This window comes from Centroberyx gerrardi, chromosome 10 (genome assembly GCF_048128805.1).
Source record: "Centroberyx gerrardi isolate f3 chromosome 10, fCenGer3.hap1.cur.20231027, whole genome shotgun sequence".
Classification (NCBI taxonomy): Eukaryota; Metazoa; Chordata; class Actinopteri; order Beryciformes; family Berycidae; genus Centroberyx; species Centroberyx gerrardi.
In genome coordinates this window covers 17,611,335-17,721,336 of record NC_136006.1, presented here as the reverse complement: position 1 = coordinate 17,721,336, position 110,002 = coordinate 17,611,335, and the positions used below count along the sequence as shown (strand labels likewise).

Here is a 110,002-nt window from a genome sequence, read left to right as displayed (position 1 = left end):
CACATCATAGTAAGTAGCATCAAAGTAATGTAAGTTACACGAGGGTATGGTCTTTTAAGGGAAAATAAGCATAAATAAACTGTTTTCTAAATATATTATTGATTTATGTATATTGATGGTTGTTTGCCTTGTGGTGATCGCCGAGTTCACAGCCCCTCCCATTTTGTTTTTATTTAGCACAACATCACTGGTAATGTGAGCTATATACGTACAAGTAGGCAAACAGAAATGAAAAAAAAAAAACGCTTATTATAATTGCAGAGAGTGAATAAGTAGGCCTGTGCATGGCTCACCTGTAGGTCACACACACACACACACACACACACACACACACAGGTAGAGCACATTTCCCAAGTTTATCACTTCATCTCCCCTCACTCTATTTCCTTAAACCAGGGCTTATTCAGTGCAATGCAGTTTGCATAGTATTGATAAAGAGCAGAATAGCTAATGACACTGGAAGAGTAGAGGTTGATGCTCACTTTATAAATGAAATTATATTACAACACACACACACATAAGCAGGCCTGTGTATAATGTGTGCACTTAAACACCAATTCATTCAATTCCCAGTTGTCATGATTATACATTTGGGTTAGATTTGAAATGTATCTTGATTAAATATTGAGAAGGACCACTCTCACATTGCATGTTCTTAATGTTTCACTCTTCCTCTGAGGCTCTTGATAGTCCCTCTCTCTGATGTGTGTGTGTGTGTGTGTGTGTGTGTGTGTGTGTGTCTATATGTGTGCACTGCTAAATCTGCATGAGCTTATAGCAATTGAGATCTACATATCTATTGGCAACACAGTGTAAAGTTTGTGCATGTGTATCAATGTTTACTTTATTTTGTTATTTAGTTTGAGACTATACTATATATATATATATATATATATATATATATATATATATATATATATGTATATGAACTGCCTTTCTTTCTTTCTTTCTTTCTTTCTTTCTTTCTACCTATACCTATACCTATCTACCTACCTGTCACATATTAGGCTTGTTAATGTAGCATATGTCTCTCTGCATCTAACTTGCATGGCTTCAGAGCATCAGCTACGTTGAAGCCTTTTACGGCAATGAGCACAGTCAGATGACATAGACACAAAATCACTGGATGAGAGCTTGCATATTTGTGACTTTTGACAAGCAGACCATGGTTACTTTGGACATGTTTGTGCATGCTAGCAGAGATCAGTGACAGACCACAAAGCTCTCTCTCTCTTCTCTCTCCCTCTCTCTCTCTCTGTCTCTCTTTCTCTCTCTCTCTCTCTCTCTCTCACTCACACACACTCCTCTCTCCCTCCCTCCCTCCTTCTGTGTGTATATGTGTGTAAGTGTGTGGGTGTGTGCATGTGTGTATGATAAAGCCCACTGGTGGAGTAACAGTAGACTGGCAGTATTCCCAGACTGGGTTGCATTAGACATGCACACTAGCAAAGCTCTTCAGGTCGATGTTCTGGCTCTCCAGCATTGCGACTCTCTGGCATGACTAACCCAGAATACTTTGGAAACAGGAAAACAAAGTCCAGATCCTGCTTCACATTAGATTTAAACATTTTTTGGGGGTGGGGGTGGGGGGTCGAATGAAATTTATTGCACAGTGAATACTATGTGTGTGTGTGTGTGTGTGTGTGTGTGTGCGCGTATGTCCATCTGTCTGTCTGCCTGCCTGCCTGCCTGCCCGTCTGCCTTTCTCTGTGTGCACGCCTCTGCCTGCGTGGGCGTGCGTTCATCCGTTTGTGTGTGTGTGTGTTTAAGCGGGACACCAACATTGACTGTTCGCTTATCATATTACCATCTGCATTATTTAAAGCTTCGATAAACACTCTTATGCCGCGGAGACACACTGTAGACACAGAGAGGAAGGACGGTATGGATGAGGTGGTGGTGGGGGGGGGGGGGGGGGGTCAATATCTCTACATTATATTCATAAATAACCCTCTGGCAAATCAACATCCAGGATAATGACAGAATAGGGTAAAACAGAATAGAATAGAATAGAGTCTGTACCCGATGCACAGTTGAAGCCAGCATTTTCACACATCACAGTATGCTTGCACACAGTGACAGACGCACAGCCGGCCTCAGACTGGTGGTGTGTGTGTGTGTGTGTGTGTGTGTGGGGGGAGGATGGGGGAGGGGGGGAGGATCTTCAGAGCTCCTGTTGGCCTACAGGAGGAGCGGCCGCTGATTGGGTTTGTTTAGTGGGTTCATTAACAGGTTTGGTGGCGGTGCTGCGAGGCACGCCAGGCCTGGCTGGGTTATCAAAATACTGAGACAGTGAGCTCACTCACTCACTCACACAGCGATGAGGTCACTTACCGGAGCCTGGTAGCCTGACCAATCATCAGTCAGCCTATTATCATGGTATGCAGTGTTGCTATGAGTAACAGAGACAAGCAGTGCCTCGCGGAGCCTTAATGATGGCTGATGCGACTGGCCGCTACCACCTGGGCTATTCTGTTCTGTTCTATTCTATTCTATTCTAGTGTGCATGCTCTAGCACACAGGTGTTGGCAGACATCACCTTCACCTTCACCTTCACCTTCACCACCAGCCCTATTCCCTGATGGGCGCTCTTATATCTCTGTCATGATTTTGGGATGCCAACTGAGATTTTTTGGACATAAAGTTCCAATACTAATGTTGATTGTAGTATTTATAGTTTTACCATCATCTCTCCTCATTTATGCACTCCTGCCCCACCTCCGTTCCACTCCTCTCCTTGTTTACTGTCCCCTGCAGCAGTGTTTTCCGCCTCTTCCCTGTGGCAGGTGAGTGTAAACACGCCGGAGGACTGAAACAATGTTAATTAACTGATCATTAACGAGTCGAGGCAGACCCCGGAGATCTAAGCAGTTGCCCACCCACCTGCGTTTCACCATTCCACTAACTGGACCGTTAATGACTAATCAGAGACAAGAGTGATTAGCTCACCTCCTAACGAGAAGGATTTATGATTGCACGAGTCTATTATGCTTATACAGTAGAGGCCTTACAGTGACGGCGGGAACTGAGCTCAGGTCTCTGCTGGGCTTGCGGAGATGGCTGACAAGAGAACTTACCTTGAAACGCCACCCAATCAGATGAATTCTCAAACACCCTGACTCATTGAGCGTATTCTCATTCTCTCTCTCTCTCTCTTCCTCTCTCTCTCGGTGTCTCTCTCCCTCCTCGCTCTGTCTATGAATGCTTACTGAGAGGAAACGATAGATGCAGACATTCCACAACCCATATTCCCCCTCACTCTATCTTGTTGCCATGGGAACCAAAGCAGACGGGAGACAGGTTCATATCGTCCTCCCTCAGGTCTCCAGTCACAGTCTCCTTTTCTCTTTCTCTCTCTCTCTCTCTCTCTCTCTCTCTCTCTCCCTCTCTCCCTCTCCATGCTGTCAGAGCTGGCTGCTCCTGTGTGGGCCACTGATACTCGCTGATTAAAGGAAGTTATAATTTGATTTTCTCAGCAGGCGCCGTTTAATAGAGCAGTTTAACTAAAGCTGTGCCATCCCCAGGGCTTATAGAAGGAGAGGGAGAGACAGAGAGAGAGAGGGAGAGGGAGGGAGGTAGAGAGAGAGAGGGAGTGGGTGAGAGAGAGAGAGAGAGAGAGAGTCATACTAATCCCAAACACTGAGCAATCACCCCACCACTAAACTCTCCCACTCACTCTCTCGTTCTAATTCTGTTTCTGTGCCTATTTTACTGTCTCTCCCTCTCTCTCCCTCCCTCTCTCTCTCTTGCTCTCTCCCTTGCTCTTCCTCCGCCTATTAATCTGTGCTTCCCTCTCCCCTCCCTCCCACCTTCCTCATTCCTTCCTCCCTCTTTTAGTGAGGCAAACATGGGAGGGCTGGCTTCTCTATGTACAGGCTGGCTGTATTACTGGCCCATTGTGATAATAGCGTTTAATTATCCTCTCAGCTAAAATCAGCTCCATCGCTCTGCCTCTCTTCCCTTACCCCCCCCCCCCCCCATCACCACCCCACCCCCGCCCCCCACCCGTCTGTGGTGCGTCTAATACTTCCCCCTCCCACCCCCCCACCCCACCCCTTCTCTACCTCCCTCTTCCTTCTTCCTCTCGCTCCTTCAACCACCCCCCCACCCCCCCTCCCTCCCCTCCCCTCCCCTCCCCTGTTCTCCAGCTATTTCAGACCCATTTAGTGGGATAAGCATCTTGAGACAGACAGAGGGGTTTTTGCTCTCTTTCAGAGCGAAGCGGGGAGAGGATATGGAGACTGGCATCGCTGGTGCCCGCCCCAGAATACCAAACAGGGCCTGGGCATCTTAATATGCAGTGTGGGACAGAGGCTGAGATCAAAGAGAGGCAGACAGACAGAGAGATGGGTTGGGGGGAGGGAGGAGGGGGGGGGGGGTTACAGAGAGAGAGAGAGAGAGAGAGAGAGAGGGAGTGAGAGGAGAGAAAGGGAGGGAGAGCGTCCTCTCATCTCTCCTCATCTGAGCATCCGTTCCTTCATATTATCATTTCTGCTCTGCTCCTCTGCGTCACTCCCTTGACCCTAAGAAAAATCAACAACTTAATTACCACAGTGTGTATATCTATGTGTGTGTGTTTATGTGTGTGTATTGATGTGTTTGTGTTACAATGTGTGAATGCTGGAATAGATATGTGCATTTGCATCACTCTCACACATACGTTAGTATGTGTTTGTGTATGTATTTTCGGTGAGGAGGGGGGGGGGGGGGGTGCATGATGGCTGTAGTTCTGCCACCTACCCAGCCCCTCTATCTCCTCAGTCAATTAAGATCGTGAGTAGCTGTCCCTGAAGCGGTGTAGACAGGCTAAATGAAAAGGCAGTGGATGTGAAATATGAATCATTAGAATACTGCAAGGACGGGCTGGGGAGAGGCAGGGGGAGGGAGGGTCTGCTAGAGAGATAAGGAGAAAAAGGAATGGAAGAGAAAGGGAGAGGAAGAATGAGAGAGCAGATAATAAAAGATTAACGTTACGCCTCTCAGAGTGGTGGAATTTCAAAACCCTCCAGATCAAATTATTTATCCCTGTCTATAAAGGCAGAGGAAGAGAGAGAGAGATCGGGAAAAGGGGGTGATAGAAAAGAACAGAAGGGGAAAAAAGAGTGAGGAGAGGGGAAACGGAGTAGAATGGAAGAATGGAGTGAAGACCTCTCTCACTCTCTTTGATGACGGTGCTGACAGCGAAACAAATGCTTTTGTGTGTGCGCACGTGTGTGTGTGTGTGTGTGTGTGTGTGTGTGTGCATGTTTGTGTGTTAGCTCTGAGACAGAGAGAGAGACAGAGAGAAAGAGAGAGAAAGTGCAGGCAGGTGTCTGCATTCGCTCTGTGGGAGGCTCAAGGCTGTTTGCCGAGGACAGAGAGACGGAGCGAGAGAGAGAAAGACAAAGAGAGACAGAGAGGGTAGGATTAAATGAAACCTGTTTCCCTTTGATTCTCCACTAATTTGCAGTGAGATGAAGAGCACAGCGAACACACCACCTACGCACACAGCACAGCACCACACCACAAAACACATTACCTGTCTAAGTCTCAATGGAGTTCACTTGGGCACACACACACACACACACACACACACATGCACCCACACAGGCACATACACACACACACAACCGTATATTCATCTGTAGTTAACTGCTTGGCTGCTATTCCAATGACATTGGCATTCCTCTACACGGACTGTCTAACCCCCGTTTGACTTCTCCTCTCCTCTATTTTTAATTTCTAATCCAGCATTCCTCTCTCTATTTTCCTCATCCTTTACCGTGTTTTTTTTTTTAATTAACCGTAACACAAACACTTGCCATCAAACATACCAACAGACTGTGTAGCTCGCATACACATTGCCTAAAAACACACATATCCATACAAACATACACACACACACACACACACATGCACGCACGCACAGGCACACAGTCCTTCCTCATTAGCCCTGATTCCCCCTGAGTGACATCCTTAACAAAAGGATGCAGCCTCTGCCGCCATGGCAACAGCCTCCTCCATCTCTATGCAGTGCTTCAGACTGTTTACATGATGGGATCTCTCTCTCTTTCTCTCTCTCTCTCTCTCTCTCTCTCACTCTCCTTCCTTCTCACTCTCTCTCTCTGCTTCCTGCACTCTATCACCCTCTCATTCTCTTTTTTCTCCCTTTTCACTGTTTCTCACTCTATTTGTCTCTCTTTGAATTCTCTCTCTAGCTCTGTCTCCCGTCACAATTTCTCAGCCCCTCTGTCTCCAGCTCCCTTTTCTTTTCTTTCTCCAGCCGATGCCTGGCGCTTCTCGCCTGCCGCCCCAATCGCTGTTGTTATCTTTACTTGCTAAGTTTTTTTGCCCAGCCCTTAAGGCTTTTCTATGGAGACCACCTGCTTGCCAATCAGCGAATGATATATAGGTCTGAGAGAGAGGGGCAGAGGGAGAAAGAAAGAGAGAGAGCGACACAGACAGCCAACACAGATGCGTGTGTGTGTGTGTGTGTGTGTGTGAGTGTGTGACCACGCATGTGTGCGTGCGTGTGTGTGTTTGTGTGTGTGTGTGTGTGTGAAATAGAGTGTGAGGGGGTTCCAGGAGTCTCTGATATCTAGGCCACGGGAGTCCAAGGCAGCCAGTGTGTCTGGTGTCACAGCAAATCAACTGTCAGCTGTACACCACCTGCCCGCCCACACATGCACGCTCACTCGCACACACACACACACACACAGACACACACACACACACTCACACACACACACACACACGCCCACATACGCCCCAAGTCTGAGGAGCGAGACTAAGAATAGAACACCCGGAGAGCGTTGCCTTCTCTCCCTCCACCACCTCCTCTTCCCTCTCTCCTCTCCTCCTGCCACCGTCGACGGTGTTTTTGCAAGTGGGCTCCAACACACGATACGAATCTTTTCTGTCTTCCGCCCCGCTCCCCAGAGCTCAGCCCAGCCCTCCTCTCCCACGGTGAAATGAGTCACCTGCACTCCTCTGGTCCTCTCAGTGTCTGGAGGTACAGTAGCTGCTGAGGTCTTTCTGTTTTAAAGGAACGTGGGCAGACCGCATCCATGGCCCTTTAGTATTTTCTCTTTATTGACAGAGGAGGAAGGGAGGAGAGCAGGGAAGACACAGGAGAGAAGCTTCTGAGGCGGGATTCGATCCGAGGCCGGCGGGGGGTGCGTGCGGTCGCAGAGGCAGAAAGGTCTCGACTGCTAAACCCTCCCCGGGGATGATTTTCACGTTAACGTTTCGAAGTATAGAGTTATTACGGAAGATGCTGCGTGATTGTCTCTGCCGCCTTTCAGCATGCACAGACAGTTTTGTGTGTGCGTGTGTATCAGCGCAAGGAGTGGTTTAGCCTTGGCAGGCACTCTCCAACATCTAAACCCACATAATACATACGCTGTGTGTGGGCGCGTGCGCAGGGATGTGTGGGTGTGTGTGTGTGCGTGCTTGCATGCGTGTGTCAGTGTGAGTGAGTGTATTTATGTATATGTGTGTGTGTGTGTGTGTGTGTGGTATGCTGCTCTCAGTCTGGTCCCTCTGTTTCTCTGCTGTCTGTGGCCTCCTCTTCCCCATGAATACTAATGTGCTTCAAACCCCAGAGATCAACCCTCCTCCCTTTCCCTCCCTCCCTCCCTCCCTCCTCTGCCAGCCTCCCTCCCTCCCTCCCTCCCCCCCTCCCTGCCTGCCTGCCTGCCTTCCTTCGCCACACTCTTCATCCATTTCTCCTCCCCCTTACCTTTCAACTCTCCTCTCTCCCGTCTGCCCTTTTACACCCCATGTTTTTCTCCTCCCCGAACTCCCTCCTTCGCTTCCTCTTCCCTGCCTCATTTTCCCATCCCTCCCTCCTCCTTTCCTCCCTTCCTTTTCCCTCACGTTACATTGTGCAACTCTTCTCTTACTCATCATCACTTCCTCACTAAACATCTCCCCTCACCCTCCTCTCCTCGTCTCCTTTCCTCTCCTCTCCCCTCCTCTCCTCTCCTCTCCTTCCCTCCTCCTCTCCTCTCCTCTCCCTTACCCTGTTTCCTCCATTCTTTACAGTACACCTCCTCAAGGGGACATGTAAACCAGGTCAGCCTAGCTGGGTATATCAACTGTATCACTCAGGTGTGAGTGTGTACGTGCATGCACACACATACATACATATACATGTGCAATACGTGTAAATCAGTGCATTTGTGTGTGTGTGTGTGTGTGTCTGTGTGTGTGTGTGTGTGGTGCGTTCCCCTCCTAATAAAGAATTTCCTCTCTAAGCCCTATACCAGTGAACCAACCGCTCCAATTACATAAACGCCTTCACCCCGATACATTTTGACATCCTGAAAATTATTCACGGCCTAATTCACTTATAATTGCATCCCGTTTTCGGGCCTGTTTTTTAAAACCGCAAGCCCTGTAAACGTATGAGGAGCGGGTGGAGGGAGGTGTGTGTCTGTGTGTGTGTGTGTGTGTGTGTGTGTCGGGGGGGGGGGTGTGTGTGTTCAGTTCCTTGTCTAATATAGAGGCAGACTGCTGCTCTTCTGTAGCCTACTGCTGACTGGACATTCCAAAACTTTACTGCTTTTCCACACACACACAAAAGAGCAGTGTGGAAATAAAATCCTCTGACTGCCAACAGCGGGGTCTATTTTGTGTGTGAGCATAATGTGTGTGTATGCATGTGTGTGTACATGTGTGTGTGTGAGTGTGTGAAGGAGAGAGAGAGAGTGAAAGGGAAGGAAAAGGGAGGAGATAAGGGGGGAGGGTCAAAAAAGTTTACAGTCATTTAGTGTAGACAGTTGTTCACGTTGTAGAAGAACAGAAGTAAACTGCGACCCGTGCGTTCACGTCATCATTAAGGCCTGAGTCAGGCTGAGTTGTAGGACATTCCTCTTAGTGTCAGCACACAGCCGAAGTGTGTGTGTGTGTGTGTGTGTGTGTGTGTGTGTCGGCGATCTGGGGCGGCAGTAGAAGAGGAATCCTGTAGGAATCCATCTCAGTCTGCATTCCTCCTGATGTGGAGCTGAGAGCACTCAGAAGCAGAGAGAGCAACAGGCTACTGGAGAATGACCACACACACACACACACACAGATTCTTAAGACAATAACAGCCCCTACTGGGGAGAAGACACATAACATGAGTACACACACATACATGCACATACATGCACATACATACACACACACAAACACACACATATGAACCGAGGAAAATGGACATTTGTGTGTAGAAACCCACACACAGACAGTGCTTGAAACATACACATAAATAGCGCAAACAGGATACACGCAGACTGTTAGTAAACAGATTAAATTGGAGACGCTATTTCTTTCTCAGTGGCACACACACACACACACACACACACACACACACACACAGACACGCACACATGCACACACAGACACAGATACACAAACACAGACACGCGTACACTCACAGATGCACACATGCACACGTGAGCACGCACACACACACACACACACACACAATCCACACTGCAGGAACACTTCAGGTTTCATCATCTTCTTTCCCTCTTTTTTTTTTCCTCTCTTTCTCTTGAGAGCTGGGGAGGGGGAGACGGGGGTGTCTCATTCCCTCTCTTTTGTTGCTGCTGGGGAGAGAGAGCACATATCCATACAGAACGCTCTCTCCAGCCCCATTCACACCCACACAGCACCCCCCCTCCTCCTCTCCCCACTCACCATTTACACACACACACACACACACACACATACACACATACACACACATACACACACACAAAGATACAACATCAAAGAGCCGACACCGCCGAAGGATTACTTCAGCCACACACTGGCTGCTCAATCCGGGTCTGTTCCTCTTGTGGAACCCCCCTCTTGGCTGGCCACACTTGGTACGGTCCAAGCATTCCTGCCAAGTAGCTTTCACACATGGAGGGGAAGCTTGTCTCAAGCAATTGCTGACAAGCTACAAACAAGACAGCCTCCCTTTCCCTCTCTCTGTCTCTTTCTCTCCCTCTCCCCCTCTCTCTCTCTCTCTCTCTGTCTCACTTCCCCTCGCTCTCTCCCCCCTACAACCCACATCTCCTTTGCTCCCTCCCACCCACCCACCCTCACTCCTTACCCTTTCCACCCTATCCATCCCCCCTTCTTTTCCCCCTCTCTCCCCTCCCCTCTCTCCTTCTCCCCATCCCTCCCTCCGACACCCCCCCCCCCCACCCCCCCCCCACCCCCCTCTCTCTCTGAGAATGTGGGGGCCCCACTAGCATAAATTGTCAGCTGTTCCTGGGCGTACTCTCCATGGCTCCCTAAACTCACATAAGCCTACATATGCAGCCGCGGGTAGGACAAGGGTAACCCAAGTAAGCCTGTTGGTTATGAATTTGAAAAAGTATACCAAGGACCCCCAGATAATGCTGCAGTCTGAAGGCACCGGATTGTTTTTCAGTCCATGACGATCAGCAACAAATACTTAGGCTAATGGTATTATGGAGTTAACCTCAGCATACTTTTGTCAGCCTTTCTGATTCATTAATGCAAGTTCCAGCCCACTATTATTAGTATGAAGTAAGGTCTTCATAATGCACCAGCAGTCATAAAGGCAATATCACCCTTGTGTATTGCTCTTTACTTCTACTCCATTCCTGTAATCAAAGACAGCACATTCAAAGCCACACGTCACAGAAGGGGTCACTCAACGCTGACCTTTTAAGAGCTACGAGTGTGTAAACCTCAAACTTACGCCCTTTTTGCTATTATTATAATTATAATTATTTGCTGCCTGCTTTAGAATCAGTCAAATGTAAGCATCATTAAGATAATTTGATCATCATACCAAATTGTGGCCAGAAGTCAAGGTAGCCTTTCGGGTAACGCAAATAATCCTATCATGGTCATTCTTCTCTCCCTCTCAGATATGTGGTTCACATTTGTGGGTGTCTGGAGTGACAAGGGTTGATGTGGCTGGAACCATTTTGCATTATAGTCTTATTGTTACCAAAGAGCGTGTTGTCATCTACTAGCGTAGGCTGTCATCTAGTGTGAGGTTTAGGTACTGCTGGCTTGGTGAAACAACATGCATTTTTCCAAAGCAGAGCCAAGAGGGATTAAAAAGGGGGATAGGGGCCAACTCAGAACCTTTACAATGTTACATCAAACGGGCCCGTTCATTTACTTGAAACCGCAGCCAGCTGTATCTGTTGGCAACAAGATACAAAGAGAATCACATATTTTTTTCAGTAGGTAACCCAAGAAAAAGGAAGATAATTGAAGGGGTGAGAAATAATAATGTAAAGCATGGTGCTTTTTGTGGGGCGTAACGCACCAAGTAAACAAAGATGATAGAAAAAGAAAAGCAGACTGTTGTAAACTCTTCCTCCCCTCCACAGAGGAGGCCCTGCTCCCTCTGTTTGGCTGGCTTGATGAGCATTATAGGAGTACACCAGTAACGCGAGCCAAAATAACATGATTCTTTATTTTCTCAGTGGAGAAATTCTCTTTTGGCTAGCCCCCCCTCCACAGGGTGGTCAGAGCCGGGGTCAGCTGCAGAACAGCGCCCCCGGAGCTGGTGGGATTCAGTTTCAGTAGGGCAGACGCTTGCCAACACAGGGGTTTCAACATGGTCCTCTGGCTGAAAGGGGGTCTTTACTCGCTACGCCACCCTGGGGGAAGCAGGCAGGATAAACAAGCTGGTAAAGGCTGGTTCTGCCATAAGGCTGAGCTTGGAGACAGAAGCTGAGGGGAGGATGACGATTAATTTGAAGTCCATCTTAGACAGCACCTCCCACTCCCTCTATGATGAGCTGATGCAGCTATGGAGTATCTCCAGCCTCTGGCTCATCCTCACTTTAGGAGCTCTTTTGTGCTGCCAGCCATCAGACGGTACGGTGCTTCTTGCCCAAACGGCCCCAGTCAGGGCGCCTGCACTGTCTGCTTGAACAATCCTGCACTACTTTTCAGATTCTTATGTTCTGGACTACATTATCTACATTTGAATCAGTACATACTGTATCTCTGGACATCTTTTCTGCACGTATGCTCCCTCATCCACAATAGTTCTGATTATGATAGTGATAATGAGAACAGGCAACAATGCAAATGCCTCTGGAGTTTTTAATAAGATGGACAGCTAGTAATGCAGATATCAATATGTGATATGTTTTATTGTTCTGTACTTGTGATCTATATCTATATTTTGAATATATTTGATTAGGCGTATAGTTTCTACACACCTAGACACTGTGTATGGCCCTCTGTAGACCTGTTGATGGGAACACAAGCACATTTTGGGACATTTGGAGGAATGTACAGCATTCCTCCAAATGTCCCATTTCAGATATTATTTTTCTTCATATGCTCATTGTCCTCTAATTTGTTTTATGTTCCATATGCATATTTATATTTTTACAATTTTCCCTTATTTCCTGTTTTTGGTACATTATCATATTGTTCATATTTTTCATTTGACTTCTTTGCCTCAATAAGGTCTACTGTTACTACTCTTAATGCTGGAGTCCATTGCTTTTCATACTTTGTATCCTTCATGCATTTCGACCTAGCATGTTCTAGTATTGAAATTGTTGGTTGCATATGTCTATATAACCCCCATTTGCTATATTGTCATTTTTTCTTTTCTGTATTCCTATTTGCTATTACTATTACTATTGCTATATATTTCTTATTCCAATTTGCTGCTGAAATGGCCCAATTTCCCCACAGGGATCATCAAAGTTTCATCTCATCTTACATCATGATCACCAGTTAAATTACTTACTACCAGTTACTTTGTTGCATATCTTGTTGCACAGTAAAGAATACATGACCAGACAAAGAACCCCAGAACTCAATTTTTGCTCCAGATGAGTCAATAAGAAAGGATGCAAAGAAATGATTCATGCCCAAAGCTCTTCCTCCTTCCTTCTAGATCATAACCTCTCCAGACAGAACTCCTCATCCTCCTCCTGATTGGATGAATGCAGCGCAGAAGTAAGGAGCATCAACCAATCCAGTCTCACAGCACCGCTATTGTACTTGTATGATGGGAGTATGTGGGCAGCAGAGAATCAGAAAATGAATATTCTGCATAATTTAATCTCCAAATGAATGACAAAGCCTCTAGATGAACATTTACTGTTATAAATAATTACTAGCACAAAATGTAAACAAATTGTGGTACTTTTCAAAGGACAGAAGGTTACACCAATCCTTAGTTAACAAAATAATGAATCTTTAACAGACTGGATCCTCTTATATTTTAGACATATTCAGTGATGAACTTGAGGTTGACGCTTCTTTCTGAATGGATACATAGTTTTTTGGAAATGAACTCCACATGCCAAGGGGAGTTTGCTTCTATAGTTTGATTCATACAAATAACAAATAACCCAGTAGATAATCAAGAGATTTGTCACACTAGAAATTACACTACATTTAAGTATATTCACAAGCCGCAACATTGCCATTCATTAATTTCACAGTTAGTGTACAATACCCATCCCAGAATATGAAATTAAGGCAAGAATGACAGGATATAAAAGGCAAAAATTTATTCAATATCTTTTTACAGATAACAAGGGACAATGCTCAATTATTTCTAAAATCAATTTCTGAAACATCTTAAATGTCTCTTTATGTGCACACATTGCATTTATTCAGTAGGAGGGAAAATCTGAAATAGAACAAGGAAGACAAGAGCCTTGTCTTGGATTAAAGCGGGAGAAAAGATCAATAAAACATCCGTAATGACACAGCTGTGTTGATTACTACTCAGAAATTCACATTAAAATCGGACACGTTTCCCTTTTTAAAATTGGCAGCCTTAGAAAAGACAGTGGAGTACAATGAACCTGCAGATACACATGCAGTGGTGTCATCACACTAGCCCCGGTCAAATCCCCCTCCCCGGCCCTCGGACTACAGCGGGACTAGCAGATCAATACAAAGGGAGAGGGAGACTAGCCAAGTCATACTTAATCTGAACACCAAAGGACAAAGACTAGGAGACACCCACTGAAACACCCAAAGGACCGTCTCACTCACAGGACAGCCTCCAACTTCAAGTATTCCCTCCAGCTCCAGCATCACTTCAAGTATTCCCGCCGTGAACTCTGACCTTCAATTTCATTACCATTTCTTAGGTTTACAACATAAGCTATGATATAAGTGCACTCGAGATTCATCTATACATACAAAAATAATGATAGCAATAAGTAGTAGTAATAATAATTATCATCACAATCATTTTGCATTTCATTTTTATACACAACTGCGATGTTTTATCACTTTACACCGTGGCATCACAGTTCCCCGCCCCCTGAGTGTAACGTTCAAGTTTAACCCCTGTAGCTACCGAAATGCACACAGGAACCTTGGTTTGGTTATTTAAATAACATTAGCAATCATTGACAACGGCACTGATTAGAATCAGAGTAATTATGCCTCTCCACAGACCGATGTGCTTGTGTGTGACGGATGCTTTGTATGTACAAGCTGCTGATCGACCGTGTGTCTCTCTCTCTCTCTCTCTCTCCCCATCTCGCTCATTGATCTCAGACACTGACAGCCTTCACCCTGGAAAATAAACAGGACTGTTGAGAAACGTTTTGACAAGGCGCTCTGGAGAATCAATGCTGATAGTGAACCCATGTGATCACAATACACTCCGGTCTACAGACGGAAAAGACACACACTCATATCCTCTTCACACACTGCGCTGCCGTAAACAACTTACACTCCCTCTTTCAACAGTTCCATGAACAGGGTTCCCACACTCACATGGACATCCATTTAAGGAATTTTCAATGACTTTCAAGGACTTGTTTGGTGGAATTCAAGGACACAATTTTGCCTCAATAATGTTTTTTTTACTTATGATCTTGCCAAGTCAAAAAAACACGGTGAAATCAGTCGTTTTAAAACTGCTGCTAACAATGCAAATATCCATCCTAGGGTTTTCCTCAACATAAAGTGTTGATGCTAGGAGAGCTGAGACATATCGATGAATTTGGGTGCTACATTTTAATTAAAAAAAATCAAGTACTTTCAAGGCAATCTATTCATTTTCAAAAACTTTTAAGGCCTTATTTTATATTTCTCAAATCCACAAACTTTCAAGGATTTTCAAGGCCAGAGGGAACCCTGCACGAAGGATGGCGGACGTGCAAACCAAGCACAAAGCATATCAGCTATTCAGTTCAGTGTGGCTCAGCCTTGCATGCTGTCACTCCCACCCACCTCAGTCTCCGCTCAGCCCGCCCTCAGGAGGCGGCGGCAATGCAGCTGCGGCATTTGTACAACTTCTGGTCATGGGTACGGATGTGGTTCCGTACATTCCTCAGTCGAAAGAACGTCTTACTGCAGAGCTGCACAGCGCAGAGGGAGAAAGGGTTAACAGCACAGAAACGAATAGATAAGGAGTGAAGATAGGGGAGACATTGGAGTAACGCTGAGGATGTGGGATGGGGTGACATAGTGTCTAGACTCTAGAGCCAAGTGGGTCCAGGTATGGTTTAAGGCTGCCGCTGCTTACCGGACATGGCCAGTGCTTGCCCTCGATGTGCCTGAGGCGATGCACGATGAGCGCATCACAGTCCCTGTAGGTGGTGCTGCACTGCGGACAGGCATGGGCCGACTTCGGGGCCTTGGGGGCCTGACTGCGAGGGCCCCGAAGCTGCTTTAGCCTCGCCCGACGGATGGATTCCAACGAGACGCACTTTCTGCCACTCACAGGGAGGACTTTACCTTGCTGCTGCAGATACACGAAGAAGACAAACAGAACAATTACACCTTACAGTTATGTGCATTAGCGTGGATGCTAAAATACAATTTCTCAAACGTTAACATGTCAGATGCATCATATATGTGCAAAATCGAGAACATGACTTTGAAGCTAGCAATGCAAACCTAAAATGTGGTGAATAACCAATTATGGTAACGCTTTACTTTACAATGCCCTTATTCCAGTGTATTAACCTATGGAAAAGTATTGTAAGTATTACTGTGTGTAGGTAAATCTCCCTAATACATAATGCTTTGTAACAGCACGTTTGAATTAAGCCATTTGAATGGTGTATTACACGGTTTTAAGTACAGTGATATTGTGTAGGCTACTTACAATATTTTTCCATATATTAGGCTAATACACAGTTTAATACAGTGGAATAAGGCCATTGTAAAGTGTTACCCAAATTATTTTAATGCTTTTACAGAATCCTTGTCCTCTAATTCTTCTGAAATATTATGGTAGTGGAAACAATACTCCAAAGAAAAACAGAATGTTTGATTATCTACATAACTCTCTGCACAGCTAGAATTTAGATTAGACCTGCTAACTCCTAAAAGAAGGTGAGGTTAGGTTATGACTAACAAAGAACTAATTTAATCCACCCAGTGTCTACAGTGTCCCTTCTCTACTGCCCTTTTCTGGATGGATTATAGCCACAGAAACATGAATCACTCGCCACTGCTATGTACCTTTGGCATGGTCCGTGTGGTCTTTGACCCTGCAGATTTGGCCAGATGAAGAGTGTTGTTATGGGAGTTTGGCCTGGGTCTCTGGACCCTGCTTTGGCTCACACTCTTCTCCTCCCTCTCCTTCTTCACCTGAGGTAGGGCGGGGGGGGCTCCCCTGGTTCTTAGTGCCCTGTGTTGGGGCTCCTCGGCTCCGAATTTCTCTCCCACTTGTGACACGGAGCGCGTCAGGCAGATATCCACGCTCTCCTCCTCCCTCTTCACTACCGCCACGGGCACCCCTGCCGGCCGACAGAAGCTGAACAGAAAGCCTGGGTCCAGCAGTTTGATGGGGGGCTTGCTCTGCCGCTTGCCTAAGTCTGGTGAGGGAGGGTCAGGGAAGGGTCCAGCCACCGGCACGGGGTCCGCTGGCTCTTCTTTAATGACCTTGTACAGAGGATGGCTGTAGATGGACGGTGGAGGTGCAGGGTCAGATATTTGCAGCCCGTCAGATTCGTTATCCTGAACTCTCATTCTAGTGTCCACGACCCCCCTCAGTCCCTGGCTCCCTGCCTTCCTTCCCTCCTCTCTGGGCTTACACTGCGTCTTCTCAGCCTCCCTCGCGGAACTCCGCCTAAGCTTGGCCTTTGTCACCGGTCGACCGCTGTTGTAGCGCAGCGTTCTGACCGTCTCCACGGTGACCTTATTTCTGGCTTGTGTCCTCAGTGGAGGTGGCGGCCTGCGAGGTGTGGGGCCACGGCGAGTGTTTGATGGGAGTGCGGGACCTGAGATAGAGTACTCAACTGGTTCTGCTTTGACCCTGACTGTGTTCCTCGCCAGCGTTCTGGACTTGCTGCGGCGAGCAGGCGGCGGGGCAGGAAGCGGGGCACTATCACCCCTCCTCACCGAGCGTCTGAGTTCCCTCCCCCCGAAGGCAGGCCTGGACGCAGGCTGGAGCACGTCGGGTAACGCCCCTTTACTTCGCATGCTCCTGTCACTGGGAGGGACACGTCGGGGGGTGGACTTTGGCCTCTTCACCCTCATCTCCTCCGTGCTGACTGGATCCGCAGGTTCGGTCTTGATGACCTTGTTGAGGAAGCGAGTGTTAACGGGGTTACAGAGGGGAAGTGACAGTGGCAGATCCCCAAATGTCAGTCCTGGGGCTGGGGGGCGGGGTTTCCGCCGCTTGGTCAGCGAGTAGTTGTTGGCCTTCAGCTTCCTCAGGCGTTTCTTCTGTCTCCAGCCAATCAGATCTTCCGGTCTAGGGAGGAGGGCAGTCCTCTGCAGCCCCAGGACGTTCATGAGCCTGTACTTCTCCTGTGCTCGTGCATAATCTTCTTCATCCTCTCCCACCTCCACCACTTCCTGCTTTACCCTAACTGGACTACACACAGCAGTCGGCCTCGACCTGGGGGTGCAGGAAGGCCGGGGGATAGAGGGAGATTTTCTGTTTCGCCGAGGGCTCTCTGGCTGGGGCAGCAACTTCTGAATCTGCTGGGCGGCACCAGGAGTGGAGCGGAGAAGACGGGTGTTTGAGGGGGATGAGGGGGGGCAATTCCGTGACTGTGGGGTGGATATGGAGTTTCGGGGGGCTGTGGCCTTCTTGGAAGAGGGAGATTTGAAGTCCATGAGCTTCATCCTGTGTGTGGGACTGAGAGGGAGGCCGTTGTGGCCTTGGGGCTGCAGTCTGGGTGGTCCACGCAAAATGCGCCTGGGGCTTTCTTCTAGAGACTCATCTGATCCATCCAGCATCAGACTGAAGCCGTCGTTCAACTTCTCCTCTCCCGCCGAGACCCTCTTCCTTTTCCTTTCCCTCTGTTGCTGGTGAAGCTGGTGGCGTGGACCAGCACCGGCTGAGGGAAAGCCCCTGCCAGCGTGCTCCGTCCTGGGGCAACGCGAGGGCAGCTGCTCCTGCTCTTTCAGGAGGGCGGAGCAGGCTTCCACGGCGAGCCACATGCCCAGGTGGCGGGCCATGGCGATGACTTCAGGCAGGTCCTCCTGGCGCACGCACAGCGTGGAGGAGTAAGAGAAATCCAGCAGGGACAGCAGGCTCTCCTCGCTGAAACCTGAGAGACAGGGAGCCTTTAATTAGATACGCTCAACCCTGGTCAATGAGTGAGTGAGATGAGCGAGATGAAAGAGAGTGGCTGTAAACAGAGGATCAGAGAGACAGTGGGAAGAGTGGGAGTCAAGTGTAAACATAAGGGAGGAGACTAGGAATCTAACAACTGCTTTAATCAGAGCAACCTCTGCTACTATCAGACGACACACATCGAGGACAAAAATAACATGAACGAAAAGAGCGACTATGCTGTGACGTTTATCAAGGTCAGTTTGGTCTCTAGGCGTCTGCCCTCTGTCCTACCGGTGAGGTCCACGTCCGCCTTCGTGCTGGAGCCCATCTCTGAGAAGATTTCCTGGAAGTACTCGCTGACGGCCGCCAGCACGGCTCTGTGGGCCGAGTAGGATCGCCCGTCCGTCCGCAGGGTGATGTCACAGAACAGCCCCGCCTCCCGCTGACTCCTCAGCTTGCTCAGCACCTCACCGCTGTGCGACGCCACCGTCTTCGAGACACGTCCTCCGCCGCCCCGGTCCTGAGAGACAGAGAGAGAGAGAGAGAGAGAGAGAGAGAGAGAGAGAGAGAGAGAGAGAGAGAGAGAGAGAGAGAGAGAGAGAGAGAGAGAGAGACATCATTAGAGAGGAATATAATGTGTGAGAAGGCACTTTTGGAATATCAGCATGTGAGAGTGGGATTGAGTTAAGTGAGAGTGAGAGAGACCAAGTGTGAATTGAAACGTGTGAGATGCAGAAAAACTGACAAAACCGGGGAGGAGATGAGAGTTCGACAGGAGGGTGAGGAAAAATAACCTCAAGGCAGCGCTGCTTGTCGGAGCAGCTGCTGTACAGCCAGCCTCTGTGGCTCTGGTCAGCCCTTACCTCTGCTCTCTTGCTGCGCTGCCCCAGGCACTCTGGACAGCCCAGGACAAAGTCTCGGATCTGGAAGTACATTCCTGCGGGGGAAAACAATAACGCCAACATCAGAATGTGAGGCAAAGGAGGAGCCAGGGCCATGATTAACAGCCTCCTTTCATGTCTGATTGAGACTGTTTCTTTAATCTTTTGATTGATTAAATCATTAGTGTGTGGATGTGTTTCAAATGTACTACACTTCCTGATATTAAGGAATGACTAACCTGTGCTCAGGGAAAGAAAATGAACTAGAGGGAAGTCACAACTAGGATTAAGAGAAAATTCAACCCCCCCAAGCTTTGTAGCAGCCCATAGTCTGTATGTTACAGGACTATGCAGGCAGGAACCACATGACATCCTATGAAGTCAGATGCAAGGCAAGGCATTGATGTTCCTACCCTCCCACCAGTAGTTCTCAGCCACGCATTTGTAGGTCTCCTCCTGGGAGAAGTGGCGCAGGCCGGGCCGCCTCCGGTGGAAGGTGGAGATCGCCTCATGTCTCCGGTCCTCATCCAAAACCTCCCGGTAGTTGATGAAGCCCCTTTCCAGCTTCTTACGGTACAGCAGCCCGTCAATCACCTCAAAGTTGGGCGAGCGCGGCGTCGGTCCACGCCCTTTCAAGTTACCGACTGAATCCATCTCCCCGGCAATCTCCCCGTCTCCGTCCGACCAAGGTTTGGACGGACAAAACGTTTCTGCGTTCCCGTAATGCGCGTTATTATAGGTGCAGTCGCCGGCCATTTTAACGGGCTTGATTATCTGATGTGTAATGTAACTTTATCCCGTGTCGGAGGCACTACGGCGTCTTCCTCTCCGTCGCCTGAAATAAACAAAAACTCAATCCTCTTTCGCTCAGCCGAGTCGCCCCTTGTGCGTCACGGCGGGGAGCTGCAGCAGCCAAAAGTTGCCCACCGTCCCGACATAAACTCCACGTGGGCCCGATGACAGGAGACAAGAGACCACCGGCAGCCTAGTTACGAGTCCCGACAATCAAACTTTGACAGCCTAGTAGTTTTAGGGTATCGTATCCCATTGGACGGCTATAACAGATCCAGATCAGTTAGCGGAAATGAACCGTACTCATTATGGCTTATAAAGGTATTGTTTTAAATGAGGGTCATTGGCGCTTTGAATTTAGGTTACAAGAAGAAACTCACCATGCTCAGATGGGAGTCAGCAGCATTTCATTGCAGGGTCCTGCACTGTACATGTCTGTCCAGGAGGACATCTCTTCTCTCCATCTACCAAAACAGTTGCCGGAATATAAACTAAAATCTATTAAATATTATTTCAACTGAAGATGTTGTTTGGACAGGGTTTGGTTATATTGATCTGTAATTCTGCCGTTACTATGTGTGTATCAACACCAATGTCCACTGTCCACCCAAGTATAGATAATAAATGCAGGAGAGTATCGCGCCAATCTCAGGCGTAAACGCCAAGTGATAGAAAGTCCCCAGTTTCACAATGACCACGTATAACAGGGACCAGCGCCAACTAGTCCTGTTTATCAACAGTCCCTCTCCCGTCCGGCTCAGTGGTCGGGGCTGGCCTGCGGAGCTACACGACGACGGGCAGCTTTACCTCCGGCGTCAACTTGAGATTTCTTTTCGCTAACTCGACTCGGAAGCAACATGATGATGCAGCTATCTGCTCAGCATCGCGACTTGAACGACCTAAACGCGAGGTTGTCTGCCCGATCATCTCAAATGTTGCAAATCACCGGCGGATCCCGTCAAAAGCGAGCCAACAAGCTCCGGTTTGATAGCCGACACATCCCATACAGCTCTTGTTTGCGTAAAGCCAGTCAGATGATCAAATAATCCAATTTTTTAAACTCGTAACCTTCTGTTTGTTACTAAAGAACAGCGAAACCGAGACGCCTCCTCCCCGCCTTCAGACAAAGGCCATTAGCAGAAGCTTTAAAGAGCCTCGGCGAGACGAAATCTGATTGGCTGATAGAACTGCCACTCAGCTAGTTTTTTTCTCTCGTGCATCAAGGTAGGTTGCTCGCACACGATGTCAGTCGACTATTGCCTCACTTGGTGCACAGGCAAGTTAAATAATGAGAATGGGATACATCCCGTGGCTTTCTTCCCTTCTGTGATAAGGAAACTATTCAGTCCAGTGTCCGGATTTTATCTTCTCTGTATTCAAGCGCCAAATATGACATGAGACCAAGGTTACTTAGCCAAAAATAACCACACTGCCAAATGAGTGACTTTTATTGTAGCTATCAATGTCACCTTACTGTGATTGTCTTAAATATTGTAATACTGACAGACAACAGCCATGACCACATGGCATACAGCATCTACCAGCCACTCAGCAAACTGCATAACTTGGCAGTCAAACTCTATATAAATATGTTCTATGCTCTATTTTTCACCTTTCACATTTCACATTTCACACCTTCACAACAATTCTTATTTTAACTAAATCTGGAAAGTTTGAGGTTGATTTCTAATACAGTGAGCATCATTTTTTCAGTGTTTGATGGTTAGATGGTACAAAGCTTATAGGACTGAGTGAGAGCCAAACCTTCCACTGCAGCCAATATTTCTATCTTTGGGGAACAAATATCCAGTGTTGGAACTTCAGCACCCAGCAACAACGCAGGCACAGAGATTTTGGCTCATTTGGAAAGTAGCTGGCTGGCTATTGTCTTACAGACTATGGGACACCTAATTAAATATGCATACTGTCGACCAATCAGAGCATTCATTAAAGCCTGGGTGCAGGTGACATCATTTACACCAGGAAGTACATTGGAATTATAAATCTGTTTGATTCTGTTGACAATCAGAGGGAGAGTTTTTCAAAGGGCGTTAGCCAAATTTCCACAATTCTGACAGCTGATAATTTAGGTAACTCTACATTAACAGGTCCTTTGTTAAATTATACCATTAAATTGAGAAATTCAGTTCTCATTGCGCTGGACCTTTAATACAAGGATTGTCCCTGAATAATACTCTTTCAGCAATGATTCAGACAAAACAAGGTTCTCCGGTACAGTTGCATACCAGATGTGATTAGAAGAGCACAAATCATCCCGACCATCTAATACAGATCACTTGTAGACGCAGGAGAAATGTTCTTTATTAGACGGAGAAAAATGTTGTGAATGCTTGACAATTTTTGAGCCTTTCAATCAGGCTGTTGGTCCATTGCATTTGGCAAATAAGAGTCAGCCTGTTTGCTACACCATTCAAAGCTCACACAATCCACTAAACCTTGAAGTACTTCAGGTTTGCGGCGCAGTTTTAGTTTCGCAATCACATGTTCTCAATGAAAAATAAGACAGAGAGCATATTCCTTTTTACAGGAGCAGTTTAGTATCCAAATGTTACCAAAATCACAATATAATACAATTATCTAATTGACTATGTATATAATACAAACCGAACACATGACTAAAAGAAGAAATAATTCAAAGACGACAATGACCGTAAGGCAATTTGTTTCATAACAGCTGAGAGCATAACATGAGGTTAAACCTTCATCTAGTTAGATAAAGTACAGACATACTACAATATCAACCAAAACATGATGATACTGCATTATGGAATTACACCCGTAGAGAAGTGCTTTTGTATTGCAGCTGTTCAAGCACACCAGTCTCCGCTGTATGTAACCTGGCCTGTCCCCACAGCGCCACAACGTCCACAGCCAACACTAAGCCTGGGCGACATTGGTCTTGGCTGGAGGGTCGCTGGTCTTGGGGCGTTTGGACTCAGGAGGCTGGCACACCGGATCAGAGGGAGGAGACGGGCGCTCTGGAGGAATACAAATGTAGGGATCAATGACAGAAGGGTTACACATGACAGCAAGGTTATGTGCACAATGTGTTTTCTGCTGTGTACAGCAGGATAAGGAGTCTTGTGCTCAAAGACCAGCACACATAGACCTGCATTTCTGAGCCAATCTAACTACGACCGGACAATGATGATATGCATATACAGCTTGTTTGACAGAATTCAGTCAACATCCATCCTACAGCGCAATGAGCAAATGTGCATGGTGAGATCAACCGATTAGTTAGCATGCTACCAACAGAAATGTAGCCATTGTTGAAAATGTCAAAGTCAGGCCATCCCGCTGCCCTGACTGCAACATCCTGGGTTCAAATCCGACCCAGGACCTTCGTCATCATCATCTACCTCTTTCTACCAATCTTTCCTGACTGTCTAATAAAAGAAACAACCAAAAAAAAAAAAAAATGAATGCCAAAAATAATCTTAAAAAGTCAACGCCAACATTTAGAATGAAAATCTATCAAATAAATGTGAACCGTTCTCAAAAACTTTGATCTATTTAACTGCGTCAGAACTAGATTTGAAGCTACCTAGCCAACTAGCTGCCGATTTGTCACCATAGCTGATACTGCGTGATACGCTGTGAAACGGATATCTGGGGTCTTCATGCACATACAGTAGTCCTTGCTCAAATTATTTTTGGAAATGTATCTGAATAGCACAAGAGTAGGAAATTGCATAAACATACAGAAAAAGCATGGGACAGAGCTTTGCTTTTTTCATGCCATGCAAGATTGGGTCATGTCACTGTGTGCCTTAAGAGAACTAGTCCATGATAGTCTTTTAGAGTATCAAGACTTCAGAAAAACAGTCTGTTGTTTTGAAGGCTGTAACATTTTGTGTTCCAATAACACCATTTCTAGAAGAAGTTGTCTAAATTAACATATTTATAAATGTATTGAACCTTGGGTGTGATTAGCTTGACTCATGCTTGTTGGTAGGATGAATACAGGACCTGTTGCCCTATAAGGAAGGTTCAACTAACTAACAGTCTTGGTGCACATTTGTATTCTGTAACTTTTTGGTACTGTGGGAGTGTATCTTGCAGTCAAAGCTGCATGTCTTGTAGTCAAGCTATAAAATATTACAATTGTTAAACAGCGTTTTTAAGCTACAGTGGAATGTCACACATCAAGGCAGACATCCTGGCCACCTGTCTTGCTTTTGTGCCAAGCTATATTCACTATGGATACGTCACAGTGGGGGTCGCTGCACACCTGCATGTACATGATGACACTGAATTGCTGTGAAACCAGCAATGCTCTGTCATTCACCAAAACACTTCTGCTGGAATCAATGCAAATATCAACTAACTGGATAAGCATTGGATTTGTAGAAAAATACTGAGATACAATGACAGTACAATTTCTATGTGACAGATCACACTGGAAATCTGATTGTGCAAGTGAGTCTGAGGCTGTGTCAATATGGAGGATGGAGGAATTTCAGTGTCACATATGATTTTTCGCCATCAAACTTCTGTTTTGTTGGGAGATTTAAAAAAAAAAAAAAAAACCAAATATCATCCATAAAAGTTGCCCTTATTGGTTATACTAACCGTGTTTGGCCTTCTCAGTGGAGGAGGGAGTGAAGAGTGAAGCGGCGGCTGGAGATCGGCTGGCAACAGGAGTCAAAGATACTCGCCTGGAAACAAATGGAAAAGGCAGATCAGTGACAGGCCACAAGGTATGAAAGTGACTAATCAATAAACAAAAAATCCCAACATGAAACAGGTAGGGATATAAAACCTGAAAACACGATAAAAACCCTTCCACAATAAACAAGGTTCACCACTATCTGCCCACCGTATTTCATCTTCTAGTTTGGTCCTCTGCTTCAGTCATGGTCTACTAGTGAACTAGTCAAGACTGACAAGGTAGACACACGTTTAGAGTCACAGACACAAACCAAACACACAACCATGCGCAGGCCTGCCATTGTCTACGAGCAGTCTCTCAGAGTGATCATTATTGTATAATCAGTGGGGGGTCCAACGAATCCCCCATACCAGACAGGGCTTTGTTCTCACTGCCAGTAATGAGCACATGTAAACCAACAAAAACAGCTTGAGCTTATTACAGATCCTTATGACACTCCTACATTTTTAGAATACAGAAATATTACACAAAGTAAATGTAAAAAAAAGACATTTTGTACATTTAAAAAGTTTAAAAAAAAAAACTTCACTACTCTGAGTATGCCCCTCCCTCACCAGTATCTTTGCCAGATAATCAGTTTAGCTACTTTATCATCATGAGGGAGGTGGTAGGTGGATGCAGTATGTCCTGTGTAGACAGACTTCCTCAGTCTGGCTCCAGTCAGCACACAACATTTGAATAAGAGTTCAAGGATTTACATAAATTACTATGCTGTATTCTTGTCTGAGAGAGTTCACGCCCCCACTCCTCCCACCGCCTACATCTGAGTTGAGTTTGTTTTAATACCCTTAGTGAATTATGAATTTTCTGAAAATCTTGCCAGAACAGAAACTCTAATATACGAGGTTGCCAAACACAGGAAATGGAGCTCAACTGGAATTTAGGACTTGAGTGATTTTAGCAATATACACACTTACTCACAGATATGGGTTGTAACTGTAAATCAAACACACATATAAATAAATAAAACACCCACATAGTTGAATGCTGATATAATCCATGAATAAGACTTCTCACACACATGCAATAGTGGCACACACACACACACACACACTTCCCCCTTGGGGGGCCTATGTGTGAACAATCAAAGCACCCCAGTGTCTGTAAAAAGCCTTACACCTTACCCAGGGCACAATAATATTCCCTGTTCCTCTTTCTCTCACACAATCAGACATGATAATGTCCTTTGTGCTCACCTTGGAGTGGGCCCCTTGGGGGTGGTTGTAGCCTTAGGAGTACTGGGCCCAGAAGCGTTAGCGCTGTTGAGGACTTTGGGGGTGGAGGGAGTGAGGGGGGTGATGCGTGGCTGGGTTGAGGAGGAGCTGGTCGGGGTAAGAGGGGCGATGTGAGGCTGGGGAGTAGAGGGGGCGCTCATGCTTCCAGATGTTGGGGTCTGAGGTGTAGAGGCTGTGGCTTTAGGGGTAGAGGGCTTCCCCCAGCCCTCCAGGGTGTTGAGGGTGATCCTACGGGGCTGAGGTTTAGTCTTGGCACTAGGGGGGTTCTTCTTGTCCTCTGGGGAGGTCAGAGAGGACAGGGGCGTGGAGGGGGCATCTTTACCAAGCCCGGTCTGGGATGTGGCAGCGGGGGCAGAGGTTTGAGGCTGGGGTACAGGAGACGAGGTCCTGGCCACTGAACTCTTCTTGCCCTTTTTCTCAAGGCCACTGTTTGGGGTAATGACCTCCAGGGTGGGGGGCTCCTTCAGAGGAGTGCCCAGCTCTCCAGGAGAGAAGGACAGGAAGGAGCAGTAGCCGTCTGTGGAAGACACGGCCAGGAAGGAACCGTCACGAGACCTAAACAGGATATGATATAATAGGCAAACGTCAATGGCTGGAACGCTAAAATATCAATGAATCATAGCCACTGATCTTTTTAACTAATCCTTCCGATAATTATAAAAATAACTGTGTGTAGAATAAAGCCAATATTACATCCGTTGTGGATGACAATTTCAAAGTAACTGGTTTACATAATGGTCATAATGAGCAAAAACAAAACAACAAAACAAAGCAATGATGCAATAATATATTCTTTGTTTACCTGTTGACATATGTATGCTGATACAAGCAACCAAAGACATTTTACTGCAAATTATGACTATACAAAGCATTTTGGAACATGTACGAAGATTCATATTTTTTTTTTAATAAAGCTTGGGTTCAGAACTTCAATACAGTTCGGTGCACCAAAGTTTGGTGCACCGAACCATTCCCCTAAATGACGACTATTCTAAAAGGTGTTTAGATATACAAGGAACTACTACAGAAATGGAGGACAATAGATGAGGCTATGCTGGTTTACCATGTGAGGTCACTGAGTGTGTGGTAGTGGATGTTGGACACCAGGCCAAAGGGAAGAGTCTGCTGCGTGTCATACAAGAAAATGGAGTCCTCAGATGCCACTGCGAACACCATACGATACGGCAACTGGAATACATTGGGCAGAACACTGACAGAACCATCTGTGGAACAGAATTGGAGGGAAAATGAAGAAACCAAACAAGAAAAAGGACAAAGAGTACTGACAATCAGAAAAGAAGGATTTAATTAATTGCTCTAGTGTTAACAGATGGGGTGTATGTCCTTGCCTTCTTCCTTCTTGGTCCTCAATTCAAAGTAGACTGGGCAGCAGCGCACAGCCAGGGTAGCTTTAGTTGGACAGGGCAAGTGGGCTATAGGTCTAAAACACATAGGAGGCAGAGAGATTTGCATGTTGATTACCAGCGTTACTATGCACAGCATTGTGATTCAGAATAATTTGTCAATGCCATAGCCCACAGCAATAGTCACCTCTTGAGGCCCTTCCTGGAAAAGATATAGGTGGTATTTGTGACATTTTCTCCTGCCTCCACACATCCCGCTGAGAAGAAAAGAGCAGGATGCAACTTATTATGACCTCTACTCGCAGGATATTACAACACAGGATATTTCCCCAGACAGACTCCAGTTAAAAGTTCGAATTTGAGCATGTTGGTGTGTGTGTGTGTACCTGGGGCGAGCAGGAAGGATCCGTCAGGTGTGAAGGTAAGGCGTCTAAAGAACGACCTCATGCTGTCATCGTGGAACATTCTATAGGGCTTGACCTGCAATGATACACAGATGCCACGCTAAGAGAATGTATGGAATTTGTGTCATATCAGCTTTTGAAGGGTCCTCGGCAGCTAGGTGGTGTAGGCGAGTAGGGAGACCGTCCTTCAACCAAAAGGCCCGGGTTCAAGCCCCTATGACAGTAAGCAAGGACATGAAGTGTCCGTGAGAAGGACCCTGAATCTTTACCAGTTCCAGGGGTACTGTTCCTGTGGAGAGGGGCACGTGGAAAGAAAATTCCTCCTTCAGAGGTCAATAAAGTATCACATAAAGCATGTCTAATACTGACCTCTCCCTCTCCAAGTGGCCCAGAGCTCATCTTACTGACACAGTAGGCCTTCTTCCTGGTGTGAGTGCTGTACACACGCATCACTCTAAGAGGGAGGGAACAAAAACAAAAACATCTTCAACATCAATCCACTGAATCCCATTGTCAGTGACTTCAGGGATTGGCACTGACCAAGCAACAACAAATAAATTAATTTCATGATCATTATACCGGAGAAAGGCCAAGGACAGTGTGAAACAGGATGAGTCTGTGTTTTCTACCTGTCACAGCTGAGAGTGGCAACATACTGCCCCAGAGGATCCCAGGTCACCCCCTGCACATAGCTCTTATGGTCATTGAAGATACAAAGCTTCTGACCTAAACACAAAACATAGTTATAATTAATAAATCAAACGATATACTCTATCACATATTTTACAGTATGCCATGTCTTTGCATCACTGAAATACTTCAGTCAAACCTATTTACCACACAAGACAAATAACACTTCATGTATGGAACACACATAAACATGATGCTCATCAAACCTTTGGTGACGTCCCACATGATAGCAGTGTTGTCCACAGACCCAGACACCATGAAATTTCCATCGCGGGTCCAGGAAATGTCATAAACATCCTCTATGTGTCCCCTAAAAACAAGACATTTCTCAGTTTAATAATAATAATCCCTAAAAAACAAGATGCTGAATAGTATTGAAGTTCAAGTGAACAAAGTGTGCTACAGTTCTTGCTCACCTTAGTGTCTTGACCACAGACCAGCTCTCCTTGTTGAGCTGAGCATCTTCATCCTCCTGGAAGACCAGGACCTGCTCAGGCTCCTTACTGTCATTGAGCTTCCACAGCAGAATGGCAGCATCTGTATCATATGAAAACATACAAGTAGTTTTAATTTGGTGTTGTCTAATTCACTAGAGCAGAGCTCACTGTATTTTTGTATGTACAAAATAGTTCTGTTTTGAGAATAGCATCATCTGTGTCTTTTAAACAGTGACTGTTAAATTCAAGGTAGCAAAGATTTTCCAAATTTCATATAAAGCGTCCTGGAGTGAAACCCAAATGTTATCGAGCACAACAAATCCCAGTATACCAGGCATTAATAAAGGCAAGGTGTGTGTGTGACATACCGTCTCCTCCAGAAGCAAGCAGCTCGCCATTGGGACAGAAGCGCACCACGTTGACGGCCTTGGTATGTCTGGCCAAGTTAGACAGAAACTCCACCACTGCCTTCCCATCTGGGCCCGTCTCTACCCGCCACAGCTGCATCAACATCAGAACAAAAGGTCAGTAAATATTCACTATAAACTTTTTTTTGTTTTAATAAAATATCAACTTTTAAAACTGATTTCCACAGATATGTACTTTCCACTTTTTACACTGTCCCTCTGCACTGTATAAAAACTACGTTGTTAACGTGCCTGCAATCATGTGACAAAGACAAACCCCTGTGTACTTAAAGTACATGGCCATTAAAGTGAGTTAAGAGCGAGGTTCTCTTGCAAGACACTTTGTGTCAATAACAACAGCATAGTTCATCACTGCATAGCTTTAACCAAGTGTATTCCCTCCTCCCTTACTACTCACTCTGACTGTGGTGTCTACTCCAGCTGTAGCCAGCCGGTGAATGCGTCCATCAGCGTTGTGTTGGAAGTCCAGACTGTACACGGGCTCCTTGTTGTGCCATGCAATCTCACACGTTACCACCTTCATGCTAATATCCGACACCCACCTCCATGAAAACAAACACAATGTACCCCATAGAGTTAACAGACATTAGCATTCATACCGCCATTATCAGATCATTTTAAATCTGGTAATCTGGTAATTTAGATATGCTGGTGAATATAGACATTGTGTTACGGATTACACGGAACAATCGCTAGCTAATTTAGCTAGTACGTTAACATTAGAACTGAATACTGCAGCTAACAGAGTTAGCATTAACCTAAACTGGGTTACTGAGACACGTAACTTTAGTAAATGAATACAACAGCAAATGCATATATATATGCGACGTTAGCTAACGTGTATGTGCGCATTATAAATATACACGAGTTATACCTGTTTTCCAATCAACTAACGTTATTTCGAAATACTTTTCCCCCGTCCTGCGTTGAACAGCTGAAGACTTCAGTGGATTTCCCGCGTTCTATTCGCTCAAAACTTCCGGTGTAGGAGACTGCAGTGATTGGACGAGCACAGAACACAGAACAGGGCGGCGATGGGTACGCTTGATTTTCATTCCGTCGTGTCCAAGGTAGCGCAGTCTTCCACAGTGTAAATCAGTGTTGTTTCATCAATGTACAATGGGAGTTTAAAAGAGCCCCCTCTGCTGGGCTACTACACCACTGTCCCCATACGAATGTACACAGGTCATCTACAGTGTTGGACACAACGCTCTACACTACACACCGCATAGTGATAACCACTTTATTGAGCAGATTCATAATACAGATGCAGCCAGGCAACTGGGTGGTTTAACCTACTAACCAACTTTTACTCAATGACAAGGTTTTAGTGACAGGCTAGGCTGATGCCTGATACAGCAGTGGTTCTCAATCCTGGTCCTCAGCACCCAGAGCCCTGCTGGTTTTCATTCTAGCATCTAATCAGAGATTATTTTACACCTGGGATGCCAGGTGGATGCCATTAACTGCAATTAACTACCTGGTATGATAGAAAACGAGCAGTACTCTGGGTTAACAGTGGCTCTCAATCCCGGTCCTCAGCACCCAGAGTCCTGCTGGTTTTTATTCTAGCAACTAATCATGGACTGATTCACACCTGGGACACCAGGTGAACGCAATTAATTAGCTGGCACCAGATTTGAAAACCACTAGTTTAAAATGTTGTGCCAACAGCCCCTAGAGACATATTGTATAACAGGGGTATTCAACCGTGTACCGTGGAGGGCAGAGAGTATGCAGGTTTTCATTCCAACCAAACGCTACACCAGGTGATTTCACTGATTAGCTCCTTTCTGGTTGAATGCGTGTTAATCAGTGAAATCACCTGCTATAGTCTTTGGTTGGAATGAAAACCTGCAGACTCTCAACCCTCCATGACACATGGTTGCCTATCCCTGTTTTAGTGTTTGCTCAAACTCTTTCAGTTGAGTTTCAGTTTATGTCACTCAGTGATAGCATAGGGCTTGTTACCAGTCCTATCGGATAACAATATAGCAGTACAGCATTCTACCATTGTGCTTTTCCTCACAGAACACAAATAGACAAGACATGCAAATTAGGAATGAAAAAATATATTTGACAAACATTTGGCTTATCAGTGCAACAGAATGCATAAAAATCTTTTTTTTTTTACAACACAAACCAGAAGAGAAAACAATCTTCTGTCGTCGTGAAACAGAGCAAGTAGTAGAGCCACAGTCAAATAATAACGTCAAAATAGTCAATAGCACTTTTTGCTATTTGGAAGACCAAACTGAACAGAATATACTGTCTATACTGTGATTTACTGGAAAGATGAACTGATCAACAAAATCTCAAACCCTTGACTTAATTGATGAATGGGCTGGTTCCATCTTTCTACCAGGAAACTTGAGAGCAAACTGTATGTGCTGTACGTATGTGCCAAAATGGATGGCGACCTTTATGTACATTGTATTGATATTTATATTACTTTTTGTTAATGTGTGGCTTCACAACAGTTTTCTCCTATGATGAAGATGACCTTGAAGATGGGACACAATTCAGTTTATCTGTCCAGCATGATGAGCCAGATCTGTTGGGAAATGTGTCTGACAACAGTCTTAGTGCAAAGCAGCTCATGATTTGTTGCATTTATATATGAAAAAAAATAAAAATAAAAAAGTACACATATATGTGTACAAATATTTAAATACAGCCGGTTATGTTTCCACGCTTATAAGAATCTGTATCAAATATTTACAGATAGAATGTGGCAGTTAAGAGACGATAAGTCCATCATGTGTTATTTGTGAGTTGTCAGTTCTCAGGTGGTTCGTTCATTCATTTTCTGCTCCGCCCCTCCGCCTCATTACCCCGATGTACTCCACATCAGAGAGAACCTGTTCTAAGATCTCATCAATTACGTTGCACTGATAATTCACTTGGTCCAGATCCAAAGCAGGAACGAAAGAGATGAGAAGGCGTCCGACATTCTGACGCAGCTCCATCAAACTGAGAGATAGATAGAGAGAGAGAGAGAGACAGAGAGCGAGAGCGAGAGCGAGAGCGAGAGCGAGAGCGAGAGGTGTATTGTTGAATTCATAAACGGCCTTGACAGAGATAATTCAACCATCACAAAGGGGACTGGTTTTCCAACTCTCGAACCTTGTGGATGTTTCGGAGCTTGAAGCTGAGCCAGACTCCGCTGTCCCTCCTGCCTCTGTTTCTACCCTGGAATGACTGGCTCTGTGTGGAGTCGTGGAGCCTTGCTCTGTGTTTGCCCTCTGCTGCTGCAGGCTCAACTTGAGCTCCTCACATTGGGAGGACAGGTTCACCTTTTCCTCCTCCAGACCCTCCACCTGATGGGACGGCAGACAGTGATACCCAGGAGGGGAGAGGAGGGGGCAGGTAGACAGGCAGGGAGGGAAGGAAAACAGAAAGGTCACAGTAATCCTACAGATGTATACAGTATATCAGAATTATAATATCAGAATTTTTGGGAAGGTAATATTTTGATACCCAAACTCTGGTCATTCCTTACATTATTACATATATTTACACGGAGGGAAAGCAACTGACAGATTCATGTTTGGGTTATATATTGTTGAGGACACATTGTTCATTTAGGCTCAAAGTTTTGGGATATTTAAAAAAAGTTTTTTTTAAACAGACTGTCAATATACCCTTAGCGAGGCATCAAACAGAAATTAGAAACTTTTATTGCCTAGTTTTTTATAATAGTACAATATTTTAACTCACCTGTGAGCGTAGCTCATCCCTCTCCTTGTTGCTTTGATCCAGATCCCGGACTAGACAGTCAATTTGCATCACAATCTCATCACTGACCTTTTCCTCACACTTGGCAGTACTGGGACTGGCTGCCAATAAAGCCTCTTTCTCCCGACTCAATTCATCGACTTTCTGTTTGGCCTGCTCATACAGATTTTTGTAGTCCTGTCCATCCCCTTCTTCCTCTGTCTGGCTGGCTTGGTCAGTACACTCTCTCTTTACATTGGTCAGAGACAACTCTTGCAGTCTGTTCTGCATGTCGTGTAGCTGGCAGGTCAGTTGATGGACCTGGTCCTTGAAGGAGTCCCTCTCCTCAGCTGCAGTCTGCATGAGCTCCAGGAGCTGGTCTTGCTGGTCCTGTACCGCCATCATATTGGCGTAGTTAACTGCAGACATGTTTATGTCCTGGAGATCTGCATGGGAAGGGCCAGCAGCTTCTTCATTGGCCGACTGGCATGGCGCTGCTACTCCGTTGTGCAAGGTCTGCTTTCCTTGATTCCCACTATGAGTGTGTGCATCTCCACTGCTCTCTAGCTTGATACACACATTAACGTCCACATCTGAACTCTGCTCATTTCCATTCGCTTTAGGCATGCCCTGCGCTGTTCTCTCTTCCCCTTTTGTTATACTTTCGTCCTTCCTTTGTTTTCTTTCCTCTTCCTCTTCATCCTTCACTTTGGGTACTTCTGTCTGGGTGGTGGTGCTGGTCTGCTCTGGAGGGGGTGGTGGGGAGGGACCGGTCCCCACGGCTGCAGTCTCTATGGAGCTCGTTCCTGCAGCGTTTGTCTCTGACGCCGTTTCCACGGCAGCATCGTCACTGCACTCCATCAGCATGCCCACACCGGGATCACTTCGCTGTCGCTCTGTCTTCACCTTAGCAAGGTCAAAACCTGGTTTCTTTGGCACAGGGGTACTGGCAGTCTCCAAGATGACAATGTCATCATCATCAGTGGTATCGTCATCATCATCATCATCATCATCATCATCATCATCACCACCATCACCATCATCATCATCATCAAGGGGAATAATCGAGGTCGACGTGGAGCTCAGTGGGCTCGCCTCCACCGATGACGTCGTCTCTGCGGTGCTCCTATGGAAACCATTTATTCTGGGTCTTTTGGAAACACTTTCTGGAGTCACAGGCAGTGTTCTCTTCATCCTGCAGTACACGCAAATCACAGTCAATTGGCCTCTTCAATGAAACATTTTGGGTAAAGTGAAGCTCAGAAACAACATTGTGCAATCAGAGAGTCCTACCTTAGCTGGTCTACTGACAGAGAGCATACATTAGAAATTACTGGAAGACTGCTGCTACTGGAGGGGCTGCAAGCTAAAGAAAAAGTAGACATTTTTTAATCTCTCAAATTGTCAAATAGAACACCAAAACAATATCCAAGCTGCACATATCCACAACCAGCACCATGTTCACCCCCCCCCCCCCCCCCTCCCCTCCACACACACACACACACACACACACACACACACACACACACACACACACACACACACACACACACACACGGTGAAAACAGCAGTTGTTTACCAGCTTGCGAAAGGGTGGAGGACCTGAGTGGAGAGGATTCAGCCCTTGCAGCGCCCCCTCGTGGCTTCTCAATGTTAACCCTGCTCCTCAGGGTCTCTTGAGTAGAGGGGGACTGGACAACAGCCCTCACAGTCTGTGAACATGAATGACAAAAAAACAAAGCATGAGTATATATTTTTGGTTTGTAATTATCAATGCTCAACCATATCCAGCTACTGAAACATATGTATTTATTAAAACCATTTGGAGAGTGTTAATAATATTATCGAAACAGGATCATCACTGAAATACAATCATCTTCTATCATTCCAACCAACTGCTCCCCTTGGTGTCATTGTAAGACTAAAATGGGACTTACCTTTTGATTCAGCTGTCGTTTCAGGTCTTCGTGCTGCTGTCTAAGAGTCTCATTTTGCAAGGCAAGTTTGGTTATCCGCACCTCATCCTGGCGCTTTTGCTCATCCTCCATCTGGCAGAAACATTACAAAAAGCCCCATCATTGATAAACAAACGATCAATGAACTCGACTTGAATGCCACCAGTGAGTGAACCACTTTTTCCAAACTGTGCTTAAGTATTATGAAGCCAAATCCACTCAAACTGCCCAAAATCTCATCAAGATGCTTCTAAGATCTGATAAGTTTTCTTTTCTCTCTACAAGAGAAACAGTTTAAACTATTTTCAAGGCAAATTACTGTCCAGCTTGACAGTATAAAGCTACCATACTATGAGATATTAAAAGTAATAAGCTTTTTCATATAAATAAATATCCAATACGATACAATAGTTATTCAAGCTATACCTAGTTCATGAAACCTTTTGCACTACAGCTTTTTTTCACCTATGAGGGGGCCATGTTTCCCAGGAAAAACCCTCTGCTGCACAGAATTGATGTGTTTTACATGTACGGAAGCAACAACAGCAGTTTGAAATAAATACAAGAGGGTAGAAGAAATATAAGAAGCCGCAGTCTTCATTAAGTGTCTTTATTATTACAGTTAGGTCAGTGCCTACATTGAGTGCAAACCACCAAAGCAGTGGCTGCTCATTGCCAAAATCAAGAAAAACTAGAATCTTGCGGATTCTGACTTTAAAGCTGCATTAGGCAAAATTTTCTGACCACTAGGTGACAGAAGCTGCAACGCATTTGTAAACAAGCTCACAGCAAAGCCACTCGCCCACTGCACTACGGAGGCCTACCAAGGACAAATATTGCAAAGTACCGTGCATAAAGATTAATAAGCTAACCTTACCCACGTAAAAGTCTCACCGGTTACCAGTCTCGCTTTGCCAGACCTTTCTCCCGCTGAAGGGTTTGTGTGGTACAAACAATGACAAGTGAAGTGGTAGGTGGCAAGTTTACTAGTTTAACAAGTTTACTCGCTCGCTTCATCGATTCCGCCATCACAAGATTTTCTTTCAGGAATGGGAGGGGGTGAGGGCCGCTTTTAAACAGCAAGGGAGGAAACAAGCTAGTTTAAAAAAAAAATGAAAATCTACTGAATGGATTGGGAGGAGCGGAATTTGACAACAAGCTTTAGAAAAGAGGTGAAAACAGCAACACAGCTGGCCCACGTGTGGATATTGGTTTATATCATTATGTCTCAATTAAATCTCCACATAGCACACATTAGGTTCAGGATTGGTTATGAGGTCTGACATCGCTTATTGCAGGTTTAAATGTTGAACAAACTGCCCAGACAAAATTTAGGCCACATGAAACAAGGGATGTGAACACATGTGAAACATTATTTTTAAGGTATAAAATTCATAAGATCCATCTATAATATTTTACTCACATTGAATATAAAAAAAATGAAGAGAGAAACAGCAAGGACTGCCATAACACTGGCAGGAGACTTACAGTAGGTCATGGTGTGTTCCTTACCGTTTTTCTTTTCTTCTCCTGTTTCTTTTTGTCCTCCCTCTCACTGTAACAAATACATCACAGAAGTAAGGACCCAATACCGTTATTTTTGGGGCTTATGTTGCGGCAATGTAGCTAAAGGAAATGGGACTCACTGCTGTTTGTAGGTCTTGCGGTATGAAGGCTGGTCGTCATCTGAGTCCTCAGGCTCCTCCTCTACCTGGCAGCCCCTGGAAAGGCAAATGAGGTAGAAGAGTACAAATATTAATGCACATGTACTCAGAATGTTAAGTATTAAAGAACTGAATTCAAAATCTACTTTGAAATGCTTATTTTTTAGTCAGCAATTACCCAGTATCACAAATTGTTGATGCAGAATGATGTTCTCTCGTAAGCCCTAAAATATAACACATCTGATTTCCAAATTGTGCCATATTTGAACACGCTTGGGTTACCTGAACTGAGGATCAGGATTCTGACGGCAGAACCATTTCTCTGGAAGCAAGCTGCAGTCGATCCCGTCAGGGAGTTTGCGCCAGCGCAGACATTCATCGCACTGCACCCAGTTTTGATCTGGTCGCTTCCTGTAGAACAGAGACGCAGAGACACCCAAGGAGACAAATAGCTATTAATTTGAGGACTAGGTTTAAGACGCACTGTCAGGCACAGTATGACCGACGATGTACTAACTTGGCATCTTCCACTGGTATGGTGCCGTTTGGATCTTCACTGTTTCTCTTGAAGCGAATTTCTTTCCAGTAATCCTCCAGCTTGATCCCCAAATTGTTGATGGTTTTCCTGCACCAAGAAACCAAACACTTTAGATTGGTATATTTCCGTTTAATGGGCCTGTGTCATAGGGGTGGAGAATTAATCTACTAATTTTACAACGTTTATAAAGAACACATTTTTATTACGTGATAGATACTGACTGACAGCAACTAATTTAGTCTTATCAAACCAAGGTGATCACAACAGAAACCAGCTTTATAGTAATAAAGCATTGACACTACTACCTGTATTTATCAGTGTTGTCAAAGTTCTGTTTGTTGTGGGTAGGATCTAGAAAGTTACACTCTATGACCCCGATGACCCCAAGACCTGTGATGTTGGCCTGTAGGATGCAAATATGGGTAAGAGGTAAACACCAGGTGATGAGATAGAAAACCCTTGTAAACATGCATGATATACAAACACACCAGACCAAATCAACGCAAGCTCACCTTGAGCTGGCAGCCCACGCGTTCGTAGGCTTTGATCAGACGGTTTTTGTGATACATCATGATGCCATACTGGTCTTTGCTCTTGGTGTTGTACCCAAAAGTGATAGAGACACGTTTGTTCTGAAATGAGATTTAAGGAAGACTCGGAGTACACATGACAAACAAAAAGACAACCCGTTTCTAAACTGTTACCGCCAGCTCTAGAGAGCCAGTGCTGAAAGGATACCAGGAAAGTGGGCTTGTAGTGGTCCTTTGCGATGTAGGCCAGACTCTTCGAGATGAGCTGAGTCTTCACCTTTTGACCACGTATGATGATCTGCATCCGAGGCTTCAGGTACAGAATACTGCAGTATGCCTAGGCCCATTAAGAACACAACTATCAATACAGTTATACATGTAAATAAAAAAAAAGATATTATAAATTATGCCAGACATTCTGACAGAATACTATCAAATGCACTTTCGCATTTTCATTTGTATAATTTGTGAAACTTACATTCTCACAAGCATCTTATTAACGAGGTTTTATTTGACTGACACTAAACATCAATCACTCAAATGAGACCAGCTTAAGTTTATGTGGCATACAGGAGGAAAACTGACACAGCTGAATTTTTTTTTTGAGAATGTTCCATCAAATTTGAAACCATTCATGTAGTAAAATTTTGGCTTTCCAGCAGATAAGGAAAACGGTGACAGAAAAAAACCAAAAAAGCCTAAAAAATGCCACGGTGAAGAATTCGGTCTGTCAAGAAATTAGCCAAAGGCCAGACCACCTCCAGCAACAAGTGAGTGGACAAAGAGATCACACAGTGCACTGACATCTTAAATCACAACAGACATGAGGCCATTTCAGATTCTGATGTAAATATACTGTGTTATTGGAAAACGTGCAATCTCAGTATATGGCTTACGACTCAATGGGCTGATTTATCATTCTACTACATAATGATCAATGAAATGTGAAAATAAAATCTGCAAATACCAAGCCATGAATCCTGAATTGTGTATTGAACCACACAGTAAGCGTGTTAGTTTTTAAGTAAGAGTATTTTAGCCAATCCTTTGCCCTAAATGGTGTATGTGTAGCATAATATGCATCATTATTGTTCCTTACACGCAATGAGTATTCGCTCTCAGGGATGGATGATGCAAACCTCTCTGGGTGTTCGGATGTGTCAGTCATCGTCTCGTAGACGTCAGATGGAATCCTGATATCGTAACGGTCCTTCGTAAAATCAAACTCTGTCATTTCTGTAGCTGTCCTATAAAAAATAAAACAAAGGCTCAGGTACTTACTTGACCCTGAACACAACACAATCAAAATATTCTTACAGTTCACAGCACTTGCCATTTGAAGTCTGTGTCTCTAAGTAAGTAGATGGCAAATACAACATGGTTCTGTTCTGTGTGGGTATGGACCACATATGGTTGGGGGGGGGGGGGGTTGGGGGGTGAAAGGGAAAAAGAAAGTGAAAGATAGAGAGAAACAAAAAGAAACAAAGACATAAATAAAGACAGAAAGACAGACCTGCGGAGATTCCAGACAATGATTCGTGTCCCGGTCGTCCCGGTGGAGCAAGTGGAGTTGATGGCACTGATCTCAGTGAGCAGTTCTGCCTCCGTCTTGAAGGGGGAGTAGCGCAGGATGTCCTGCAGACTGACTTTGTGCTCCTCTCTCACACAGAGTTAGTCTGAAGTCAAGGACAACTCACTATGGGATCATAACAGATAGTGCATCTGTGTTTCACTGCACAGAAACTATGACAAAGGCAATATGATTTTCTAAAAAAAAATAACAATAACTTTTTTTAAATGTGTCAAACTCGAATCCAGCCCGCATAAATTTTGATCCAGCCCACACACGGAGCCTTCAAAATGTATTCAACTCCCTTGGATTGAATACATAGGATTTTTATGTATTTTTTCTGTCTTATGTGAGCACATTGTATTTGGCTTGTGTGTGAAATATGCTATATAAATAAAGTTTGCCTTGCCTTGACTTTTCCACATTTGGTGGTTTTACAGCCTAAATTCAACATTGACTACATTTTTGCCAAAGATGTGCACTGAATAACCCACAGAGTTTTACAAATAATAAAAAATGAAGGGAAAGATTTGACACAGTGAGATGCCACCCACTTCACACCACATGATGGCAGTTTATCAAGAGCTTATTACAGCTTATTGCAGTAGATAAAGGATATACTTGTTTGTTTCTGTCAGTTCAAAGCTGACAATAGGTACAATGATTTGCTCAGCACCAATCTCCTTCAAGTAGCTCTGGGAGAGCATCCCAACGCACGAGGCGTTCTGCGACTTGGAGAACACAATGGCATCTTGCCCAAGGCGCATGGATCCAGACTTGAAACCGTTGCCATAGATACCAATTGGGTCTACACCATTTACAGCAGTCTTGTCACTGTATCCAAAGCTTGAGGGGAAAAGAGAGGCATATATTGTTAGTGTGTATACGAATCACAGCAAGGGTCCTACATATTTATCATTTAAAAATTCCAGACTTTAGTTAACTGGATTTAAAGATTTTCGTCAGTGCTCAATATGATGTATGCCGATAGTATGAAGGTAAATATGTTGCAAAATGCGAGAGCTTGTAGACTTGATGTGAGAACTTGTAAAATACGATGTGAGAACTTGAAGAACAAAAATGAATGTGAAGTCACAGAAAAAATATTCACAAATGTGTAGATTGATATTTACATGAATACAATGACAGCTGCAAACTTGTAATCCAACATTTACTCATATTTATTTATTTTACTTGAGTCCATTTTCCAGTACAACCACAACTCCGTGATTACAACCTCTCGAATCGGTCACTGCAACTTCACAAATGTGCTCTCTTGTATCACAAAGTGACGAATCTGCACGGCTTGACTTTTGCATCACTTCTTGCGATAAATATGTTGCAAAACTCACTTGTAGCTGTGAGAGAGCGCCCCCCCCCCACACCGGATCTAACTTCGCAGACATGGAGGACGTCCTAAGGGCAGCACATGGAGCAGAGCAAAAGAGCGCTTCGTCTTCCGATTTCTGATTGGTATCCCCCCCCCCCCCCCCCCCCCCCCCCCCCACACACACACACACACACACACACACACACACACACACACACACACACCCCACGCCCCCCCTCTCACAGCTACAAGTGAGTTTTGCAACACATTTATTGCAAGAAGTGTTGCAAAAGTCAGAGAGAGAGCACATTTGTGAAGTTGCAGTGACCGATTCGAGAGGTTGTAATCACGGAGTTGTGGTTGTACTGGAAAATGGACTGAAGTAAAATAAATAAATATGAGTAAATGTTGGATTACAAGTTTGCAGCTGTCATTGTATTCATGTAAATATCAATCTACACATTTGTGAATATTTTTTCTGTGACTTCACATTCATTTTTGTTCAAGTTCTCACATCGTATTTTACAAGTTCTCACATCAAGTCTACAAGCTCTCGCATTTTGCAACATATTTACCTTCATACGATAGTGGCTGGGCAATATGACAAATAGGCCATATCACTCTATAGCTGAAGATTAATCTTAACAGGAAACAAACAAACAAACTGTTCAAGGTATGGAAATTTTCCATAATTTCACAGACTTTCTAAGGACTAGTCTGTACCTGAGCATCTTATGCATCAATTCGTAGTTCAGTCCATTTCCATTGTCCATGAAGCTGAGGCATTCTTGTCCTTTGATCTGGGTCTTATCTATCCAGAACTGTTTTGCATTGACATCGGGGTCATAGGCATTGTCTGGGGAAGAAAGCAATTTTAAATATCTGAAAATAGATTACAACACTAGTCACAGGACAATGTTGCAGTATGTTAATAGCTTGCTCACGGCGTTCACTCTCAGCTCATCCCTAATGAAAAAAAGCTTTCACATGGCAACAGGCAAAGAGAGAGGGACTTGTGCTGTTTTCCAAGTAGTGAGAGAACCCAAAATAGCCCGGTCTGGTGCTTTTATGTGGAGCCGGATGATAAAGGCAAAACCAGTTTTGAGAGATCAGCAGAGTGCAAACTGAGATACACACCTAGCCTTTTATACCTAACAGAAGCATTGTGGACTACCTCATATAGGCCAGTCACATAGGATTAGTGGGTCTCTGCATGTCCTTTGTGGCATTTCAATCTAGAGAGAGGCTGAGATAGCTATGGGGTTGTTGCATAGAGGATATTCAAGTACATTTTTAATATGTGAACTTTGGTCAGTGAACTCATAACGGACGGTCTTTCAAATTTTTTAGGGTGACAAAGAGAGAATGCACAGCTGGGCTCAACATCCCTCCAATTAATGGAATAGTGCTAGTGATAGCCAACTTTATGATTTGTAATCACAAAAGCTTAGTAATAAAAGTGTGACTAATAAAGGACTCTTATCTATGCACTGCAAGTCATATAGTTTTTGAGTAGAAAAAAAAAGAATTCACAGCCTAAGAAAGCCAATTTACTATTATTCTAGTAGGCTACCTTTTCTGAAGCACAAAAAATATTTGAGGCAATAAATTCCTGGGTAGCATATAAAAGCAGAGAAGCAGAAAGCAGCAGATACTGAAAGGTTTGACTTTAACGTCCTGACTTTATCAGTCAACAAGCATCAGCAGAACATCATTCAAAGATGTAACAGGAGAAAAATGCCTCAAGAGTCAGATAGTAAGTTGATAGACAAGTTTAATTTGATTAACATGCATGCAGGTTCACAAGAGTGGACAAAGAACAAATACAAAATGCAGGCTCCTATATATACAGGCTTATAACAGAAAGAGTTAATCACCTAAGGAGCTGTGCGATGCTTCATGAGCATCTATGTCTATGTATGCACATCAAGTGTGGTCTGGCACAACATATAGCCTATAGAAACTGTATATGAAGAGTTTTATTCCAAAATGAGACACCCATCATTTATAAAAACTGACACATTCTCCAAGAAATGATCACTGCTAGCACAAAATAATAACTCATTAGGGAATAGATTGACAACATTAGCAACCCTGCAGACCTTTGCTTACATAATGGTAGCAATTTAGAGGATGGAATGCCAATAAGGAAATCATCCTTGCTTATGAAATAAAGTAATACATTTCAGGTGACAATTATTTTTCAAAATGGGTATATAGCACTTTGGAATAAAACCTTTCATGAATGGAAAGGGTCAGAGATTTTTAGCAGCACAAATTTAAATACTGTGACTGACAGCAGTGTTTGTGTGTGTGAGAGAGAGAGAGAGAGAGGGAGAGAGAGAGAGCGAGAGAGAGAGAGAGAGAGAGAGAGAGAGAGAGAGAGAGAGTCTTGTTAGCATAGACACAGCTGCCATAAGCAAAAATTATGAAAAAAGTACAGATAGTGCATATAGTAGGTCTAATTAAAACTGAAGTTTATGACCGACTAACAATGGCTAAAGCAATATGTTGATTTCTGATTATTCAATATTACAGATGCCACATTTGAACACACCAGATTTAAGATGTGAGTACCTCTACTCAAGTAGGGCATTGTTGTTTTTTTAAACATATACTTCTCTTACTGCATCATAAACAAATTTGGGTGTGGCTGTGTTTCAAATTAGAGGAAATTATGTGACATTTTGGGCAAATACAAAGGACTAGGCTATTTGTAAGCTTTGTGATTATTCCGCTTCATAAAATGGTGAAATTTATTGTGTTAGGAGGAAAGCATAGATGTTATAGTGACAGTGAACCATAGGCAAAGTGGATTGACTGAGGGTAAAATAATTAATGCTCCTGTCAGTTAAAACATGTGGTAGCAAGGAAGATAAAACAAACAAACAGCCAGAAAAATAGGCAGGCAACAATTCAATTGGCAGGTAATGCCAGACACTTGAAAGTAGGGTTTTGGGAAATGGCCTTTAGATTTCCTTCAGCTAGTCTTGCCTTTTTTCCCCGCATCCATTCGGTTTTTAGCACTGTGCCAGTGAAGCACCCAGGAGAAAACAGGTGTGACTATTATGAATTACAGTGTGAAGCCCTTGATGTTTTTGGAAGCCAAGCTGAACAAACATTTATTTGTAGCATATTTTGGCCACAACTTGAGGTGAATGAATAACAAGCTTTCAGAGCAGATACTAGTACAGAGTATCTTTACGTAGGTCAGCTGATACAGGTACCGATCCAAGTACTACTCAATTTACAGTGATTCATGTTGCCTGGCACTGGCTTATTATAAAGCAATTACAGAAACAAGTGCATCAGCTGCATTTACTTATTTATTTGATGAAATTATACCCTGACCATTGTAGAACAACCTTCAATCAAATTTAAAAATAAAATGCTAAATGATAATAATAGAATAGAAAATACGCTACATAACACAGGCTAAAGCATATAAACTCTTATTTGTTTACACTGGTCACACAGTTTATTCAGAATAGCTTAACAAATACAAAACAGTGTGTTCGAATCACATAGGATCTAAACAGGATAGGTTCTAAACAATAGATGCTATGCCTCTGAACTTCAGAAATAGCAGCATGTCAAGAGAGATTTTTCTTTGTTTTAATTTTGCCATTTAAGTTTTGATATATAATTGGTGCCAATCCCAATAGTACAGGTACTATTGCTGCACCTCTAAGTACACCCTACGCAAAGTGCTGTCACTTAGCTGTTGTGTGTTTTGGTGTTCTGTTTTCTTAAGTTAAAATATCTGTTTGTTTGAATGTCAGGGACACTCCTAAAAAAAAAATCCTTTCCTTACTAGTTGGCTGTGCCTTTTTGATAAACAGGTCAAGGTCTTATTGGAAAACGAAACCGTGTGAGATGATGACTCACCTATGAGTTCAGCTATAGCGCTGAAGGGCCAGGTGTGGCTGGTAGAGTTGGTGTGTAGAAACTTGGGGCAGAGCTGCAAGTGGAGCAAATTAAGAATTAGACAACACTGACAATTTAACACAAAAAAATCAAATGAAACTAAAGGATTGGACATTTTCAAACACACAGGATATTCCTTGAAATATCATCTACACATCATATCCTTTGTTTTTGAAAGTGGTCTAGTTATTTTCATACATCAATCTATGTAAAATACATAATCAAGGCCAAGTATAACTTTTTTACCACAGTCCTGAGCTTTGTGATACTCCAGTTTCTCCTTAAGAAAAAAGTTGCCCCCCTCCACAGAGAGGTCAGAGGTCAGGATCAACTACAGAGCAACAACCTCCGAGTGTTGCTCAAGGACAACAGGCCCTTTTCACATCATCATGGTAGCAGCTAAACCGGTGCATTACAACTTCCTGTGGCAAGTTTTTTTTGGCGACTTATTGACAAAGAGATCCAACAAAAGCATCAACATTGTAATGGTTACTAGCACTAGATACATAGTAACAAATTAAAAATTGTGGGCAGGTTGTGGAGCGATTTAGTGAAGGCCAGAGCTGGCAACAGGAAGTTGTAATGCACCGGTTTCTCAATGCAGAAGCATTGAGAAACAGAATGTGAAAATGGCCTATTCAGCAAGGCGGATGCTTGCTGTCATGGGGATGCCTTCTGTTTGGAGGACTGTCTCTCTAAGCACTACACTGGTCTATTTCTTATCTATCCCTCTTTCACACATAAAAGTCCAGCTGCCCCTCCCAACCCTCCCTCCTTTAGCTTCTTTGCTACAAGCCTGATCTGGCAGAACTAAACATAAACCAAGCTTTATTAGTCCCTTTCAGCCTCGGCTCCATCAGTGTCCAATAATGCAGACAAGGCTGTATGGGGATATATGTGTGTGTGTGTGTGTGTGTGTGTGTGTGTGTGTGTGTGTGTGTGTGTGCAGCAGAGGACGACAATGATGTTACATGATAAAACAGGACACGACAGAGTGCACAAAATCATGTGTGAGATGGTATTTGCATAGTGTGCTACAGTGCCTTTTCCCCAAAGAACTGTTTACAGAAAATTGTTTTGATTGGATTGTTTTGATGGCTGTTTAGAATATCTAACAACATGAATGCAAGGTACAAACATTGTTAGTAACACAATAGGTCTGTTCCATGATTTGTAAGTGATTAAACCCTTTAGCATACAAACAGTGCTCAGTTAGAACCCAACTAGTTATTAGCTAACTTGTTATGCTAGCCAACATCTCGTAGACTGGTAAGAGGCAATAAAATGCCACCACACAGCTCTGTACAGTGAACACAGCATTTCAAGAACCTATACGAATAAGATATGTAACCGCGTGCTCAGGATAGTAGAGTTGTTTCGTTTACAAAGAGTCAGGTGAAATGACTAGGCAGTTTAATCGTGAAAAATCCTAAAACAGCATAGTCAATTCTGCTCACCGAACTCAGAGGAACACCACGCTCCCTTTGCGCCGCCATCTTTCCGTAAATAAGGATGTAGAAGCAGTGGGAGGAGGTCACACGTGATTATGCTGTCACGGAAAAGATATGTAAAGTCGGTCCAGTTTATCTTTCTTTTAACAGAATTCCGGCTATATATTTTTGTTTGACGGTCTACAAGGTGGGAAATCTATGTTTTAGGTCAAGAGAGACATTTTTCTACCGTAACTTCCTGCTATCCTCTCATTTTCCGGTAGGGAACTCACTGGCCAAAAATTGGGGGTAAAATTATTAAACCAAATGACCGTTTAGGAAGATATTGTTATTGTCTATGGTAATACACTCTTCATGAACGCGAAATGTAAAACCATTGACTGTAAAAAACGAAACAAAAGCGAACGCACCCCTCCAGGGTGGCACCCTGACCTAAAATGAACTCAAGAAGCTTGAAGACTGGCAGCACTTTCGATTACCGACTAGAGGTGTGCCTACCCCTTCTGCCTGAACTACAGGCAGAAGGGGTAAGTTTCATATTGAAGTCTCACACACACAACATGCTGTTTCACTTTCCCCCCGAAAGTTTAACCGTTTTAAAACAGTAACGGTTCCCACTACTTTGTCTTGTTGATACTGGTCCAGAGATATATTTACATACGGACACCCAATATGGACAACAACAGGACTTCACATAGCGAAGGAATAGGCCTACTGCAAGACCATGATAGACAATGGACAATGCATATCACTAACCCTAACCCATTTAACATTATAGATACTATGTAGCCTATTGCATATGCATATTCAAGCAACAGTATGGTTGCAGCTGTAGAGGAAAGTGAAGTGTCCAGCAGCTTATTAGTCTAGTGTGCAATGATGTAGTTACATTGAATAGAATGACTCACATGAAACTAATTATTATAACCCTGTTGTAGTGCCTGTACTTCAAAGTAAACTGCCCATCCTTCGAAGAATCCTTCAAGATCTCATCTAAATTTATTTCCTTTTGAGAGGAAAAATTGAGGGAGTCACGCTCAGAGAAGTTATACTGGCTGACCAGAGGTGTCACCATTGTGAGAGTGACTGCTCAATATCTTTCTTTCTTTCGTTTTTAATGTCATTTTATGTATTTTTTGTGAAGCACATTGTATTTGCCTTGTGTATGAAATGTGCTATATAAATAAAGTTTGCCTTGCCATGCCAACTGTTGTCAGTCTTGAGAGACTCAATCCTGCCCCAAACACACGCACACACGAGCACACACACACACGCACACACACACACACACATCCTTTTACTTCTATCCTTATGAGGACCATCCATTGACTACATTCATTCCCTATACCCTAACCCTCACCACTAGATCCCTTACCTTAACCTAATCCAAACCTTAACCCTAAACACAAGTCCTAACCCTAAAGAAGCCCCTTGAGAAGGACCGGCTTAAATGACCTCACTTCACAAAAATGTCCTTGGTCCTCACAAAGACAGAAGTACAGGAACACACACATATACACCACAAAAAGCAACCAAACTGCAGAATTAATATTGTTTAAAGAGAAAACACATGTTTAAGCTCGTTTAATTTAATCAAGTCTTTCTGTTAATCCAAAACTTGATGTGTTCATTTACACATTCAAAATAAATTACCTTAACACACAGCAATGTGAGAAAAAAAAAAGACTATGGCCAGTGGTAAAAGCTATCCACGAACAACTACATACAAAGACTGAATTCCCTTGAAGACAACAACAAAAATGGCAAGCATGTATTTTAGCCAGTTACATCTGATAATATTCAAAAGGGTTTTCTAGTGTACACAAATCACATTCAGTAACTTACCCTTAAAAATCTTAACATCAATCTTCACCAAGGGCCTATGAGGTCCTACAATGACTTCCCCAACAACACCCAAATAGGAAATACCTCTCCAACAGTGTCCTGCAGACACATAGTCTTGCATTACATTCTAAGAGTCAGACAGACATATGCTATTAGGAGAGAGCGTGGTTAACAAGAGGTTATGAAAAGGTCTTAAGGACACATGAGCAATGAGTATGGTTCTTCACAGAGAATCTGCTATTTAGTATCAGTTTTACTCTTAAAATTTTGCATCAGAAATATTGTTACTGTAAGGCAGCCAATTTGAAGTTTCTACTCTTAATGATATCTCCTTATCGTTAAATAGACCCTCTTCCATCTTCAGTGGTAAACACTTAAGTCTAAATCGAGCAAAGCATTGAGAATAGACCCAATCTCAATGTGAAGAACATGTAACCGAGATGGCACTGATCCTTGACAGAGAAAAAAGCATTCCACAGGCATTTGTACGTAATATTTCCCTAAATTTTCCAAAAAGCCTATTGGAAATAACTGTTGTAGAGTCAGTCCCTTGGCTTTTCCAGTACAGATTCAGTGTGAGAGTACCTCAGAGGTAAATGCATTAATGTAGAGAGACTTCACAAGGTAAGACATTAAAAACAGCATTCCAAAACATTTTCATTGTTTTTTCTAGTTTACAATACAACATTATCATTGGTTGTGCCTATTCTAGGTATTCCATTCATATGGCTGCAGTTTATTCCCCCCAGGGTTTTAAAAGCTTTGAGATGAAGGCTTAGTTTCTGAAAGCTTCATGCTGGAGTCCTAACTCTCCACGGTGTCCAGGAACTCTTCCTCTGTGATGTGTTCCAGCCTCCTCAGGACCGTGTCGGCGCTGGCTGCTGGGTAGTCTGCTACTGGGCGGTGGGGCGCAGGGTGGCCGAGTGAGGGGCTGAGGAGGGGAGGGGCCTGGAAGGAACAGCAAAGGGTGCGAAAGAAGGGCACCAGTTGGGTGATGGAGGACAGGGAGCGCTGGGTGAGGAGGGGAAACTCCAGACGCTCTGTAGATGACTCCTCACTCAGCCCATTCAGTGCCTGGAATAACAGGACATGACACCATCAGAATGACAATCACATGTTAGTTCCAGTCACAGAACTTGAATGGGACACTTCCTGGTGTAGCATGATAATCATAATAATGATAATCATAATTCATGATATTCATGATAATTTCCTTTGGTACACCCAACATGGCTTACGTAGAATTTTGATAATGCTTTCAGGTAAATTAACAATGTTCCATGTGTGGAACAGAACATGAGGCTCAGAAAGTTAGAATGCCACTGGAATGTTCATCCAAATGATGCCGTTGCCATGGTAACACACCAGCTACATGCACCAAATCAATGTTGATTATCAAACATTCTATGGCAGTCATTGTAAGTGAACCAGCTAAAATCAAGAGTCTAGATTTGAATGGGAATGACCGTTCTATCAATTCAGATTCTATGGTTCCAGTTCACTCACTTGGTGGTCATGAACGGGACCAGCTGGTAAAGTACATGTGTTCAAGCTTACCCCGTATCGATGCTGTATTCTTTCCAGTACTCTGACAACATGGGGTGTGCATTCCTGCTCGCCCTCCAGAAGTGCATTGTCTGGGCCACTGTAGTGGTCCACATCCACCTCAGGAACAAATGCCCAGCGGTACCTGTGCATAGTTGATCCCACCCAGAAAGATAGCTTGTCAGTCAGATGTTTAGATACGGACATACAGAGAAAAGAGGCAAAATAAATAAAATACAATACCACGACTTTCAATGTGAAGCCAGCCCTAAGCTAGATATCAAGCCCCTTTGACCAGATTGGACTCTTACATCTGAAAGAGGGGCATCCTTTCTGGAGGGAAGGCCAGGGAGGTGTCCAGGAACTTGCAGGCTGACAGGTACATGCCCAACTCTGACTGGGAGAAATTCACTGGGCCATTCCTGTCAAGGGCTCCACGCACCACTTTAGCTAGTCTAGGTGGTATACACAAGAAAAGATGCATTGGTATTTTGAGGCAGAATGTGAATAACAATGGAATGAAAAGTGTGGATAAAATAATTAACGCACTTTGAGACTTCTTTATCTTCCTGTAGCGCTTTCTCTAGACGTGCAAATATGCGGATCTGAAAAATAAACATGACATAGAATTTACATTGTGATAAATAAGCTACAAACTGAATAAAATCAGGTTATCAGAGGATGGGATCTTACCAGTTCTGTGACCATGATTGGCCAGAGGGAGGTGAGGTGCTGGGGCGAGATCCGCAACAGGAGAACACGAAACATCAGGAAGATCTGAGCTGAAACGGCGGGGGTCTGGCTCATACGCAAAGCCTCAGTCAGACGCTCTGGAGAGAAAGGAAGGACGGTTCATACGCTTTAACTGACACAGTCTTTTTGAAATATATGTCCATTTCCCCAAGTAAACTGAACACATACTCACTTAAATACCAAAATAAAGTTAATGTCCAGTACCACTCGCATACCTTGGATGAGGGGCAGATAGAGATGATACTGGTCGAGTTCTCCGCTGAACATGGCAAATGCCTGGCGCTTCAGCAGCATGGGTTTCTGCTCTGCACTAGTAAACAGTTTCAGGGAGCTGCTCTGCATGCCTACAACACAAATGTATACAGGTTATATAACAAATATTCCAAAAAAATCCCTGCATTTCATATTTGAATGCTCTTATCACAATACTTCCAGAAGTGACGTTTCTGGGGAGCTTCAGTCGCTCAGTCTATAAATGTGCATACAGTACCATATAATTGCGATTTCATTGGTTTGACATCCCGTTACATCAGTGATTCTTAACCTTTTTCATATCAAGGACCCCTAATTTAGTCCACATTAGGGCCACAAACCCCAATTTGATTAGATTTTTTCTCTGGGACCCAAATCTGAGAATATTTTTATTGTTGTATACGATTTTGTTGAGAATTCCATGACTATCTGTATTGTAGGTAGAGAGATAACAGTGAAACTATGATCAAAATAGTAATTCTTCTACATGCTCTAATTGTGTTAACTTCTTGTAAATTAAATAATGGGGAAGTTTAACAATTCATCAATTTGCTGGGGACCCCCTGGAACCCCCTCAAGGACCCCTGGTGGTCCCCGGACCCTACATGACATTTCTATCCACTTACTTGACTCTCTTTCTTCTCTGAACTGTGACTGTCCATGTTTGAATGTTTGTTTCTCTTTTAAAGAAATTATACTTCTAATAACCTCCCTGCACTCTTTCTGCAACAATACCCTCCCACCCCCACCTCACAGTATCATTTAACTGTCAACATCACTATCATTGCCCTTCTGCCTCATAGATGAGCTGTCACGTTTTGATTACCAACAGCTATCCATGTCTCTACAGCAACACTTCTAGAGGCTGTACTCACTCATGAGGTCTTTGAACATGGTCTTCTCATGAGTTAGCAGGTGGTCGATGATAGATTTCCAACTACAGAGAACGCAGGACAGTCAAGCAGGGGTTATTAGACAGTGTTCTTCAATTAATTTATGTAATACATTAAAGTAATCCTTCTGATAGAGCAAATACTTTCATCTTTTATAAAGATATGGAGAGATAATTTTGCACATATTGTAGTATGTGCTCTGCACAATAATACAGCTTTGGTCTAAGACTATCATGTTAGAATACAGCACACTCATAGTCTAACCTGGGTGCACAGGAGGCATCCATGGTGAAGAAGAGGGGGTCCATGAAGAGCTCAAAGGCCTCTTTCTTCCAGGCCCTTTTGGTATAGGCATACCCACTCAGACTGCTCAGGAGCTGAGCACCCGCTTCAAAGCTGGGCATGTTGTAGGCACTACAGGATAGAAAGCCCACGTTAGAGTAGGTTTATTAAGACAAAGAGCACAAAGCTACTAGTATTAACTTAGCTCAAACACACATAATGGAAGGGTTACCTGTGGTTCTTCAGGTAGGGGAAAACGTAGTACATGAGCCGGGAGATGAGAGGAACGGCTTTCTCCTTCTCATCACTGCGGTACACCATGTCCAGGAGCGGCGCCAAAATCTGTAGAGAGAGAAAGTGTTAAATTGCACAAAGGTTCACTCACTCATTCACTCACTCATTCACTCACCATAAATACAAGCACAAAAGCCTACCTCAGCCAGGAGTGCCAGGGCCTGCACACTGTAAACAGAGGGGGCTGAGGAGGAAACCATGGTGCTGGCTTGAGCCACTGAGTCTGAAGAGGAGATAAGGAGAGAAAGGATGGGTAGTTCACTAGTAACTGCTGCCAAAGTTTTAATAATTCTGGTCTTCTCGATACTAGTGTAGCTGCCTTAAGGGACACCTTGCGGCCATCCTAGAGCACCCAGTCCTTCTGGTTTTTCCAAACATTCTGGCTCCAGGTCTGTCCTTCTGGATCTACCTCAAAGCAATCTGTGCCAATTGTGCCTCTCTGCCAATGTTACGACTCATCGGTGCTGCTTCCAGACGGCACTTAGAGCTATCGCAGCACTTGGACCGCTGGGTTTCCATGGAAACGGGGACAGGTCTCTACTCACAGGTCGAATTTGGAAAGAAAGAGAGTGAGCCGTGTCCCTCCCTGGACTACTAAGCTGACGGGCAACAGTGGGGTACAGCAGTGTTTCCATGGCAACAGTGATGATTTGTAAGCTCTACTGGGTCCAGTGTGGAGGAGGACCAAGTTGACCCTCTGGGTGAATTTTCTCAGCCAATGGTCTGGAAGTGCAGAGGTCAGACTGTGGCTAGTTGCTATGGTTACTATCCCACAGGTTCACTGTGGTTAACAGCTTTGTGTCTACTAAAGTTGACTTCTTTATATAATGATATATTTTTATGATCTGAATCATCAAAAGATATGATGTTATGACATTACATGGCTCTCTGTCCACACTTGGCTCTCATGGACGTATTTGTTTAAATAGATTTGTTTAAATTTGTTTACATAAACTTGGGGTTGGGCCTACCAAACCCAAAGTCCATGTGATCAAAATCAGAATTTTTGCATCTAGTTCTGTCTGTTAATACAAGTTGAATTCAAGTGACAAGCATAATCAGGGCTACAGAAACTCAGGCCCTGCTTATAGTGTAGGCATGAGTGCAAATCTAATTCTGTGCATCCATGTCCACTTACCGTGTTGTAAGCGGTACATTCTTGGCTAATGCAGTCTCTTAAAATAGTATGTGTAAACTCTGTCTGCAACTGTATCTGTGTCTGTATGTGTCTGAGGCATCAATAGTTACCATAAAGGTCACCATCGCCATCTGCATCCTCAGGTTCCTCTGCCTCGGGGCACACCTGTGGCTGAACTTTGACCTCAAGGTTGCGGCTGAGCCAGCTGGTCTGCTCCAGAGACGACCCTGCGACCCCGCCCACTGCCTCCAGGATCCGCTGGGTCACCTCCTACACAATAATACAGCACCACACACACTCACTCCCTATCTCAGTCCATCACGGTGGTGCTTCTTATCGACCGTCTCTGTCATCTACTACTCGCTATGCAACGTGCATCATACCTGCAGATCTCGAGTGTCCTTCTTATTGTCCAGGTTGGGGAGCCGGTTAACAAAGTCATTGAGGATTCTGTAAGACAGAAGCCATTACTTTTTATTGGGCATCAGATTTCTCCTAAGGAGAATAACAACTGTATACAAGGCACAAAGGTCCAAACAATTCAATCAAAATGTTAGAATAAGCAGGTCAAGGGTAAAGAGGGAATATACAAAAACTAACACTGACCCCAGCAGTAGGAAGTGCCCAGGCGGGGCCAGGTTGAGCTGAACAGACTCTCGCAGGAGACTGAGGAGAGGAGCGATGTTTTCCTGCAGGGCCTGAGCAGAAATACTACAAACAGGAACACAGAGACAGTGAGGTCAATGATACAATAAAAGTGAGTATTTGTAGAATGGTCTGAGTGAACCTGAGCTGAGGACTTAGGTTGTAGTTTCCTACGTACCCCTGGATATAGGCGAAGCTGAACTGTAACATGGGGATGTCTACCAGGCTGGACTTCTGAGGGGACACAGTAAAAGTTACAAAAATGAGTGATAATGAATTACTTGCATTGAGACCACCAGAATACATTTAAATATGTGTATATATGTGCGTGTGTGTGTGTGTGTGTGTGTGTGTGTGTACCTGGTCTCCTCTGATCTGATGTGGTTTCTTCACCACCTCCTTAACCAAGTGTAAGATGGCATCTGTGCGCAATGTGTTCAGCGATTTCACCAGATCCACGATGGTCAGGCGAGGCTCACTGGCCACAGGTAAAACCTAGAGAACAGAGGAGTGTGTAAGGATGTAAACACGTTCCCTAGAGCCATTCAATCAGTTTGGTGTGATTGTTTCCATTCTTTGTTTCTAGCCAGTGACCTTACAGTTCTTACTTTGTTTTTGTGTCTCCTCTTACTCTTCCTGCTGCTCCACACCGCTCCTACTGAAGCCATGAGCTGAACCCCATACTGCCCTGTTAGAGGGACCAGGAACTCCAGTATCCGCTGTCGCAGGATCTACACACACACACACACACATGCACATACCATCAATGGGAGAAATCTCTCATAATAATATATGCACATGGCTAAATAGCAGAAAATATGAAAGCATCTTGCAGGATCAGAAAACATACAATATAAATGACACAAATCTGTCATCATATAAGTATGTGTCTAGTATAAGTATGTATAGGGCAGGAAAATCACAGAAAATATGCGTGCATGGCCTGCATCCACACCTTGGTGCTTCTGAAGTAGACAGAGGTTGAAGTGTGTCTGCTGCTTGAGGTGGTGTCAGATCCCCTCCTCTGAGACTCTTCCTTCCTAACCACGCCCCATAACAATGCCATGCTACTGAGCATGTGCGGTAGCTCCTCGATCACAGCGTTACGTGCATTACGGACATCCACAGGATCACAGGCAACCAGGGACTGAAGGAGAAAGAAAGAGAAAGAAGAATGAAGAAAATTTGAATTTAAATTTCCACAGCTTTAAGCAGCATCTATTCATTCTATGGACTGTATAGGCTACTGCTGTGTGTGTGTGTGTGTGTGTGTGTGTGTGCTTCTTTCCTTACCCTCTTGTTGTCCAGTAGACAGTGGTGTGTAATTGTGGTCAGGCCTTCTAGTAGAGTCAGAGGATAGTCAGGGGCAATGTTCTCCCTCCTACCACTCAGGCTGATCAGAACACAGAAACATAAATTAAACATCTCAGTCAAAGCACGACAATGTCATATCAGTAAAGATATGAGCCCTCCGTACAAAATTAAACACCTAGAAACAGGATGCCATGACAGATACTGATGATGTTCATTGTGATTGATGGTGATAATCATATTACTAAAGATCAGGCAAGGGACTACGATATACAGTGAGTGAATCTTGTATGGTTATCTCAAATTAGCTGTCCAACTGTAAAGTTGAGTGCATGCAACACTATGTGTCAGATTTCATTTTGTGAGTGGGAGTGTAAGCCTGTGTTTCCTGTGTTTTTCAGTCTACCTCTGATTAGTCTTCCCTCCATCGTGCTCATACAGTTTGACCAGGTCGTCCAAGTTCCTGCAGATCTGACTGATGAGCGGAGCCACGATGATGCCTAGTGAGCGACCCAAGTAGGGTAGAGAGGAGCACAGCAGTGACACCCAATGGGGGTGCATGGCATAGCCATACTGTGGCTGCAGAGCCCTGGCTGCTGCAGAAACAAACATGCCTTGGGCCGTGATGGGGTGACTCTGGACATACTGGGCTGCCTTGATGGACTGCTGGAAAAGGACCGCTGTCTGCCACTCCCGGGCGAGGGGCGTGCTGGCCGTGGGGGGGTCACGGAGCTCCTCAGGCTGTCCAGAAGCCCCTACTGACCCAGCTGCAGCGACAGCCCCACCAGGCCACACGTGGTACTCCAGCACTATGAGAGCCTGGAGGAGTTTGAGCAGTTCCATTTGTAAGGGGTACTGCTCCTGCCCCCCTCCTGCCCCCAGGTTCACCAGACTCTCCTCTGACAGGCCGCCCTGCTCTTCCAGCAGCTCCACACCCTTGGGAGCCCCCTTGTCCAGCCCCCTCTGACTGACATACATGGAGGCTGAAAGGGTAAGCAGGGCGTATTGCTGCACTTTACACCCTGAGAGCAGTCTGCGGATGGGCTCTAGGCTGGCGCCGTTGCCCTCCTGTCCCCGGGCCACACAGCCTAACTGGTTCACCATCCGGGTCAGCACCTCCACACTCTTCACCTGCACCTCCCTGTTCCCCTGCAGGTCATGTGGACCCAGGCTCAGGTAGGAAGGGTAGTGAGAGCGCAGGAAACGCAGGCACAAGGACACCAGCAGCTCGATGAGCAGGGATGGGGGCACGGAGGGGGAGGAGGAAGGGGAGAGCAGGCGGCCGTAGAAGCCTTTACCATCCTGGGCCTGCTGGTGACGTTGCAAGAGGTTGGAGACCAGGTTTAGATGGGCAGCAGAGCTTGTGTCTAGAGAGGTGGAGGAGAGGGCATCCACCAGAGGGCGCTGTGCGCTGCTCCTCAGCAGGCTGTCGAGCAGTGCCAGGCCGTGGAGCAGATGACGCCAGCCACCCGCCACAGGGTACAGCAGCACATGGCGGAACAGAGAGTCAATGGCCTCTCTCTTCTCACGCTCCTGTTTCAACAGGCGAGACCTGGCCATGGCCTCCAGCTCGAGATCCTCCTCATCCTCACTTGACAATGAATCAGATGCCTGTGTGTGCTCCGACTCTGCCCTCCGCAGGCCGTTGACCACAACTCCTTCCTCCATGCTGCTGCGGTAAGCTCCGGAGCCGGAGCTTGAGTTCTCTGTGGAAACCTGGGCACCGCTGGTGTCGGCCGACTCTGTGTGTTCGCTCTCTGCCTCCTCCTCTCCTTCCTCCGTTGCATCCTCCTCCTCCGTCTCTTCACTCTCACTCCTAGATACAGCTATAGCGTCCGGTGCTTTGGTCAGCTCTGGGTCACTGTCCAACTCTGCCCACAGGGATTCCCGGTCCACAAGGTTTGTGTGATTCAAAGTGGCGACCTCTGTTGCCATAGCAGATGTCCCACAACTTTTGGTGGAGCTTCGACTTCTGCTGCTTAGAACCTTCAGGTTACCTTTAGAGGAAAGAGCATGTAAGTACAATAAAACATACGCTCAGACACATACATACACAAACATACAAAAGATGAACCATTCATCCTTATCAAATTTCATGCACTCACCATACAACACAGAGAGCACACACCGACAAATGCACACACACTTACTTACCAGCAGTGAGGTTGTGTTTGATGCTCTGAATGGAGCAGCGCTGAGTGGAGGGATGAAGCAGCAACAGCAGAATGGGCTCCAGGATCCGAATCACGTCACTGAGGGACAAAGCTCTGACCAGCCAGCACTGAGCTGCTGCATTCATCGAGCCGTCCGTCCCGCTCAGACTGTCCACCACAACACACAGAGACCTGAGAGACACACAGTTAGAGACTCAGGGGCGAATTCACAAAAGGATTGCGCGGCTTTTGCTGACGCTAAACCTGTGCAAATAAGACAAAAAGAAACCGTCTCATTCACAAAGCACTCGCAAAGGGTGAAATGCCCCGCTAACTGCGCTGCCACGCAAATAGCGTCTCGGTGCTCCTGTGCTATTTGCACGTATTTAAATTAGGTAATATGCATACATTTGGCGCAAAATTGCCCCCTTTCTATGCAAATGAGCCTCATTGCAAAAACAGTCCAATTCACAAAGGTCGGCGCTAATTGCCACACGCAGTTAGAGTGAAATTATTAGCGTCTTCAGAGAGTTGGTGGTAACTGAAGGGCATTTATAAGGGGTGTCACGCCCAGACTTTATCACTTGTTGATTTAACTGAGAATTGAATTGAATTGACCTTGCAAATGTCTCTGCAACAATTCCACCTTTGTGTGACCTAAAAAATAAAATTGTCTGTAAATACAGTCTGTAAATAATATTTTGACATCATTATTATTATTATTATTACTATAGAACTTTAACACAGATTGCTTCACAAACAAAAGCAAATAAATCAGTACAACCAAACAATCAATGCAACTCAATTTCATTTTCACTTATCTCACTAGTCAGCACAGTGGGCTTTATTTTGGCCTAAAGATCTAGCACCATGGACAGCCCCGCTCAAACTCATTTACAGTATTACCTCCGCCAAGGAGGTTATGTTTTCGGTGCCGTTTGTTTGTGTGTGTGTTTGTCTGTCTGTCAGCAGGATTACGGAAAAACTACTGGCCCGATTTTCATGAAACTTCGTGGAAGGGTGTAGCATGGGCCAAGGAAGAACCCATTACATTTTGGAGCGGATTCGTATATTGGTTGCGCTTGCACATTTGCATATCATAGAAGACTGGATTGGCCTTGGCGGAGGTCTGCGCTCGCGAGTTTATTTTGGGATGCAGGGATTCTAGTTTATTTTGGGATGCAGTAAGATGCAATGACAAACAAAGGATGCAGTGACATGATGCAATTGTGTCATGAAAAATAAATGAATACATTCTCCTTTGTTCTCCGCTTCAAATCATGCCATCTTCTTTTGCAGTCTGAAGGTGTGCGTTTGGAAACACCAACAGCACTGACAGACTGGGATATTAAATCCCAAATATGGTTTCTCGCAGTCCTGGTTAAATCTCTTGCCTGAAGTTTTGAGGAATGCCTCTGCACCTCGTCCGTCAGGACTTGCAGCTCGCGGTCTAAAAATTTCATTTTTCTCTTTCTCTCTGCCATTGTCCTGCCTACTGTGTTCTTCGCGCAAAGGCAACGTTTATATTTTGCCACATTGGTAATTGCAATCAGACGCAAAACAGGGGCAAATTGCAATCAGACGCAAAACAGGGGCAAATTGCGCTCAGCTGCAACAGGTTATGAGCGTGTTTGCGCTGGCATATCATTAGCGCAATATCTTTTGTGAATCGGTCCTTGAGACGGAGCAAATAGCGGGTGCAAATGATGCGCAATTCATGGTGCTATTAGCGGCCGCAATCCATTCTTTGTGAATTCGCCCCTCAGATGCAAGATTTAGACAAGTGTTGTTGTTTTTTAAAGGTGTGTAGGCAGTCAATGCTCCTTTTAGTGTTTTGATACTTGTTTAGAAGGTGGGTGGTTTTTAAAATCACTAATCCAGAAAAATTAGGTCATGGAATCTTCAAGAAATGTTGTAGTGTCTACCCAACCTTACTCATTGAGTAGCATAAACATGCACAGGGATGTTGAGGATGTAAGCTACACAAACCTTTTACACTCACACCAGTGTTGTAGTCGAGTTACCAAACCTCGAGTCCATGTTGAATCCTAAGTCCTCAATGTTCAAATCTGAGTCCAAGTCCACGTCACCAAGGCCTTGTCCGAGGTTACACAAACCTTTTACCTTTTCTTGGAGTCAAGACATCAAACCCTGAGCACAAGTCAAGTCTCAAATCCTTAGTGCCAGAGTCCAAGTAACCTGTTTGAATTCAAGTAATCCATGCTAGAATAGTCTTTTCCTCAATTGTCCTTTTTAATATTTTACATTTGGCACTAAATTTCACACCAGTTAATGTAAAATTCATGTAAGCGTAGCTGACAAAAAGTAATGGACCCATCTTCATCTATCACTTGACTCCCGACATTCTCAGTCCCAGGCACCGCACGCTCACCAATATGTTACATCACCCTATCAGTGGTTGTATTGTAAGATACATTTTTATAGCCTATTTCTACATGTAGGCCTATAACCAACCAGATGATCAGGTACGAATTAAGGGTAACGCTGATAAGACATGTAGCCAATATCTGAGGTGATTGAATCCCAAGTTCAGGTTCAAATCCCCAGTGCGCAAGTCCGAGTCATCAATATTCAAGTCCGAATCGCGTCATCAAAATTGGACTCAAGTACTACAACACTCACTCACACCAAAACACACAGGGACAAAGGAAAAGTTTTTAATTTTAATTCAGCTTTGTACTAACCGGTCAAAGGAGCGATTGAGGGACATGGTCCTGTTGCTCTGGATCTCCCTGGTCAGGTGCCACAGAACTGTGAACCGGTGTAGCGCTTCCAGTCTCATAGCCTGGGGCAGACAAACATGACGCGCACAGTTTTAATTGTCAAACCCACGGCTTATTTGTTCATCTCATCACATGAGCTAGGTCTGTTTGCTTGTCCCAGTTGAACAGTCACATCTAGAAGATGTGGGAAAGAATTTAAATGTGTTGCGTGCTCACCTTGTCTTTATGTAGCAGTGCCTGGCAGATGATGTCTTCACAGATGGATGCCGATGGAGCCAAACAGTGAAGTCGGTAGAAGAGTTCCACACAGGATATGTGCTGCTCTCTCCGGTCTGTGTCCAGCTGGCTCCACAGCACCTGGGACACCCGCTGCGTCACAGTGCAAAATTGTCACATCTTTAATACCTTTATAACAAAGCACTGAGTTACACAGAATCCATTCAGCATCCAACAGCATTCTAACCTGGTAGAAATCCGTGCCCTCCTCTATGGCACGAAGCAGGGCAGGGTAGATGGGTGGCACAGTGACCATCTGCAGCCGCCCGCTCAGGGGGTTGGAGTCCGAGGTCTGGTAGCGTCTCTGCTTGTCCTGGATGACCAGTGCCAGGGACTGGGAGTGGTTGATGAGTTCCAGCAGGGAGGACACCGCAGTGTGCTGGATGTTGTAGTCCCTGGACAGGCAGCACAGGGTCATCAAGGCCCTCAGCCACACTGGCAGGCTGCCCACATCACTGCCTATGGAAAATAAACCCCCCAAAAATGAAAAGGTTTTGATTACTTCTCTGTGTTTTATAGTGTGTAGCGGAGAAGGTGGTCAAACTGTAGTCGTACAGACTCAGCTGGATGAGTGAATATGTTCCAACTGTGCACTGACCTGTCTGGCTGAACATGTCTGCGTAGAGAGCCAGACTCTGCTCTTCACTTAGGTAGACGGGGAAGGTGGTGCACTCCAGCAGCAGGTGGCAGGTGGCTGTGAAGGCCTGCCGACAGGCCTCAGAGATCTCTGCCCTGCCCCGGGGCATGTAGCCAGCGCTCCAGTCCAGACACCCCGAATGCCCGCGCTCCTTTTTCTTCTCGGTGGGAGTTGCTGAAATCTGGGCTTCAGATGCAGAGCGGGGTCTAAGTTTGTTTGGGGTGAACAGTCCAGCCAGTTTGTCTTTAATATCCCGCCCCCCCAGGCCCGCCAGCAAGGCCTTCTGCTCCAGAGAGACAGCAGGTAGTTCAGGCTGGGGTTCTTCCTCCTGTCCCTTGACATCCTCCACCTGAACCAGCAGGTATCTGAAATGCAGCAGAGGTGAAAACATTTAGAGATCACAGTAAATAAAAGCGGTCCATAAAGAGGTCCATCTGACCCAAGGTGATTGCTAATTTGACAGTGGCTGAATAGTTTACCTTGTGGTGATGAAGGCCAGGATGTCCAGCAGACACTGGGTCATGGTGTCTACACTGCCTCCCTTCCTCCACACCCCCTCGCCTTCCTTGCACATGCTCGCTCCCTCCGCCCCGAGTCCCATCCCTGGCAGGAGCTGCTGCTCTGAGGGTGAGGCGCTGATACCCAATCCGCTGTCTTCAGACCGGAGCGGTGGGAACACGCCATCTGCAGGCTCTGCCTCATGTCCGCCATCCTGGTTCAGCTCTTCATTGTCATGGTTACCATTAACCTGACCACCACTGCCGTCTTTCTCTCCCTCATTCTCAATGTCCTAGATAGAGTTTTAAATATATGATCTGGGAAGATGACACAGTCACAAAAATCACACAAATTTATGGTATAAACAAAAGTGTCTAACCTTGATTTGTTTATCTGCCTCCTCCAGTGCCTGTAGCTCCTCCTCCTGTGTGTGTGCCCCTGCCTCCATGTCCATGTAAGCCACAGGCATCTGGATCTTACTCAGGACCTTGAAGCAGGCGCGCAGGCCCTGTGTGAGCTCTGCCAGGTCCACAGAGGCCATGTGGCTGCGCAGGGTCCGCAGCATGCAGCCCAGCATCTCAGGAAGGAGCTGGGACTGGATGTCAGCATGGAGCTCCTGTTGGAAGGAACACACATGTAAAACATATGTGTATGCAAGTACGTATGAGTGTGTGTGTGTGTGTGTGAGTCATACGTGGGTCGAATAGTACTGAATAATTGTTAACATTTGTTTTAGCCTGCTTGGAGTGCCTGAGGGATGAGGTTTGCCACATAGGATAACATGTCAGTCAAAGAGAAGTATACGCAATTGATTTTCAACTAGCACTTGTTGGATTTGTCCTATGTGGCTAACCCCGAATCATTCTCAGAGTTATTTGATCAGATCTGGGTCTGGGTCTTTGCTTTTCATTTGTATGGGATTCACTGCAGCGTTTTTGTGTCAGAAGGCCTTACATTTCTGAGGGAACTACTGGTGTGTGAATGTGTCTGTTGTTTACCAGAGGAATAACATCTAGCAGGAATATGATGAGGTTGGACATCTCTGTGACGGAGGGAGCAGCGTGGCTGCGGTCCTGCTGAGGAGGCGTCGGCGGGTCATTTGGGTCACTATGGAGAACGACACAGAGAAAAATCATATATTTTTTTAGCATCGCAGATATTTGCTTGTAATGTAAAATAAGGGCTGTATGTCAGAGTCATCCCTGCCATACCTGAGAGAAGCACAGAAGCGTCGGGTCATGTAGTCCCACAGGTACTCGCTGTTCATGGAGCTCACCAGCATGTTCACCGTCTTTATGATCTCCGATGCATTCTTATTCTCTTTTATCTTACTGCTCAAGACAACATAAGAAAGACACAATCATCCATTATCATTCTCTCAGTCGCAATTTTGTCAGGTAGACAAGTGTTCAGCGTATTTTAAATAACTTCTAAGTAGAATGTGTCTGTTTTAGTGGCATTCATTCAACAGTCAACATAGAGCACTACAAGTTAGCTCTGTCAGCATCCCTGCATCTGTCCCATCATCCATCCCCCTCACCTGGCCAGCTGGTTGCCTGTGAGCCCTGAGCTGGTGATGGTCTCCTCCCCCAGCATCTCTCGACAGTAGTTGTAGAAAGCTCGGACCACCTCCAACAGCACACTGCTCAAAACCACAGGACCTGAGCACAAACACAGCAACCACCATTATCACTGACATCATCACGATCACAAAATGGATTGAGACAAAGAAGATAATAAAGATTGATTCTTGAAGTAGGTAGCAGGGGATAGAAGCAGGGCATCATTTGTGTAAAGTGGTGTATGTATAGGCATTTTGTGGCGTTTACTGTACTGCTTAGTGCTGCTTACCTATCTCCGGTTTATCCAGCAGGCTGATGATGATGCGGAAGGGCCTGAGGTAACCCATCACGTTCTCTGGGTCGGTCTCCACATCCTTCTGTTTCAGGATGTTGATCAGAGCCTGAAGTCACAGAGAGAAACGGATGAGCAACACAAATAAATGCACAGTGCAAACATAGACCCAGACAAATACACACACCAGGGTTGGGGCCATTCATGAATTGAATTGAGAATGCATGGTAAATTCAAAATTCAGTTCCTGGAGTTGGCACTGGAATTGCACCCAGCTCTAAGGAAAGAGAATTGGAATTAAATTAGAATGACAGGAAACAGAATTTAATTCCATTAAATTCCATGAAATTCCACTTCTAAGAGAGGTTGTCTTGACTTGCGAAACATTATAAATCAAACATTATGAATCAAATAAAAGACAGTTAAACAAATCAAATATTTTCAATCATAATGTATGTATTACGATTACATGCTATGCATCAAATACCATTTGAAAGGTACCTTTAACATTTGCTGATATTCAGTATTGACAATATATAACACTATGTGTAATCTCAGATATGTGGTAAGAAAAAACAAAAAAACATGGAATTTCACAGAATTTCATTGAATTAAATTCAACTTCCTGAAAGTCCAATTCAATTCCAATTCTGTTTCCTATAGGTGTTTTCAGAATCCAATTCCATTCCTCCATTGGAATTGATGAGTTCATTCATGAATTGACCCCAACCCTGACACACACGCACACGCACACGGACACCCACACCCACACACCTAACCTACATACTGTATAACTGTATCAAATGTATCTGGATCACACTTCCTCTTATTTACTATACATGCTGACATGTCCTGCAGTTAGAGACAGGCTAACCCTAACCCTTTAAAATATTTGTAGATTGCGTGTGGAAGGGATTGAAAATCTTGTATGAGTTTATGTAAAGAGGAATCGGTCTGTACTGAAAAGATACATATTCATGTGTTTTTTAGGTTGTGGTGTGTGTGTCTGTGTGTGCATGTATGCATATATGTATTTGCGAGTCACCTGCACAAGGAAATCCCTGGAGTAGGTGCTGAAGTAGAAGCCTGTGTGTTCCTCCCTGGTGGCAGAGAGGGTGGGGTGGGGTGCCACCATGCCCCCTTTTATGTCTGTACCTGAAAAACACACACACACACACACACACACACACACACAAACATTAGCATCAATTGAGAGGACCAGTACTTTACCAAACTCTGCCCAACAATGGGTGTGACACAAATCCTTGTGTTACTTATGTATGATTGAAGCAATGCTATTTGATCTGTGCATGATGAGCACCTAGGAGCCAGGCGTAGAGGCGTCTGTTGAGGGACATGTCTCGACGGAGCAGTGTGAGTGAAGCCGCAGACACCACTGTCACCATGTCTTCACTGCTCATATTAATACTGGCCTCCTCTGGGTCCTAACACAGCAACACACAGAGAAAAGGTTTAGCCAAGGGACAAGAGAGAGGAGGAGAGAACACAGGAGAGAATGGGAGAGGAATGGACAGGAGAGACAGCGTGCAGAAGGAAGGGTGCACAGAAAGTGACGTGTTTTACGGTTTTGGCAGCAGCAACTGCAGTTTGTTCAGATTAAATAGAAGAAGAATTGGGTAGTTAGCATGAGCAGCGGGAGCCACCGTGGTTGAACAGACAAAGAAAAGAGCGCTACCTACAGAAACTCAAACTTCATCAACAGAAAAGCCAAGGAAAAGACGTCACAGTGCTGGACACACTGTTTGATTGACAGCTGATCTCTGGGAAGAGCAGTGCAGAAACACCACAGCAATGAGCGCTGAGCACCAAAGATGTTGCCAAAATTAAAAAAAATAAATAACAGGATTTCACGGATTACCATTTTAATGAACAGCAAGGATTGAAAAGGGATTGGTGTGTGTGTGTGTGTGTGTGTGTGTGTGTGTGTGTGTGTGCACTTACCAGGCATGTTGCGAATGGGAAGAAGTAGAGGAGGATTTCCAGCATGTTCCTCTGCACCAAGACATTGGAGTCCTGCAGAGACAGACACACCGACTTCACCTGCGGACAGAGAGAGGCAGACGATGTTCAGACAGCTGACAAAGGTGAAGGTACACAGACATGATGGTGTGGACTGTAAGAATAAACTCAAACACAATGGAAAAATGTCCTCACAAGTGAAATTATTCATGTCTTAATGTTCTTGTGATTATAGTAACGCACACAAACGCAGACACTCACCACCAGGCGGTGGTCGTAGCCGAGCATGTGTGTCTGCTGGCGCGGGGACGCCGTGCGGTCAAAGTGTGTGACGATAAAGAGCGAGGCGGGCAGCCGCACCAGCGGACTGACCAGCACGCTGCCCCACAGGGCGCCGTAGAAGACCTGCTGGCCCACCAGCAGCGACAGCTTCAGCAGCAACGCATCCGTCCTGGACAGAGACAGGAGAGGGATTCAACATAAACATCTGTTCAACACTAAATCCACTTATCTAGTAAAGTATATTTAGTGGCAGCAGGATGGCCTAGTGCTTAGTGAGGTCTTCTACCAACTGGAGGGCAAGAGTTCAATCCCTGTGTTCCCATATTCCATATCCGTATCCTTGAGCAAAATATTTTAATTCTGACCATGTTCTCATCTTTTTCAATCATACCAACCGTTTCTGACCAAAACCATGCTTAGAAATCAACCCCAAATGCACCCAAAACGTGTGATTTTCAACACATTGGTTGTCATGCTGGATTGTGCAAAGTCATGCCTTTCTCATACAGTTTCAATGTTATCTTTACCATTGCTTCACACTTCCTTGTTTACTCTTTGTCGGCCTGCTGCAGCTGCCGGTCTATGTGCAATGCTGTGTAAAGTAGCGCAAAATAATCAAAGTTGTCAGGTCATGGATAAACTGAAAATTAAGTCTATACATTTCTCATTACAGAGTGAGTGTCAATATGTCAAAAAAGACCCCTTTTGAGGTTTATTTTTGGTGTGTCCGTTGGCCCTATAGGACTGTATTGGAGAGCCGTGCGCCTTGGCAAGAAGCTCTATAGTAAAACAATTGACAACATTTTGGTCAGAATCGGAAAATGATGTAAAAATATGGTCCAGGTTGAAAATGGCCGGAGTTATGCTGCAACCCCTACCTGCCCCAGCACTAGCTGGGTGACCCTGCATCTCAAGGGCAAAAAGAGAATTTCTCCCTTAGAGGATCAGTAAAGTATATCAAATGTTCCCTCTTTTTGTTAAACTGCTCTATTGTTCAAGGATTATGTTATAATGAAACATTACTTGAACTTAAAAAAAAAAGTTGTGGTTTGACATGATTCAGTTTCCCATGAAATGTCTGTGTTGTGTCCCTCTGTAAAGTTCCATGGTATACTGTTCTCTGAGAAAGAGAGAAATAGAAATGGAGACAGAGAGGAAGTGAGAGAGTACCTGTCGTAGACCTCCAGGCCCTCCTCCAGGCCTGGCAGCAGTCCTGTAATGAAGGCCTGGAGGCTGGGCAGTAAAGCCTTCTGCAGGGGGAGGTAGTAACGCTCGTACAGTGCCAGCAGGACAGGCTTTACTGCCATGGCTGCATGGCCCAACAGCGGGAACAATCCTGAGCTAAAACACACGCACAAAGATACACACAAAGTCATAAATAGCACACATAATCAGCCCAACACAGACACTGACCCCCCCAGATCAAATAACTTTAGGCCTGTTCCCTCACCTGTAAATGAAGAGATCCTTGGCCAGCCATTTTGTTCCAATGATTTTGAAGATGACCTCGTAGGTCTCCAGAGCCTTGAGGTGCACTCCGCTGGGCAGAGCCGGGTGCAGACACTGGGCGAGACGCTTCCCTATGATCAGCCGCTTGGGCAGGAGGGAGTAGCGCAGGTTGCTCTGCAGAGCCTGGGGGGGGAGAGAGAGAGAGTGAGAGAGAGAGAGAGAGAGGAGAGACTCAGAGACTGGGTCGACTTATTGTGTGAGCCATTAGGCAGAACCATCCAGTGAAACAAAAACACCAACACACACACATTAGAGGAGCAGGCTTTTGCGCATAGTGTTTGTCATACAGTTTCATGTTAAACAGATTTTCTCTATCTCTCCCTCACCTTCTCTACACATGTACTGTAAGCACGCATTCTTGTGCATCAGCACACACAGACACTCCAAAGTAAACATCCTTTTCACTTGTGACACATTTATTACCCAAAGTCCCCTTTGGCCAGGTGACTGGAGCACTGAGCTGATGCTGAGAAATAGGATATATTATACAAACAGGGACTGCCAGTGAGCGACTGATATGTAGCAACAGTAACTTCCTGATAATTGCAGAGAACTAAAATATACAAAGCAGCTGTGAAATTGACACACTTGAACTATCAACACCAAATGAAAAGCAAGGCATTGTAAATGCCAAATTCAAATAAAACAGTGGGACACAGATCTTTTAACATGAGAGATAGCCTACATTTTTTCTAATAATTTCATTATATGCTGAGTCACATAATATCACCATTATGGCCATAAGTGAATTTAGCAATTTCTGTGTAAACACAGTTTCAGACATATGAATAAACTTAATAGCAGATGTTTGTGTAGCATCAGGTTGCCTGTATGCACCGTACCTTATTGAGCTTGCCCAGGGAGGAGATGAGGTCAGCCCACTCACTGGAAGACTCAAAGTTTCGCAGCGCCTTTTCGATGACCGCCGCGTAACTACGGTAACGGTAGTCATTCTGCAGCTCTAGCTCCTCAGGATCCATGATGTATCAGTCTCAGCCCAGCATGTTCAGCACAATGTGTCTGGAGGAGAGCGGAGACAAAGATCTTGGTTGAGACTGAAAAGAAGGGGTTTTGGATTAGAGGCAGAGGATTTATCAAACTCACAGGAAGTATCAGTTCCATGATAGCATCTGTCTGTAACCTGTTGCATGTCCCTCTGCCTCTGAGCCTTGTTTCTAGCAAACAAAATTAGCCAATTAGCTGTGTGCACTGATAGACACAAACCCATGGGCAATGGGAACAAATGCTCTCATTCACGGCTGGGCGAGTGCTTGTCTGACTGACCTGTCTCTCATTCTGAGGTGGGAGGAGTCAAACACAAACACATAAGCTGTGTAGCACACTGCATGCACTACCATGAGGAAAACAAGTTATGGCCTAGCTAGATTAACACAAACCCACACAAGGACACAGCTTGTTACTCTAATGTCCACACAGTGAAATGTCTAAGGTCCCATATATAAATTGAAATTGCAATTTAATTTTAGATTAGGCAACATAGGACACACAAAAGGCTCATAATTATAAAAAATCTTTTCAAATTCAGAAACATGAAGTGCCTTACTGCTGAATATATGATCTAGAAACAGTAGCTTCTTTGCTTTCCTGCACATGGCAAAGGCTGTGGTGTGTGTGTATGTGTGTGTGTGTGTGTGTGTGTGTGTGTGTGTTTGTGTGGGGGAGTGGAAGGCAGGATTAGAGCAGCACAGACATCTGGACTCCCTGTGGCTGAGAGGGGCTTTAGCATCATGGGCAAGCCCAACAACACGTGCGTACTGTAAACCTCCAGCACATTAATGAAGGAACCACTGAAATAAGGCTACCCATGGAAATAAGAGAGGGGGGGTGAGAGAGAGAGAGAGAGAGAGAGAGAGAGAGAGAGAGAGAGAGAGAGAGAGAGAGAGATGGGATGAGATGGGATGAGGGTGGGCTTACTTGTTTGTCAGGAGGTGAGTGAGAGAAAAGCAGGAGAGCGAAAAATAGAGACAGGGAGCGCAAGAGAAAAGAGAGTGTGGAGGGATAATTTATCTGATGAGCAAGCAATGAAGTGCCTAAGTGATAGAGAGGGCCTTACATCATCTCTCCCCTCCATCATCCTCTCCTCTCCTAAACCCAGTTAAGTCATTCTCCAAAAACACGGGATGTTCCATGGACTAACTACAATGTAAGCTCTTATTAAAGATGCACATAATTTACTCAAATGAATTAAACTGCCCACATCTTTCCCATTGCCGGTTCTGGTACTAAAACTAGAGTGCTTGTGCATTGACGAAGAAAAAGAACAGCTTTGCATGGCTATCAATCTATTCCTGAAAGATATAAGAGATGTTGTCCTATGTTGACCCCATGCTGATGTTTGTATGTAACAGCCTATATTCTTTACTGGAAAGAGAAGAGTGAGCCTGGAACTGTAGCTAACAAGCCAACCACGAGGCACTTAGAACAACAAAACCTCAGGCATGTTCAGGTACCATATTCAAACAAATTCAAACAGAAATGGCAGCTAGATAAACAAATTATGTAGAGCAAGCAAAAATAAATACACCTTCACTTCCTGATTGTGTGTGTGTGTGTGTGTGTGTGTGTGTGTGTGTGTGTGTGAGAGAGAGAGATAAAAGCATGAATTTCTATAGGCTGCTGTGTGCCAGTATGTAGGCAGGAGGCTGTCTGTGTGCTTTGAGGGTGGACACATTGTAAAAACCGACTTGGGCACACAAACCCCACCGCAGACTCCGTCACCTGACTGTACATATTCCATACCACCAAGCCAAATGATGACACCGCCAGCTTTGGCCTGAGTGTGTGTCATCCATGGCATGGCTGATAGCTGAGTGCATTATGTAAGTGCTTGGCCATTGCGTCCAGACAAGATAAAATCTATCACTGCCTCAATGGATGCCAGTGTGCATGTGCGATATAAGAGTGGGAAACAAATTAGACGTTTACAGTATTCAAAGGAGTTCGACATGAAAGATATAGCTAATTGATATTTGTCTAATGGATGTTTTTCAAAGCTACACTTGACATAAATTAGGCAATATTCCAAGATTCATCACGACGATTTAAAGGATAGAGTTCATTTTGGCTTTGTCCGAAGAAATAATACATTCGTCTGTTTATAGAGCGTTATAATGGCGCGAGTAAACAGCAGTTAGCTTTAGGATGCATCAATGACTCACCAACTGCGAAACAAGCCCACGATCTGCTCGAGCGCACTGGCTTCAAACCAATCCCACACCAGTAATCCAAGGGCCGGTCTTCATCGTGCATCTTCCGTGCAAACGCGGTTCAGAGAAAGGAGCTAACAACCTGTTATTCTTCCGAAGGAGGTGTCCCCATCCCCAGATACCAGGGATGATGATCATAACGGGGTGGCAGTCCTCAAACTCAGCTGATTCAGTCCTGAGCACGGAGCGCGCACTTCCTGATACGGAGAGGGGGGTGGGGCGTGGATACTCAAAACACCGGGAGACATGTTTGTCTTCAAGCCTTCCTCACAAAGTCAATACACGGAAAAGCGATACGCTAAATAGCCGCCCAGAGCAAAAATAAACCAGTTTCTCTGCATACGGCTTTATCATGGAGATGTCACCTCCTATACTCTTCACCCACTACCCTCCGGCTTTGGTCTCGTCCAGGATGTGCAGTGTTTACAAACTTCTCACCTCACTGTCAGATATTTGGGCTGAGCGGAGCAGAGGACAGTCTGCACCGCTACTCAATATAACACAACAGCATGTTTTCTCTCGCAACCTGTTTGTGTTTGCTCAGCAAATACACTATATGTGATTGCAAATCAATAAAGCACTGTGTTTTAAATGCATCTCATAATTCAACCCAATTTCACTATGGAAATAGACAATTTGAGGTGCGTAGGCTAATGCAGACATAGTGTTGTGATTAGTAGATATGTCTACTGCAGGCATTTTATGCAGTGAACATCCTAGCTAAGCATCCCAATTTCTGCCCCATGACATATCTAGCACATATATGACGCACATCTGCACCCGCTCTCCAGTTCAAACTGTGTTGCAGGAGACAACAGAATCAATCTGGCAGGAGTTCCAGCACCCTACGGACAGATCTAAGCTTTCTCAGAATATATTCTTTGGGACAGCAGGCAGTTTTCCTCTTAGATCGTACATTAAATGAGATAGTAAGGGATGTGAGGGGTCATCCAGGTCAACATGGCCTATCTTTAACACTCATAAAGGAGGAGTTGACCAAATGCAATGGTCCACAGTCTGTCAGTGCCTGGCGCAGAACCATCAAGAAATCAACATCTTAAAATTGAAGTGATAAGAATGACGTCTTGGGTATAACAGCAAGTTGAACTGCTCAGGTTGGTGGTTTGCACTCTCCAAGCACCTTCTAGTCTTTTAATTTATTGCATGATATACTGTTAATGCTCCACAGTCCATTCCAAGTCCTGCACTATCCTCTTGCACTTAATGTGAAGCCCTCTTGTCCCTGTACCATTTGTTTCAGTATGTACTGTATTCCTGTTAGTTGTTAATATGTGTCCATGCCAATGTCACCAAATAATACATTCTTGGTTATAATTAGTAGTATAATTATTGGTTATGTAAGCAACAATGAAAAGATCAGTTAGAATTGGTATCCAGTGCATGTATACATGTATCTATAAAGCAATACTTGGGATTGTTACACCTTTTAGTTTGAATACAATTCAGTTGATATGGTCTCTCCCATGGAGTTCAGTGATGTAATGGACTTAATGTACACATACACACAGTGGCAAATACAAGTTTATGCCTCTAGATGGAGCTCCTGTATTCTGCAAAACCTTTTTTTGAATCTGCCCTAGCACAGCTGCTTAACTTAGGAAAATATGGCCAATGACACTACTTCAAGTTTAAAATAGAAATACAAATTAATTAATCAAGACATGCACAGCCCTCATTTGAAAGTCGTTGGCAATATCCTTTTGGAGCCTACACACACATGCTGTATGTCACAGAATATTTTATTATGAACAAAACTAGATGGGAATTTGGTGGCCATGCCTCTGGAGGAACATCCATATAAAAAAAAAAATACATCCAGCTCTCTGGTGGTATCAGTCTGGGCCAGGAGGTTTGACTTCAACTGCCTCTGATGATCTTGGTCAGTTTCTGGATCTTGGTCTTGGTGGAACGCTGATGATGGCTTATTGCTGAAACGCGTCCGTCGTTTGTGCTCTATAGCTGCCCATTCAAATATATGACAAAAGGACATTATGAGTGCTGGCTTTTCTTTCTTCATGTATTAATCTTTGGCCGTGCACCTAAGGAGAATTTTTTGATCGAGTTGTGCTCGCATTTGGCGGAGCTTGGTGGACATGTCCACATACTTATCGCCAATACTGACAATCATCCCACCCAGGATGGAGGAGTCATCCTGGGGAATCATAGAAATGACAATGCATGACAGAAATTGCCAAACAGTATAGCATGACACTAACAGTTGTCACAACAAATATACTTTAGATTTCATAGTTCATTTAGATTGATAATTATTTTTATCCTGTGGGTTAGGGGTATTCTCTGTCGCAGCAGAATTATTCAAGATGCATGTGTCAGTCTCATTCTTAAATCGTGGTCATGTGGGCAATACAAAACAAAATGGATCTCATTTTCAATCTCATTCAATTTGTGATACGGGACATTCACTATCGAAACCACATATGTCATCAATCACCAAGCATGCCAATCATATCCCAACCTCATCCCAAACTGGACTCTGTCTTGTGTTTGATACCTCTAGCATTTTGACTACTCATAATCAGAATCAGAATCAGAATCAGGGTTATTGCCAAGTAAGTTTTCACAATACAAGGAATTTGCCTTGGTATGTAGGTGCATACAATAAACATAAACATGGAGAAAAATAATAGGGATAGGTTAGGGTTGGGGGGGGGGGGGGCAGGAGGAAATCCCTGACCTGGGCCTTTCAGTCCTGTTTTTAGTATGGGGGAGGAGGAGGAGGAAGTACTGCAAGTCAAGAAAGTCAAGAAACATAAATAATACAGTATATGAAAAAAATAAAATAAAATAAAATAAATATATAATACAAAATATGTGCAATATATCTGTTTTTTAAAGTGAAATGAAAAAGCTGTACAGTTTGCAAAATATTGACCAGAGAATGTGCAAAGGTTAACAGTATGATGAAGTATAGAGAATATGTTCACTGTACAGAGATCAAAAAGATGTCCAAAAGGATGTGCGTTAATGTAACGCATTGAGTCAGATGTGGAGACTGTACATTAATGTAGCGTGTAGTGCCTATGGGAGGAGGGGATAAGGGTCCGTGTCAGTGGGGGTCCCGGGGCTTGTTGATGAGGCCAGCTGCAGACAGGAAGAAACTGTTCTTGTGGCGTGAGGTTTTGGTCCTGATGGACCGCAGCCTCCTGCCAGAGGGGAGTGTTTCAAAAAGTTTGTGTCCAGGGTGGGAGGGGTCGGCCACAATCTTTCCTGCTCGCCTCAGGGTCCTGGAGGCGTACAGATCCTGGAGAGAAGGCAGATTGCAGCCAATCACCTACTCAGTAAGGCTGGGTATTGGCAAGGACGTCACGATACGATACGTATCACGATACATGGGTCACGATACGTTTGTATCACAATACATTGCGATACGATACATATTGCGATATATTGCAATACTCTATATAATTTACTGAAAATTTAAAAATAGAGCTGAAAATACAACTTGCTGTGTACCACCTGGGTAGTCTAATATGTACATCACATTATATTGATAACTCAGCGGACAAATTGAGTCAAAACTATTTAATTCAAAGGGATTTGAGGGAAATTTAAGGACATTTTAAATCCGTTTAAAACATGAATAATTGTTTTTTAATGTATCGATACGAGGGGCTGGAAAATCGATACAGTATCGTGGAAAAAAATATTGCAATACTCAGCTGTATCGATTTTTTTGCACAGCCCTGCTTCTCAGTGAGTGAATGCAATAAAAGATATCTTAAATTAGCATTTTGACTAGTCACAATGTAATAAAAGATATCTTAAATTAGCATTTTGACTAGTCATAATCTCTAATTAGAGATATCTTAAATTAGTATTTCGGTTTGTCATAATGTAATGACAGATATCTTAAATACTAATTTACAATATCTCTCATTATATTGACTAATAAAAATGCTACTTTAAAATATTTCAGATATCTGTAATGAGAACTACTGGAACTACCACTACTCGGCCTATACTGCAGCAGCAGCAGCAGCAGCAGCAGCAGCAGCAGCAGCAGCAGCAGCAGCAGCAGCAGCAGTGTTGTTGCTTGCCACTACTGACTAACTACCACCTGGCTTAACGGTACTAGCAGTGTTGTTGCTTGCCACTACTGACTAACTACCACCTGGCTTAACGGTACTGCTGCAGCAGCAGCAGCGGCGGCACCCAGCACATTCCCTGGAGCCCCTGGTAAAGCTCTTACTGTGGACTTTGCCAAGGGCCTACAACCCTATAAGATAAGGTAAGATAAGATAAGATCATTAATGCCATTGGGGAAATTCAGGAAAAGTGGCTGGTGAAGCTACTAATTTTGATAGTTTGGACTGGGTGGCAGGTTTGCGTCTCTTTGTACCAACCACCAGCTCTTCGACGAACCGCCATCGCTAACCACCAGACCGCACCTTTGGAGCTGCTGGCAGGTTGGCTTCAGCGGGACGCGAATGGCGCCTCTTCGTACCGACTACCACCTCTTTAACGAACTGCGTTCGCTAGCTGCCACGCCACCTGGTCCAAACTATCAAAATTAACTACAAAAAAAGGTTCCCAAAGAGAGCCTCTTGCCACGGTCCAAGCATCAGCTTTACCAGCGCCCAGGGCAATATTTGTCTGAAGAATTCCCTGTAAGTCTCCTTTTTCTTTATGAGCAGTGCATTTAGTGAGTATCATCCAGCTAAGATGCAGAGCACTTATTATATACTGGTGGGGCAGGGGGGTCTAGGTATAGACAGTCAAACCTTTTCAATAAATTTCAACATTTAACTGTTTTTTTTGGTCCTTCATTCTCGCCACCTATCACCTCGCCTCCACAACCTGTAATCCAAATGTAAACAAAGGGAAGCCCCACCACCTAAAACGAGGAACTAAAGCTTGCCTTGGGGTTGGACAAATATTATCACTCTCAAATTGAATAAGCGAGCTCCAGATAGAAGGAATGGCAGTTTGTAATAGCTAAATCTGAGTTTCAGATTACTTTGAACCTGTAAAAGGTTTACGTTGTATTGTTTGTGTGAGGTGGGGGGCCCAATAGGACATGTGTGCCCAGGGGCCCTGTGGTTGGTTAATCCAGCCCTGCTTAAGATTGATTTAAATGTTTCAGAAAACATTTAAAGTCACAATGATAACATTTTGAGAGCATCTTGCTTCCTTAATGTGATGCATTTCCTGTTGAAACATGATATTTGGGCGGGACATGATGCGGGGAGGGATCATTCAAAAGTGTAAACCAGTGGGATATCAGTTAGTGAGAGAAATGTAGTTTTATTTAATGGGAAGAGCGAAGGGGCGGGATTGTTCAAAAATCTGTAATGTTTTTGTAGGAATTTGTATGTAGTAAAAGTAATGTGATTTTGATAAAAAAAATACAATAAAATATTTTTTTGTCATAAATTAGAATGAGCTAAAAAGGCTAAAAAAAAAAAGTCAAGTTTTCATTTAAGTGTGACTTGAAAAATGTGCTCACCTTAGTCTCTAATTTCAGAGTCTCTCCCTTTACCAGGAATCCATTCAGAGCGACCTTCAAATCTGCCTGGTTAGCCTCATCCAGGGGCTGAGGGGAGGGATGCAAACATTTCTAAATTATTCAGTGCCAAAACTCCAACTGTTACGGCCCTTACATTGATAAGCATTAGTATTTACATGACATGCGCAGTTACTTACCTGTGCAGTGCGGAGCAGATGACCTCTCCTCGATGAGCACTCATCATTTTGCCAAATGCACCGATGACATCAGGAGTCAGCGTCAGCTGGGAGCACAGATTTATTCATATTTTGAACATTACACTGGTTAAAGCATGCTGTCATGAACAGCTGTAGATCAACAATTTGTCTCTCTTCCCTTGAGATAAGCATCTAAAGTCAACAGAATGAAAAACAGTTGTGAGGCAGGACAGGACTAAAGACAAACAGAAGACAGCATGACTGTCTTTAACTTGTGACTCTTAATTACATGAGTGTTTTCCCACTCCAATCCTGAATGTTCCAAGTAAAGACAGGTATATTTGTTCATATTGGATATGAACACATTTTTTTGTTTGGCCTTCAAAGTTCTTTGAGTAATAACTGTGAGTTATTAAGACAGGCAACTTTTGCTACCCGATGATCGCTGCAACTGGACCCTGTGAGGGAGCTGCATACACTTCATAAATCAGATGAAAAGTCCTCTACACTCACCCACACTACCCCAGTTAACTACCAACACTTGACATGACACACACTTGATAAATTGAGATAGTTTAAATATTTCTTTAGTGTGACGCCTCAAGGGGGGGCTTGAGGACTGTGTTGAGAAAGACTAGTTTAGGTATTATTTCACACCGTTCAACACCCCCACAACACCTATTTCAGGCATCCATGCACTCCATATACAGCTGCCTTTGCTGACTCAACAGCTTATTCAGATTTTTCTAAAGTTTGTTTATAGGTTACTCAGTAAATCTTTTGTTGAACCCTTTTTTTGTGCTGACGCCCATCTTTGTCACATTCCTGAGCTGGTTGTTATTACAAAATATTTCATTGGTAACAAGTTTGTTTAGATTCAGTTCCTTAAACTTTGCTTTGTTCCAAAGTGCGACACCCTTCCGGTGCCCTGTCTCATGAAGCGAGTTCACCATAGTCAGGCTATCTTTGCGATAGCTGGCTTCACAAAACCTAACATTGGCGATCCTGGATAACCGGTCTCATGTAGCTGGTTATCAACTGGCTCTGTCATCCTAGGATATACCTGTCCAAATATGAGCAGGTTCACATGAAAGAGGCGGGGTTTGTAACAAATAGCCAATCACATGCACCATGGACAGATCCAGAGCAGCAGATGTAACATGAGATAAGATGAATCTTTTGATCACTGTGGGGAAATTAGGTTGTTGCAGTGGCAAAAGTAATATGTTTTCAGCTGGGAAAAGGAAATATCATATTATATTAGCACACAACTGATATAAAAGGAGCAATAAAAAAATGAAAAAAAAAAAAATATAATAATAAAATAATCAAACAATAAAAACAATAGACTATAAAAAATTGTGGGATTATGTAAACATATGCTGCCGACAAATTCAACACTTTAGGTAGATTGTAAAGGTGTGTATGGGAAAGAAATAGAACATTTGTGTCTTCTCAAGAACAAACTGTTATAATGAATAAATATGAGCAATACAGAAAGTAACACTGTTGCTGCTGCCAAGGCTAGGGAGGATTGTTGCTGGAGGAAAATTCAAATAGTGTAAATTCTTATCACTGTCATTAGGACACAGTGTTCATTCTTCTCACTGATACAATATTGTGTTCCCCGGGGCTGCAGTGATATATGAATATCAGTGCAGTCTATTGCATTAACACTGTCCAAATCCTATAAAAGAATATCAGCGCACTTAAAATGCAACAGCAACTATTGATAACAGCCCTTTACTATCTGTTAATTCAATAGTTTCCCCCTGTACAGTTCTTTTTATTACTTGTCACATTCATTTGAATTCAATTTTGTGTCTTTAAATTATTTTTGTTCATATCAGAATCCTGTAGGAATGGTGACTGAGCTGATTGGTGAGGAGGTGGGCCTTTTATCCGTTCTGAGCCAATGGCATGAACTGAAGTTGCACTGGAGCAGGTTAGCTGTGCAGCATAGGTTACCATAGTGATCTACCCCAGTAAAAGTGAGCCACGTTCCTGAGACTGAAAAGCCAGGGTTAAGCCCAAAGTTAGCTTGTTAACCCACTAAGCTTGCTTTGTGAGACAGGCCCCAGGTGTCAGAGGGGTGGTGCGATTATGCATGTACTGTATACATGTGAGAGTGCTGCCTAACTCCACACTACTGTTTCTAATCACCCCAAACCAAGTTGGACTGGAGGGAGGAGGAACAATGAGTTTTGTTTGTTTCTGTTTTTTTGTTTTTTTCCTGACAGCCCTGATATACAGTAGTTGACTAAAAAATACATCTACTTGAGAAATGTATAAAGACTAGGGTTATAGCCCAGTGGTTTTCAATCATGTGCTACTGAGGCCAATGGGTATGCAGATTATCATTCCAACCAAACACTACACCAGCTGATTTCACTGATTAGTTCTCCCTTTCTGGTTGAAGTTGTGCTAATCAGTGAAATCAGCTGGTGTAGTGTGTAGTGATTAGCTATGGTTCTTTGTATTCTGGATGATTGCCAGAGGTAATGCTGAATGATAGCAATGCGCTTCCCCATACATAAGCCCCCGTCATCCAGAAGTTTGTCCCTACAGAATCTCCTCACCAAAATTCTGAGTGACAGAGGGTGATCACCCAGAATTCATACAGTCGTTACACCCATAACTCTCCTACCTCATTCCTTCTGACTTGCCAAAGGCAGTGCTTAATACTACATGGCTATTAACAATGAGGTCATAAGGAATAAAACACCCAACTCACTGAGAACTGAAGGCATTGGTAAAACAGCAGCTATGTGAAGTAGCTATGTTGACCGTGTACTGAACTGTACAGAACCAAGCAAAGGTGCGTGGTGACATCTAGGAGGCTACAGCATATGTGCTGCTTAATGATCTTAGTTTCTCTGATTAGTTTTCCACTCCTATGATAGTTCCTCTTCAGTATTTTTTTCACCAAATTAAACTTGATAACCAGTTCCACATGTTGGACCAGTGTCGTGTTCTGGTAAACTTCAACATTCCACTGTTCCCACATGTATTATTTGTACGTCTGCCCAATCCCTAAAACTGACTTGTTTTTCTATCTTACCCTGATATTCTCCTCCCACATTTGTCTCTTCGTAGGAAACTATTGCACCACTTTCCCGTAAGTTCAGTTCAGCCTGAAAACACAGTTTACGTCACTGTGTTGTGTTGAAAGTCCAATCCAATATTTTGAATTGTGTTGTTCATAGGGAAATAACTAGACTGTATTTATTAGTTAAATGATAACTGGGTTATTTTGAGTGTTCTGGGGACACTGAAAGGTATACCATAATGTGAGAAAATAACTAAACTGGGTTTGTTTAAGAATAACTGGGTTATTATGTTCTGGGAACATTAAAAGCATGCTGCAGAAAGAGATTAGAATGAATTGAAAGAAAATGGGTTGTAGCAATAGTAAGGTCTCCTAAAAGGGAAGAAATAATTTGGAAGGTACAGTAAAGTACATCATTAACAATTATGGGACAGAACACATTGAGAAAGTAAAGAAATTAGTGCACATCACAAGTTAGCTCAAATTTCCACCAAACAGAATTTCTGACCTGACCAAACTGAGCAATGTGAGAGAATATAATCAACATATTAAACATCCTGAAAAACATCTCCATTCTCTCATTTTCCCCCATTCCAATCCTGAATGTTCTAAGTAAGGACAGATATATTGGTTCATGTTAGCCAGCATTTGTCTTTTTTGTTTTTGCTACACAATGATTGTTGGAACTGGACCCTGTGAGGAAACTGCATACACATCCTCGTAAATCAGATGAAAAGTCCCCTACACCCACTCACCTACACCCAATACTTGACCTTATTTTTTGTCATTTTTCCATTTAAGTTGAGACATTTCTTGGAATTATTACACAATATTTCATTGGTAATAAGTTTGTTTACTTTCAGTTTCGCTTAACGTTGTTTTCTCCAGGGTCCACTCTCCTGGGTGTCAGAGGGGTGGTGCGGCGTGAAAGTGCTTTCAGAAAGTGGGAAGATGAAGCTAGGCGCTGCCAATTGCACTCACAAATTATATGGTTAAAAGATCAGAATAAAAACTAATAGAACAACTACAGCAAATTAAACACAACACAAAATAATGATAATTCAAAATCTGGCTAATCATCAAAGTCCAGATCCAGCACTAAAAAGGCAAAATCCAAAACAAAATGCACAAGACACCATGGTCTGTATCCAAATTTAAAAGGGAGAAATACTGGAACTCCCATCATCCTTTACAACATGCTCCAGAGGGAGCCCTCTGCCTAGGTAAGGGTGTATGCTCCTTTACAGCCCAACAAACTGCTGTCTAACTTGATTTGCCAGGAAGCTACACTCCATTTCACCTGGCACGACAGCGACAGTGCAGAGAACCCTCCTGCATGGCTCCAAAAGCAGATTTCACTGCTTAGTTCCCTCCTCTGGTTGAAGGTGTGCCAATATGTGAAATCAGCTGGGGTAGTGTTTGGTGTCACGCACTGCCTCTGGCAGTCAGAAAGAATTAAATATAACCTGCAAACTCTTGAACCTTGGTGGCACATGAGTGAAAACCACTGTTAAAGCCTATTTGCATATGGTTTTGTTATTTTGGCCGAGATGACCGATGCAGTGGGGAAAAATTCTGCTGGCAAGTTAAGACAAAAGTTCTGAAACCTATGATGTTGCCTTTTTTCTCTGCTCCAAAATTCCTAAAACTGCCAGCTACTATCCTTTTTGTAGGGTGTTTACATCTAACCTTATTGACCCATGAATCCTATATCTGTTCTTTTCAGTTCATTTTTCTACTATAGTTCACCACAATGCTTGATCTAGTCCTCAAGCATTAAGAAATACATCACTCAAAATGCTATGAAGCTCAACGTACCCAGCCTTATGCACATTTTTAAACTTTCAGTCCAATGCATTCTGTGGCGCCTTTTAATGTCGTGCTTTTGATTGTTCTAGCTTACAGGCATTTGTAGAGAAGACCACAAGAAGATACAACTTTGTTATATTTTGTAACTCACTGATGAGGTTAATGGTGATTGGGGAGAGTCTCTCTTTGCTCAAGGCATCAGTGAAGGTCTTTTGTTTGAGGCTGCGTTTGACATGGGGGTTCATCACAATACTGGACAGCTTTGGATCTTTTATCAGAGTCTGAAAGCAAAGAGAAGACACATCGTTAAAGGAAGTGTACAAGAAGCCATGGTCACAGCTTGAGCATAACCACAGGGGGGAAAAACACATCATCAAAGAACTGGTTGTTATTCCACTGATATTGCTGTGGATCTGCTTTTCCAGCCATGTGTGAAGCGGCTTAGTTGTTTGCCAAGGCATATATACAAGGCATTGATTCCAAAAAAGCATAGGACACACACTGGCTTACTTACAGTATGATGTGATGCTGATGTAGGAAATCCTCAATTAAACCCATTCTAATTCTAGCTGATATGTTGATAGGTTCTTGAGAACTTGGACTAGGACTTGGAAAGTAATTTATCATATTATTCGGAATAGATGTTATAAATCTGAATTTCCAAGTTATTTTTTAAATAGCTCTGATGCTACAGTGGACAATTTAAAAAGCATCGTTGATGATTTCAATGACTATTTTGTGGGTGTTGGCACTACTTTGGCCAGCAAAATTATTGTGCCTGATGACAAAAAAAATTTGTTTGATAATTTGATTAATGGTAATATCAGTTCTATGTTCCTTTGTGGGATAAATTAAACTGATATACTTGAAATTGTAAGAAAATTCAAAAACAAAAGATCAACTGATATAAATTCCATTGACATGGTAATTATTAAAGAAGTCATTGATTCTATTGTAAGACCTCTGACCCATATATGTAATCAGTCTTTTCAAAGAGGTGTTTTTCCTAATAATATGAAATCAGCAAAGGTAATACCAATATTTAAAAATGGAGATAAGCACTACATGGACAATTATAGACTGGTATCCCTTCTTCCTCAATTTTCAAAAATATTAGAGAAATTATTTGTGAAACAATTGGATCTCTTCATTGGTAAATATGAATTATTGAGTGAACACCAGTATGGATTTAGGGAAAATAGAACTACTACCTATGCAGTAATGGAGATGGTAGAAGAAATAACAAAGGCAGTTGAAAATGATGAGTGTTCTATTGGTATTTATATTGACCTACAGAAGGCTTTTGATACTATAGATCACAGCCAATTATTGAGAAAATTGGAGAAGTATGGGATAAGAGGTATAGCTTACTCTTGGCTGAAAAGCTACTTGGAAAATAGACAGCAATGTGTGCAAATTAATGACAGTGTCAGGATTTAGGAAGGTCACCTGTGGAGTGCCCCAGGGATCGGTGATTGGTCCAAAACGTTTTATACTTTATATTAATGATATTTGCAATGTTACTGAATTGTTAAAAATTGTCATTTTTGCAGACGATACAAATTTATTTTGCTCTGGGAGAAATTTAAAGGAACTTTTGTATGCTACTGAAAGGGAGCTGGAAATTCTCAAAACTTGGTTTGATGTTAATAAATTGTCTCTCAATATTGAGAAAACTAAATTTATGGTTTTTGGAAATCGAAAAGAAATTGATGGGGATATTGAATTAAAAATCTGTGATGTTGAAATTGAAAGAGTTTTTGAGACAAAATTCCTAGGGGTTGTGATTGATCATAAATTAACATGGAAACAACATATTGACTATATTAAAGGAAAAATTTCAAAGTCAATAGCAAACCTGTATAAATCTAGGGATATGTTAAATCATAAGGCCTTGTATATAATTTACTGCTCACTTATACTTCCTTACATATCTTACTGTGTGGAATTGTGGGGGTCGACCTTTAAAACGACTATAAATTCAATAGTCTTACTACAAAAACGAGCCATACGTATTAGAGATTAGAGATTCCTTGCTTTAGTAGATAGATGAGCTTTGGCGCCGCATTTCGAAGCGCTGTCCATTTGCTGTAATTTGCATATAAATATCTGCACTTGTTACGCACGCCGCGGCGTAGCTGTTTTAATATTAAGTGCTGACTCCGCCCACCCGGGCCAGTTTCGGCGTACGCCGGTAGCAATTACAAGTGGACCCTATCCTACAGTCCCTGCTCTCAGCGGAGGGAGGGGGCTACACTGTGTGTGGCAAGCGCTGCGATCATCAGACCTCTCTGGATTAGACAAGCAAGTAGAGAAAACCGGCATCAGCCGAACCAATTTATTGCCACATGCTTTGAGATTCAACACATTAACATTGCTTCCCATGGTCAGAAAAAGTCGCCAGATTTTGAGATTGGTGGAGAAACATGGCTGTTTTGTAACACCTGAAAGGTTTCAAACAAGTTTTGACAAGTGGGACAAACAATTGACCAAATCTGTGGACTTGTGGCAGTCTGATAGCCCATCAAATCCAGTATGTTCTCATCAGTCAGGTTTATGTGGCAATGTAGCAACCAACCAACATCTAGTGTCGCAATGTCACAACAGTTGGGAATATTATACATTTCTAATTAGTTCACCCAAATGAGGCTGGATAGTGTGTGACAAAGTTGAGCGGTACTGTCTAGTGTCAAACCTGTAGAAAGTCCCATTTGTTTTATTTCCACAAAACAAAATGATGAGAAAAGGCTGGCCAAAAGCTCCTAGTATTAATGTCTCTATGTTTGTCTCGGACCTAAGGTCTCATCCAAGTATTTCAAAATCTCGTTGAGTCTGGAAGAGATTTTCTGTCATCCTTTACCTTGACAAGCTTGGCTGTCGGCCGGATGGCTGATGTGCTGAACCGACACACCTGTGGAGAATAAGAGGGCAAACTTCCAGCACTGCATTGCCTAGTAATGTAATGATAATGTGGCCTTGAGCCAGCCCCTGTAACTTGCTAGATCTTGCTATTGTGCATGTCTGTTCTGGCAAGCCTCTGTACTATTTAATATGGCTTTTGCAAGTGTGCTCTATCCAGGCAGTGATGAGGCCTCTTCCTCTTTCTAGGAAATTATGAGGTGGATGACACCAAGCCATTATCGATAACAAACCACAGATGCCTGCTGGATTAAAATAAAAGCATGAGTAAAAGTGTGCACAACGGCATCTTCTAGACAGACTGCAGGGGTGAGCCACAAATGTTCTCCAATAAATATCACTCATCAAAACAGAACCATGATGTCATTAGGGGATACTTTACAGTTGGGGGACTTACATTTAAATTAATCTCAGCAAGGGTTCCTCTTGGAAACACAAACAAAATGTTTCCAAAATGACCAAGGCATTGAAACTTCACAGTAGCTCTTCAACAGTTGCTCCAAATATTCCTCAAAATGGCTAGTGAGAACAGAGAGACGAATGATCTCGAAATGCATCATTTTTTCACCCTCAATTTTGGGCAATTTAGCTAAGGGTTCGTGGCATGCATGATAGACCTTTTACTTTTCGACACAGCATTTCAAGCGTTTCCAACCCAATAGAAAACACACATAGCTATTCCTAGCTATGATGGTTGTAGTTGTCAACAAGTCTCTACCAAACTAGAACAAACACTCTTGCCACTGCGTCTTTACCAGTGAATGGGTCACAGTACCTAATGTAATGTACCAGCAGCAGCAGAGCTCACCAGCTAGTTGTCCTAGTTAACTGAACATATTTGGTAATGTCAAGTTCATAAGTTCATGTGAGAAACATCTGGCTAGATAAACACATTAACATTAAACACATAAACATAAAAAACATTGCTTTATATGTGCAAAATGTAAAGTAAGGGAGCTTTTCAAATCAAATGCAGAAAACCGTGCGCACAGTGCTCCAATAAAAACAAATCAATTCATACTTGCAGCCCCAGGCTCTAGTTTAATACATCCATGCCCAGCCCAGCCTCAATGCTGCCATTGTAGGGCAAACTGTCAGCGTGTCGCTCAAGTAATACGTAACACAGAAGAGAGGCTTTCTGGGACATGGAGTTTTTTGTGAAGTGGAAATTTCCAAGTTATTTGTCTAGAGGAGTGAATGGAAATTTACTCCATGGCCATCCTCTGTCTGTCTTGGAGGATGTTTTGTCTGAAGTCACCCATATTGGCCTTTATTTCTAACTAATTAATAGGAAGGATTATCAGGAAGTGAAGGTGTATTTATTTTTGCTTGCTAATCATTAACTAATCATGAATCGTTATGACTATATGACTATATGAACACACACATGCAAACAGATCAAAATATTGCATGTAGTAGACGCCCTCTCTTTGTGGGAGGATGTGTTGACTGATGAACGTTGCAGATTAGTATTTTCTCACATATTTCATATCACATGGTTTCTGTTTTGGGAGAGAACAGCATACGCTTTTCAATAAGTAGCATTATGTAGCAACCACATATGATGGCACAATATTAGGTGGTGTTTCCTCCCATGAATCTTGAATGACACTCTTGATCATCAGCCTTGTGCCGTCAAATGAAAAGCTTCAAGAGTGCCAGGTCACTTATAAAATGAAAATTCAAAACATGTGTTGCGTAATAGAGCCTGCATAACTTTATAACTCTCATGGGCTCCATTACTTATTGGCATAAAGGATGAAATCCCATTAGAGGAAGACTGTAGTCAGAAAAATGTTACAATATCCTGAAGTGAAAAGAAAAACGTCCTTGAAAAACCCTATATTTCTAAAGTTCAAAGAGACAGAAGTTCACTGATTCCAGATTGCCTCCGGATGCTTCACCCTACAAATCAGATTAGAATTGAGAGTCCTGTAATCAGCCAGATAAAGGTTTATAGTTTGCAGCATGTTGCATCAGCTCACAAAGAAATATTATAACAGACTCGCCTTGTCATCTGCATTATCAAGTTTCATTTTAGACAGGATGCACTACTTGGAAATATATGTTCATAAGCAGAGATGTAGCAGGAAATATAAAACAATTGTTAAACTGTGATCTTAAGTTGATGATCATTATAAGGCAAACAACCACCAATATAAACAAACATACATTTAATTTATTTTTTTATTAATAATGCAATTTTTTTATTTTTACCTTAGAAGACCCTATATCCACATTTAACTTCCATCAGTTATGTGATTTATTCTGACTGTGGGATAAGAGGTGTAGCTTACTCTTTGGCTGAAAAGCTACTTGGAAAATAGACAGCAATGTGTGCAAATTAATGACACTGTGTCAGGATTTAGGAAGGTCACCTGTGGAGTGCCCCAGGGATCGGTGATTGGTCCAAAACGTTTTATACTTTATATTAATGATATTTGCAATGTTACTGAATTGTTAAAAATTGTCATTTTTGCAGACGATACAAATTTATTTTGCTCTGGGAGAAATTTAAAGGAACTTTTGTATGCTACTGAAAGGGAGCTGGAAATTCTCAAAACTTGGTTTGATGTTAATAAATTGTCTCTCAATATTGAGAAAACTAAATTTATGGTTTTTGGAAATCGAAAAGAAATTGATGGGGATATTGAATTAAAAATCTGTGATGTTGAAATTGAAAGAGTTTTTGAGACAAAATTCCTAGGGGTTGTGATTGATCATAAATTAACATGGAAACAACATATTGACTATATTAAAGGAAAAATTTCAAAGTCAATAGCAAACCTGTATAAATCTAGGGATATGTTAAATCATAAGGCCTTGTATATAATTTACTGCTCACTTATACTTCCTTACATATCTTACTGTGTGGAATTGTGGGGGTCGACCTTTAAAACGACTATAAATTCAATAGTCTTACTACAAAAACGAGCCATACGTATTAGAGATTAGAGATTCCTTGCTTTAGTAGATAGATGAGCTTTGGCGCCGCATTTCGAAGCGCTGTCCATTTGCTGTAATTTGCATATAAATATCTGCACTTGTTACGCACGCCGCGGCGTAGCTGTTTTAATATTAAGTGCTGACTCCGCCCACCCGGGCCAGTTTCGGCGTACGCCGGTAGCAATTACAAGTGGACCCTATCCTACAGTCCCTGCTCTCAGCGGAGGGAGGGGGCTACACTGTGTGTGGCAAGCGCTGCGATCATCAGACCTCTCTGGATTAGACAAGCAAGTAGAGAAAACCGGCATCAGCCGAACCAATTTATTGCCACATGCTTTGAGATTCAACACATTAACATTGCTTCCCATGGTCAGAAAAAGTCGCCAGATTTTGAGATTGGTGGAGAAACATGGCTGTTTTGTAACACCTGAAAGGTTTCAAACAAGTTTTGACAAGTGGGACAAACAATTGACCAAATCTGTGGACTTGTGGCAGTCTGATAGCCCATCAAATCCAGTATGTTCTCATCAGTCAGGTTTATGTGGCAATGTAGCAACCAACCAACATCTAGTGTCGCAATGTCACAACAGTTGGGAATATTATACATTTCTAATTAGTTCACCCAAATGAGGCTGGATAGTGTGTGACAAAGTTGAGCGGTACTGTCTAGTGTCAAACCTGTAGAAAGTCCCATTTGTTTTATTTCCACAAAACAAAATGATGAGAAAAGGCTGGCCAAAAGCTCCTAGTATTAATGTCTCTATGTTTGTCTCGGACCTAAGGTCTCATCCAAGTATTTCAAAATCTCGTTGAGTCTGGAAGAGATTTTCTGTCATCCTTTACCTTGACAAGCTTGGCTGTCGGCCGGATGGCTGATGTGCTGAACCGACACACCTGTGGAGAATAAGAGGGCAAACTTCCAGCACTGCATTGCCTAGTAATGTAATGATAATGTGGCCTTGAGCCAGCCCCTGTAACTTGCTAGATCTTGCTATTGTGCATGTCTGTTCTGGCAAGCCTCTGTACTATTTAATATGGCTTTTGCAAGTGTGCTCTATCCAGGCAGTGATGAGGCCTCTTCCTCTTTCTAGGAAATTATGAGGTGGATGACACCAAGCCATTATCGATAACAAACCACAGATGCCTGCTGGATTAAAATAAAAGCATGAGTAAAAGTGTGCACAACGGCATCTTCTAGACAGACTACAGGGGCGAGCCACAAATGTTCTCCAATAAATATCACTCATCAAAACAGAACCATGATGTCATTAGGGGATACTTTACAGTTGGGGGACTTACATTTAAATTAATCTCAGCAAGGGTTCCTCTTGGAAACACAAACAAAATGTTTCCAAAATGACCAAGGCATTGAAACTTCACAGTAGCTCTTCAACAGTTGCTCCAAATATTCCTCAAAATGGCTAGTGAGAACAGAGAGACGAATGATCTCGAAATGCATCATTTTTTCACCCTCAATTTTGGGCAATTTAGCTAAGGGTTCGTGGCATGCATGATAGACCTTTTACTTTTCGACACAGCATTTCAAGCGTTTCCAACCCAATAGAAAACACACATAGCTATTCCTAGCTATGATGGTTGTAGTTGTCAACAAGTCTCTACCAAACTAGAACAAACACTCTTGCCACTGCGTCTTTACCAGTGAATGGGTCACAGTACCTAATGTAATGTACCAGCAGCAGCAGAGCTCACCAGCTAGTTGTCCTAGTTAACTGAACATATTTGGTAATGTCAAGTTCATAAGTTCATGTGAGAAACGTCTGGCTAGATAAACACATTAACATTAAACACATAAACATAAAAAACATTGCTTTATATGTGCAAAATGTAAAGTAAGGGAGCTTTTCAAATCAAATGCAGAAAACCGTGCGCACAGTGCTCCAATAAAAACAAATCAATTCATACTTGCAGCCCCAGGCTCTAGTTTAATACATCCATGCCCAGCCCAGCCTCAATGCTGCCATTGTAGGGCAAACTGTCAGCGTGTCGCTCAAGTAATACGTAACACAGAAGAGAGGCTTTCTGGGACATGGAGTTTTTTGTGAAGTGGAAATTTCCAAGTTATTTGTCTAGAGGAGTGAATGGAAATTTACTCCATGGCCATCCTCTGTCTGTCTTGGAGGATGTTTTGTCTGAAGTCACCCATATTGGCCTTTATTTCTAACTAATTAATAGGAAGGATTATCAGGAAGTGAAGGTGTATTTATTTTTGCTTGCTAATCATTAACTAATCATGAATCGTTATGACTATATGACTATATGAACACACACATGCAAACAGATCAAAATATTGCATGTAGTAGACGCCCTCTCTTTGTGGGAGGATGTGTTGACTGATGAACGTTGCAGATTAGTATTTTCTCACATATTTCATATCACATGGTTTCTGTTTTGGGAGAGAACAGCATACGCTTTTCAATAAGTAGCATTATGTAGCAACCACATATGATGGCACAATATTAGGTGGTGTTTCCTCCCATGAATCTTGAATGACACTCTTGATCATCAGCCTTGTGCCGTCAAATGAAAAGCTTCAAGAGTGCCAGGTCACTTATAAAATGAAAATTCAAAACATGTGTTGTGTGATAGAGCCTGCATAACTTTATAACTCTCATGGGCTCCATTACTTATTGGCATAAAGGATGAAATCCCATTAGAGGAAGACTGTAGTCAGAAAAATGTTACAATATCCTGAAGAGAAAAGAAAAACATCCTTGAAAAACCCTATATTTCTAAAGTTCAAAGAGACAGAAGTTCACTGATTCCAGATTGCCTCCGGATGCTTCACCCTACAAATCAGATTAGAATTGAGAGTCCTGTAATCAGCCAGATAAAGGTTTATAGTTTGCAGCATGTTGCATCAGCTCACAAAGAAATATTATAACAGACTCGCCTTGTCATCTGCATTATCAAGTTTCATTTTAGACAGGATGCACTACTTGGAAATATATGTTCATAAGCAGAGATGTAGCAGTAAATATAAAACAATTGTTAAACTGTGATCTTAAGTTGATGATCATTATAAGGCAAACAACCACCAATATAAACAAACATACATTTTATTTATTTTGTTTTATTAATAATGCATTTTTTTTATTTTTACCTTAGAAGACCCTATATCCTCATTTAACGTCCATCAGTTATGTGATTTATTCTGACTGTGATTTATGCCAGCCGTATAAAAAGCTGGGTAAACTCTATTCCCCAGTTACAAAGATGGGGAAACTAAGTGGGTTAGGTTGGCTGAGAGACCACTATCTCCATGTTTGAGGGCCTGGGGCTTAAAATGCAGGTCAAAACAATACTTTGGCATAATTAGAACAATTCCCAGTGGGCGTTTTTGTATCCAAAAACGTCACTGGTGTTTAACACGTGTGGGGCGTGGATTGATCTGCTGCCTATAAGGACGAGAAGCAGGATTTGCTATCGGGTGTTGAATATCCTGTGAATGTCGTTTACGGGGTGTTAAACGTTAAAAAAATATCCCGGAGCAGCACGGCGTGGCACAAAGAAGGACTGCGCCGGAGAGACGGGTCGCCACGAAGGCACTGTTCATCCACATCTCGCCTGTGGGGCTTGAAGTTGTTTAGCTTCTTTAGCTCGTATGCTAACACTAGCAAGCAAGATAACATATTTAGTGTTCATCTCAAGTTAAACAATGGAACTGGTGAGTGAATTTGTCTCGCCATTGTCTTGGCCGTTACTTGGGTAAGGTCGATAGACTTTACGTTTTATTTTTGGTCAGGTCAATGCTTGGATTTTAAAGCGGTGTTTTCGGTAATGCTTGTCAGTTATCCAGGACTATTTTAGCTAAAAACATACGATGACTGGTGAGACTGGAACGTTACATTCTGCAGCTGGCGCAAATCTTCCATATTTCAGAGGAATCGGCTGAGTAACATCCTGTGTTGGACTTGGCTGCAGCTGTAATGTTAAATGTGACGTTTCCCCCCAAAAAGATTAACCCTTGAGGAAAGCTAAGATGATGTGACTAGCAGCTAATGTTCAGAAATGCACGCCCCTTGAAGATGCGCATCTCTCGCAGCCCCCTGAATGAATCACTATTCTGTTCTAGAAATTTCCTGCAGCCGTGTGCAAGGCTGCATGCTTCACGTTGGTCTCCTCTGTATTCAGAAAGACAGTCACAAGCATGTCATTCACATCTGACAACTGAGCACCATGCTGTTCTTTATTGTTCCATTATCGGCGACAATTGGGTATCTCATAATCATTATAATGGAGAGCAAAGATCGAGCAAAAATGGCCAGAAATCTATTTAAAAGCCACATCTGCAGAGCATTCAGGACCTTTCCCTCTAAACTGCGTGGGTCTGTGCAAGATAGTTTAGTGACCTAAATCTAAAAAAATATCACATTGATCAAATATCTTGAAGGCTACGTCATCCAAAATTAAATCTGTTCTAGGCATAGTCATACTGAGAAATTTGGTCAGTATTGTTGGTTTTGAAATTTTTGTGGCAATTGATATTAAATGCAGGGACTTTGCCATATGTTGGGGTTTAGTGAATTGACTCCCATCCTATCACTTAATACTTGTCACCTCATGGCAGGTATTAGGCTGTCGGCTGCCTTGACACCTTCATCTGCCTTTAGTGTACCTGATTGACTCTCAGATTAAGTTGGCTCTCTTGCAGCAGTGCTCCAATTTCATCTCTACTGAATTAACCAAATTGTCGCCTATGCTGAGGACAATAGCTCATTGCTGGAAGGGGGAAAAAGAGGGGGTTACACCTGTTGACCTGTTTTTTAAAATCCAATAATAAGGATTAGCCCAGGCTAGGCGTCCCTCTGGGTGCTCCATGTTTTTAGTTTTACAGTGGGCCAAGCGAATGCTATGCAAAAGTAGGTCTGGCATACTGGGATGGTAGTGATTATGTTTGAATCCCACAGTTTTTATAACTTTGCCAGTAAAATTGTATTAGTCTATTGAATGACATGGCTGTGTTTCTGAGCAAAGGTCTCTTGGGAAATTTATGGTGAGCATGTGGGTCATAGTCCTTGATGATGAGATGGTAAAACAAAAACAAAGGCTTCTTTTAGTGAGAGGGGTGGTAATGCATAAGGCCTGGCAGTGAAGATTAAGGCGTGGGTTTTTTTCTACTATGCATGGCAGTCTGAAACCCCAAGAATGCAAATGGATGGTTGTGTGTGTGTGTGACTGTTGATGTAAAACATATTCACAGATCACAATCCATACAACTTTCTATTGAAGTAGGGCAATAATTAGATTCATCTCACTGGGTATCCACTGAATTTGAATTATTCTAGTTTGTGTTCATTAAAGTATAAACCTGTAAAACTATTTTTATCTCTAATTTGGGTTTTTCACTCCTAGGCTAGGTTTTAAGTACAGCCTTAGTCAAAACAATGTGTAACGGCTCAGTTGCTGCCATTGATTTTTAATGTAATATCCCAGAAAAATGTATCTGGTGTAAATTTGTTATGATTATGGTTAGTAAATAATGTACACTCTAATGAACCTGCTACTCATTTTCTCAGTGTGATAATGTCATGTTCACTAATTTATTTTTACTTTTTTTTTCATGTGGCCTGAATGCATCACAGTGAAGGACAACATTTTTTAAGAGATGCACTTTAGATAACATTTTCCAGAATTCAAGGGTAAAGGAAGCTGGATTCGCCTGCCTCCATCTAGGCATGCTTAGCATTTTGAAGAACTGTATGGTTTTATATGAAATTATGATTTTGAATTAGTCAGGCCACACTTGTTAGGTAATGTGCCTGTGTAGTCCTAGCCTACATGTTTTTTGTTCCTTCTTGACTCTTTTTGATGAGCTTTATGATTTCTTACATAATGCTATTATGCTTGCTTTGAAGTTCTTACAGTGGCATGGCTTTAGATCTTTTGTGGTTGAAAAAGATTTAACAGATTAAGATGGAAAGTTATTGGCAGGCTAAAACCCAGCTATTAGCACTGGGAAAATGTTGCAGTTGTTAAACTAAATCAAATCAGCAATCTTGTTAATCTTCAGGTGGCCTATATGCTGCTATGTCTCATTTCATCAGTTGTTAAATTTGTGATCTAATTAAATGTGTGTGGACATTGAAATGATATTTAATTTGACTGGTTTCAATAAATTCATTGTTAAACCTATCTTTGTGTTTCTTTTATTTCATCCAGATCATGTTTGCCTGTTTTTCAGACAGGCTATTGTAAACAGCCTAGCATTTGTGTTGGTGGGTGTGGATTTTTTCCCACTCAAATTAAGGCTCTAATCAGGTCTTTTTCTTTGTCTTTGCTGTCTTGCAGGAATGTTAACTGTAGGCTTTTCTAGACCAGAGACCTGCAGCATCTTCCTCTAAAACTAGAACGACCTCAGTGCCGGTGGATTACCCCCCCCCAGAGCACACCCTAGTGAATTTGACCTGACAGTGGATACTACAGCTTCCATCCAGACAGCAAACCAAAGGAGAGCATTTCCATTGCTCTATTTATTTATTAAACCCATAACACTGACTCTTTCTAGTCCTTTTTTGTAAGGCTTTTCATTGTTGTGAACTTTCTAACAGAGGCTGTTAAAGTAATCATTAAAAATGGCTCCTGGATTGGAGGCACTTGACATTGCTGTGGTAGCTCTGTATTTTGTCCTGGTGCTAGGCATCGGGTTCTTTGCCATGTGGAAGGCCAATCGCAGCACGATAAGTGGCTACTTCCTGGCTGGACGCTCCATGACATGGATGGTGATCGGCGCGTCACTCTTTGTGAGCAACATTGGCAGTGAACATTTCATTGGCCTGGCGGGGTCAGGAGCAGCAAGTGGCTATGCTGTAGGAGCGTGGGAATTTAATGCACTTCTACTACTGCAGCTGCTTGGCTGGGTGTTCATCCCCGTGTATATCCACTCGGGGGTCTACACCATGCCCGAGTACCTGTCCAAACGCTTCGGAGGCAACAGGCTGAAGGTTTACTTTGCTGCCTTGTCTGTGCTGCTCTACATCTTTACCAAGCTGTCTGTGGACTTGTATGCTGGAGCCCTCTTTATTCAGGAGTCACTGGGGTGGAACCTTTATCTGTCCATAATCTTGCTCATCAGTATGACTGCACTGCTCACTGTCACCGGGGGATTGGTGGCAGTAATGTACACTGACGCCCTTCAGGCAGTGTTGATGATTGGTGGAGCCCTCACCTTAACCATAATCAGCCTAATCAAGGTCGGGGGGCTGGAGGGCGTCAGGACTAAGTACATGCAGGCGGTTCCCAATGTATCTGCTATATTGGCCAGTGGAAACTTCTCCTATTCTCCCTCCTGCCGCATTGAGCCCAAGCCAAACTCGCTGCACATCCTTCGAGGTCCTCTGGATGAGGACATCCCCTGGCCAGGCTTCCTCCTTGGCCAAACCCCGGCTTCCATTTGGTACTGGTGTGCAGACCAGGTCATTGTTCAGAGGGTACTTGCAGCAAAGAACATTGCTCACGCAAAGGGCTCTACACTCATGGCTGGATTTCTCAAGATCCTGCCCATGTTTATCATCATCATTCCAGGTATGATCTCTCGCATCCTGTTCGCAGACGAGATAGCCTGCATCGGGCCGGAGCACTGCTTGGCTGTGTGCGGTTCTCAGGCTGGCTGCTCAAACATCGCCTACCCGCGCCTGGTCATGTCTGTGATGCCCGTGGGACTGAGGGGCCTGATGATGGCGGTCATGATCGCCGCCCTGATGAGTGATCTGGACTCTATCTTCAACAGTGCAAGCACCATCTTCACCCTGGACATCTACCAGAGTGCTCGGCGAGGGGCATCCCAGCGGGAGCTGCTGCTTGTGGGCCGCCTGTTTGTGGTGGTTATGGTGGTAATTGGCATTGCCTGGGTCCCCGTCATTGTTGAAATGCAGGGAGGACAGACGTACCTCTACATACAGGAAGTTGCTGGCTACCTGACTCCACCCATTGCTGCCCTCTTCCTGCTAGGTGTGTTCTGGAAGCGGTGTAATGAGAAAGGTGCATTCTGGGGCGGCATGACGGGTTTCACACTAGGTACTATACGCTTGATCCTGGCATTTACCTACCGTCAGCCCCCCTGTGACCAGCCAGATGATAGGCCTGCCTTCATCACTCGTGTTCACTACATGTATGTGGCTACCGGACTGTTCTGGATTTCAGGGCTGGTGGCGGTGGTGGTCAGTCTCTGCACCTCTCCACCAGATAAAGAGCGGGTTCGCACCACCACAGTATGGGGGCTGCGCAACATTGAAAAGGTTCCCCTGAAAGACCGAGAGGAAGTATACAGGCTGACTGAGAACAGCCAGTGTACGGGCAACGCAAGCCTCCATAAAGACATGCCTCCAGATGTCCGAAACAAGAGGTGTGTGGATGGGGCGGACGTCAAACTCCTGGTCCTATCCACTGACCATGACCCAGCAACGCCTAGCACAGAGACATCCCCAGCAACCACCCCTGGAGAACAAGCTGGTAGTGGAAAGGTGGAGATCAGAGCAGAGGAAGGCTGCCATGGTAACAGGGAGAGGGGCAGATGTCTCCGATTGCTGGACTGGTTTTGTGGGTATAAGGACGAAGCACAGAACACCCAGCCAAAAATGCTGGAGGAGGAGGAGGAAAGAATCATTGCAGAGATGCTGTATGAGCCACCTAGAGTCAAACTGCTGCTTAACGTGGGCCTGGTACTCGTCTGCTCTTTGGGCATCTTCATGTATGTTTATTTCTCGCTGTAGTTTCCAACTAAAGGGGGGTTGGTGTGGGGTTTGTATGTGGGTGGAAGTTGTTTTGAGGGTGGAGGCTGTTACAAAGGCACAGTTGAATTTTCAGAGATCTGTAATATTTACAGTTGGCTATTGTAGCTCTCTAATAGGGATTCTAAGCTTATTCTAATCATTTTTCTAAATGATATAAGCTTCTCCACCATTTTAAAAAAGAAAAAGTATTCCTTTATGACAATTTTGTATAGCGCTTATTGTTAATCCTGCATTAAGAACATCTGCTGGGATTTTTAGAATTGTTGTACTCTAAGTGAATTTAATATTGGCCTTATTTGACATATGCACTTTTTTGTTTTTGTATGGTGAATAACAAATGTATTCTGTGATTAAAGGTTTTTTTTTAATTAATTTTTTTTACCACTGTTGTTAACAGTGACCATAAATTTCAGGTGTAGCATAAATCAATCAATCTTCTCAATGTCTCTGTAGTAAATCATAAATACATTTTCGGTTATAGGCCATGACTGTTTTATACAAGTTTCTGCCACTGTACTGTGATTATTACAGCATGATATTAGTAGCCCTTCAAGTGTATGATTTGTCTCTAAGTTTTATAGTGCGCTTACATGTAATTTTAAAGTGGTTAGCAAAGTAGCTATTTAGTGTCAAGTACTTCTCTGGAGAGAATATGGGGAAATGATATCCAAGCCTCTCTCTTATATGGGGCCATTATAAAGTTTATAAAACAAGCCTTTACTCGTAGATATTCACCCTGCATCTCATTCCTCAGTGCAGTTGGAAGTGCTAAGAAGCAGTGCTTCTCTGCATATGACCATTATGATGTTTTTGGTGATTAATAGGCCTATTCATCAAATTGAATAAATTTAGCCTATTGGAGAGGCATTATATCAGTAATGGCATATCATTTTGTCAAGCCTATGTATCTGGTATTTAGAAAATGTACTTTTTTAGAGCAATGAAAATGGAACAGAAAAAGCACAAGACTCGATGTTGCTCGTGTCACGTTGGCACCCTTGCTCAAAATGAATTTCTTTCCATCCATTAGCAGAAATAGCGTAACTTGATATAGTACGTTACTGACCATTTTGATTGGCTGTTCAGTGAGTAGTCACTGTTATTGTTGACCAAATACCAGCCACATCTGGAGCTATATTACTGTTTTTTAGTTTATAAATGACATCTTCTGCTACTGTGTTTGGTTTGATCATTTCTATGTGTCTCTATAACATGTTGCATTTCAGAACCAACGTACAGTTTTTTATGCACTATTATTGTACCTAACAAAAAGCTACAAATACCGATTCTCATGATTCTGTATCAAGTCATGTTTTATGCACATTTTATGTTCATGATGTTCATCATCTTTTGAAAAATTTGCTTGTGAAGTTACGTTGCGTTAATAGGTTGTTCAATATATTTCAGGGCTCATTGGATTACCAACAATATACACTCACCGGCCACTTCATTAGGTACACCTTACTAATACTGGGTAGGTATCAGCTTTCAGCTCAGTGTCAACCAGCTACCAAAGTGACATCTGCCTCAAGGTTCGACGTGTTGCATTCTGAGATGCTTTTCTGCTCACCACAGTTGTAAAGAGGTTATCTGAGTTACTGTTGCCTTTCTATCAGCTCGAACCAGTCTGGCCGTTCTCTGACCTCTGCCATCAACAAGGCATTTTCACCCAGAGAACTGCCGCTCACTGGATATTTTCTCTTTTTCGGACCATTCTCTGTAAACCCTAGAGATGGTTGTGCGTGAAAATCCCAGTAGATCAGCCGTTTCTGAATTACTCAAACCAGCCCGTCTGGCACCAACAACCATGCCACGTTCAAAGTCACTTAAATCATCTTTCTTCCCCATTCTGATGCTTGGTTTGAACTTCAGCAGATTGTCTTGACCGTGTCTACATGCCTAAATGCATTGAGTTGCTGCCACATGATTGGCTGATTAGATATTTGTGTTAACAAGCAGTTGAACAGATGTACCTAATGAAGTGGCTGGTGAGTGTACATTTCTTATATATTAGTATCTACTGTGTGTTATTGTGTATTTTGTGCACTGCTGTGCTGAACTGTCTTTTAAACGTATTTCAAATGCATCTTTTATAAACCTCTTCTTACCAAATGTGTCTTAGTGTGCAATGCTAAAGCAAAAAAAACAAAAAAACCCCAAGAGTAATAAAGAGTTGAGTTTCTCGTCCTGAAAATTTTGTGCAGTCAATATACCACACCTGTTTAAATCCATGTGATAAATCAGCTAGTTTAGCTGTGTAGTATATTTTCAGCTAATCTTGAGCTGCATATCAACAGACCATCATAGTGCAGTTGAAATGACATTTCAGACGCACGTCACTGGATGAGCTTACTCATAACATTATCAAGGATAATTTGGCCAGGTGCACAAAGTTGCTGGCCTTCTGCATTGATGTCATTATTTTATCAGTTCCTCTCCCGCAGTGTAGGTGTCCAAACATCAACATTCTCCCCCCAGTCCACACAAGACGGAAGAAACAAAGCAGACTTTGTGGATTGTATTGTGGAATTGGACAGGGAAGCATGAATGACCACAGTCCAGAAGGTCAGTGTCACAATGTGGCAGGTTCATCTTTATGAATGTCAGGCATAAATGATGATGATGATCGGTGTGTGCAGAAGAGCTTTAAAACTTTTGTTTCCTTTTTGAGAGAAAATACATTGCTATTTTTCTGGATTTTATTTTTAGAGATTAAAACTTAATAAAGTTTCTGTGGAAACGAAAAGGCAAATGCGTTTTCATTCTACATGTGAAAGTGAAATGAGAAAGACTTAACAGTTGGACAGTTGGAGAGCACATGCTTCTACACAGCACTGGTTTATAATGGATAAATTTATAATTTAAAGATTGTATCATTGATTTAATGTGCTGTGTACTTTCAGTTTGCTGACTTGAAATGTTGCATTATGTTGCATCACTGACAACAGGTAGATGGATATTCTGTAACTGGCATATGAGTATCAGATTGGATACATTCTTTTTTCCATTTTTAGTCCTCATAAATGATTGTTGAACATCCATTATAATAAAATTGTGAGGTGTTTGAATGATCATTTTTCTTCCTTGACAGATTAGTTGTGGACTCCACTAGGTGGTTGATCTTAAGTGTTGCTGTTGGTAATAATAGATACTCATTTTATTACAACTGAATAACTGCAGTGTTTGACACTGTGCATAAAATTGGAAGAAGTAAGAAGGAATCCATACTGTAAGGGCCTAAGTAGTATTAACAAAATAACCCTCTAAATCAATGTTTGCCATGTATCTTGGGGGCTTTCTGTTAATGTTCCCCTGGGTTGCATAAACCCCAGCTAGGCCTTTAATTAATCTGCTCAGAGGCAAGAGAGGATTGGTTGATACACAAGACGCAACCAATCAAGAAGCCAGGATCAGTGTCCCACAACTCTCCACTCGTTACACTTTAGCCCCAGACATCTACTCTTGTCCTCTGTCCCCCAACCGCCCAATAACTTTCTATAGTTTCAAAGCCCAATGGGCCAGTGTGCAGTATACTGTATGAATGAATGAATGAATGAATGAATACTTTAATAATCCCAGAAGGGAAATTGTTGTTGCCCACCAGCATACAAACAATATAGAAATACAAAATTAAAAAGAAAGAAAAGAGAAAATAATATGTACACACAATCAGTATAAAAAGTATTAGTACAGGTTGAGGAAATACTCCGGGATTGACTCATTGCAGTATCTTATCGCAGATGGTAATAAAGACATACTGAAACGTTGGGTGGAGTCTAGAGGAAAGATGAGGCATTCACTGAAGACACTTTTTAGCTCACTGTAGAAACAATGCAGCGGATTATCAGTGTCTTGGAGAATTACTTGTCTTCTTCTTTATTCTCTGTTCAGTGCTATCCTCTAGTGCCTCAGAGGTCACTCCAGCGATGGCAGCAGCTTCCTTACTGACTTTGGTGACTCTGTTTCCATCATCTGCATTGATGCAGCCATCCTACAGCAGAAAACAGAACTACAATATGGCTACAATACTTTGGTGGAACATTCCCAGGGTCTTCTTGCTCACGCTGAATGCCTGTAATTTCCTATTGTGCCTTTTTTTGGACAGCGTTAGTGTTAAATTTCCAATCAAGCTTTTTATCTTATGTGCACTCCCTGATATTTATAGGAAGACACAATTTCAACATCCTGGTCTTTGATTAGGACAGGACTCAGCGGGTCTTTCTTTCACCTGAAATCAATGACCAACTCCTTGGTTTTAGAGTGACACATTCCACACTGCTGAATTTATCTCTACTATTTCAGTCAAAGAGTAGAGATGACTGAAATATGATTGAATAGAGCTGAATTCATTCACTCTAAGACATACTGTAATAGTTAACACATTGTCTAAATATATGTTTCAACACAGTGTGATGAGCTGAATTCTCATTTCCATAATAACTGATATCAGTGGTGTCCTATGAGCCCCCATGTCAGCCAGTTAAAATGTAGTGCACACACTCCACAGTTGACAGTGTAACTGGCAGTTGGAAATATATTGTGCAAATAATTTATTTTTCCTGACTTCTAAGTCGGTTATGAGCCAACAGTGCCTTGGCTAAAGCAGGTAAATAAGTGACGTTGAGAGTAATACAATCAGGGAAATCCTCACTGACACCTACTTCATTTGATTGCTATTGTGTGAGGGTGAGCAAACCTGTAACATGGTATTCACTGCTGCAGCAAGATACGGTTAATGCTAGTGCATCATTCACTCAAAGGAGGGTGAATGGTTCAGCATGTATCTGTCCAAAAGGTTGATCTCATGTCAACTTGGCTTGACAATTTACAAAATCCCCCCAGTTGAGCTTGTGGTCTCCTCTAATGGTATCCAGCTGCAGGATGGTATTCAAAACACACTTTGAGTTTGATAGCCTGGTAACTGATATTGGTTTGGTGTTTTGGTTTCTCTGATCAGCCCCCCTCTTTTGCACACTTCGCTTTGTCCTCCACCAACCCCTGTCCAACTCACACACTCCCTCTTTCCCGAAAGGAAACTAACTATATTGTCTTTGTGGAAAAGTACTGGCATTCAGGCCTTGCTTTGTTCATTGTCTATTTTCGACAGTGAAAACAAGAACAATAGTCTGAAACAAAATAATCCAAATGGCCTCACCACGTTGGCATAATGATACTATTAGATGTGATGACTTTGGCTGTATGCATTCAGTGCTGTCAATCACAATTATATAATATGCAAAAAACATTTAGAATGTGACTATTTATTATGTGGGCTTGCAAAGTTGATGCAAAAATATGACCTGTCCAAAAATTGCATAATGGTTTGCATTAAGATTCACAGATTACATATCTCAGCAGAATATTATAATACCCCCTGTAGCGTAACAATATATCAGTCTTAGACGTACACTCTGTGCAGGGTAAGATGCCAGCTGCTCTGAAGTTGTGACTGGTTGTCATGGAGATGCCCCTGAGAGGGAGGACAGGAATACAATCAAGGTCTGGTTCTGACAACAGGGAGGCAGCAACAAAAGTACCAATCACATCACAGCTGGGTTAGACAGTGATGGTTAGGCAGGTGTCCAAATGTCTTGCATTTGTCCAGGCAGCTCATTGGAGGGGGGTTGTGGGGGGAAAGGCCTGCTGCTCTCTCTCTCTCATGGAGATAACTGTAAATCAGATGAGAGAAGTCAGTACAGGAAGGTCATTCATCCGGTCCTTAGCTCTCACTGTGAAACAGTAGGATGTTGATGCTGTATGGATCACTCATTTAATTGAGGAGGAAACTGATTAGGAACCATCAATGTGCAGCTCTATCAGTGTGATCTGTGACACCCACTGAAACACCACAGCCTTGCATTGCTTCACTGACATTGTGTTACCATGGACAAAACAAAGAAGGAGAAGGAGTGACAGTACACATCTGATAAGGATACTGATGCGCCGAATAACAAATAATTTCATTGTGTTTTCTGTATTCTCATTAATTATGTAATGAATTATCTTATGAATAACATGGTGGAAGGGTGGCCTAGTAGTCAGTGAGGCCATCCTGCAAATGAAAAGTCGCAGGCTTGATCCCTGCAACAACCAATGAGTGCCCACCAACAAACATGTGTCCTGTTAAAGTGTCCTTGAGTCAGACGATGTATCCCTCCTTCACTATCACTCAGTTTTTCACGCTGTGCTGGAAAAGAACATCTGAAAAATGCATGTAAAATGTTATAAAAAACAGAGTTTATTAAGTTTGTTTTTCTCAAATCATGAGTTTCTGAACCCAGTCAGTGAGCTGTCAGCTAATCAGTCAATTGAAAAGCGTAAACACGTCAATGTAATTCCCACTTATTGGGGTGACGGAACGGAAGCAACCATGTAGGGAATGTGGTGTGACCTTTCAGATATACAGAAAACACAATCAATGCATTCCTGTCATTCCCCACATACAACCCCAACTAAACTATGGCGGCATGCCTGGGATTCTGGCGGTAATCCATGGAATAAGGCTTCAATGGCAAAGGGAAATATTTACCTCCCTTAGGAATAACAGCAGGACGAATAGACTGTCTAGGGACATGGGAATGCATGAGAATCAATGAAGCACACATCTTACTTAGTAAGGCCTTTTACCTTCATGCTCTATTGGGTCAAACCTTCCAGGGAAAACGGCATTCTTGATCTTTGACATATCAACAGCATGGCTCCTCCCTTAAGTGTCATATGTAAACTGCTGACAAAGAGGGCGCTGATGTGGAAGATGTGAGCCAATGTTGTGAAACAGACTGTAGAGGGAGTGAAGCGTGGTTGTGGGAGTGGGCGAGGGTGTGGGTATTAAGTGACATGCAGGATAAATATTGAGTCAGTGTTATTACATGGGGATGTGAACTTTGGGTCTGCATGCTGAGGATTATTTGTCAGTGGCAGATGTAAGCAAGGAATATTCATGTGGATTCCTTATTTTTCTGTATATATATGTTTATGTCTTGGAAAAAGAAATTGATCAGTGTGGGTTTCAATGGAATGTTAGTGTCATGTGATGTTTCAGAGGCTTTTCCACCTCAAGAATACAATTCAGGGGGAACCACTGAATACTTATATTTTTTGGCATGAGCTACGCGATGCATAAAAGGATCAACCCATTTTAGAAACAACAAATAGGGGATGCCAAAAACTGCTTTGTTGAAACTGGGTTGACCAAATGTTATGGCATTTGATATGTGCTCTAGTGTAGCCAAGTTGTAGCCATAACATGAAGTTTAGTTGATTGGACAGTGTGGGCATGGCCTCTAACTGAAGGAGAGTTCAATATCACAAGTATAACTATGAAACTTGATGAACTCTCAAGTTCAAATTCAGAACTCTTTCGGTTTGGAACATGCAAATCCATTCAAATCTGCCAAAACTTGACAAACTAGTGGCACTGGATATTAAGCAAATGGCACCAAAGTTGACCCAAAGATGGATACGTAAGATAATATGACTGATCAACACCTGCACTAGAAAGAGGGAGTGACATTGGAAGTTGTAGTTTCATTTGAATGCATGGAAAAGTACTGTTGTATCATCGCTCAAGCTTAAATAATCCTAAGGGAGAGGGCGGGAGAGCAGTTCCCAGGAGAAACATGTTGCTGCGTGAGGTATTGCTGTATATCTGACATTTTGGCACATCACTTCTGCACGTAATACATTGTATCACCTGCAAGGCATAAGCCACTACATGCCAACCTGAAAGTATGTCTAGTTGAAAACCAAGGCTCTACAATCCTGCCTAACCAACCGACAAACCATCAAGGACATGGGTTACACTTTGTTTGGATAGACCAATGTTGATACTCAACTATCATGTGACGGAAAGTAGATGTTCAACAGAGTGTCACTTCCCAATTTGGTGCATTTCCACAGAATATGTAACCCTAACCCTGACCTCAGCCTAACCCTAACCTTATGTACTCTATATGAGTCATCTTGTCCTTATCCAACCTGACCCTATTTCATCATGGTTCATTGGCTCCAGTGGCACTGCTCGCTCTCTTTCACATACGGCAGTCTTGTTTTTCCATTTCCATTTCACGGGCCTTAGTGCATACATTCCACTGCCATTCAAAACAAATATTGTACGTTTTACTCCATTGCATTTATGAAAGAATGTGTAATTACTAGTTACTTTTTAAGAAAATGTGAAGCATACAAAATATATGATCTGTACATAAAATGATGAACTTTTCTTGTAATGTCCTTACAAGGACATTATATTGAATGTGTACTTTTACCTACGTTGATTGCAAATTCAGTGGTTTCATGGTATTTCTACTTTTACCGAACCAAAGGATTTGTCTGGTGTTCCATGTGACAATTTACTGCTCTGAATAATTTGTCTGCAAACATAATCTCTGGAGGATAACGAATTGGGTTGGGCATACAGTGCCCTTATAGTAAAAATTAACAGATGTTCTGCTTGTACTGGCATCAATTCATTTCCAGACATGCTGTGTTCTAACTTCCCGGCATCACGCTATGTCAGCAAAGAAATTTCTGAGAATAATATAAAAAAAAAAGAAGTAAAGTTAATAATTGGTTAGAACTAACTCAAGTGCAGATATTGAAAATTGAATATCAGAGAGAGTAAGACAAATCCTAGCACATGACAATGTGGAGATCAGAATACGCTTTGAATTTTTGTATCTCACCTTACTCTATCTACAGGTGCAAAATTTAATTTACATAAAAGACCAACTGGTGGGTTTTGCCCAAGGAGAGCGCTGCCATTTGCAATGTAGAGAATGTGGTTTCATTTTTTTTTTGCACAGAAAGGTTTTGAAAGTTATTGTTTCTCCCTTTGCCAGTCAGTTCTGTTGTCTCTCCACCACTCTATAGAATTTTACCAGTTACTACCAGTTTTGAGTGCCACTAGTGTGTGTGTGTGTGTGTGTGTGCGTGTGTGTGTGTGTGTCATCTGTCTGTCGGCCTGTCTCTCTCTACTCTGTGTACATTATGTTCCATTTTTCCATGATCCTTACAGGGGGGAGAGCCGGCACAGAGTCTGTCCACTGACACTGCACAGCGAAACACAAATGATCTGGGAATGAGCTAGCGGGAATGATCAAGTCCAGCTCAGGGGTTCAGTCGGGACACCGCCCCTTCAAACACAGGATCTGATTTCAAGCCACCATGTCAGCAAGCACCCACCCTGCTGAAGTGTCCTTGGCCAAGACACTGACCCCCTACTGACTGTGGGGGCGCTGTTCTGCTGCTGAGCACCCTCATGTCTCTGGAGGGGGGCGAGCGAAAAGACTGTTTCTTTATGGGGTAAATAAAGTAAATATCACGTTACATTAATGCGGGACCCAACTTCAGTGCCATACCTAACCAAATACTGGTTTGGTTGTTAACAAAACTGGAAAGCGAACAATGTAGTATTTGTTGACGGAGCAAATCATCTATAATTTATTGGCAAGAATTATCACTTATTTTAATAAACAAATTTAACTCCAAAAAATTAGTATGGCAGTGAAATGTGTTCCTGTCAGCTAGTGTGAGCTGCAATTAAACTGTCCAACTAGTCTTTCTTTATTCTAATCTCTTTTCCCTTGTATTGGACTGCCTCTATATGGGCAACATGGGAATTACAGGTGAATATATTATCCACCAACCAGTCAGGTCCAGTTAACATTATTCTTGACCCACACTCAGTGCTATCATCTGGTAGTTCAAGATTTGTGTTTTTGAGTGTGTGTGTGTGTGTACCGGGCAGGGTCAGAATGACTTCCAACACACTTCCACACAACATTTCTTTATCAGCTTGACAAAATACCATGTATTTTGTATGCCTAACATTTTCAAGGTCACCCCCCCCCCCCTTACCCACACACACACACACACACACACACACACACATATACATACACACACAGACGTTCACACTCACACAACTGCACTGTTTATTTCTCAGGCAAACAGGAAAGATAAAATGTAAATGAAATATGAGCAGTGTTCCTGTGAGCTGGTGAGCTAATGTTTGCTACTCTCGCTGACCAGCTTTACTCTCCGTCGGTCTCTCTCTCTCACTCTGTTCTGTTCTCACTCCCAGGAACCTGGATCTCCAGACCAACACCTGTGGCCTCCAGAGACCTGAGAAAAGGTTGGCACAAAATAGAAAAACTGAAAAAATACCATTCTTATCATGCATGTCTCGTTAAATTTTGGCATGATTTTTGAAGAGTTGACTCTTTTTCTTCTTCTTGGCTGTAGTTTTGTGTGAGTGTAAGCAGTAAACAGTAGCTGTGTTAATTAACTTCTCTAACCTGAATTAGATAAGATTTCAGATTATAGTTTACTGGAATTTCTCTTAACCTCATCTGGAAAAAGCAAACACCAGATCGCCAGAAAAAAGACAACAACCTTTCTTGTCCGTCTTAGATGAGCATGCCTGATTGGTCCAACCTGACCCTGCACCTGGAGGACTCCCTGACTAGTGCCTTGGGTCATTACCTTGACAGCTGGAGGCGTAATGTGTCGGCCGCAGCCAATGCCCTGGACAAGACGCTGGCTGAGGAGAACTTCAAGAACGTCATCTGGTACCTGGCGGTGGTGATCGGCATGTTTGCCTTCATCGTTGTGGCCATCCTGGTGAGCACGGTCAAGTCCAAGAGGAGGGAGCACTCCAACGACCCCTACCACAAATACATCGAGGAAGACTGGACCGCTCAGATACAACAGACCTTCGTCATCAGCAACTCTGCAAGCCACTAGTGTAAACATAGACTACATGACACACAGCACATCATCATCATCATCAGCAGCAGCAGCAGCAGCAGCATCACAGATCATCCCAAACGCTGCCCTTTCCCCATCTTTTCCTTTCACAATAATGAATAGTGAATGTTGATTATGCCAGTGAAACTTGTAATCAGAATAAAGAACTCTAATCAACATTGTGTACGTAAATATTGTGGTACAGCACCATCCTCAATCCATCAACATCACTCATATGTTAGGATTCAAAGTTAGACTGTTACTGGTATTATCTGGCTCAGCAGAACATACATTATTCTACCTGTAGAGGGCAGCACAGGCTCCCTCCCAGGCTGCTGGGGAGCATAACACAGACAACAGAGGAGAGATGAAAAGAGCACTAATGAGAGACGTAAAAATAGAGGTGCAGCTGCTGCTCTGTGTATAGTGTATGAAGGGTATATGTAAGGATTAAATCCACAGTATGAGTAAGTCAGTGTAAGATCTGTGAGTCAGCGTGTAGGTTTGAAAAGAAAGAAATGGAGGAAAAAGAGATCACTACCCACATCTCTCCATCATCATGCTCAATAAAATGATGCACATTCTGGTATTATGAAAGCTCCAAACAACATGATTTGTACCTTCCTCATTCTTCTTTTTGAACCCGAAGACTTTTTTGCTCATGAAATTGATAATTATACACTCAATAATCTCACTCGCTTTATGAGTATAGAGATTCAAAATAAAATTGAAATAAAGGCTAGTGCAACAAGCAGTTTATAGTAGTGTAGTAGTATAGTAGTATAGTCACAATGCACCGTAAGCCCTGGCTGCTGCAGTCGAGCCAAAGTAACAATGAGAGAGTTACTGTGGGGAGATCAAGTTACTGTTTCTGCCTGGCTCAAAACAAAAGCCACAGAGAAGCTTTGGTACCAGAGTGGGCATCGATTGCCTTCACACACACACACACACACACACACACACACACACACACACACACACAGAGCGCTGAAAATGGAGGATGTGTCTAATTTGTATTGTATGTAATTTGTACTGTATAGTTGTTTTTTTGTTTTGCTTTGCATGCAGGCTTATGCACATACACAAACACATATTACTCTCTTTATGGAGAGTTATTCATAAATAATTCTAATGTATACTAAAATGGCTTTGAGACATTCTAAACTTTCTGGCACTCATTGTATTGTCATATATGACAAATCCCACATAGCTCTAAGCAGGTTAAAGCAAACTCAAAAGAATATTATTATTACTATTCGTATATAAATAATATTTGACCCGTGGTCAGATAGCACATTACCCATGCTAAACTCATCTGCAGAACAGCCACAGCATAGCCACTTCTACACTCCATAACACATTTTATTCCACTTGCCCTTTGCGCACCTGTTGGCAGATCGTCCCGTGAGCTGTCACTTAAAATACATTACCATTTTCCGCTCTAGCACCAAACCAGAGATCCACTTTGCCTGTTGCTCCCGCAGACTTACACACCTCAAAATAACTGAACCCCTGAATCTCTGGGGCTCAACTCTCTCCTCCCACATCACTAGGTGCCCAAGCGGGACGTCACAGAGAGTGTGTTTAAGGGGCCCACAACCTGCTATCAAGCTCCCCTCTTGTCCTCCCCTCTCTCTCTTTCTCACTCGCCTCTTTATTTTTAGCCTTCAAACAACTGGTCTCCTAAAAATGGGCCTGTGCTGCATGAGTAGGGGGAGAGGGGCGCTGCTATGTACGGTATCCAGCCCCCAGTCCCTCACAGGCCTGACAGCACTCCTCTTTCCCCTTTGTCTCTTCTGGAGAGAGGGAGCGAAGGAGTGACGGAGTGGGAGACAGGGTTGCTGGGTCCTGCGCATGTTATAGAAGTTGGATTTCTGAGGACAGCTTGGGACGTTTGAGGAGAACTCCCATTGACGGACCAAATTTTACTTCTACACCCTTCTGCAGCATTTCTTACATTTCCAGACTCTTTCACAGGACTTCGGTGACCTTCCCGACTGCACAATCCTACACATTGTAACTAAACCGTACTCTCTGACTTTCGGGGGTGTGTGGTAGCTGTGGACCATGCGCTCCCTGTGGTTGTTCCTCCTCCCCTGCCTGAGCCTCGTGCCTCTGGCCCCGGCCGAGAAGGGCCTGGAGTTCCCTCACTATGATGGGAAAGACCGTGTCCTGGACATCAATGACAAGAACTACAGGAAGGCCTTGAAGAAGTATAGCATGCTGTGCCTGCTCTACCATGAGCCCATACCAGACGGCAAGGAGCTGCAGAAACGACACCAGATGACCGAGTTGGTGCTGGAGGTAAGCCATGAGGACGAGGAGGAGAAAGAAAAGGGAAAGCAGGTAGAGAAGAGGGCAGATTAAAGGAATAGGACAGAGGAAGTTGAGCAGATGAAATGACAAAATGTGGAAACCTATGGAGAAAGAATGTAGTCGCCAAATGAGGGGGAGGAAAGAGAAATAAAGAAAAGGACAAGGAGGTGTGGTTTGATAGGAGGTGTCCTAGGCTGGTGGGAGTGGTATGAGGAGTGGAGACTAATAGTCTGGGGTGAGTGGGTCATCCCAGCCCATTAACCAGACCCATATAACTGATTTACTGTACAGTAGCTGGACTTTAGTGCTCCAATAGGCAGAGAGCCCACTGGAGAGGTCAGTAACTCCAGAGACTACATTTGACTTTGCCCCCCCCCCCCCCCCCCCCTCAAGAACTGCACATTGAAGTTGGGGCCAGGCATTATCAGCGTACCATCTCAATGTCCCCATATCTCTCCATACACATGGAAGTGTGTGTGTTTCCTCAAGGTCAATGCGTGTGTCTATATGTGAGTGTGTGTGCGTATGTGTGTGTGTGTGTGTGTGTGTGCATGTGTGCATGTGTGTGTGTCTGTGTGTGTGTGTGTGTGTGCATAGCAGTCCAGTGAGATGTAATGCTGTCAGTTAAGGTTATTTCGATCCGGCTAATTCAATGTGCACTTCTGTCCCATAGAAATGTATGTCATTCTCCCCATGGCTCTCTACTGGCAGAAATAGGGCAAGAGCTCATGTATATAATGTTATTGAGCTGTACATGGGAAGGGCACAACTGCCTTCTCCTCTGTCTTGGTTTTGCGGTGGATTTGTCAGACCAAAAATAAAACCGCTCAAATCTACTGTATCTTATGTTCAGGCTTAACTGGGCAAGTGGATATATATCTAAGTGACTTTTTGATGTCTCTTGAATGAATGAGTCCTGTACGCTAGGCAATAGTATGCACTGTGCCCAGTCTCATGTTACACATGGCTCATGGTGAGTTGCCTTTCTATCTGTTGAAGGTAACCTGAGCCCAGTCCTGATAATAGCGTCACTTATTTTACACAGCACCAGGTGGGCCCTGTTAGCTAGAGCTGGACACCAGAGTAACCATGTACAAAGATCAACATCGACTTCCGAAGGTTAGCTATATACAATCACTGTCGTGTGATTGCTTGTGCTAAGTAAGTCAGACGTTTAACATTTACTGTTGGCAGATGACCAGTCCTACATCCTGTCTGAGGTCTGTTCACTCCCTGTCCCAAAAATCATAACTTCATTTGCTCAGCATTTTTCACAGTGCATTCAAGAAAGCTGATTGGTCATGGTGACAAACAGCAGACAAACCGGCCTGTTCCATTTGTGGTAGGACCACAATCCAAATCTCAGTCAGATCACCTAATTCACAGCACAATGGCTGGGCCTATAATATAGTGCTTTGGTTATATATAGAGCCAGGCAGTTTGGATGATTATGTAACTGTCTCTACGGCCCCCGGGCTGTTCTGTTCTCTGGGCTGTTATCTTGTCAATAACGCCACTGTTAATACTCAGCTCGGCCCCTCTGTCGTCTTGCCAATATAGGGACCTTCATTACATGTCATGTGTGT

General features: G+C 43.4%; 7 protein-coding genes and 1 pseudogene across 8 annotated transcripts in view; 3 read left to right on the top strand and 5 right to left on the bottom strand.

Annotated features, from left to right (window-relative positions):
- Positions 1 to 13,522: 13,522 nt before the first annotated feature.
- Positions 13,523 to 21,222, bottom strand: LOC139933035 (uncharacterized). Its single transcript, XM_078286103.1, has 7 exons — positions 19,761 to 21,222; positions 19,330 to 19,403; positions 18,758 to 18,986; positions 16,417 to 18,458; positions 15,473 to 15,691; positions 15,178 to 15,305; positions 13,523 to 14,514 (listed from the first exon to the last, which is right to left on the bottom strand). Exons 1-6 carry the CDS (start codon positions 20,101 to 20,103, stop codon positions 15,201 to 15,203), a joined length of 3,012 nt encoding a protein of 1,003 aa, XP_078142229.1. The 5' UTR covers positions 20,104 to 21,222; the 3' UTR covers positions 13,523 to 14,514; positions 15,178 to 15,200.
- Positions 21,223 to 22,451: 1,229 nt separating this feature from the next.
- chaf1b (chromatin assembly factor 1, subunit B) lies at positions 22,452 to 30,360 on the bottom strand. The gene is made up of 14 exons (XM_071927022.2): positions 30,268 to 30,360; positions 29,791 to 29,935; positions 29,334 to 29,466; positions 28,945 to 29,065; positions 28,735 to 28,838; positions 28,468 to 28,564; positions 28,208 to 28,292; positions 27,821 to 27,914; positions 27,622 to 27,691; positions 27,420 to 27,511; positions 27,134 to 27,293; positions 26,032 to 26,625; positions 24,736 to 24,821; positions 22,452 to 23,138 (listed from the first exon to the last, which is right to left on the bottom strand). Exons 2-14 carry the CDS (start codon positions 29,914 to 29,916, stop codon positions 23,038 to 23,040), a joined length of 1,863 nt encoding a protein of 620 aa, XP_071783123.2. The 5' UTR covers positions 29,917 to 29,935; positions 30,268 to 30,360; the 3' UTR covers positions 22,452 to 23,037.
- A 1,089-nt stretch (positions 30,361 to 31,449) lies between these two features.
- On the bottom strand, positions 31,450 to 46,357 carry morc3a (MORC family CW-type zinc finger 3a). The gene is made up of 19 exons (XM_071927028.2): positions 46,082 to 46,357; positions 44,586 to 44,658; positions 41,421 to 41,553; positions 39,987 to 40,213; positions 39,311 to 39,467; positions 38,897 to 39,044; positions 38,006 to 38,134; positions 37,780 to 37,899; positions 37,573 to 37,670; positions 37,247 to 37,354; positions 37,012 to 37,140; positions 36,712 to 36,786; positions 36,578 to 36,620; positions 35,048 to 35,158; positions 34,690 to 34,822; positions 34,404 to 34,476; positions 33,114 to 34,305; positions 32,520 to 32,713; positions 31,450 to 32,366 (listed from the first exon to the last, which is right to left on the bottom strand). The coding sequence occupies exons 1-19, from the start codon at positions 46,118 to 46,120 to the stop codon at positions 32,192 to 32,194; spliced, it is 3,357 nt and encodes a 1,118-aa protein (XP_071783129.2). The 5' UTR covers positions 46,121 to 46,357; the 3' UTR covers positions 31,450 to 32,191.
- Positions 46,358 to 47,659: 1,302 nt separating this feature from the next.
- On the bottom strand, positions 47,660 to 70,320 carry dop1b (DOP1 leucine zipper like protein B). The gene is made up of 38 exons (XM_071927029.2): positions 70,146 to 70,320; positions 67,809 to 67,986; positions 66,908 to 67,089; positions 66,628 to 66,798; positions 65,437 to 65,626; positions 65,158 to 65,256; positions 64,517 to 64,640; positions 64,241 to 64,350; positions 63,193 to 63,304; positions 62,882 to 63,002; positions 62,553 to 62,672; positions 62,340 to 62,448; positions 61,721 to 61,957; positions 61,323 to 61,633; positions 60,805 to 61,208; positions 60,394 to 60,665; positions 60,147 to 60,299; positions 59,892 to 59,992; positions 57,188 to 57,378; positions 55,440 to 57,030; positions 55,016 to 55,115; positions 54,678 to 54,869; positions 54,331 to 54,453; positions 54,083 to 54,217; positions 53,901 to 53,956; positions 53,684 to 53,788; positions 53,461 to 53,527; positions 53,188 to 53,347; positions 52,080 to 52,162; positions 51,878 to 51,987; positions 51,628 to 51,777; positions 51,346 to 51,407; positions 50,434 to 50,562; positions 50,159 to 50,295; positions 50,015 to 50,070; positions 49,777 to 49,920; positions 49,478 to 49,610; positions 47,660 to 48,994 (listed from the first exon to the last, which is right to left on the bottom strand). The coding sequence occupies exons 2-38, from the start codon at positions 67,944 to 67,946 to the stop codon at positions 48,725 to 48,727; spliced, it is 6,948 nt and encodes a 2,315-aa protein (XP_071783130.1). The 5' UTR covers positions 67,947 to 67,986; positions 70,146 to 70,320; the 3' UTR covers positions 47,660 to 48,724.
- Positions 70,321 to 71,937: 1,617 nt separating this feature from the next.
- LOC139933070 (ATP synthase peripheral stalk subunit OSCP, mitochondrial-like) lies at positions 71,938 to 90,494 on the bottom strand (annotated as a pseudogene). The gene is made up of 9 exons (XR_013505122.1): positions 90,468 to 90,494; positions 87,445 to 87,495; positions 83,597 to 83,647; positions 80,888 to 81,017; positions 80,196 to 80,227; positions 75,863 to 75,964; positions 75,682 to 75,768; positions 72,307 to 72,366; positions 71,938 to 72,122 (listed from the first exon to the last, which is right to left on the bottom strand). The product of XR_013505122.1 is annotated as an ATP synthase peripheral stalk subunit OSCP, mitochondrial-like (transcript).
- A 2,431-nt stretch (positions 90,495 to 92,925) lies between these two features.
- slc5a3b (solute carrier family 5 member 3b) lies at positions 92,926 to 95,648 on the top strand. Its single transcript, XM_071926999.2, has one exon. It carries the CDS (start codon positions 93,195 to 93,197, stop codon positions 95,328 to 95,330), a length of 2,136 nt encoding a protein of 711 aa, XP_071783100.1. The 5' UTR covers positions 92,926 to 93,194; the 3' UTR covers positions 95,331 to 95,648.
- Positions 95,649 to 105,764: 10,116 nt separating this feature from the next.
- LOC139933015 (potassium voltage-gated channel subfamily E member 2-like) lies at positions 105,765 to 106,097 on the top strand. Its single transcript, XM_071926991.2, has one exon. The coding sequence runs from the start codon at positions 105,765 to 105,767 to the stop codon at positions 106,095 to 106,097; it is 333 nt and encodes a 110-aa protein (XP_071783092.2).
- Positions 106,098 to 108,062: 1,965 nt separating this feature from the next.
- casq2 (calsequestrin 2) overlaps positions 108,063 to 110,002 on the top strand; it is a 5,761-nt gene continuing 3,821 nt past the window's right edge. The window contains exon 1 of the mRNA XM_071927041.2: positions 108,063 to 108,404. Coding sequence (XP_071783142.2) covers positions 108,168 to 108,404 — 237 coding nt within the window. The 5' untranslated portion in view covers positions 108,063 to 108,167. The remainder of the gene's footprint in view (positions 108,405 to 110,002) is intronic.

Bases quoted from the DNA above. Each gene is read 5' to 3' on its own strand.
- LOC139933035 (XM_078286103.1), bottom strand. From the start codon at position 20,103: ATGGCCGGCGACTGCACCTATAATAACGCGCATTACGGGAACGCAGAA. The intron at 18,987-19,329 runs GTAAGGGCTGAC...TCTGTCTCTCAG, and splicing joins AGCGCAGCAAGAGAGCAGAG to GACCGGGGCGGCGGAGGACG. The intron at 15,692-16,416 runs GTACATAGCAGT...GTGTATCTGCAG, and splicing joins CCACACGGACCATGCCAAAG to CAGCAAGGTAAAGTCCTCCC.
- chaf1b (XM_071927022.2), bottom strand. From the start codon at position 29,916: ATGAAGGTGGTAACGTGTGAGATTGCATGGCACAACAAGGAGCCCGTG. The intron at 28,565-28,734 runs GTTTGATGAGCA...TTTTGTGTTTAG, and splicing joins CATGTGGGACGTCACCAAAG to GTCAGAAGCTTTGTATCTTC. The intron at 24,822-26,031 runs GTGAGCACAAAG...ATTTGTTTCCAG, and splicing joins CCCAAGGGGCCCACTCCAAG to GCGAGTATCTTTGACTCCTG.
- morc3a (XM_071927028.2), bottom strand. From the start codon at position 46,120: ATGGCGGCGCAAAGGGAGCGTGGTGTTCCTCTGAGTTCG. The intron at 39,468-39,986 runs ATATCCTTTATC...CTTCAGACTAAC, and splicing joins ACTGACAGAAACAAACAAGT to TCTGTGTGAGAGAGGAGCAC. The intron at 32,367-32,519 runs GTTCGAGAGTTG...TCTATCTCTCAG, and splicing joins AGCTCCGAAACATCCACAAG to TTTGATGGAGCTGCGTCAGA.
- dop1b (XM_071927029.2), bottom strand. From the start codon at position 67,946: ATGGATCCTGAGGAGCTAGAGCTGCAGAATGACTACCGTTACCGTAGT. The intron at 61,209-61,322 runs GTAAACTATTCA...GCTGCATTTCAG, and splicing joins CTGGCCTTCATCACCACAAG to ATACCTGCTGGTTCAGGTGG. The intron at 55,116-55,439 runs GTAGACTGAAAA...TGTTCTGATCAG, and splicing joins GGAGGGAAGACTAATCAGAG to CCTGAGTGGTAGGAGGGAGA.
- slc5a3b (XM_071926999.2), top strand. From the start codon at position 93,195: ATGGCTCCTGGATTGGAGGCACTTGACATTGCTGTGGTAGCTCTGTAT.
- LOC139933015 (XM_071926991.2), top strand. From the start codon at position 105,765: ATGAGCATGCCTGATTGGTCCAACCTGACCCTGCACCTGGAGGACTCC.